The 144,179-nt window shown below is 38.1% G+C and overlaps 3 protein-coding genes and 1 long non-coding RNA gene across 10 annotated transcripts; 2 read left to right on the top strand and 2 right to left on the bottom strand.

The window, feature by feature from the left end:
- Positions 1–993: 993 nt before the first annotated feature.
- On the bottom strand, positions 994–49,965 carry SH3YL1 (SH3 and SYLF domain containing 1). 5 transcript variants are annotated; one of them, XM_053973152.1, is made up of 11 exons: positions 49,912–49,965; positions 36,778–37,029; positions 36,152–36,262; positions 35,005–35,118; positions 34,452–34,516; positions 31,792–31,904; positions 28,530–28,658; positions 27,662–27,806; positions 26,925–26,997; positions 26,151–26,207; positions 994–1,597 (listed from the first exon to the last, which is right to left on the bottom strand). In XM_053973152.1, the coding sequence occupies exons 2-11, from the start codon at positions 36,788–36,790 to the stop codon at positions 1,398–1,400; spliced, it is 1,020 nt and encodes a 339-aa protein (XP_053829127.1). In that variant the 5' UTR covers positions 36,791–37,029; positions 49,912–49,965; the 3' UTR covers positions 994–1,397. The 5 variants fall into 5 exon arrangements, with proteins under 5 accessions (XP_053829127.1, XP_053829126.1, XP_053829130.1 ...); XM_053973151.1 differs by lacking the exon at positions 49,912–49,965 and adding an exon at positions 49,658–49,745; XM_053973155.1 differs by lacking the exon at positions 36,778–37,029 and having other exon boundaries at positions 49,912–49,947.
- Positions 49,966–49,979: 14 nt separating this feature from the next.
- Positions 49,980–69,862, top strand: ACP1 (acid phosphatase 1). 2 transcript variants are annotated; one of them, XM_053973156.1, is made up of 6 exons: positions 49,980–50,066; positions 60,622–60,695; positions 60,798–60,911; positions 65,427–65,488; positions 67,707–67,812; positions 68,727–69,862. In XM_053973156.1, the coding sequence occupies exons 1-6, from the start codon at positions 50,024–50,026 to the stop codon at positions 68,802–68,804; spliced, it is 477 nt and encodes a 158-aa protein (XP_053829131.1). In that variant the 5' UTR covers positions 49,980–50,023; the 3' UTR covers positions 68,805–69,862. The 2 variants fall into 2 exon arrangements, with proteins under 2 accessions (XP_053829131.1, XP_053829132.1); XM_053973157.1 differs by lacking the exon at positions 60,798–60,911 and adding an exon at positions 60,967–61,080.
- Positions 69,863–73,416: 3,554 nt separating this feature from the next.
- Positions 73,417–86,993, bottom strand: ALKAL2 (ALK and LTK ligand 2). Of its 2 annotated transcripts, none has more exons than XM_053974513.1 (6): positions 86,774–86,993; positions 85,606–85,937; positions 83,217–83,270; positions 83,026–83,106; positions 80,563–80,629; positions 73,417–74,090 (listed from the first exon to the last, which is right to left on the bottom strand). In XM_053974513.1, the coding sequence occupies exons 2-5, from the start codon at positions 85,886–85,888 to the stop codon at positions 80,565–80,567; spliced, it is 483 nt and encodes a 160-aa protein (XP_053830488.1). In that variant the 5' UTR covers positions 85,889–85,937; positions 86,774–86,993; the 3' UTR covers positions 73,417–74,090; positions 80,563–80,564. The 2 variants fall into 2 exon arrangements, with proteins under 2 accessions (XP_053830488.1, XP_053830489.1); XM_053974514.1 differs by lacking the exon at positions 86,774–86,993 and adding an exon at positions 86,544–86,645.
- A 45,834-nt stretch (positions 86,994–132,827) lies between these two features.
- On the top strand, positions 132,828–142,763 carry LOC128805538 (uncharacterized). The gene is made up of 4 exons (XR_008436478.1): positions 132,828–132,943; positions 133,737–133,856; positions 139,874–140,143; positions 142,652–142,763. It is a non-coding gene; the product is annotated as an uncharacterized LOC128805538 (long non-coding RNA).
- Positions 142,764–144,179: the final 1,416 nt, after the last annotated feature.

The following is a 144,179-nucleotide window of genomic DNA, read 5'->3' on the forward strand; positions in this document are numbered from 1 at the left end:
AAATAAATAATGCAAAATCTTCATCTACACTAGGCTTAGCCTTAGCATTCTGATGGGATAACTTAAAGGTAAAGATTACCTGATAGATAAGTGCATCATAACAGAGCAACTATAACTTGGTTGCTGGAAAGATCACATGTAATAAATTTCTGGTCCTCATAGAAGAAACAAGGATATTGTCAAGTGGGGAAAAGCTGATGGAGCATAATTATCATCTTGGCATTAACTCCAAATAAGAGGCAAATCCAGCAGATTCAGCATTGAGAAGGGAACTAAACTGGTTCTAAAAAACTCAAAGCCTCATTCTCACCTCTGCTCTGATTTGTCACATCAACTTTAAAGGCAGCATCTGTATCTTAAAATGAAGTTGATTTAGAAATATACTCAAAATGAAGTTGAAATCTCAGAATCATACTATCTCATATTATGAGATACATAGTATAGTGCTATACATTACTATCACATCTATCCCACAGAAATATTGTCCCTATCTTATTATCATAAATATACACTATTTACTCTCTAGTTTACTTTAGATTGCTCCTTGCCTAAAGATTAAACATTCAAAAAGTTTTAAATGGGAAGATGCAGGAAGAATTGAAGCTCACCTGTGAACAAGAAATTTCTCTATCTTGTGGATAGAGAAATCTGTGGAACAAGTTCCTACAAGAATCAAGGATAAGCCTATATGTTTTCTGAGGGACTATGCATGCATTTTACTAAACAAACTTTCAGAAGTGCTTAAATTCTCCAAAGGTGAGGGCAATATAAGACGAGCTATCAGAGAAGCTGAACTGCTTAACTGTCACACAGTTGTTTTCAAAAAGGTCTTTATATGCCTCATAGTAAGAAAAATTACAGACCAGACCTAAAGTAGTTACTAAAAAATCTGCAATATCTAGAGTGATTTTTAAAACCAAGCAGGAAGGCACTTTTAACTACCATAACTGTGGAAAAACATCTGCATTTACTGAGTAAAGAACTCAGACATGGTCTGAAGCAAATTTAAGAGCATTTATTAAGGAACGAGACCATAAATTACAATTTAATAGAAATCAACTTTTTTTTCCTGCATATTTAATTCTAAACTGTTCCAAATTTTTCCCTCATGTAAAAAAGTAAACCATATAGCAAGACAGAATTGAACCTATACACAAATTGGATTACTTTTTGGGGCAACTTGCTCAAAAATAAAACTCTCATAAATTGACTATCACCTACTGTTTACTTAAGAAATAAATGTAGGGGAAAGTTATGGTCATACAAAGCATTTAATCTTTTTTTTTTTTTGTTAGAATAGTATTGATCTAAAATCTCATTTTAATAAAATCTGAAAAGTTAAAATATATTTTTCAGTGTACATATATTACCGCCTCAACATTTTATTCTGTACAAATTTAGTTGTTACTTATGGCAACATAATTGGCTGGAAAGATGCCAGTTTTTCCTCCTATTCTTCCTTCCCACCAATCAAACTGGGAATTTGTTTTAGTTGTCACTGTGATTCTGTCTCCAGCTTTGAAAGTCAAGTCACCTGGCTGTTGTCCTTCAAATGAATAAAGTGCTGTCACTTCTACTGGATCACTCTGAGAGTTATCTGAAATTAAAGAAAACAATAAAATGGAATTACAAACAGGAAATTACTAGTGTCAGCACACACACTAAGTTCTTAAACAAAATGTTCTTAAATGACAGTAGAAAAGGGTGACAAAAACACTAAAATAATCTATATGAGCATATAAACCACTGATGAAAAATCCCCTCCATTTCCACTATAATCTTAGGTAAGTGAAATTTGAATTCCAGCCTATCAGCACAGTCTACTTAATACAATAATACTCTATATAAAGTAAAGATCAGCCATTTTTCTGTATGCCTGATATGGTCAGAGACAGTGGGAACAAAGGTGGTGTCTTGAGGGAAGCACAAATGTTTCCTGAATGACTGCTATCAGAGCCACTGCTCAGGTTTGAGTTTTGGTTTGTGTTCTCTGTGACAGCTTCTTCATGGAAACTGCAAAACCCAAAGGAGAGAATTTGATTTTTTAATCAAAACTCAAGACATAGGATGGCAAAATGCAAAATATCCATAGCCCTTCCCTTCTTGTACCATAGGTTTTGCCTGGGATTTTGGTGTATCTCAGGCATTAAACACAACACACAAAATGTGCCAGTGGAAAGAACTAATTATGGTTTGATGTACTGGAGGTGACTTGGTTTGTATAGTGGTATTTTCAACCACATATACAAATGGCTTTTATTCTCTTTACACCAGTCTCTTACATCACTATTTCAGCCCTCAGTTGGGGTTGGAATCATGCCATGAGGCTTCTAAACTAGTTTTAAAACTATCAAAATCTTGGATACTATTATCCACCCTCCATTCCTGTAGAAAAATTTTAGCCAATATTTATTATTTAGCCAATGTTTATTAGCACTGAACTTTTCATCTATCTTCAATTTAACAGTATGTTTTCTCTCAATTCCTTTAACTGTCTGAGCTATAGGAGGTAGTTGCTTTAGATTAATGTTGATTTAGAAAACAGTTAAATCTCTCACATGAGTGAATCTAAAAGTGAAACATGTAAGGTGCAATGGAAGATTAGTCAAGAGGAAATAATGTTTACACAGTCAGGTAGAGAGATTTCAGGATATATTGCTCATATGGACATGATGGCTGCATAAATGCCCAAGCATGCTAGATTAAAGGCTTTTAGAATTAGTTTCACCTTCTTGCTGTCAAAACTGTTGCAGAAGGGGAAACCCAGCCTCTCACTAGTTTACACACTGCCAGTGGAGAGCTAGAAAGTGTGTTGAGAGAAGCATTGATACAACTTTTTTTGTGGTTTTTTTTTGCAGTCTGTCTTCAGCAACTGACACAGATTCTTTTTTTTTCTTCTGATTGCTTTTATCATTTCAAAAGAAAGAGGAAATTGTTTTCCATAAGGCTCACAAACACAAACTGTAGCCAAAGAGGACAGAGAAGAACAATGGACCACAAATATATGCATAAAGAGCACAGGGTTTTTTCCCCCCACATTCGTCAATATATATGTTCATTCTACAGGTGAGTGCTTTCTCTTCATGATCTGCATTTTTAGCAATCACCAAAGACCAATAGAAAATTATTTATCTATGAGCTGGGAGAGATTTGATTGCAGAGAAGTCAAATGCCATCTTTCTTGGTCACACAGTATCCTGATATCTATAGTCATGATCTAAAGTCATACAACACTATTTCTTTTGCTGTGAAAAAACCACCAAATTTATCAGGTCCATATCTCCACTAGTTACTCCTACCAAAAAGGAAGATTGCAGATTTTTTTAAATAGCTCTTTTACTGTCACATCTGAAACCCTGACAGACTGAATATTCAGCAATTACACAATTTTCCTCCAAGAATTTAAGCATTTGAAGCAGTTGGGATGATATGATGTGCTCTCATGCACAGTGTAGTTTCAAGCTAGATATTTTGATTGAGGAAATCATAGAAAAAGTATGAATTAAAACATCAACTTTTTACTCCTAGCATTAACTGAAGAATAGTCAGAAAATACTGTGGCCCAGGACTCTTTAGGTGCTATGGCATGAAAACAGTTATGACTCAGTTCCATATAAAAAGGAAGCAGGGGTGTGTTTTACCCCTGTGCCACATTCAGGGAGCACACATGTGTTGAGTGAATTTAAATGCTACAGTGAAGGCAAAAAATTCCTATGCTTTGAGTTATTAAACCTATGTGTTTCTATCATGTAAATGAATAATCACTCAAAGAGAATTGGAGTTACTATATATTTAAAACTACCAAAATATATATGGAAAAAGTATATATTTGACAGAGCAAAAGAAAAGACTGAAAGTGCTAAAAGTGAGGTGAGAGCTTCTTTTCATTACATTCCAAAAAGAGCTGTCAAGACCACTATGATATGCTGGACTCATAGAAATGGTAAGTAACTAACAGTTACCATCTCCATGGCTGAACCTGCATTAAGACTATAATTCCTCTTACACAAACTGCTGAGTAATTCACTCTGTAAAAGTAGGAGGAAAAATGAAATGAAACACAACACAAATTAAAGCTTGAAAAGGTGGAAAAAAATCCATATATGAGATATCAAAGGGTAGCAGTGTATTAAGTGCACCATAACCATGCCTCCAATTATTGTTTGCTCTGTCATATGAACAAAATTGTTTAATGTGTTTCTCTTCTCATTTTTTGTCCCTACTACATGTTCATCTTTCCAAACACAGAGAAAGCTCAAAGCACTAAAGCTGAATTTGAAGGCTCAGTTCTGTGTCCTTGCCCCAGTATTTGCTACCTGCAATAATTTAAAAGCATTTTTCAGCTTTATTCCTGTCAGCTCTTTCATAGCCATTTCTACTTAATTTTCCCTAGCAGCCTTTTCCCATACTATAGTTTTGTTTCATTTTATTTCTCATAAAGATTCCAATTTCTCTGCTTTAATTCTGTAGTTTTGTAGCACAATGCAGACAGAATGCGTATTTCTTGCCTCCAGAGTTCAGCATCCCATGCTTCATATTTATATGAATCATCTTAACAATAAGGTACCTTAATGCACTGTTACAAAATCTACCACATAGTTTATAAGGAGGATCTATTCTGTGTTCTCATTTCCCAATTTCAGTTTTACATAGAAGGGTTTTAAATAAAATTGTTATATTCCACATGAAGATCACTGAATGCATAGACAGAAATGACATTTGCAGCTCACACAAGATGGTGCTACAGTGCTACATACAGCATATGATACTAAAATCACTGGGATTCATGAGTATGCACACTGCAAGAAAAACAAACTACATTGTGAAAAATCCTTATTTGTTATCGCTATTTGAATACACACTTCCACAAACACAGTGGTCAAAACAGAAATACAGAAATTTTGATTGAAGGCAAATTCGTACAGTCGCCAGCATATATCTTTAATGCTCCAGCATACACAGGTATGGCATGTGTTTGATAACAAACTTCTCTGACCACAATATCCTTCCATTTTATTTATCTTTACATACCATAATGATTTGAAGATTTCGTGAAGGACCACTGCTATGGATAAAAGACTTGGTGTGGCATAAACTAGAGTGAATTTATGGCCTCTTGGGTGTGCTACATTACAGCCCCAGAGTGAATGAAAGAGCAATAAAACTATTTTTAATTATGGCATATTTATCACATGATAAAAGCATTTTCTATGAAGTTGCTGTAGAACAGATACATTGTCTACACTTCTGTGACTCAGTTAAGAGTGCCAGTTTTTGACTACAAGGCCAGCTGGCACAGACTGGCCACATACATACCAGTAAACACTGATCAGAGAGACGAGCCACGTGCAAACTGCCTACTGGTTCCTATACTGGAGTAACAACTAAACCACACCTTGGAATTATTTGGGAAAGTGCAAGGTAAGAATAATGCCAAGGCATTTTCTAACAACACAACCACATAAGTAAATCAGTTACAGTGCTTGGGCCCATGCCTTCACACTGTTTAATTTACTAGTATAGTAGCCACTAATTTCACATTCTAATGTGAGTTTACAAAATATTAGTAAAGCCATAGGCTGTTTTTGAGACTGGTTTTTAGAGAAGAACAGGCATTTGTAATCATTTTGGCTTGAGCTTATTATACTTTCAAAACCCAGCTCTAAGTTGGAACACAGAATAGTTGGAACACAGTTCAGCTGTGGGCCCCAAATTTAATTTTACAGGCATAGATGCATATATCCCCCAGCCATCAGCCGGATGCTTAATATCTTGCAGAAGATGTGCTGCTTTTGGCCATGGACCCAGCAGCAATAAAACTGAAGTAAGTTTCACGTACTTGAGATTAGTGGTGAGATTGCTAAACGTCCACTTTGCAAATTTTGCTAATTGTTGGTAATTTGAGAGCTAGCATGATTTTGTGGGTCATCTGTGCACTGATGTAAGGGTTTGATGTCAAATGGCAACTAAGTGCCACACACACCTCACTCTCTGCCCCCTCAGTGGGATGTGAAACAGAACTGGAGGGCTAAAAGTAAGAAAACTCATGGACTCATGGGTTGAGATAAGAACATTAAAATGATTTAAATAAAATAATAGTTTTTTTATTAAAATGTAATGAAAAGGAAAATAGCAAGAAAAGAGAGAAATAAAACCTAAGAAAAGCAGGCGGTGCAAATGACCAGCAATTGCTCACCACTAACCAAATGATGCTCATCCTGCTCCCAAGCAGTGGCCCCCTAGGCAGGTTTCCCCCAGGTTTATATACTGAGTATGACTCTGTGGGGTATCCCTTTACCCAGCAGGGGTCAGCTGTCCAAGATGTAATAGAATTCTTATTGCTTAAATGCAGACCTAGAAAACTAAGCAACCACATGGACCCTGTTTGTGCAGAAGTAGGATAAAACCAACAAACAGACCACATGATGGAAAACAACTAACAGATTAGTCAGACGCAAAAATCTGTGCTTTTGAAAACAAACATATCAAGTATCAGAAAGGTTTAGTATACTAGTACACTGTTGAGAGGCACTGAAAGGATCCGGTATTGCTCATAGGTTTAGTATGAGAGATGTAACTAACAGTGAACAGGCAAATATTGGTTCTTTACCCATTATAGGCTGTTGCTTGGAAAGGGTTGAGTTTATAATCAGAGTTCAGGAAAGAATCCAAAGTAGGATAAAGAACTATGCCAATTACTGGGCCCATTGCAAATCTGAGTAAAAAATGATCGTTGGTGCCATTAACAATGAAGACTTAAAAGGAAATTTTAATGCCAACCTTAGAAAATGGTCTGGACAACACCACCTGCTAAGATAACACTGTGAGTGTAAACACTGTATGTATATATGCCTGAAGGATGTTTGCCCCAAATGATCATATTAAAAGGATGACTATTATTAGGTCCCAACCAAACATGTTAAAGTGGAAGACAGCCAGTAGCTTAATCCAACAGCTATAGATGAGCCTGAGCAAAGAAGGCAAACTGTATCCTAAGCTGCATTAGGCATCAAGGGAGGTGATCTCCTTTACTCAGCACTGGCGTGGCCACACCAGGAGTGCAGTCCAGTTCTGAGCTTTTCAGTACAAGAGAAAGATGGACATGTAGGAGACAATCCAGCAAAGAGCCATATGGAAGCTGCCTCCTATGTGGAAAGGCTGAGAGAGCCTAGGGAAGAAAAGGCTTATCAGTGTCTGTAGCTATCTGAAGGGACAGTAAAAACAGGGCGGAGCCAGGCTCTTGCCAGTGATGCCCAGCGACACGGGCAATGGGCACATATTGTAACACAGGAGGTGCTGACTGAACATCAGGAAACACTTTTTTACTCTAAGGGTGACTGAACAGGTTTCCCAGAGATGTGGTGGAGTTTCATTCTTGGAGGTATTCAAAAGCCATATAGATCTGATCCTACTTGAGCGAGGGGGTTGGACCAGATGATATCTAGAGGCCCTTTTCAACCTCAGTCATTCTGCAATTTGGTGAAAAACTTCAAAGAGACTTTTGAATAAAGTTACCTGAAAGCATAAAAACAGTCTGAAAATTTTTAATTGTAGGGAGTTTGGACTGGAACAGCTGTAATCAAAACCCAATTTGATATTAATGGAACTCACACTGTCAGCATCATCTGATGGTCAGGCCAGACAGAGCAGACTTCTTAACAGACACTGACTAGCCTGTATCCAGCTAAGGGAGTGCCAGCATGGAGCACACCTAGTAGAGACCCCCATCTCTCTGAGAATGTGACCTCCTGGCAGGGCCTTCTTGTCAATACATGGATCAGTGTGTTGTAAGGAGTTGCACTGGCACACAAACAAATCAGTTTAGCTTAGGACTGACAGAGCAATTCTTAGATCAGAGTTTAGTAAAATAAAGGGCTGAATAGAAAGATTCATTGGTGGATGAGCAATATGAGAAACAAGACAGTAAATGACAAGAGTAAATATTATATTACAGGTATGTCAGCATTTTCTGTGTTCCTCAACAGAGCTAGATGTAAAGATGTAAAAACTAAAAAGTAACAGTGGCTCCTTGGAGGACAAGTGAAGGACAGAAAAAACTGTCTTATGGCTTATTCTGACCCATGTGAGTTACTGCATTACAGTCAAAGCCAGCTTAAGGGAAGAATTAAACTCATAGTATGGAATCCAGAAATTAACAGTTACTCAGCTTCTGTACTCACTGTTTCTAGAGGTCTTACAGTCCCTTTCTCCTTTATAATGCCTTCAATAAACCTTGAAATGAAGGGTGGATCTGTCAGGGAGTGCTTTTCGGTCTGTTTGAGCTCAACATGCCTCCAGGTTTATTGAATTTTATTTCAGCTAGGATTTGGGTAGGGACGACAAAACCCAGAGAGATACATTTTATGCTGGATGCAGCATATTATACATTAGAATATGAAAGGCAAGGGGTTGGCAAAGGAAATGGCATGCAGTAAATTCTGAAGGCATCAGGGTAACTACTAATGACAAGGATAGCTTTCTGAAGGAGTATTGGGGCTCATGATAGGAGAAACTAAAGATCTACATTTCTGACTTGAGAAATGCTCCAGAATTGGGCCCTGATGATGTCTAAAGGCAGGCAGAGAAATGCTTAAAGTTCAACTTTGAAGTAGGTAGGTGAACCACTAAGTTAAATCTGTAATACTAACAAGATTGAGATGAAAGCTAGATCTGTCAGAGGGTGATTTAGGTTCTGTCTGAGCTCAAAGGCATACTTAACATGAGAGCCAGTGGGGGAATGTAAAAGATGGACAAAATGATAGGGCAGGAAATTAACTTTGAAGCAGGAACTGCATCTAGATGACAGTAAAGAAATATTGAATTTGCAAAGGTCAGAGAGACGGATGTTGTAACAATTGAATCATAACAGGACAAAGGCATGGACAAAAGCAGAGACAGAAAGAAAAGGTTGTATCTTTAAAGTGGTATCCAGAGAACATCTATAGATCTCATTGCTCCTATAGTGAAAGTGAGAACTTCTAAAGAAATTCAAGCAGAAGAACACATGTGCTCTGTAGTGATCACCAAGATGAAGTTTAAGATTCTATTTGACAATTTATATATTGAATTCTTAATTAGTTAACAAAAGAATACCTGAGTAAAGGAGAAATAGAAATAGTTATTTGCAGAAAATATTATCTAGCAAATTAAAAGCAACAAAGGACAGCTAGCTGGGAAAACTTAGCAGAAAAATAGAGGGCTGAATAAGGAAGACTTCTCAGTGAGACCCCAAAATATAAATGTAAAGTTGATTACAGATGTAATCCAGCAATAGAATTCAGGGATCAAAAGTATTACCAAAGAAAACAGAAGATGAATATTAATCTATCAGGTTACATACAGAAGGATGGAATGCAATTACTAATATGTGGTTGTACACAGGTCAGCAGAGACTTGGAGATAAGAGTTACATTTACATCAGTAAATGGCTCCTTTCCAAGTTATTGAACTTGATGTCTCCAAATCAGAGTCCAGGTTCCAGTGCCCAATCACATTGGCATTATTGATGCTGATAAATTAGCAAAGACTAATTTATCAGCATAGATAGACCCAATGGCTTGAACAGGGAGCAAGAGAAACTCTTTTAAAGAAGGTGAAGCACACTATTCCAAACAAGAACAAAGAAGATTAGGTAACAGCAATATGATCAGACTTGGATTTCATAAGATGAAGGATGAGATGATAATACTGCAAAGAGATATTGTGAGTTGGGGGGTTAAAAAGAAGCAACTAGATCAGATGGGACAGAGAGGGAGGGAGATAAAACAATGACAATATTCTGCATCTGTGAAAGAGTTCAAGTTTAGAGAAGATATGAACTGAGTAAAACCATCATATCTGCATCAGTATCCTCCTGAAAGATAAACAGTATGAACTGGTAAAAGGGGACAGACACTGGCTAGGACCTGAAACATGGTCTAGTAATACAAGGCCTCCATACAGGTGAGACCAGCAGCTCATAACTAAATGAAGCACATTCTCTGAGACCTAAGTCAGAGTCTGGTATTTTGCCAGACAATAAACCAACTTTTTTTGCCACTTCTCTTTTTACCCCATTAGTCATCTGGGAAGGTTATTTCACATGTTGTATTCCCCTGGTTGCTAAGATAACTTTCTTAATGTCTAGCTCCAAGTAATTCAGTACTGGCATATTTTTTGGTTTTTTTTTTCAATATTAGCCTTTGGTTGAAATCTTTCTTGACAATTATATGCTTGGCTTATGCTTTTATAGTCAAACCCCATTTTTTCACACCTTCAGACTTTTACACTAAAAATAAGACAGCTACCACATTTCAGGGACTCCTTACTCCACTCATTCACTCATTAAACTTCTATTCAGTTTAACCTATTTCTTCTTGCAAATGAATAAACAGAATATTCTCATCAGGTAAAAGGCCTGTAGTAATTGACCTTTCACATTACCATTAAACAAAGAACTGTTTAAATGGAAGAGTGAAAGAACAGAAGGAACAGGGAACTTACTTTGTGGAGATCACAGATTTATATGTGAATGTGAAAATTGTAATTAAAAAAAATGTAATGAATCAGCACATGAGACTGTCAGAACAGTTTTTTCTAATGAGGAGATAACCACGAATGAAGAAATCAGCAAATGAAAAATGGAAGGGAAAGGAGAGCAGAAAACACTGGAGGAATTGGAAGCCACAGAAAGGTGAAGTACAAGAGCAGGAGAAGTATTGGTGATGTAGCAGAGTCACTCTTGTAGCTGACAGCTGAGCTAAGAGTAAAATATGTGATAAAGCTAGACAACACAGAGCTAAGGAGTCAAATCCATTGAGAAGAATCTTAATGAAGTTACAGAAACTAATAACAAAGATCAAGAAATTAAGGGAATGTATACATAATTTAAAGAAACTTAAATATATATAGAGAGAGATTTTGAAAATGAATGGATGTATTTTATATCCCAGAACTCTAAACCCAGAGTCAAATTAGAATTCAACATAATACAGTACGGAATACAGATAATACTCTCTAGTTTGACAGTCATCATTGGAACAAAGTCATTGGTTCCATAAACTGCTTTAATATTAGTGGGTTTTCAAAGGAGAGAAGTCTATTTGTAAAATAATGGAACCTATTTTAAGGTTACAAAAAGGTAAAAAAAGAACAAACCAAAAAAGCAGATAGCAAACAGAAGACTAGAGGGATGCAAAGTTAAGAAGGAAGATAAAGATGTCTTTGTGATTAGTGCCTTGATCTGTTCCCTGACTACAAGAAATACTAGTACATGAAGTAAAAGGTGCAGCTGTTTCAAAGAGACTAAGGAAACAAGCCTAAAACTGACCTGTCAATATTAATTTAGAAAATACTTAAGAACAGCATTAATCAGGTGGAAGCCAAAGCATTAACTATGTACCAGACCAGTGATACAGAGAGAGAAATTGGATGGCACGTTGTCTGATACAACGCTAATCCTGCCTCGATCTTTTCACCAAAGAATTATGAAGCTGAAACTACCAAAGCCTCAGTGATACAGTACCTTTTTCAAGAATGAGACCAATCCAACATCTTGGCTACATTTGATCAGTTATACTGGGGAGTATCTACCTTTTACTGTAGCTAAACTTACCCCCTTGGTTTTCTTTATATTTGAAGTCTATTTCTGAACTATTATGTAGAAGAGCAGCTAAGAAAGAGATTTGATTTCTTAGGTGAATTGCATCAGGGACAGTCAAAGAAACATTGGAAGGGAACTGAGAAGGAGGTGTGGCAGAAATATGTAAGGTTTAGTGCTGGGTTTTTGAGGAAACCAATAATTATTCTAACATACCTGTTTCCCTGAAAGCTGTTCAGTCCCTTAATGCTAAGGATCTCATGCCTTATCTCACTATTACATTTTATAATTGCTTTTAAAAATTTTAAAACAGGAAAGAATACTAGTTTTAAATTCAAAATATATGAATTATAGTAGTCTTGATCATAATAAATCTGATAAATCACACTCTGACTTATAACAAAGAAAAAATTGAAGATACTTTGTTGATATTCTAAAACCAATCTACATCTGCTGATAATCTGAAAGCAAAGTTGTGTCAGTATCTGAAAGAATACATGTATGCAACTAAACTTGTCTCCTTAGAAACAAAGCAATGCAAACAATTTCATTAATGTTATAACAGTCAAATTTTCACAGAATCACTCTGAAAACACTGAAAAAGACACTCTCATATGTAAAGAAAGAAAGAAAGGTTAAAAAGTACAGAGTTGTACATTTATTACTACATGTACATATAAAAAATTAATCTCTTTTTACAACTCATTTTTCCACTCATGACTTTAGAAAGCAATCAAAATGATGAAAACTGCAACTGAAAATAGTATTCTCTTATTTAAATAGAAAATACATAGTTTGCAACGGGAGTGACTATTTTGAATGTGTGACTACTATTTTGAATATCGTCTTAAATTTAAAAACCTCTTGCATATATTACATAATACTTTTATGAAAAAGGACTGGGTCATTTACTTCCTGGAATGTAAACAAAGAAAGAAAAATTCCAAAGTAGTGAAATATTTAAACAACACTACCTCAAAATGTCCCCTTTATGACCACATACAATGACGAAAACATGACAGAGGCAGTATCTCATTCAATATGAGTTTTCAAAAACTGGCATCTTGGAGATTAAGATGTCATTAAGTATAGTTCACTGAATACGTATACTTTTAATATTTTATGGTTGAAGAAGTTTAATGCAAATAATAGTCCACATTCTGATGATGTCTGAATTTCAAGGCTTTACCATTTGTAAGTGTTTTCTAACAAATTTAGGTAACGTCAGGCTTGGTTCAAAGTTGCAGCTCAGAGCCACAAATGTGATGTTGAATTCATGTCCACAGCTAGGATGCACATAAGTTAAGTCAAATTACTGCATTATCTAAGTTACAATGTAATGATAAGCAGAAATAAAACACATTACAATGTTGAGATTCACTTATTGGGCCCTTATTGGGCAATGTCCATTCTCAGGCTTTACCATTTACTATGTCTAAAGGTCTGAATAGGCCTAAAAGAGCAGCATCTTGGGAAAGTGGCAAATGATCTGTTTTAAAACTTATGAAGGAAATTAAATAAGGAAAGTCAGAAAAAGGATGAAAGAAAGTGCCATATGAATTATTACAAAGAGAATAAGAGGTCAGTAAATTAAAAGATTTTATGGCTTTCTTCTATCATGACAAGACAAAACATCAGCCAGAGAGGACTGGGGAAAATGGACTAAAGAAGAACCATATTGTAGTGTATTATACACTGTGACCCTGCAGAAATTAACTTTTCAACTCCTATATGGCAACAAAATATTATGCATTCTAATGGCTACTTAGAAAAAGTCTTCAAGCAACTCCCATTTAGAAAGAAAAATAGTAGCCTAACTGTATCCTAAATACTAAAAGTAATGAAAAAAATTCCAGTTCTTGAATCACACCAGTATACTGATGAGCTCTTTTTTCTACCCAATGTGCTCATTTTCCATATTCTTAGCTCTCATTCCTCAGCTTTCAGCTTAAGAAAAAAAAAGGGTTTATTTCAGCTTCTAGAGCAGAATAGACGTACACTTACTTACAAATTTAATTTTAGTTGTTTCCAGACAAATAACAAATCAAGTGTTTGTTTAACCAAGCCTTAAAAGTGAAATCTCAAATGTCCTATTCACATTAAACTACTAATTTCCTTAATGGCCTCTTTAATTTTGTTTTTTAAATGTAGACTCACCTCAAAAAACCCTCTGCATATACAAAACAACAACCTCAGATCTCACAGAACAGATGTTTGGGAAGACCTAGATATGCACAGTAGATTTGACATTTTACATCTACAGGTACTAATCTGTTATAATCAGATATATTGTGTACAGACGCTTGAAGTATGTCATATGCCACCATTGATCCAAATAATCTCCAATAATGCTCATCTGATCAAAAGTCAGGAGACATGATATTCAGCAAATCACACTCAGAATAAATAATATCTTGCTTAGCTGTTTCTTCGCCAATAATTATGGCTTGTTTTGGGCAAGTAAACAAAATCACCTGTCTTTCTCCACTTTCTGAATAAAGGCTTCTTAAGACACTCAAGTGTTTAAATTCAATATTGAAGGCTGCAAATAATCAGTTCTTCATGACTAAGAAAATGAGGGTGGACTTTTTGCATTAAGTGAGCTTCACTGTCATTGGGGTAAAACTACTCTTTAAATACCCCACAAATGCCTATTTTTGCTCAGTTAAAGAAACCTGGTCTGAAGAGGGAGAGAAGGCATAAGTTGCATTACTCTATTCCACATTCACTTATGGGCAAAGAATTGTTCTATACCTAGAACACCTGAAGGCTGTTTTGTTGCAGTAGCTATAGATTTAAGGCAATTTCAAAATCAAAGAATGGCTTGGCTGGGAAGGGACCTGAAATCCAGATACAAGGCATCTGTAGCTCTTCCCTTGTCCACGCCATCATGGAAGTTGATTGGGTTGGTCAGGCAGGACTTGCCTCTGGTGAAGCTGTTCTGGCTGTCTCAAATCACCCTCCTGACTCCCTGTACTTTAGTATAGCTTGTAGGAGGATCTGTTCCATGACTTTCCCAGGCACAGAGGTGAAGCTTGACAGGTGTGTAGCTCCTGGGGCCCTCCTTTTCACACTTTCTAAAGAGGCGTACAATGTTTTCCTTTTTCCAGTAAGCTAGAAAATGTATTCAAGGTATATTGATAATATCAAGGAAGGCCTGTATCATTCCAGGAACTACTCTCTTTAATATATTTCAGTACTAAATGTACACCCAAGTTCTTGAAAGGAAAGCAAAACCAGATGTTAAGCCCTCTTCCACTTCCACGAGGACTGCCTCAGCGAACCCTATTTTTTGATTTAGTTGCAGTACTAGATGTTATGTATTACTTTAACTGGGTACTTTGTCCAGGTTTCCAGTGTTACAAAGCCCTCCAGTTGATTTTCAAAATAATTTAATAACTACATTCTCCATTAGCAAAGAAGCGGTGGCTGGAAAAAAAATATTCAAGGCAAAGTTAGCCACAGATGTTCCATATAAGGTACAAGACCCTCAATTTTGCAGCAAGGCCTCAACAGATAAAAAGTTAATCATCAGCTGCAAATCTGTATGCACAGAATGAAGATATTATACACACACTTTTGTAAGAGACTCGCAAAACCCAGGAGAAGGCTTATGTATTTTTGACCTCTTCTATATAAGCTAGAAATGGATCACTTCAAAGCAGATTCCATATTACCAACTTGAGTTGTTACTGAACAGTGTCATGTCTAGCAAACAAAAGTGGTGCTTGAAACAGACCTGACTATATTTAAAGTTTAAGTCACTGTGCAAATTTAGTTCATTCAGTATGAAACGTATTTCGCTGGTTTTGAGTTTCTGGCCTACTGGGGAACATGCTGGCTCATCATCTTCATCTGCTGATGGAATGCTTTCTATCTTTGCTTCAGCACACTCAGCTTTTGCATTAAAGAAGTGCCTTTTTTGTTAAGCATCTGTGGATGTATTTGATATTTAGGATATAAAAAACCCCCTACCTCCTGTTTGCAAGAGCCAATTCCATAGCAGTACTTTTGCTGATTACTTTTTGGATTTTTCTGACATTTCAAAAAACAATTAGATTTTCATTCAAAGTGAAAAGGTCAAATAAACCATATCAATGTCAAGGGCTTTATCGTGCTCAAAATGACATTAATGCAAATAATGCCTCTGCTGAGATGCAATCCTAAGCATAGCCTTCATACTCTGAAAAGCAAAGTACAGTGACAAGAACTGAGCTCTGTTTTATTCAGATCAAACTGATGATTTAGGAGTGATCTGGAACACCTTAGTGTTTCCTCTACACACACTGAGTTAGCATCTCAATCTCAATACACTGTCTCTGCATTTTGATTCTCAAATCTCTTTACAGTCAGCTTTAAAATTTCTGCCAAGGGTATTATTGGCACATAACCTGGTTCACTTGATAGAAGTCTTAGCTTTTACAAAGGTCTGGGAAACAATCTACAGCCTCTAGAAAAAAAACTAAGAGTAGTAAAAGCAACAATTCTATACAGTTTCTGCCAGTTTCTTAGGAAAATGCTTTGTGAAATACTGATTTTTTTTTTTTTTTTTTTTTTTTTTTTTTTTTTTTTTTGCTTTGCATGGAGAAATATTTCTCTGCACTGGCTAGAAAAATGGTTAAAATAAAATTTTATGAGACACAGAGTATCTCATATGGAAACACACTAAATAATAATACAATAATACTGTACAAGGCCTCACTTGAAGTTCTGTTCAGAATCCTTATCATCAATGTTTAAAACTGGTTGAGAAAATAGCAGACCAAGAACAGAAAGCCTGTTTTCAAGGCAAAATGAAAATGAGCTTTGCAGAATAAAACAAATTAAAGATGTTACTACTACCATGCAAAGGAATCAGACAGAAAAGTTTTTCTAGAGAACTAGAAAGCCTGAGAAAAGAATAATTGATCTTCATAAGAAAAAAATATACATGAAAAGGAGAAAGTGTTTCAAGTCATTGTGAAAGATTCGGAAACTGCTTTCTGTAATGGGAACAAGTGAGTATCTCCTGTTTTGATACAAAGTCTAGCACTCTCATGATAATATTTATATTACTTGAACACCTGCAATATATAGAAAACTTGTTAACTTTAGCTGCACTAAGGGGATGTTGAAATCAATGCTAGGATTACTTCTTGCCACAATTACTAATTCTCATTGCTTTAATGTTCCTTCAGCAGCAGTACAGCCATTATTAATTCTACTTACACCACAGGCTTCATCAACTTATCATTTCAAAAGGTATTCAATCAATGTTCCCTTCCCATGCCAACTGGTGACTCAAGCAATTGTACTTCCACTTACAGTATCCCATGGCACAATCCTGTAATCATTTGACCACAGTTTAAACTGGTAGGAGAAAGATAGATAGCCCTATTCATTACAGAACAGCTTCAGCAAAAGCTTGAAATGACACAGAACCATAAACTAGAGCCTAATCTGATCACTGGAAACTCTGCAACCTGCCACATCCACCATCACAGGGATGAAGCATCTGGGACAGCCATTATCACCCATGGTGTGCTGATATTATACTTCCCAGCTAAGCACAACCAAATTTTACAGAATACTCACTACATCAGCCTAGTTATGATAAAGTTCTTGAAATGAAAAAGCGAACAGTACCACAATTTTCAGTTGAAATTTAAGAGTGGTATTAACAGTATTCTTCATACATATGCTTTTAAATCAAGTAAAATATTGGCTGTATAGATGCTCTCTAGAAAGAAAAAACTAACATTAATCACATCCCTTGGTTCAAGCATGAGGAAATTCAGGCTTGCAGATGGGATTCAACCACTGGCTCAAATCTGTCCAATGTACAACATATGTGAAGGCAGGTTTTTCCCTCAACAGTATCTCCAAACTTACTCTGCTTTCTCAACCTCAGATTCTCTTCTATCCTTCTGTAGTTGCTGACAAAAGGCAGAAATGTCAGTAGTAGTGAAGACACAATCTGAACCTTCTGGCAGAGACCAATACTTGAAATTGTGGACCAAAGTAAGTTTTCCCATTATATTTTTCCTTACAGAGGAGTTTTCTATTTCCCTGTTTTTAATCTTCTTTTGACACCTTCCTTGCTACATAGCAAAGGAGCTGCTAAGACCACAAACATGCACCACTGAGAGAAAAGCGGGAAGAGGGGTGGAAGTCTCACTGTGTATGAAAAAATTAACACTTCCTTTCCACAAGAGTAGAGGTCACTTCTAGCTAAGCTTCTTCAAGAAAAAAAAACAACTGGAAGAAGAATATTTGAAAGTTACCTAATATGGCAAAAAAATTGTTAATGAGAAAGATAAACCAAATGAAATATAACTAGGGAAGTCTCAATGCAAACCTTGTCAGACCTCTCCATGAAAAGGTAAGAAGTTTCTTGAAATCTTGTCTTTTTGTAGAAGTGAAAAGCATAATTACACCATTTCTAGAACAGTTATTTGTCATACTAGTTTAGCTTATATTAGTGTCTGTTTTTTTGGGTTTTTTTCTGGTTTTTTTTTTTTTTTTTTTTTTTTTCTCCCATGGACCCCTATTTCTTATTCAGGGACTGACAGTGTTTCCACAAAAGGTGAATGACCTTCTTGGTTCAATTAGCAATATCCAGTTGGTTGATCTGCATGATGTAACACTGAACCAGCACAGCCAAGGTAGATGCAGGACTCCAGGTCCCCCCATGACAGAGAATATATCACATTCTAGAGAATCATGGCACCTAATTTTACTGCTCATGGGAAAATACATTTGAAGTGGGTGTTCCATCAGGGTGAAAAATAATAATTTCCCAGAGAAAAGAAAACCTTCCCTTATTGTAAAAGCGACCCCCAATGCCTGGGCAGAATGAGCACTGAACTCCAATGATTTTAGAAGGCTAATTAATTACTTTATTATACTATATTATACTATAACTATATTACACTCATAAGAACTATCACTAACTAACTAACTAGAAAACCCATGACTCTTTCCTGAGAGAGTCCTGAGATCCTGACACAGCTGTTGGATCCAATTGGTCCATGAATCCAAACAATCATCACCAGAATCCAATCAAGCAACTGCCTTGGGTAAACAATCTCCATACCACATTCCACATGGGCACAAACACTGGCACAGATAAGAATTGTTTTCTCTTCTTCTCTCTGTGCTTCTCCAGGAAAAAGCCCTGAGAGAGAGAATTGTCTCTCTGTTCAGAGAATGTGAATGCCACATTCCCTTAGCATTTAGTATAAAGTAGATGTTCTCATCCCTGCTATAAGGGTGGATCTGAAAAGCATCAGGCCACCATTACTGCAAAAAGACCTGCATTTCTTGCAGTAGTGTTAGCTTTTGTCTTAAGTCAGTCAAGCACAGGGCATTTCACTCCACTCTGGAGAGAAATCCTGTATATCTATCACTTCCTTGACGTAGTCAAAATTTCTGTTTGGCTTCAAGTACTAGAAATGAAGCAGAAGCTCCCAAACTCCCAAAGGCTTTTCTGGATAATAGACAGGAAAGCAATTTAAGCTTGCTTTAGTCCTACTGCTTGAACAATACAGAAGAAAATACTATCTGAAGCAGTACACAGCTTTGAAACAACATTTAAAGCATGCATTCCAGATGCTAAAGCATTAATCTGTATCTGTTACAATGGCTTCAGACAAGACTTCAACCTATTCTATTTAACATTTATATGCTCCTGTGAATAATTTCATGTTCTGTGAATCAGAATTATGATCATAGTGCTGCTTTACACCTAAAAAAATACACATAGATTGCACTGAAGTTTTTCTGTACTTTAGCTCTAATTTTCCAATTTTTATTCCAAGCCATTAAAAAATGCCAAGAAAAAAAAATATTGTTATCCATGCCAGAGTAGCTGGTTCATACTTAGCACAACAGCTCTCTTCCCACGCATGCACACACACGTCGGAAAGACCCCAATTTCATTCTAGCATGTCTGACCTCAATCTCTCTGTGCCTTCTTGTATTCTGAGTTAGCTGATTATATGCATCAAGTTGTTTGTTTCAGTATGACCAGTGAAGGCCTGCATGCTGCATATTTTCCTCTCAGCTTGCCACAATATAAGCCATAAGCAGCTTGATTATCTGACTTATCACATTCATGATAGTAATAGTACAATCCTAGTAAAAGTGAATCAGGGATAAAAATAGTCTCAAAAATAATTTCCTGGGATTTCCTGGGTTTCGTTAGTATTAAGAAAGAGTTCATAATAGCAAGAAAATTAATACTGTGGGGGACCACCAGATGGATGTTTTATTTTTCTAGTAACTAAATATAAACATGTCACAAGTCTTGCCATGAAAAACACAAAAATAGACCAAGCTGAGCTAAAACTCTTAAAACAAAACAAAAACACCCATACTTTAGTTTACCAAATTAGTAGACAATGTTATGAAGGATTATGGCAGAAACATTATATGTCTCACTTTGTAAAATTTTTCTAAAAGAAATACCTATTTATCACACTGAGTTTATTGATTTTATAATTTATAATCTGCTAAGAGTTTCTCATTATATTATAGCATTGAAGGAACAGATTAGTGCACAGCTTAATGAGGATTCTTCCTACATGATCCTTCAGCAAATCTCTTCCTTTCTTGGAAAAGGAGTAATTCATAAACTGAGGAATAAAAAAGTGGCTTTTTTTTCCAGTTTCAGATACACAGCACATCTCCACAATACCTAAAGGAGTATGTACACATCTGATTTTATCGTGTTTTCATGGATGATTTAATTTCCAGTTCAAAAGCAAAATGCATTTTTCCCCTCACTGTGAACCACAGAGTCCTTCTCCATCCTTAAAAACAAGAGGTTCTGGACTCCTTCTCCATTCCAGGTCTATGCAGATATCAGATACAAAAAAAAACCAAAAAAAAACAAACAAACAAAAAAAAAAAAAAAACAAAAAAAAAACCAAAAAAAACCAAAAAAAAAAAAACAAAAAAAACAAAAAAAAAAAACAAAACAAACAAACAAACAAACAAACAAACCCCACAACATTTTATAATCTTACTTAACTAAAATTTAAAAGCTTTTGATTCAATTTTACTACAGTTCAAGTTGGCAAAGAAAACTTCAGAACGATGAAACCATTTTAAATCATCTTGATCCAGAACAGACAGAAAGAAGCACGTAATGAAATATTGACAATATCCTAGAAAGGCAGACTTGATGTATATGCTTTCTAACAACAAAGGAAAAGCAAAAATTCAGGTATTACACTGAGAAAAAGTTAGTCTGAGACCACATAGCTGATTTTGTTTGTTTGAAAACTCATGGAATAATTTTACTTTTATGTTGTGGTGCTTAGTCTTAATTAAAATAAAAATGCCCAAGTCAAAAGTCACTCATCAAGAGGAGATTTGGGCACACTTCCATTTCTCCTGCAGCACACCTGTCAGATTTTTTTTGTCAGTGGGCATATCTAAACATGGAACTGCACAGTGAATATAAATAATTGCATGTTAGATTTCCAATTAAATCTGAGTTGTTCCAAAGTAGTACTGGTTTTGTTAAACCTAAGTTGAGAAATACATATATAAAAAAACAAAGTGATTGCTTCAATACATATTTACCAAAGCAAGGCTATTTTGAAGTTGCAAGAACATAGAGTGATGCTCTCTTTCAGCAGTTCTAACTAAAAATTCCATTTTTTCATTATACTGTGTTAAAAAACCTCAGCACCACACATAAGTAGAGGTACTAATTAATGCAAAGTCTGCTAGAATGGTGTCCATGTTCCAGCTTATATTTTCTTTCCCAAGTTTGATCAATATCATCTTAGAGAGAAGTAGCTTTCAAAATAACAAGATAACAAGTCAGATATAAACTGAACTGTGAACAGGTATGCAAATAAAATAAGTGAAACAGGAGGTGAAATCACAAGCAAAAAAAAAAAAAAAAAAAAATTAAAGCTTTTTACCTCAGAAGAGGTCTATGAATTCTTAGTCCATATAATTATGTTGGCTTAGTTAAAACATTTGCAACTGGCCACAAAAAAAAAATCCATAATGTACTAACAAAGGCAAATTCACATACAAACCCTCAATTTTCCTTGACAAAATTCACTTCAAGAGGCATGAAAATCTGTCTTGGAATTCTCTTGGGAAGCAGATTTTCACAGATCTACTGAACCATCTGCCATTCATAGATTACCAAAAGAAACACTGAGATCATCTCTGAAATTAAGAGAAGTGGGCCAGGCGTGATTCCTGGAGAACTGTAACCATGAAAAGCACCAGCTCTGATGTGTTTAGTTAACACAAACTGAATTTACCACTTCATGGTACCATCTAATGAAAAAGGGTTGATATTGCCTCAATTGTTTTAAACATAGACAAGGAACACTCAAGAAGGTTGAAATAAATAAATAAATAAATAAATAGAAAATATAAGGACTGGTGTTTAGTGCAAATTCATTAGAGCTTTTACAAGCCCAAATCTTACTGATCTCAGTGAGCTCACAGCTCAGAATTTGGTATTTGTATTATTATTTAAAATTTGAGAGGAAAGAGAAAATGACCTTTGACAAAGGGCTCATCAATCTGTTTGGTAATCAAAAGAAAGGTGAAGGAAGACCAAAAAGTGATTTAATTACAGCACAAGTGTCTCAAAGAGAACAAGAGGGGAACAAAAGGAAAGGTCCTCTGTGTAGCAAAGGGCTCTTTAATACAGTGAAGAAAGCCACAACAAATATTGTCTAAAAACTGCAGACAAATTCACGTAGGAAGGCATGAATTTTTAATAATGAGGCTGGCAAAACACTCAAATCATCACTGAAGGAAGATGGGGCTTTTTTTAGCTTCTTAAAAACAGTGACAATTTTCTCATCTGCCTCCATATCCTCATCAGTAGGTTTGATATAGCACTTCTTTCAGTATGCAAGAACATAAATATATACCTATTGGGACAAAACCAATTTATTAATATTTTATTTTATTTTAAAAGTGAAAGGTTTCTGCTGAGAAAAACCTAGTCAAAATTCATATTTTGGGTTTTTTTCTTAGTTTTACTGTAATCAGGTTGGGGTGTGTTGATTTTATGCACAATAGATAAAAAGTTCAATGGCTGCAGATAATTTACTGCAGTCAAAAATCCAAAGAGGGCAAATATTTTTCTCAAGATAAAATTTTAAAATATTTAGTTTAGTAATTCTGGAAGAGAAGAAAGACAGTGTTTCTGAAAGCAAACAAAAAAAAAAAAAATCCTGAAATATTCAAGCTTCACAGCTACAAGTTCCCATGGGTTTCTTGAGCAAATCATATGACCCCTTAAAAAAATGCAGACAGCATCATTACTTTCTCCAAATTATCATATAATACTTACATTGATATCAAAAGAACTGCTTTTGTGTTCAGCATGAGTATTTTGTCTTACAGTATTGTAAGAATTTAAGCCCATGGTGACATTTGATAATTGTGAATTAATAGTGAAGGCACACTGCTTAGAAGGAAGAAATTTCTTCCATTTTCATCCCCACTCCTGTCTCAAGTCTGTTTCCTGATTATTTCAGCACCTTGGCAATTTCAAGTGATTCTTTTCCAAACATATGAAATAGCCCTTTTCTGATTAGCTGAGCTGAAGGAAAAGAGAAAAAGATCTGACTTCTGATTTGAACAAACTGCCTGTTATTGATTCAGTTCTCACCAACATTCACTTCAACCCAGGCTCAACTTTTTCTAGCAGATCACTACTCCTGCTGCTACCAGTTCAGCTGGGAAACCACATCACTGTAACATTTTCAGAATTGTATACTATTCAGCACACTGTTAGGAGGGTAGGCAGGAAGTAATCATTTAGCTACATTTTTAGTTACTTGCTGCTCCATGGCAGAACCCCAAGCAAAGAAAACTACAAATCATAACACTAATAAAAATTTAATATCTAGGATTAGGTATTCCAGTGTGACAAACTATGAACCTAATGTATCTAAAAAAATGGTCCTAATGAAATAAACTCCTGAGTCTACAATGTCCAAGTAGTCATTAAAGAATCATAGGTTGTTTGTATTACAGATGTGGTACAGAAGTCCAAAGAATCATCCATCCAGAAAAAGAAAAGCTATGTTGTGGTAATAAATCTTGGAAGGGCCAGTAAGCCCTTCTAGTAGATTTTACAACAAAGAGGGGACAAGTAGAAAAATGAAATGCAAATGCCTAAATCTAGTAAAGGAGAAGGCATGAACTTTCATGCTCATAAGCAAATCAAATTTCTTTATTTAGTGAGTCTTCAGAAAAATGTCTACCAGTGTAAAAAAATCATACTTCACTGAATCACAGTAACTGTAGCAGCTGCTAGTTTGTTGTGGTTTTTTGTTGTGGTTGTTTTGGGGTTTTATTTCCCAGAATTGTAAAAGGATTGTGCAATTTTTAACTGCATCTAAATAAAATGTGTGGTATTCCCAAGTTTCTGGAAACATTTAAAACACTACTGAAGCTCATTTTACAACTAAATGCATTACCTTAAGTATTATTCAGTTACATGAAAACAATCCCCTTGCATCTGAGTTCAAGTATCACCTTACCAGTTTAGAAAATGTTTTTCGTTTTTTGTTCTTCTTGCATTTGAAAAAGATTATATTACATTACTTATCTGTATAATTCAAGTACACAGAAAATAATTAAAAATGTTTCAGCCACAAGTCTATCTCTCTTTCATCTAATAAGAAGAGTTAATATTTCAACCTTTCTACTACTTGTATAACTGTTGCAAAACCAAATGCTGGTAACACAATGCCAAGTTGCCCCTTCCCTGATCAAGTCCTTATTACTTGCAAGCCAGTTAAGCTTGTTGCTCAACATCAAAACCCACCTCCACCCCAGCCATTTTACCTAACATGTAGCTTCCTAAAGATAAGATGCATTCACTCTTCTATTGCTTATCTATATGTATTTTTTAAACTTAAATTTTTGAATATGTTTTTTACAGATAACTGTAGAAGAACATCTGATGCAGCAACTACTCCTGCAATAAAGATTGACATGTATATGCTAGGGCTGCTAGCTGCTAGGCAGCTCTGTTGAAATATTTTGGACTCTAAATAGGCAGAAACAGATTATGGACAGGAGATACGGCCTTATGGCTCTTTATTTCATCCCCCAGCATTAATACACTCTTTGTGAAAGGGACTGTGACTCTTGACTTCAACCTTAATTGCCCCCTGCGAGAAGGAAAAAAGCTTTAGCCTTTAGAAACATAGAATATGTCTGTGGATTCAGAAAGCATTTGAACTGTCACCTATGGAAATGTAATCTGCAACAGAAAGCCAAATATACCATGCTGTCATTTAGACCAGATCCTATTGCCCCACCACATTCCTAAAGAAAAACTTGTATATTTTGAGAAATTGCTATGAATTCCCAGTAGCAGACTGAGTCTATATCTTGATTTCAAAGAAACTTGAAAGCCATTCAACAGATGGCTCTGGAATATTTTTAACTTGTCACTTGCACCTGAATAGAAGAACACTCCCTTCAATATAGCAAATATGTGCAAGCTTTAGAATCCTGTTCTCAGTTGCTCAGGGCTTTTGTAAGACTGGGAGAGCTTAGTTTTATGGCCAGAAGACCAGTTCTTCTCTCTTGGATGACAGCTATTGAGTACAGACCATTAGCGTCATCCTTCTTTTCCTCGTAGAAGTCCTACAACACAATAACAAATCTTGATTCTCAGGAAGTCTCTAATCTGCAGAAGTCACATCGACAGCTCAGCTTAAGATACTCCTATGTTGGTCCCTTCAACAGACACACGTATCGAGAACATGTATGAATAGAAGGTATGAAAAAGAATGCAAAGACAAAGGCACATAATTTATCTTAATTTTTAGTGAAAAGCTCTAATTATACTTTGCCTGAAACAGACTTTTCATTGTGATCTATTATCAAACTCAATTTTAGCTCTATTTGCAGAAGTAAAAAAGAGGTATTTTGTTTAATTCTATTTTCAAATGAGCACGCAATACATGAAAATATAAGTACATATTCATATTATATATAGATATATATTTATGTAATATGGAATGCAAATACTGCAGAGTAAGATTCTCCTGTTAAGAGCTGAAAGTGCTTTAAACATAAGAGAATCAATAGTAATATCTTTAGTGTAACACAGAGTTATTTCAGTATAAAAACCTAAAGAAGCCATGTAAATTGGTGTTTATGCCAGCATAATCAGGTATCATCTATGGAAGCACTTTTAAAATTAAAACAGGAATTATAGTACATTGAATAAGGACTTGGACAGAAGCTTGTTATATCAGCTTCCTTTTCCATTTCAGTTAGGTGGTAACATAAAACAATTTTACTACTTCAAGTGCATTTTTCAAGCTCACAGAATAAAACAAAAGAACTTGGCCTGCTCAGAAAAAAAACATCATCGTTAGAATGTAAAGCCAGGGAATAAGATTAAAGTTTATGAAATATTTTCAGGAGATCATACAAGATCTGAATCTCTTTTGAACACATGGACAATAAAGAAAAATATAAATGGACAGATATTTTTGCATATATTTCCAAGTACTTTTAGGACTTCTCAGATTCTACACTGTAATAATAGACTAAGTATAAGCTTAGTACTTACCTCCAGATGCATAATCATTGGGAAGTTCAGGATAAAGTTTGTTGGTATTCTTTTTAGCTGAAATAGAAAATAAAGTAGTGACTTATATGACAGGTTAACATATACTGTTATATTTTGTATACTGCTCTTCTGATACAAGTTCAATAGTTATTAAATGATTGCAGTTAACTAAGAACCAGTGCAGAAGAAAGAAATACAGACTCTGCCTCACATCCTTAACCAGAGAATTAAGTTAACAAGAGGAGCTGCACAGTAAAGCCTCACTTTGAATGAAAACACTTTGTTAAGACAAACTGTTAATGAGTCAAAATTCTGCCTCTTCTGCTGTACTGTAAAACCTCTAATGATTAAAAGACAATGACAACCTAAAGAGAAACTATGATTTCTAGAAACCAGAAGTTTCTAGAACTTGGACCAGCAGTTTCTAGGACTGTTATTTTTACCAAGAAGTTTCATTGTACTGTGAGGTTCCTATGTATCCAGTATCTATGAATATTTCCTTTGAATTATTACATGCTTCTGTAACTATAAAAACACTGTTTCTATAGCAAATATGTCAGAGAGAAAAGGTTTGCTAATATAAAACAAAAAACCAAATCCTTTAGCCTTTATCAGCCATGGCGCTACATCAACATGTTTTCAATGTTTGTCCAAGGAAGAGTATTTAAAAAATGTTTTTATAGAGGCAGCTGCTATAATAACTGCATAGTATTAATTACCTTAATGCTCTAATTTTATTAAGATCATTAATTTGCCATTATCAGAAATTTTTACCTGGTGGTGTAGGTCTAACAGTGGGTTTAGGCAGCTCTGGTCTGGTTGATGGTCTAGCAGGTCGGTCATTTACCTAAAGCACACAATTTTTTTAAAAACATAGCATCATATCTGGACACAGATTGTCACTTCAGAGCCTAGAAGTATGTCAAATTACACTGAAAAAAAATTAAAATTACTCTTTCTCCACTGAACTTACAGGAATTCAAAACGCATACTAAACACTAGTGACACACATGACACTGACGTAAATCACCACGGGTTTAACAAAGCTGTAAGCAAATGCTTGTCTCTCAGTAACATCAGCATCTGTAAGAAAGTATCTTCTACAGTCCCAGTATTACATTATAAATGTGATTGTTTGAATGAAAGACAGAAAAAGTAGGAAAACTAAGAGTAGCCAATTTGCAACTAACTTGACTAAAAATACTTGGTCAAATATTCCTAATCATCATCTCGAGTTTGATAATGCACAATTACAAAACAAGGATAAACTTTGCTATTCTGGAAGATGCAAAGCAAACCCAGCAACATTCTTGCCCTCAAGAGCCTAGCAGGGAAATACTTGAACAAATGTTCCACATGAAGTAACTGACAAGTGCAATGCCTTCAGTCATCCAAACAGAGAAGTTAGAAATGACACAAGAACATCACCATTGACACTGACTAGGAACAGCTTAGGAACAGGGAAAGCCTATGTGAAAAAGAAGCGCAGAAACCCTTCCTTGTCCCCTTACAGATTTTCCTGGATTATTTTTTTGCTCTTCATTTTCATACACTTCAGTGAAGGATGCTAGAGTTTCATAAAGATCATCTGCTTGAGCAGGGAAAGGCACGTCACCAAGCAGGATGGCACTAGCACGGATGTCCTGCCCATAAAACCTGATACAAAAAAAAAAAAAAGATTGCAGGTATTTGATTATTATTATATTTCAATTTCTGGATAAATTAATTTCGTGTAAATGCTCCCCGTCTCCATCCCTAGCCCTGCATTTTTCCTACTGATCATAAGCTGAAAAATGACAGAACTATTTCAAAGCTGTAAATTTGGAAAACTGACCACAGCCCCCATTTTCCTGCACCACTTGGGAGAAGGAGGTAGGGAAGCTGTGATTGAAGTGGAGCCCAGTAAGATGGAAGGTGTGGGGGGGAAAGGTGCTGCTTTCTAGATTTGTTCTTATTTCTCATTATCCTATTCTCTTATTTACTGAAAATAAATTAAACTAATTTCCCCTTGATGAGGTTGGAGTTTTTTTAACTGAAATAGCAATTGGTAAGTGATGTCACTGCCTTTATCTTAACTTATGAGTTTATCATCATACTTTTTCTCCTCTCATTCTGTTGAGGAGGGAGAATGACAAAGCAACTGGGCTGGCGTGTGGTGGCTAGCTAAGGTCAACCTGCCACACATAAATAATCCCTAAACATTTAGCATCATCTCAATACCCATTGCAAGATGTCCAAATTGAAGAAACCCTTGTCCCTCAGGAAATTCTAAACTGAATATAGTATGTTTTCACAAAAACCACTTTTTCCAACGTGAATGTGACCTAGTTAATTCTGTTACTACTTTCACTGAACCTTTTAGATATAAAGAGAGCTTACTTGCGATTTGTTTCTTTCCTTTCAATCAAACAGGTTCCTTCCAGAGATACGCCTGCGAACAGCCCTCGAGATTTGCAGTATGTATAGACAGCAGCAGAGCTTCTCAGGGCAACATCCCCTTCTAAGTTTCTAGAAGGAAAAGGTTTTGGTTGATATTCTTCATTACAGTTTTCTAGCGTGAACAGCAATTGTCTTTTTCTTTTATTCCTTCATTTTATTTTTACCCTATTTCCAGACAGAAGCACAGAAAAATGTTGCCTCATATGAATTCCCTGCTAGGTCTCTGAGAGACTGGACTGTTCATGGCTTATGACTCAAAAGAATCAAGGAGGCTCCAGGGTGATTTGCTGAGGCCAGGTTTACATCCTTTGAGGAGAGGTGAGTTTGGGTGTGCAGTGAGATTCACACAAGACAGAGGGGGAGGCTGCAAGCCAGGCTGATGAGGCAAATCCTGCAAGGTGCGACGGCACCTTTTATCATCGTAATTGCTCTCCCTTACACAACTCCCAACCCCTTCCCCCCGGGGAGGTCTAATGGGACATAACTGACTCAATGCACTGACAAGAGAGGCAGCTGTCATGTCTGAGAAGGGATCATAAACCATCAAAGATCCCATAAGCACCCTCAGACTGATTCCTGAGGCTTTACACCAAAGGACTGAATGGGATGCAAAGGGATGCAACAGATCAGACCCTATGGCAAGAGACATTGTCAAGCTTCCCAACCCCAGGGGAGGTACCTGGGTGTTCCCAACTAGCCTGAACATATCCATTGAACTCTAAGCTTTGTGGAACCCTCACACCCTCACCACCGAGAAGATCAGAAGGATCAACAGGACACTGTAGGGATCCAGAGAGGGGTGATATTTTCTACTCAATCTGTCTTTCTGTCACTTTTTCTCTCCCCTCTTTTTTTTTTTTTAATTTTTTTTCTCTCTCCCTCCCCCACTCACATTTACTGTTAAATAAAATCCATACTATTGACTTCAGCATATGGTCTCACTTGCATCTTATTTGGGCAGGGGCATCTCTGTAATAATTTTAATAACTGGATCTTAACAGCCTCCTCTGAAAACTATTAAGCCACACTTTAATCACATTTTAAAATGATCTGATTATGTTTGGACTGGTGACTGAAACTCAGTCTATTCAATATTTCCAAATCCTCCTAGGCTTTATGGTTGGTCAGCACAAACACTTAGAAGTAAGGCCTTATTGAACCTCAACAGATTTGGAAGATTACAGTATTTGTCCTTTACAGGATTACAAAATATTTTAGGTATAAAGACAGTCATCTCAAAATGGATACAACATCAAACTGAAAGAAGGTTGCTCTGGACTTTGTTCAGCCAGTTTTTGAAGAATTCTAAGGATATAATTCCACAGACACTCTGAGCAACCTGTATCAGCACTCAATTTTATTCATGTCAAATTTCTTTTTCTCATATCCAGTCAGAACCTTCCTTGTTTCAATATGTGACTACCACCTCTCATTGTCTTGCCATGCACCCCTGTAAAGAACTGTGGTCTGTCTTCTTGGTGATGCCCTGTTGGGAATGCAGCCTCAGAAGGTCTTCTCTCATCCAGGTTCAATAAGCTGAGCTCCCCCAGCCTCATCATTCATATGCTACATTTACCTGGCCGTTTAGGTAGTGGTTCACTGCACACACTCAGGCTTATAAACAACTTTCTGCAGGTCTAAAACTCAACACAATATTTTAGGCACAGTCCACAAAATGTCAAGTGAAGGGGAACAATCACTTCCCATATCTACTGGTTACAGTCCTGTTGATGCAACCCCCTACACAGTTCACTGCCTTTTCTGTCAGGAATCAACTGCTGGCTTAGCCCCACTGCCCACCAGGATCCCAGCACCTTCTCTGTAGGGAAGTTGCTCAGCCTGACAGGGGGTTCATCCAACTAGGAGTGCAGAACTTTGCACTTGTCCTTGTTTAATTTCATGGGGTTTCATGTTGGATTTTTACACTCTCTAGGTCCATTGGTCTGAATGGTGGCCCTACCCTGAAGTGCCTTGGCTGCAAACCCTGGTTTGGAGTCATCCACAAACTTAAAGAGGATATTTTGCAACTGCTCCTCTAGTTCATGGATAAAAATACCAAGCAGGAAAGGTCTTGGAAGAGTCTCCAGAGAAATTCTAAAGAAATCTGGCTTCAGACTTCAACATAAACAATTTACCACTGCTCTTCTAACGTGATGATCCAGTTCTTAACTTGTTTGCTCATCTTCTCTCCCTGACACCTATGTCCCAGCTTGGACATGTTGCAGGACAGTGTACTGAATGGCTTTGTAGGGTAGATGATATTCGCTGCCCTTCCCTGATCCACAGATCTCTCTCTCTCTCTTCTGTGCAATAAGTATCATCCTTTTATTTTGTTAGAAAAGATTAAAAACCAGCAGTAAAAACTTCATCATCGTAAAAAGAGTAGCCATAAGGAGGCACATATTCCATAAGCAGGGCCTGAGGTAGCTGGGCTTGGTAAGCCTGGAGAAGACTTGGGGCAAACCTAACAGCAGGCTTCAAATACCTGGGGAGAGGTAATTAAGAGTGTGAAGCCAGGCTCTTTATAGCAGTGTATGAAGAAAGAATAAAATACTATTGACATAAATAGAATGAAGAAATACTTTGATTGGATGTAAGGCAGGAGAGCTGAACAGTAGAGCAGGTTGCCCAGAGAACCAAGCAGTCTCCCTCACTGGGGATTTTCAAGATCCAACTGGAAAAAAAGGACTGAGCAACCTGATCTGAAGTAACAGACCTTGGTTTGAGCAGGAGCTTGGAATAGCAGTCTTGCAAGGCTCATTTCCAAGTAAAATTATTCAGTGATTATTTCACCTCATCCTTCAAAGTAAACAGCTTAACAACTTAAAGGTTTAAAAGAAATTATTTGGTGTAGTTTTTATTTACTGTTGGGCAGATCTGTGGTGACAGAAAGCACAGACCCAGATGTTACTAAAAATCATAGTTCCATAAGGCACAGAAGCACCTGTGCTCCTCATTGAGCCTAACCAAACAGTCTCCTGCAAAAAGAGAGCAAATCTCAAACACTTTCCTTCTACCAATAAATGACTTAATCAAGAAAAAAGAAAAAAAGAAAAAAATAAGTGATTGGCAAGAACAATATGGTCCAGTCAACATACAGGTTGCCCAGGTTGTGCTGTAACATATTAAAAAAATGCCACATCAATGTGGCTTTTAAAAATTATCTTCTATATATGCCTTATTAGGAAAACATATTACTCACCTCCCCAGAGGTCCAATTGCCACAGTAAGATTTCCTCCAAGTGTAAGATTTCCTCCTTTGGCAAAAGCTTCTACTGCTCTTTCATGATTCAGTATTATCACTAAGTCTGAGACCTATAAAATACCAAATAAAAGTACTACACTTTTTAAGAAGAAAGAACAGCACAGGAGATGACCTTCATTTCTTGTAAAGGATTATTTTGAAACAGCTTTCATGACAAAGTTGATTCTTTTTCTGCAAGGTATTTTGAATGAAAAATCCTTTCAGCTACTTTTTTAATCAAATTTGACTGATTTTTTTTCAAAGTGCTGATATGGTCAGTATGTGATAAACAAAAGCTATAAGAGAAACTCTATGTTAATTCAAAATTCCTAATTGACAATTTCTTATTTTCCATGGCTTATACAATTATGAAGGCACATTTCCAGATGTGAATCATTTTGATCTTTCAATAATTAAACTAATAAAGGCAAGACAGAACTTAGTAAACAAAATTTCCTGTCCAAAGAATAAAAAGCAAAAAGGATACAGGTGCTATTGATAAAACTTTATTTTCATGACAGGAGTTTTATATATCTGTGTGTGTATATGAATTATTAACTTTTTAAGACTTGGATATGAGACGTAGTCAGTTGCTTCAACAACCTATTAAACCTAATAATTGAAGAGGTAGCAACATACCCAAGGACTACTGCACCTGATCTTTCATCTGATGGACTTGACTGAAAGCCAGGTTCAGAAAAAAACTTTCAACTTACCCCAAATTCCAAACAGTGACAGCAGGGAATACAAGAGGAAATACCAGATTATTTGCAAAACAAGGCTGGCCTAGAAGTATTACACACAGCATAAGAGAGGTCTTTGTTATTAGCCCCCTGGTAACCTCCACCCCATCCCAAACAAAAGATGGCTACAGGAGCTGTTTGAGAATCATCCAGGGATGGAGGGGGAACATCTGTCAGGATACCACTTCCTCCTCTTACTCATTAAGAGCATGAACTCATTGTTAAAGATAAGTTAATCCATACTGAGAAAGCATTTATATAAATTTTAAAACTGGTTCTTAATTTGAAGTACCAAGTTACTGTGACTTCTGAGTGTGATCTCCATCTTGTTTTTAAAAAACATCCATAAGTATCACTACAACTATGTCAACTATAATCTTTCCTACAGGAATAAATTTCACCTAGTTTCTAAAACATCTAAGTTTATATAGGACTAGAAGAATGCTGAAATGGGACTGTAGGCTCCTAAGTGACTCAGGTACTTCTGAGTAACATATTTTTTCTAGAAGAAATAAAAAAGATTGTGTTATAATAACAGCAGTAAGGAAAGAGCATTTTGTAAGCTGACTCAAATTTCAAATGAAGGGCACAGTATTGCTCAGAGAAAAACCCCTCTATCAAATAGCGTCTGTACTGAAATTATTTAATTCAGTATCAATAGGAAATGTCTACATTATCTAAAATATCAGGTGGGGATAATTAAAAGAAAATTTTCATAGATTAATCAAAACACATGAAGAGGCTTAAAAGGAAAGAAAAAAATAAACGAACCCTACAACAAAACAAACTCTTGGGCTCAAACTGTACACTTCATAATACATTCAGATTCTGTATTCATGAAAGCCAATTAAAATCTCTTATAAAAATTAATGATTTCGTATTCACATCATCCTTTAAAAAGTGCATGCAATAATGCCTGAGATCACACAGTAAACACTGAGGAGCGAATAAAATATTGATCTATTGCTCAGTATGTGAGTGCTGGCTGACTGGCTGCCAGGACAGGGATAGCCATAGATGTACTGGCTGGCATGGATCACCCAGATCATCTATACATGGATTCTCCTGATGAGCAGAATGCCCGTTGCAAGAGATCTTGTTGGCAGCGTATTGTTACTCTGATTTTCTTTGGGAATCAGCAGAACAGAAGCTAAACAAAGAGAAGGATGAGTCTTGAGGCTAGTGTGGGGAAGCAGAGAAAGGATGAAAACATACAAGTGTGAAGGAGCTGTGAGGAAGAAGAAATGGGAAGCAGAGGCAGAGCATTATTAGGGTTCAGCTCACCAGGGTTTCTCTGAATGTGTTGGGAGTTCTTTACTTAAGCATTTCTACTGGTTTGAACTGGCTCTTTTTCTGTAGTATGCCTTCAGGAGAGGCATTGCCAGTTTTGGTGCTTTCAAACTGAAGGGTCATGTCAGTAACCACACGTGTGAGTGGGAAATGTGTGAAATACACTAAGTGCAGTCCATTTTACTCCAGTTCTTTACACTGTTTCTTGCCAGATGGAGTCCCTGTGCCCTTTAGCAAAGCATTTGACACACTATTAAGTATAGGATGCTTTTTCAATTAACTTCAATTGCCTTATATGGGAACACTGACAGGAAGCTCTCCATAAGTGAAAAATTCAGTCTGATAGAAGCGAGAAATCAAGGAAACTAGTGTCATGTCACTTTTTTTCATCTAAATGTCTTCTAACAATTTGACTGATGGGATCAAAACCCCTCTTTTGTTTGTCTTGCATAAATGGATTTCATAATAATATTTTTGTACATAAAAGTAGATTCTACTACCTCACTAACATTTAAATCTTTGTGAATGTATTTTAATTTCTTGCAAAAAAAGTTACCAACAAGTATTGCAAATGCAAAACCATACCTCAATTCCAATTTCAAATCCACCACCAAGACCAGCAATTCCTATTGCAGAGGGAGCAGACCAGGCTGTTGTGTAAAACAAGATAAATTTACAGAATTTTAATCATATATTACAAGAAATACTTACTTCATTTTAATAGTTAAAAATGCTAACAAATTCTCTATTTAAAACTATGTTCAAAACCACTACAATAGAATCATAACTATAATGCTTTATCCTACAAGAAAGAATTTAAGAAATACAATCCCTCACAATCTAAACAATTCCTTGTTAAAAATATTTATCGTATACTTCTTCATAATCAGATATAATAAATTTTTCTAATGAATTTTATATTTTATTATTTTCCACATAGATACTGAAAGATTTACATTTGGTCAAACAAAGGTACAAAGATTTGAAAACAGCTTTCACACCAAACACTGTCACCTGTCACCTACTTGACTGACTCATCACAAATCTCCTGTTTTATGCTGTGAAAAGAATCAAGAAAAAAGTATTTTTATCTCTTTTAATTAACTTAGTGAAGTACAAAAGGAGAATATTCACTTACTTCCATTAGGAAGACGAGCTAATACAATTCCACTTCCACCTCGAGCAGTCACCAAAAATCCAGCTTTGATAACAGACAAGACTGCAAGGCCTTTGGCTTTAGCTATTACGTGAGCTGCAACAGCAAAATCATTTATTCAAGACCTTGTAAGAGAAGTTCTAAGAGAAGGGGAAAACAAAACTCAATACTTAAAAAAAAGGAACACAAGAGACAAATAATCGAAGCAAAAGCTTAAAGAAAACTTAAAAAAAAGTTGAACTAATAATGACACCTCCACCACAGAGAGCTGCAAACCCAGCTGCAGGTCACATTAGCCTATCTATACACTGTGACAATCTATACACTGCCACAACTGCTCCACCTGTTCTGATTAGCTTGTATAGAATTAGTTTGTTTAGTGCCACCCACTTTGTGTGTGAGTATCCTTGACAAGATAAACAGAAAACAGGCAGTGAATAGCTGACAACCATGTCTCCACAAATTTTTGGAGGAGTCCAAATTTAAATTGCAGCAACACAGAGCAGCCTAACAAGCTTGCATCATTAGACAGTGTTAGTGGCAAATACTGATGTGTCAGCATCCTGCAAATCTTGTTGCAGACCTTACAGGACATAACAGTTAAGGATTCAAAATCACAACTAGCAAAAACAGGTGAAGGAAGATACTAGGAGAAACACAGAGTAACAACTGCAAAAATAAAGAGGACAGCAGCATATAAGAGTGCTGAACCAGTATCAAAAGGAAAATCACCGTGATTTCTTTGCTTCAACTTATTTTCATCTAGCTAATTTTAATCAACACAGATATTCAAGAGCTAGAGCTACTAGTCCAGGTTCTCTCTTAAGAATATACATTTACAGGGTTTAGCATGGGACAGTCTGTCCATCCTGGGGGAAGCCTTCCAGTGCAGGTATCTTGTAGCAGTAAACATTCAAAAGATCTCTCCCAGTAAGTAGCAGCTGCCAAGAATACAGCAAACTGAAACTCTTTACTTCCAAAATATTTTCAAAGAAGTTATGGCGCCCGAAATTTTCATTCATCTCTAAGTTGTGGTCAGTGGAAACAGAGGGAATTGGTAAAGACAACCTGACTGCAACACAGGGAGTGCTGAAGGTTTTAGCTGAATCAAAGCATTTTCTTTACTCACGTGGTATGATTTTATCTGGTCCATTTCTGGAAGTTATTTCTGTAAATTCTCGCAATATTTTAGCAGCCTTTTTAGCTTCTGACTTCAGGTTGGAAGGTATAGGGTTGTTCACTGTAAAACATGAAAGAAATAAATTATAGTCAGTTTAGGATATCTCATATGAAAAAACCAGTATTATTTGTATGGGAAAAGTGGTTCTTTACAAATAGAGAGTAAATCAAACAAACACAGAACAAGCAAATATAAGAAGTCATCTTCTGCATCAGATCCACATTTTGTTTCTGACAGTTTTAACTGGAGACACCACTTAATAAAACACACAAGCCTGATTCTTTTATGCAATCTCTTTCTCTTGCACGTGTTCAGAATCCACACTGGTAACAAGGGTGTTTGAGACACATCCTTAGTTGTTTCTGTCACTATTTATTTATAGGTTTATTGCACAAAAATTTGTCTAATGCCTTTTCAAAACTGCTGATACCTTGCCATTGGAATTCCTGCAGCAGCAGTTTACCTCCTACTTAAAGAAATAGGTGCTCTATTTTAAATTAATCTACTAGCTACAGTGAATGCCTGCTAGCTCAAGTATTACAAGTTCTAGTGAATACCTAATGCATTCAACTTACCTACCACCTTCATGCTTTTACATATAGTCAAAGGCCCCAGCCTTCTCCACTCTTTCAGGAGTCTCAGCCTTCTTAGTCTCTCCTCAGGGTAGTTGCTCCATCCCTGACCACTCCAACTGCTGTTCTCTATACCACCAGCAACTCTGCTGTCCTTCAAACAGCGGAACAACAGGCAACTGCTGACTCATGAACCCTAAAAGTTTCACACCTCTTCAGGATGCTTCTCTTACAAAGCTAAACATGTGGCATGTTCTGAAAGTGAACAAAATTCAGTTTCAGACCAAGAAATTTTCTTTAGAGATCTACTTCCTATTGAAGGTCTTACCAGTATTTTCTTTCCAATGTGATCTAACATAAGCCCCTCATGTATTTCAACCGAGGAAAAAGCACAGATTAGTGATAAGTTATGTTTACTTTATAAAGCTGCAGAGTACAGTAGCAAACACACAAAATCTTGACATCTACCCTCCAAACTGACAAGATCATAAAGTCCACAGAAGTGTGTTTATTCCATTTTGATCCACTAGATCTGTTGTCACTAGTCAACGACTAGACAGAATCAAGTATTATAAATTATTAGTATTCTGCAACATAATAAATACCATTTTATGTATGAATAGTAATGTTTCACCTGTAGATTTGCAAAATGAAGCCTTAGTGCAGGCAAAGAGATAGGAGTTAGTCTTGATTGTTACATCTACTAAAATCTCTCAGAGTTACCTAAGTTATTCTTGATTTCCTATTTGGACATAACAACACTCACTATTTCCAAGTTTATCAGAACCAAACCATCCAGCTAACACATAAATATATTTCTAGACCAAAGATGCATCTAGTCTCACATCACATCACTGCAAATATTAGTGACAGCATCTCCATAAAATTCTACTGTTCCTAAATTCATGAATGTATAAAAAACACTTTTTTATATACAAATGTATAAAAAAGTGCATTGAGAAACAACATTCAGTCAAAACAACATTCAGTCAAAAGTGGACTATTTTTTAAATTGGCATTCCCTGAACATTCATTCACCTCTTCACTCTGGGCAACATTCCCACCCAAAACCAAGAAGGTGAGGACTAAATACTTTTTGAGGTTACATCAATGAAGCTTAGAGAGCAATTCAGCTCAGACCAAGTGAAGTGCATAGCAGCAAGTCAGCCAGGTTTCTGTCCAGGCTCCCTTGGCTAGAATACGATACACCTCCATTTTTCAAAGAGAAGAATATTTCTCTGGTATGTTCTCCAGGCAAGAAGGAAGATTCCAAGAACAAGAGAGATTTTGAATGCTGAATGTCTGGATCAGTGTCCCGTGAGGCAGCTTGCAGCAACATTTTGCTTTGGTGAAGATGCGGCGGTTGGAGAGTTTGAAGTGACATCAGCCATCAGAAGGCTGTGCAGAAACATCAGCCTCTCTGGGAACAAAAGGAAATATATAGAATGCAACAGACTCTAAACCACACTGCAGTTATCAGAGTAGAAATATTAATTCTATCTCCTAATAATCCCTTCTCTTTTCAGAAAATTAAGATGATAGTCAAGACCCTGAGTGTGAAAGGACAGGAGAAGGTGAAGCTCTAAGAGCTCAGGATATTCTGAAAAGTTCCTGGCATGTGAATTTTCTCTGACTGTTACAGTACTAAAATTGTCAAACTGCTTGCAGGAGTTTTGAACATCCATTTCTTCTGTGGTTGGAAGGCTTCCCCAAGCTGGAACCTGGCCACATGGAAAGAGGAGAGGCCAGCGTAGCTCAAATAAAACATGAACTCACAATTGCTTTTGCTAGATTAACAAACTGGGATGGAGCAAATGTCTCCATTACTTCTGTTGTTTGTACTTCACACTGCATTTTCAAGGTCAGAGGGCAAACATGACCAGCATGTTGTAAGAGAAAAATAAGATTTATGTTTTTTGTATGGAGATAAATTGAGGCAGTCCCAAAAAGCATATTGCAACACCATTCTGCTCAAGAAGGCACAAAGAATAAAAAATATAATAGCATATTATAATTTGTAACTAATAATTAACATTGTAATACACAGTGCATGTCCATTTGCAAAACCAGGTGAACACTTCTATATGTAGGTTTTCACTTAAGACACTTTGCAAGTGTAGATGTCTCAAGTTTGGGAAGGGTCACCTACCCAGTCTACCCGAAACACACATTTCATGGAACTTAATTTTTCACATGGTTCAGTAAGATTAGACTGGTAAAATGGACAGTTATTGCCTGACCATGCAGGAGTTCTAGCAAAGTGATCAAGACAATGAAAATAAGACCTGTACACTGGAGATAAAAAACACTGGGGAGATGAAAACATCGGGGAGTTAAAAAACATTACTAATCAAAAGCAAGCATTATCCAGCTTCTAGATTAGAGACATAAAATAAACTTCTGTGCTCTTCTCAAACTCTTCTTCCTTGTTTACCCATGCATTCCTTCCTCCCCTTTGCTTCTCTTTGGCTAATCTCAGAATTTGGAAAAAACATCTCCAATTATTCTTCCTACTACTAGAAAGTAAAAAAAAAAAAAAAAAGTTCATATTTCATACAGATTAGAAGAGAAATCCCTTAGCTAAATCCATTGAAAAGATGAGGTGTTTTCAGACCAGAAAGTCTGCAAACAGGAATAACAGAGTGGGGAAAAAAAATAAAATCACAATACAGTTTTTGTAAGCATTTTCAGATTTCAGATTCAGAATTGCTTCAGAAAGATTTGATAGTTGCAAGCAAACACTGTGCGCATGCCACTGTGCACACAGGAGCTACTATTTAATTGAAGACACTTCGAAGCTGAACTTCAGGAGTCAGCAAAAATAATACTGTTACTACCTCACTGTTCCTTCCCCTCTCAATACATAACTGGTTGCTCAGAGCAACCTGCTCTAGTCAAAGGTGTTCCTGCCTATTGCAGGAGGAGTTGGATTAGATGTCCTTTTTCCTTTCAGCCCAAACCATTCTATGACTTTTCTGAACTATGATTCCAAAAACTGTATTTTAAAATACAAATTTTGCACAGAAAAATAGCATTAGTTAAGCAAATTAAAAATTAGGTATTTCCACTCCAACCTTAAAAGGTTTTTTTTTTGTTTTTTTTCCCTTTTTTGTGTTTTTGTTTTGTTGTGGGTTTCTGTTGTCCTTTTTGGTTTTTTGTTTTGTTTGGTTTTGTCTGGTTTTTTGGGTGGTTTTATTTTTTGTGCCACATGGTGTGGGGTACCTTTATCACCAGGGAATGGAGAAACTGGAGAGACATTCATCTAGCTGTACTCTACAACCGCAAGCACAGGAAAGCTTAATTTCTCATCCTCAAACCAACATCAGAAACTTCACTTTCTCCCTGCATTGCTTGTTCCCTGCATCATTATTTCTTCTGCTTTCCTTGGGTAGCTGTTTCTTCTGCATTCTTTAGGTAGTTACAGGAATTCACTCCTCCATTATCCTTTGCTTTTTCCCTTCCTGCCACAGACTAAAGTAATGCAGGATTATTTTTCTGGACTAAGACACAGCAGGTGGATATGACAACAGCATTCTGCCAGTTACTTTGCATGTAGCTAGACTTGTGCCCTTTCAGAAGCTGAGAAATGGGCGATATTTCTAAAGCACTAAAGAAGTACAGAGAGGGGAAAACAGGAAAGAAAAAAAGAAAGAGGTTGAACATGCTATGAACTGAAGAGCTCAAAGCTACACCTTGTAGAGAAGGGCTGCAAGTAAGATTTTAATTTAGACAGTAGCAAGTATGAAAATTAAAGTGACATTAATTGGCAAGCAAAAATGGCAGAGGTTTTAACAACAGGCAGGATGAATAGGACACTGATTAAACACTTTCACACTACAAACCAACACAGTTACTCAAAGTGGTAACCACATGATTCTTTCCCCAGTGGCACACTTTGAGTTCCTTTACTTACTTCCATAACATTGTGTAGATACTAAGGAACTGGCAGGATGCCTACAGGACAGGAGCCTTGAGGAACTGATGACCTGTTTAAAAAAAAACAAAAAAAACCCCAAACAAATCCCCACCCTGACCTCAGTTATGTATAATATGATGCCTGATAAGGCCTCGCTGGACTCCCATTTTGGTGAATGCTAGGACCACAGCAGAAATACAGTATTTTTATCACTGAGGAAAGGGGGAAGCTTGGCTCTCCCTCTTGGCCTATGCCACACTAAGGATTTTGTTGATAGAGTTCAGGATTATATAAGGACAGAGTCAACAATCAACATGAAAAAGGCAAAGTTTAATGGTTTGACATATAGTGTATATATCGTATGGCTGAGGCCTGACTCTTACATTTAATTTTAGATCAATCAATTTCATAAAACTTTGTCCAAAGGCAAAGAAAATTATTGTTTTTTTAGTGAAAAAAACCTAGTAAATCAAAAATAGCACAAATATGTCAAATAATTCAAAACTATTCACTTTAAAAAAAAAAGGACACAGAGATTTGCACTGTGATGCAATGGTGGCATCTGTCCCAAAATACAATAGAAATAAAATATTAGAGTGAAGGCAGAGGAGTAAATTCTTGCTTCTATTTATTTTAATCACTCTGTAAACAGACCGAATTGTAAGTGGGAGGTCTGTGACCTCAAAAATTATTTCAGCTTTTGTTCATCTATCAAATTATTCTCTTCTCCCTCAAGCTTGCCTTAGGATTTTGTTTGTAAAATTAGTTCCTTAGAAATTAATTTAATATTGCAAGTCTATTGAAAAAATCATATAGACACATCTGCTTTTTAATAAAAATACTGTATGAAATATTTTGACATAAGCAGAATTTCCGTGTTCCATTTACCCCATCAATAACATACGTAATAACCCTGTAGCACTGTCTTCACTATTAGCTTTTAAGTATGCATATCTAATTGTCTGTTTTGTATTCAAGCACTGCTCAGGAAAGAGGCAACCAGGAGCAATAAGACAATAATATCTATCAGGAGGATACACTGACTGATGGATTTGGAATGCCGTGACCAGCGAATGCTCAGCTGGGAACAAGCTTCATTTGCACTCCTGCTTGTTGTTGAAAGGGGAAGATATTGAGCATATGTGAGTCAGCAACACAAACCCCGTGGGGGAATATCACACCAAAATTGATTAACTGCTTAATTTGTAAGCTGATGAGGCAAGTGCGTCAGCCTCTAATTTACATTCTGACTAACAGTAATAATTTGCTGGCTGAACATTTGGTGAAATTATCTGAGCAAGGTGCATTAAAGAATAAATAAAGCCTTTTTACTTAAAAGCTATAACTAATTCTGATACAATCAAAATTATGCTGAATATGAACAGATGAAATAAAGCCTAGTGGCATTACGAGAACCCAAACATCAAAAGTACATTTTCAAAGAGCAGATGACAAAGGGGAGACAAAGACTTGCATGCAGATTTCACACATATGTTGCCCATGTATGTTTGAGCTTTGAAGTATTTGGTGAAAAGTAGTTTTGTGGGTTTTTTTGGCTACAAAAAGAAGAAAAATAATGACAAATACCTCTGTGAGCCCCATACCGTCTTTGCTTTCACTTCACTAAAAAGTACAGAAACAGCACAAGGATATATTAAGGCATAGCTGATTTGCAAATACCCATGGTTACATCAGGAACATCAGTGCTAAAAGGCTTATATGAACAGAGAACATTCAAAATTATGTACATTCATGAATATGAAAATTCGCATAGTTAAGAAACATTAAAGAATAACATTTTAATGGGAAGGAGAAACCCGAAAAACAAGACTGTGCAGCACTGGAAAAGGGCCTAAACAAGACATTTCAATTTGGCACTACAATTAAAGAGGTTAATGCAATTTTGGCTTCACAAATGTGTAACAACATGATACTATGGTAGCCAGCTCCAGCCTTGGGATTCATCTGGTACTTGGAATTCCTCGAAAAGCATGCCAGATGTGCATCATAAGCATTTTGCCCAACCCAAGAAAATGTGATGCAATACAGAGATGTGGATGACAAGCAAGAGCCTATGCTAAACATGTCTCTGTGAGTCTCTCTCCATTTACGACTTCCAACACTTGAAGTCAGTGATTGAAAGCAAAGAATCCAGGTTAATGAAATGTCAAGAAAAGATCTGTGAAGTTCAAGGAAATAGCAGAATAAGCTGAAAAGGAACCTACAGGAAAATGATGTTAAAAAATAAAGGCAGTAACCACCCTCTTTAGTTGAAATCCAGCAGACTACTATTGTCAGAGCCTGAGCTCCTTACTCCTGATTTGGAACCAACAAGCAGATACTGTTTCCTCTAGATTCCAAGGACCATGAACAAGGAAAGGCTCAGAATGTACACTTTGAACATCCTGCTTATGGTATAGGCAAGGAGTCTATGAAAGCAGTGGCAGGGAATGGGAAAGCATTACTGACACACTGGTTAGCCAATGGGCAAGGCTGTACAATTCTGACATACACACCTTGAGAACAGCTAGGGGGACAGGAGACAACAGATAATCCATCAGTGTAAGGCAATGGAAGCAGAGCTGAAAAGTAGGAAAACAGGGTCTCTCTACAGTGAAGTTCTGCACTATGCTCATGTATTTCTACCATGATCTTTATCACTTGGATTCCTGAAGTTTTACCAGCTTCCATACTTCACTGCTTGTCAACAACACTGGTGTGAGAAATCAGTGATGTGTCAGTGACAGTATGAGTAATTACAGGGTACAAGTACTACAGCAGGGTACAAGTACTACAGCAGGGTTCAAGTACTACATGGCCTTGCAGAGTGTCAGCTGAGCTGCACTGGAAGACTCTAATGTGTGCTTTCGCAACCCTAATGCTTTTTATACTGTGAATTAATGTAACTACACTTTCCTCCTTCCCCACCCTGGATTACAAGCTGTTTACTGGATAGCATTGCATTAAACTGGCACTGGTAGTGGTGAGAGAAGCACAACAGACCAGAAAGGTCTGCAGAACCTACAGCTGACACATACAGAAATCAAGGAGTTGGAAGTATTTTAAGGTTTACCTAAGACAGATGGAAATATATTCTGCCCAAACACTCTGGTGAGAGGAAGTAAAAAAGTGCTTAAAAATAAAGCTGAAAATGAAAAAAGAACCCAAACCCACTCTTACCCATGTTTTTCCTTGTTTTACCTGCAATAAGCTGCTAAAGTTAGCTGCTGACGACAGCCTGTGCCCAGGAAAAACCTCATGAGCATACTGAAGTTACAACTAAATTCAGTCTTCAAGAATTCAAATATGCAAAAGAAATGACACATAACAGAAGATAGCACCTTCTCTAAAAGGAAAACAGCCCAGCAAGTCTATATTTCAAAGAGGAGAATCTCATAGACCTTGCTATCAATATAGAGAGCTGAGATATTTACAGTATTTTGAAGAACTTTTTAATGAAGAACATTATAATAAGAAATTATAATAGAATTTGTGAAGATTATATTTCCACAATTACATATATTCATACATTTAAATCACAGCAATTTGTGGGGAGGGAGGAATAACAAATGCCATTAATACTTCCGAAAACCTTTACATAAACTTGCATTACATCTGTATGGCTTACTGCAAGACAGCTAAGAAGTCAGACAATGAGTAGTAACACAGGCATCTATGTTTGGACTTTGGCACGCAAATACACAATATGAAATTAACCCAAAATACAAAGAATCCCCAGTCTTTACTGGAAAAAGAAGTATTTCAAGCACAGAAGGCCTTTCATTGATAGAAATGAAGTAATGGTGATAGATGAGCAGATTTCTTTTTTCTTATCTCTAGAAGTCTGTAGGTTTGAGTTTTTTGGGGTTTTGTGTGTGTGTGTGTTCTTAGAGGTCTTTAAAATATATTACTATGAGTTATGGAAATTAAAAGACTTCTGTTGTAACTCTAAACCTGGAGAGGCAAGCTGTCTCACCCCAACTTGCATGTGCACTATGTCTACCATTAGCTAGTACTCTAAGATGAGTAACTCTTCACAGCCTTTATTAGAGAGTCATTGAATGGTTTCTGTTGGAAGGGATCTGAAAGATCATCCAGTTCCAGCCCTCTGTAATGGGCAGGGACACCTTCTCCTAGACCAGACTGCTCAAAGTCCCACCCAATGTGGCCATGAACACTTCCACAGACGAGGCATCCACAGTTCCTCTGGGCATCCTGTTCCCAGTGCCTCACCCCCGTCACAGTAAAGAATGTATTCTTAACATCTAATGTAAATTTTCCCTCTTTTAGTTTAAAATTGCTACTACCCCTTGTTCTGTCACTGTCTGTGTGTGTAAAAAGTCATCTTTTAGGCATCACCTCTCTCCCTGGAGTTGTCTCTTCTCCATGCTGAACAAACCCAGCTTTCTCAGCCTGTCTCTATAGGAGAGGTGCTTCATCTCTTTCACCATCTCTGTTGCCCTCCTCTGAATTTGCTCCAACAGGTCCATATTTGCCTAGTGCTAAGAATTCCAGAGCTGGAAGCAGCACTCCAGGTGGGTTCTCATGAGAGCAGAGTAGAGAGACAGAATCCCATCCCTTGCCCTGCTGCCCACGCTGCTCTGGATGCAGCCCAAGGTGCAGTTGGGATTTCTGGGCTGCAGGGGCACACTGCCATATTGCCAGCTCATGTCCAGCATTTGTCTGCCAGAACCTCCAAGTCCTTTTCAGCAGTGCTTCTCTCAGTGAGTTCCTCTCTCAGTCTGTACCTGTATCTGGGATTGCCTTGACCCAGGTGCAGCAGCTTGTACTTGGGGTTTGCTGAACTTCATGAGGTTCTCATGGTACCTCTTCTCCAGCTTGTCGAGGTCCCTCTCGATGGCATCCCATCCTTCTGTTGTATCAATGGCACTGCTCAGCTTCATGTCATCAGCAAGCTTGCTGAGGATAAACACTGAATATAGGTTTAAGGCTTTCGGCTATGACTTTTTTAAAGGAGAAAGTAAACTTCATGGTCAAGTTTTGAGGCTGGTGTCCTCTAAGCACAGGTGTTTTGTAAACTCAGGCTTACAGAGATACAAATTGAGATGTTAGCTGATGACTTTTTGGAAAGCAAAGCAAAATTCATTTGAAATGCCATAATAACATATCCAAAATAAGCTTAGGCTTTGCACAGGCTATCTGATAGAAATTATACGGTATGAAATGTATTAAAAGTAATAATGCTTGTTAGCTGTATGACTATTGTCATGAAGTGTTGAAAAGCATGAAAGATTTTTGGTCAGCTCTAGTGTTTACAAGCTGCCTTTTCAAATCTTGCAACCAATTATGTATGCACTTCTAGACCATGGGAGCTCAATATTTTTCACATGAAATATTCATTTTGTTAATGCTAAAATAATCCTACAACAGGTAAAAAACCCATGTCCCATTGGTTGTGGCATAATTTTTATAACTTTTCTCCACTGAGAAGAAAGAACTTAATTAATTCAAACACAAAGTTGATCACTTTGTAACTTTATGTGGTATCAGACCTCAGTCCCACGCTGAATTTTCCTTGAGAAAAGCTAAGGAAAAAAAGCCCTGTAACACATTCTCCTGCCTTATCAAAAGCATTTGACAAGTTGGGTTCCCAGCAGTTTTTGTACTGAAGTCAGCTTAGAGAAAATGCTAATTAGAGATGCAGAATTTTCTCTCATCTCCTATTCTGATGAAAGCTGGAATACATGAGGGTAAAATGAGAGTGACAAAGCTGAAAAATGTACTTTAAAGAAAAATGTGTTTCCCTTGTAGATGCAAGATGTTTCAACTAGGTAATGTTCCTTATTTCTAAGGAACTGTGGTGTGTGAAGAGAGTTGATACCTGCCTGAGGCACAGAGGATTTGCTCCAAAAAGTACATTAGACATCTGTTTGGCTGCACAGGAGGCAGACTAGTGGAATACCTGTAGCTAAAAGTCTTCAAAAATTCTTATAACTTTTAGCAATTGCAAGAGTACTAAAATCCCAAGCCCACAGTTCTATAACCAAGTTGTAGCCTTTGCACTAGAAGAAAGAATAAACACAAGTGGCATGAGGAAGAAATCACTCCATTTGTGCAAAAAGAATCATAAAACATCATCTTCAAGAATACAGAGATGACAGTGCTGTGTTCTAAAACATGCACAAAAGGCAGAGTTGTGCTGGGGGTTGTCTGAGACTCATGTGTGAACTCTAGCAAGAATTTGTACCACAAGAATTGCAGGCTTTGGCTCAAAACATGCCACCACACCTATCCACCCTACACCCATGCCCTAGGATGCTGTCCACTCGAAACCCTTCTAGCAAGTCTTTCATATACACTTATTATAATATGTTGGAAGTGTAAACAACTGGCACCAAAGAGGTCCTACCCAACAAGTAAGATAAGTAGCATGACTGAAGCTAAGTCAGAGCTACATAGTCAGTTCTACCTGTCTTGTGTCATCTTAATACAGGAGTAGGTATGATGTGTGAAATTGAGACAGCAGGGTAAGGGGAAAATCCCAAAAGGAATCTTAATTTCGACTTGTTAACTGTATTTTAATAATGAAGAATAAACTTCAAGGCAACCCAAGCAGATTAACATTATTACCCTTTACACATGAAAACTTTAACTAAAACAAGGCTGTTTTTATACAAAAATCCTAAACAAACATCTTGTTTATCTTCTCACCAAGGCCAGAAGTACAGAGAGAATAAAAATCTAAGATGAAACCCAGACGTACAGTACACAATAGCCCTCTACACTACCATGAAAAAACATTAATTACCTAAAAAAATACAGACTCTGCTTATTTCCCAATGAATACTTAACACTTCTGTCAAGAAAACTGTCACCATCATTCTGATTCTCTCATTTCCACACTTTATAGATGTCCCAATTCACTATGTGCATGAATCAAATCTCAGAAGTCACCAATTCCCACAACTAATTAATTCCTACAATTAATCACACAAGAAACATTTCTTCAAGCTAAAAGGAATAAACCTTTAAAAAGTGAAGGTATTTGATATTTATTAATCAATAATTAGAAGAACCCTAGTTCTTCCTAAGTTCTTAAATTATCTTGTTCACAAGAGTGTTTCTTCTCCACTAAGTCATACAGGTAATCCTTCATAACAGCCCTGCATTAGAGGATCTTTTACAACAACACAATAACTGTTTCAAAAGCCCCCAAAATATTGAGAGCTTATTACACCAGAAAGAATAATTCTGAATGGTGAGAAACCATGACATAATGGACAGCGAATTATGTCATAGTCCATTTCAAAGGTATGAAGTTGCCATTAGCTGAAGAAGGCAAAAATTTGTCTCTCTTCCACTGCTGAGGGCTGAAAATTACAGAATCATTTAGATTGGAAAACACCTCTGAGATCAAGTCCAACCTTTGACCAACCACTACCGTGTCAGCTAGACCACAGCCATAAGTGTCACATCCAGTTGTTCCTTGAACACCTTCAGGGATGGTGACTCCACCACCTCCTTGGGCAGCCTGTTCCAATGATAATCCCTTCAATTAAGACTGTGGAATAACACTTAAGGATCCTCCCCAGTCCCCTCCCAAAGACAGGGAAACATGAAAGACTTTGTCTCAAAATTACAGCTAGGCATGTGCCCACATGTGACATACACAGCTACAAACCTATAAAACACTGGGTTTTATAGGAACTCCAGGATGGCCTTTCAAAGCACTCACTTCTATAGAGAGCCTCACCCTCCCCAGCCCACAAACACAGGAATGGGTGTGCGGGGGGTGGGGGGGAAAATCCACTCCCAAAGTCGACACCGCAAGGGACTGCATGTGATAGAAAGCAGGACTGAAGGCACTCTGCACTGCTCAGCCATGTAGTATGGCAGAGCCACATGTGAGAATGCCACAGCTGACTCATCTCAGCCTCCTTCACCAAGGCCTCCTCTGACAAGTAAGGAGAGCCCTTGCCCCCGCCTGGCTCCACCACCTCACACCCCGACACCTGCGAGCTGGCCTGACAACAGCAGGATGCTGCAGGCACCAGGGACAAAAACCACGTTGCTGATTACCAATCACTTCCACTGCAAAGTCAAATAACTAGATAATTTTTCAAAAGTGGTTGTACAACTGTATTTACAAAAGAAGCTGTGTATGCAGGATAGCATTGCAAGCTGCATAAAAGGAAGTGTGCAGTTTGCTCCATTCCACAGCAAATGTTATATAAGCTCTTCAGCTTTCATTTGCAAGTCACAGATCTGGCACAAAATTAAGATTCTGGCATTTTTTATTCAACCTCCAAACTGCTGCATTTTGACCAGACGACCAGCCAAGCAGGTCTTTAAAAAGCAGCAGCGGAATCCAGTCCTGGCCACACCCGGCCGTGGTGGGGCTGCGTCAGCTGGTGTTACAAAACCCAGCCAGGTACAGAGATACAGCATACAAAACAGCCCAGCAGAAAAAATAGAAATAAATACGTCCAAAAGTTAAAAAAAAATTATATAATTAAAAATATAAACAAAATATAAAAATATATGTGCATATATATATATACACACATATATATCTTACAATACATTGTAGGCATATATAACCTATCTATATTATACATAGATATAAAATACAACTAAATAAACTAAAAACCAGACTCTCGAGCTGCCCTGGAAAGCGAAGCGCCCCTGTGCTCAATTTCACCAGCAGCCTGGCGAGGCCAAAGCCGCATTCGACGCTTCTAAGATTTTTACGTGGAGGACACAGCACACGCCGCGACCCCGGGCGACAAGGGGCTGCGATGTGCCAGCGCTGCCCTGCCCGCGGTGTACGAGCGCGTTCGCTGAGCGCGTTCGCTCCGCCCGCGGGCTGCGGGGGCGGCTCCGTGCCCGCCGCGACTGCCCCGCTGAGGAGCCCACCTGCCCCCGCGGGATCCTCACTCCAGCCCCCGCGGGATCCTCACTCCAGCCCCCGCGGGATCCTCACTCCAGCCCCCGCGGGATACTCACTCCTGCCCGGGCCGGGGCGCCCCCGCTCCCCCTCGCTTCCTCTCCTCCTGCCGCCGCTGCCGCCGCAGCCTCACTGGGCGGCGCCGAGGCGGCCCCGCCGAGCCGCGCACCTGCCGCAGGTGAGGCGGGCGGGGCAGGGGCGATTGCGAAGCGCCCGCTCCCCTTCCCGGCAGCGGCTCCTTGGCGGTACCGGTACTGCCCGGTTCCGTCCTGTCCCGTCCCTCCCTTCCCGCTGTCCCGGGCGCGTTCCATACTTCGCTCCTTTTTTCCCCCCTCAAAACAGGCAAGTCCCAAGCCGCCTATAACAGCCGGTGCCGTAAAGCGAGGCGCGAGCGGTGCGACAGCCGCGAGGTCCTCTGAGCGAAGATGGCGGCGGGGGAGACGAAGTCGGTGCTGTTCGTGTGCCTGGGTGAGCGGGCCGAGGGACGGCCGCTCCCGCGCCGCTCCCGCTCTGCGCCCGCCGCTCCTCGGCCCGGGGCACCGGCGCGGTGGGGCGGGAGCGCGGAGAAGCGAGGGCCGGGAGCGGGGGAAGTGCGGCACCCGCCGCGGTGCCGCGGGTTTGCCGTGTCGGGAGGGCCGAAGTAGTAGCCAGGAAGTGAGATGGAAGGCGGAATACACCTGCGCCCTTTTCGTGATCGGAACAACGAGGAAGGGCTTAGCGTTGAGGGCGGCAGAGCACCGCAACAGGTTGCCCGGGATGGTCGGGGAGTCTCCCTCTCTGGAGACCTTCCCATCCCACCTGGACGCGTTCCTGTGTAACCTGCTCTAGGTGACCCTGCCTCGACAGGGGTATCGCACTAGATAATTGCCAGAAGTCCCGTCCAACCGTAATGGTTCTGTGATTCTGTGAAGTCTGTAGGAAGTAGTGAAGAAGGTGAAATGCAGTGTTGACAAACGCGAAACTCGTGTGTGGGAAAGTGCAACACCTAAACAGGCATAAACCAGCTCTGAGCTAAGGTTGCTGCTTGGGGGCAGCACGGTTGTGGCTTTGAGCAGCGTTCTGATATGGGCTGTGCAGCACTTGGCTTCTGGAACAGCGGGATGGGAACGGGGAGCCTGCCTGCAGGTTTGCTGTTGGGAGCACCTGACGTGGGAAAGAGAGAGAAAACCACAAGAGCCACTGAAGTTAATGTAAGAGCTGCTGGAAAAAGCGGGAAAGAAGGGTAGGATTTTAGGTAAAAAAAAGGAACTTGGTAGAGGCTCATCTATTATGATCTAATAATGAAATTCTTGATCTGGTATGAGAATGAGTGAAAAGAATAAGACATTCTTGAAAGGCTACCAAAATGAAGAAATAGGAAACTTTCTTTTACTTATATTTTCTATGCTTAAGTTGTAAATTTTGTCATGCAAAGTCACAGAAAACAGAAGTTTGACGTGATCAGAAATCACCCGAATGCTTTTCTGGAGTTTGGGACAGTCAATTACTGGTAAACAAAATAATCACAACCAGCAAATAGCTAACTTGACTGTATAGATTACAGAGCCATGCCCCATTTTGTGCATGCTTTCTCTAAACATCTGCTTTCTTCAGGGCATAACAAGCTGGATGGCCCTCTGCTCTGATCTAGGAGGGCTGTTAACGTTATCTGCTTCCTTGCCCATATAATCTTACCTATGTGCTATGAGCCCCTGGCAGTGTGCCAGGTTTGTTGCAAAACCGTTAGTTGATGTTTGGGCTTCTCGCTATCTGCTTTTTTTGTTGTTGTAATAGGAGACATGCAGATTAGTTGAATAGCAAAATATGAATTTAGTTTTCTGAAATATGATGTTTACCTTTGAGTAAAATCAACCACTAATAATAATCCAGAGAAAACATCCTTTAGTAAGGGATTATCAGTTGCTGTGTGTTTAGAAGCTAGTGGTCTATACAGATATATATAAACATCTGATAGATAAAACAGATATCTATAAAACATTAGCTATATATAAAACATATTAATTAATAGGAATCCTCCTTCCCAAACATGATGTTCTAAGGACAGTGGTAATCACCATCCCTATGTGCTGAAGGGTGAGCCAATGGGGAAGAAGACTGGTCTGGCTAAACAGGGAGTTCTGGCTGGAACTGAAGAAAGAAAGGAGAGATTATGACCTTTGGAAGAAGGGACAGACAACTCAAGGGGACTAAAGGGTGTCATGAAGTTACGCAGGGAGAAAAATTAGAAGGTCCAAAACCCAGCTAGAACTTAAAGTGTTTACTGCCATAAAAGACAAAAGAAAATATTTCTGTAAATACATCAGCAGCAAAATGAGGGCTAAGTAGAATCTCTGTCTTTATTGGATGCAGGAGGAAACAATGACAAAGGATGAGGAGGAGAAGGCTGAGGTGTTTAATGCCTTCTTTGCCTCAGTCTTGAACACTCAGACCAGTTTGTCTCTGTGTACCAGCTCCCTGAGCTGGAAAACAGGGATGTGGAGTAGTATCACACATTCACAGAATAGAATCACAGATTCACTAAGGTTGGAAAAGACATCCAAGATCACCAAGTCCAACCTTTGACCAAACATCAATCTGCCAACTAAACCATAGCACTAAGTACCACATCCAGTTGGTTCTTGAGCACTTCAGGGACAAGGAATCCCTCACCCTGCTGGGCAGTTCCTTTCAATTCTAAACCACCCTTTCAGTGAAAAATTTCCTCCTCCTATTCAAACTGAGCCTCTCTTGGTACAGCTTGAGTCTGTTTCTTCTATTACAAGTGGCCTGGGAAGAGGCCACTGTCTGCAGTCTCCTTTCAGGTATTGTAGAGAGCAATAAGGTCTCCCTGAGCCTCCTTTCCTCCAGCTTAAACAACCCTGCCTCCCTCAGCTGCTTCTCACAGGATTTGTGTTCCAGACCCTTCACCAGCCTTGGTGTCCTTCTCTGGACACACTGCAGCGCCTCAATGTCTTGTAGTGAGGGGCCAGAGCTGAAGGTAAGATTTGAGGTGTATCCTCACCAGTACTGAGTACAGGGGGACAATCATTGGTCAATTTCTGGTCTTGCTGGCCACATTATTGCTGATACAGGCCAGGATGTCACTGGCCTGCTTGGCCACATGGGCCCACTGCTGTCATCTGGGTGTCAGCCAGCACCTCCAGGTCCTTTTCTGCCAGGCTGCTTTCCAGCCGTGTTTCCTGCACTGAGGGAGCTGCTGGAAGTGCACACTGAGCCACTTTCAATCATTTGCCATCAATCCTGGTCAGCTGGGAGGTTGTGGTTGACTGGAGCTTGGCAAATGTGACACTCATCTACAAGAAGGTTTGAAAGAATGACCTGGGGAACTGCAGGTCTGCCAGCCTGATATTGGTGCCACGGAAGGTCATAGAGCAGATGATCTTGAGTGCCATCATGTGGCACAGGACAACCAGGGCATCAGGCCCAACCAGGATGGGTTTAGGAAAGGCAGGTCTTGCTTGAACGACCTGATCTTCTGTGACCAGGTGACCTGCCTCGTGGATGAGAAAAAGAGGCATGTTGTCTACCTGGACTTCACTACAACCTTTAACACCATTTCCCACAGCATTCTCCTGGAAAAAAGGGTGTACTGTGTCCTGGGTAAAACACTGGATGCGTGGGCCCAAAGTTGCGATGAATGGATGTACAGCCAGCTGACAGCTGGTCATGAGTAGTGGTTCCCCAGAGCTCAGTGTTGGGATCAGTCCTGTTTAATATCTTATTCAGTAATCTGGACAAGGGGATTGAGGGCTGCTGTAGTCAGGTCACAAGCAACACCAAGTTGGGTGGAAGTGTTGATCTGCTGGAGAATAGAAAGGATCTGCAGAGTGAGCTTTACAAGCTGTGTCAAATCCAACAATAAGAGGTTCAGCAAGACCAAGTGCTGGGTCTTGCCCTTGGATCACACCACCCTCTGCAGGGCTGCAGGCTGACAGCAGAGTGGCTGGAAAGCTGCCCCGTGGAAAAAGAGCTGAAGGTGCTCATTGACCACAGCTGAACATGAGCCAGTGTGTGCCCAGGTGGCCAAGAAGGCCAATGGCATCCTTGCCCGAATCAGCAATAGTGTGGCAGCAGGACCAGGGCAGGGATTGTCCCCCTGCATGTGGCATTGGTGAGGCTGCATCTCAAGTGCTGTGTCCAGTTCTGAGCCCCTCAGTCAAGAAGGACATTGAAATGCTGGAGTGTGTCCAGAGAAGGGCAGCAAGGCTGGTGAAGGGTCTGGAGCACAAGTCTGAAGGGCAGCTATGGGAGCTGGGGTTGTTCAGCCTTGAGAGAAGGAGGTTCAGGAGGGACCTTACCACTCTACAATACCTGAACTAAGTTAACAGAGACAAGATGAGAGGAAATGGCCCTAAGTTGCACCAGGGAAGGTTTAAATTGGGTATTAGGAATAATTTAATCACAAAGGGGTTGTCAAGCACTGGAAGGGGCTGCCCAGAGGAATAGTTGAGGCTCCATGTGTATTTAATAGACACGTAGACATGGTGTTTAAGAACATGAATTAGTGGGGGACTTGGCAGTGCCAGGTGAACAGTCAGATGTGATCTTCAGGGTCTTTTCCAACCTAAACTATTCTATGTTTTGTGAAACAATTCATATGTGTGGGTGTGTAAGCCCACAGTGGTGATTTGCACTATAACAAGGTTCTAATGCAGGAGCTCTTTAGTGTAACATAATAGTTGATATTAATTAATTATTAGGCCTGAGGAAAGGGTGCACAAGTACCAATCAGTATGTTAATAGGATGGATGGTCTTAATCAGATGTTGCAAATAGCCTTTAAATTTCCTCTTCTGTGTTACTGGGTTATAAAAAAAAACCTTAGTTTTTTTTAGTGATATGTGGTGCGAAAAGCTAATTGACATGATAAGCACTTTTTTTTTCAGCGAAATACACTCTTCTCAGTGAAATTTTGTAGGCAACTTGTTTCTTGTTCCTGCTTTAAGATTGCTTTTTTTTTTTTGTTATTCTTCAAGAGTGATACCTTTTTTTACTCCTAAATTTTATTAGGAATAATAGCTGAGATTATTGCTGAAAAGAGTACTAAACAGATTTCTAGAACTGCATTTAACTGCAGCATTGGTTAATGCAGTACATTAATTCTAAAGTTTGCCACGTCTAATGAGAGCGGATTCCAGAAAGGACACTTCTTCATGAAAAGCTACATTTTCTTTCTACATTGTTTTGAAAGAAACCTATTACTGAAATATCTGTTGTGTTCTTTGTTTATAATGAAATAAGCAGATAGTCATTACACAACAAAATACAATCTAGTTAATGTGCATAACTACATTAATGATAAGGGTTCCTCATCACTGAGAAATAATTGAAATATCCAGCAACATATCTGATTACAGATATGAAAAGGCACCAGAAAATATTTTTTTTTCATTTAAGCAGAGAAAGAATTAAAAGTGAAGGTGAATCAAAATGCAATTTGCTCATTTTACACTTACATAGCTCATGTAATTAATAGTTGAGCTCCAGAAATGGGCTTAATATGATGTATTATATAAGTCTGCCTCTTTCTCTCTGATGATTTCTCCACTATAGCACAACAAGCTGACTGGGCATCTTAGACCAGGTACTGGCTTTCTGATCTCCTCCAGAGATGGAGGAGTGGTTGTAAGATGGGTATACTGTTGAGCAAAGTGGGTTTGACTAGATCTTCAGATTATTAATGCTTGTTGTGAATCACTGAGAATGAGTACTGTCTCCAGGGATCTAGACTGCATAAAATAATTTCTGAAATGGCAACTAACGTAGTGGGTATGAGGACATTAGATGACAGTTACAGAGAGATTTGAGTTTCCTGATTCAGTTGTCACAATTAATTGTATGTGTTTAGATATAGCCAAATACTAGGTTTCATGGAACAAAATGCTGTTTATAGCAGAATGGGAAAGCAATAGGTTGGGTAAGACATTGAAGAAGTCATGAAAAACAGTTGCTGTAATGATGATTCTTGGCAAGTTGAATGTCTTTTTTTTTATAAAAAGAATGTAAGGAAAATTACCTTTCTTTTATGCAGTATTGGTAATACAGCTGTAAGAATACAGTGTCTTATTTAATCTCTGTTTCAAAATGATGCAGAATTACTAGAGAGTTGAAAGCATGGTTGTAAAAGTAATCTTGGAATTGAAAAACAAGATCTATGCTTAAAATATGTTAAGGGTCTGATTGTTGTAACTAGGTGCTTATGTGTTGAAAACTTGTGTTTTCCTGGTGAACCTTTAGGTTTATTAGAAAAGCCTGATGTACTAGCAGTTGAATAATTCAGGATAATTATTCTCACTGCAAGGAAAGTTTTTTGAGACACACACACACACATAAATGCAAAGACTGGGGAATCTGAACTAAAATCTGTGCCTTGAATGGTTCCTCACAAAAGTAATTGAATGCTGAGTGTGACAAGATGGAAAGAACTAGGACTTGTGATGAAGTTCTGACAAGAATTTGAGTACAGAACATAATAAAGTGACTGCTCAGTTTTAAACACTCGGGAACCTGATGAATGGTGCAAGTGATGGAAAGTATTGCTCCAGTCACTTGGATGACGTGACCATTCATGGAAACATAAGTAGAATAAAAATCAGGTTTTTGCATGTGAGAGGGTGAAAACTAGTAAAACTTTTGTTACTAACAGCAGACAACAAAAGAAGGGAACAAGAGGAAAGCATTTGTTTGCATTTGGGCAAGCTCTGAAAGAAGTAGGGAGCTGAATAAGGAACAATTAAGATCCAAAACCATTTGAGAGACTAAGTGATTGGATCAACATACTCAGAGATGGGCAATGGAACTGAGCATGAAATGGATTCAGGTTCTCTCTTCTGCCAGTAGAAGCAGAGCTTCAATTTCTCTCTGGAGTGGGTCAAGGATAAGTGCAGAGATAGGAGTAAGAACTCCAAAGATTAGGTGCCTTGTGCTTAGAAAATTAATGTGAAAATATGACTTCTTAAAAGTGACTGACAAATGGTTCCAGTACTGATTCTGTGATTTAAATCTCTTGTCCTTGAATCATTGTATTCGGAGATGTTAGTAGGATTAATTTCAGTAGGTGGACTCCAGCTACTGCTGCCTTCTACATCAAGCCAGCATGATCAGATCAGTTGGATGTACAACAAAGCAAAAGGGAATGCTAGAGTAGGATAGGTAACGAAGATAATATGTAGATAACATTTAAGGAAAAGAATGGTTCAAGTCCAAGGAGGAAGGTAATTGCCCTATGATTCTTTTTGTGAAGTTTCTCCATTCTCCAAATACATCTGTCAATCCATAACTTAGGAAATACTGTACATCTGTGAGGATGCACAGTCTGAAAAGACCAATGTGGGATGTAAAACTGTATCTGAAATGGATAGAAAATTAGTGAGGAAAGTGACTGGAAAACAAGGATTAAGTTTGCATATGTTAGCGGGATAAGATAGAGCTTTACATCAATCTTGAGATGAGTGCTAACAGTTGCAAGGAGTAGCATGGGTAAAAATTGTATAAGATGAAAATAATATTGCAGAGTATGTGCGGAAAAGAGCTTCTTTTAAGTCAGTTCTGTGATTCTGTCCGTAGTTCCCAAGAACAGATTTAAATGCTGCTTGAAGTTCCCTAACAGTGTTAATACTTCTGCTAATATCTGGAGTGTGTCATCAGGGAAGACATGAATTTTTAAGTCACAAACTGGGTTAAGTGTTGGTTTCAAAAATGATACAACTGAAGTTTCTAGTTACTGCTTGAAGTGGTAGTTAATATGTTTAATCAAGGGTGATCATGGTGCTGTTCATTATGGTATTTTATATGGTATCATTAAAGATTATATTTATGGCATTTATTTTAAGAAGTGAGCAAACTGTAGAAGAGTGAAAATTTGGAACATGTTCAATCCGTGTGAAGCAGAAGGCTAAACAAATGGAAAAAGCCATGAGGGATTTATTTAAAAACCACCATTTTGAGCTTGTTAATGAATCACTAGATCCAAGAATATTAATCATTGTTTTATACTGAAGTGTTGAGTGTAGTGATGAAAGTTACTGTTCACGCACAGTTGTGTGGGATCATTCATACAGAGAAAAAATTTTGTTCAGGAAGAAATGGATGGCCTCCACAGCTGGTGTAATGGAAGAATGTAATAGTTTAGAAAAAAGACTTAAAGATCACCTATTTGAAGTAATAAAGAAAGAGAGGGAATGGACAAATTAGGAGTAGGAACTTATAAATCTGATACTCGTGAATGAGTCAAAGGTGATTGTAGAAGTTCTCAGGTTATTTTCAAAAACACTAAGTCCCTATTACAGACTTTTTTTTTTTAATTTAAAAACCAAATGGGAACAAACTTTTCCTGTAGTGTAATCTGTCGTTTTGTTTGAATTTACTTTTCTTGAATACTGACATATTAGAAGAAGTGCAGATCGGACTTAACTGGAGTGATTAGATAAGGTCAGTTAATTTCATGAAGAGATTGAGAGCTTGGTTTGTTTAGTTTAGCACAGCTATGCTTGGCAAGGGTTCTTTATCTGTTGAAGGAAAGATAGAGGCTGGGGTTAACCAAGATCAGATGAGCAGAGACTTTCAGGAATAAATACTAAGTTGAAACTGGAAGGTCTTATGCTACCACAGGAAATTAGTATGTGGAATAACCTTTTAAGATAGATGATGGTTTTTAAAGTGGAGCTTGATGTGTTTGTAAGAAGAATGATGCTGTATAGGCTTGCAATATCAAAGAACTGAGTTCATTGATATGAAGGTTATGTTCTGTCTTGTGCTGTATGTTACCATACTTTGAAGTTTTACTGTTTAATGCTTAACTCACTCAAAAACTGAGATTATTTTTTTACTTTATTTTAAGCATTTACATAATTAATAATACTAATTTATTTTCTCACTTAACCACATAGCCCCAAAATTTTCCTGTTTTATTTTTCTTCCAAGACTGAGTTCATTTCTATGCATTAAATAAACTAATTCAAACAATGGAATTATAGTATGTTTTCTCCTGGAATATCTGCTGACATCAGAACTCACTTAATGTTTTGGCAAGATCAGTTTTTCAGTGCTTAGCCTGTTCCTTTTGCCATTTAGTTTGATTTGATGTTTTCTAAATCTTTTCTAATTTGTGTTGCTTCAGACCTTCACTTCCTTCTTTGTGATTTTTATAGTTGATGTGTGACAGCAAGTTATTGAATGCCCAGGTCATAGCAGCTGCTCTCTAGCAATGAAGTATCTACTTTGGTGTTTTGTTTAAAAATGAGATTAAGTGCCTCATGTGAAAATTTCTTTTTGCTGTTGGGAATTTAGCTTTGTTCATTGGCATTTTTTTCTTTTTATCATTTGCGATGTGGAAAGAATTTAATCAGTAGTAGGAAAGTGATTTATTTAAGGGTACAAAGATGAGTTTTGCCATTTCTGGTATTTTATACTTATCTGCTCAAAAATCAGAGATGAGCAAAGTTACACATTACATTTGACGGGAAAGGAAGATTTGTGTGTATGAGTTACTGCAATCTGCATTACAAATCAAATATTGTGAATATCCATCTAGTTACTGAAAATTGCTTAAGGATGAAAGAGCTAAAGTAATAGTTGAAAAGGCTTTTTCTTTTTGTTGAGACACTTCATTCTTTTCAAATATGATTTTTTGCATGCATTTTTAAGAGATCTGCCATAGATTGTTACAGTTATAGCTACAGTTTCAGAACAAATATGCTGTAGTTCCGTTATTTTTAGTTTTTAATGGAGCTGTAATTCATTGTTGAAATAGGTTCTTTTTGAAAATACGGTCAGATCAAGTGGCTAGGGAAATTGGAGGCCATTGGAAAGGAAGATTGTTTATGTTTTTGCATAAATATCTTAACTGTTTGTTGGCTGGTTGACAGCATTTAAGCTTTGCCATGTGTTAGATTTTGTTCCTAATCCTCTATATTTTGGGCAGAAAAAGTTCAGATTTTTTTCCTGTGATGTTTTTAAAGCTTGTGTACTTGAATTCAATTTTTGGGGGTTAGAATTGGTTTCTGGATGCTGCTCTTGATGTGGGCTCAGTTTGACCTGTAGTGACTTGACTTCAGTTACCAAGAGTGTTTTTACTACAGGCTGTTCAGCCATTTCAGTACATTTTCACAATAGTGGTGTCTGTGTTTTGGACTTGTTCAAGAGACCAGTGGATAGTACAGAATCCTAGAATGATTTGGGTGGGAGGGGACCATCAGCTGGGTCATCTCATCTAATTGCAATGTCTTGCCATAAGCAGAGATGCCTTTCACTAGAACCGGTTGCTCAAAGCCCCATCCAGCCTGGTCTTGAGCATTTCCAGGGATGGAGCACCACAGTTTCTCTGGGCAACCTGTTCCAATGTCTCACTACCCTCACTGTAAAAAAAAAAAAAAAAAAAAAATCTTGTTTATGTCCAATACAAGTCTTCTCCATTTCTGTTTAAAACCATTGTCCCTTGTCCTATCACTACAGCCCCCTTTATATATAGAAAGGTTGCAGTAAGATCTGATCTCCCCACTCCTGTTCTTCTTCAGACTGCACAACTTCAGTTGTCACTCAGAGGTGCTCAGCCCTCAGATCATCTTTGTGGCCCTCCTTTGGACCCATTCCAACAGCTCCATGTCTTTCTTGTGCTGGTTGCCCCAGAACTGGATGCATTAGTTTGGGTGGGGTCTCGTGAGAGCTGAGCAGAGGGTTAGAATCCCCTCCCTCAACCTGCTGGCCATGCTGCTTGTGATACAGCCAAGGATATGATTTGCTTTCTGGGCTGCAGGTGCATTCTGCTGACTCATATCCAGTTTTTCACCCACCAGTGTCCCCAAGTCCTCCACAGGGCTCCTCTCAATCCCTTCATGCCACAGTCTGTACTGATATTGGAGATTGCCCCAACCCAGGCACAGGACTCAGGGTTCTCATATACACAGTTTGCATTCTATCTGAGTAAATAAAAATCTTTAATCTGATCTGGGCTGAAAAATCCACATAATTACTGTTTTTTTGTTTTCAATAGTCTGAAAATTCACTTGAATCTCTTGTTTCCATAGGAAACATCTGTCGCTCTCCAATAGCTGAAGCAGTTTTCAGAAAACTTGTAGCTGATGAGAAGCTTGAACATAAGGTAAGCTATTGATTTCTGTTCCAAGTAATAACTGTCTCATAGCCAGTCAGAATATAAGCAGTGAGGAAAGAAACGTGAAAATATGAATTTGTTTTTTTGTAGTGGAGGATAGACAGTGCAGCGACATCTGCCTATGAAATAGGAAGCCCTCCTGACTATCGAGGACAGAATTGCATGAAGAAGCATGGCATTACCATGAATCATATTGCCAGGCAGGTACTGTACCTTAATTTTCTTAAAATCTCTGTATGTATTTGTTTTGTTGTTACAGTGGAGGACAGACAGTGCCGCTGTGTCAGACTGGAATGTGGGGCGCTTCCCAGATACAAGGGCTTTAAGTTGTCTAAGAAATCATGGCATTGAGACAGCACATAAAGCACGACAGGTAGAAGAGAGTATATTTTCTTCCTTATTCATACCCATGCCCTAACCATTGCAATCACAGAAGTCATTGGACCAATGCGTGGTTAAGCATCAAGTAGTAAATAAATACTCTGTGCAGTTTTTTAAAGGACTCAAGAGTGGCTTAACTCTTCTAGTTGAGCTTAATGAGTTTTTTGTTATTAAGGTTCATTGGAAGTATAACTGGAAAGCATTGAACTAGTTTCTGCATTATAGAAAACTCCTGCCTCTAAATGTTTAGTATTCTGAGCATTTTTAAAATACTTTTTAAAAATGGACTTACTCTAGTAATGTGTGATGGATCCTTCAGCAAGGAATTGTATATTTATTTAGCAAAAAGAAGTAGAATACCTCTTCATCCATCACAAAAAGCTTTTGCGCTTGCATGTAGATATTTTAAAAATATCTGGAGTGCTAAATTAGAATGAAAGCACTCAAACCCAAGATTAGCAGCACAGTTGGTGGTAACTTCAGAGGAAGACATACCCTTGAAGCATTCTTAAGTCAAAGACAGGTTTGCCACTTAGTGAAATCCTCTAAGTTTAACCTAAACTCGTATCTGTTTTCATTAACAAAAGAACATGTATTTCCATACTGAATTCCAGAGAGATTGGAAGTAAATGTGTCTGCATCTATTTAAATCATTCAGACACTCATATAAATGCACATAATTTACTTCAGTTAACTATTCTCTGGATATAAGATATTCCTTTAGGGCTTGACCTTTACTTAGTTTGAGTTTACGCCACTAGTTTTTGTATTGACAAAAAGATCAAGTAGTCTTGTTATTATCTTACATTTCTGTTCCCTTCAGAATTTTTCTAGACCTCACTGAGGTCATATTTACTTTCTTCACTTTTCAAAGACTACATGTTTAGTTTTTTGACTTCCAAAAATAAATTTTCTCAATTAGTCAATTGCCCTCTGCTGACCTCTCCTGATGTTAATCTCTGTTTATATGAAACAGAATTAAGCACAGCACCATTTCAGATTTTTCAATAATTTACTATTAGAATAATAACTACAAAAGTCTGTTGTGATCTTTTCCTGTTACAACATCTGGATTTACTGTTCATCAGTTCTTACAAACATCATTATTTGTCAATATACAAGCTAAATGGTACTGAAGTTATTCAGTCAGTGTTTCAGTCATCACAGTAGTGTGACATATTTGTCTTCCTAGAAGATAAACCTTGGAAACTTGAGAACTGTTCTTCTAGGTGTTCCTAGAGTGGTTCATGAGCAGTTAAATAAAGCAAAGGACCCAAAACATGTTGATCCTCTGTCTTGAAGCAAATCTTTATATCTTCCTTTGGCAGAGAAAAAATGAAAATGAAGACATTTGCTTATACATTCTGGCAAATGAAGAGATTTTTCAGTCAGAAGACCTTAAAATGCTACATATTCAGGGAGAGAAAATAAAAAAATGAGGCAATAAAATGAAAGACTAAGAGGATGAAAATTTGTCTAAATCATTCCAGTACACATAGTTTATTTTATAAAGAAAATCTTCAAATCCCTGAACTACAGATAACAGTTTATTTTGCACTGATGTTAACAACGTAACTCCAATTTTTTTTTTCCCTAAACTTCTGTCAGATGGTCTCTGCTGATTCTCTGAACTGCAGACCTGATATGGTCTTGTGGTACTTCTGAAAAAAGAGGTACTTGACAGTGGAGAACAGGACTGTTCAGAGTGGTCAGGTTGGTACAAGTGGAAGTGTATTTGCTTCACTTTTAGAGACAAACTTAAGGATAGAATTTTGTGTGACACTTGTTTCAGAACAGATTAAGGAAGATTTTATAACAGAGGCTGCAGAAATAGAGAGTAGGGATTTATCTTCTGTTGCCTTCGAAGTACTGTACAATTATCCTCTTCAGTCCTGTGGAAAACTGTTACCCACCCAGTGAAAGGCACCTTCTCTCATGTAATTTTTTGCATAATTATGATAATCATGGATTTTAGCTTTTTTTTTTTTTTAATTCAGTACTACAAGAATGGTTTATGTAAAAGAGAATATTAAATTGGTCATGTCCTACCATCATGTACAGTGATATTCTAAGTTAAAAGTGAAGTACAAAAACAAATGTATATATTTATATATAAAATAAAGTTATCATTTTAGTTAATCGCAGGTTGCTGTATGAAATTCTTTAAGCTCTTATTCTTCATGCACAAACCAGAAAGGTTTTAATCATTTTCACTTTTATTCATGCTGAGGCAAAAGTTGATTTTGGTATGACTCATACCATGCATTTGCCTTAAATATGAAATTGAGATTAGAAGAAGGTTGTATTAAATATGTTTCACAACTGGGTAAATTTGAGGATTACTACCTCTCTGTGGGTTTCAGACAGAGAAAAAAGATTTCCCTTCTGTAAATAAAAGGAAATGTTTCACTAATAATTTAATAATTGTTACACACATTTTTTAAATGTAAAGTTATTGTTATCTGTGTAGTTTCATCCAAAGTTGCCTACTTGAACTCTCCACTACACTTCTCAAAATGTATCTAAATTTTTATGTCCTCAATTTCATCCCCCAAATTACTAGGTCTAGTAGTTTTGAGGAGTACCTTCAGTTCAATGGAGTTTTCTCAATTAAAGCTTTTTTTTTTTTTTAAATCTGACTCTGTGTTATGGCTTAAAAGCACAAGCCAAATGGTGGCCTTGATTTTAGGGCTGCATTTGCAACTGTATTAGTGCTGGTCATAGGGTAATAACTGTCACATTGTCAGGTGTTCTTAGTTTATTCTCCCATTTGTCTGTACAAAGAAATCAGTGCCCTCTTATTTTCACAGGGGCAAGTGTTCAGCTGTGTAGAACAATCAGAAGCAGCTTGTAGAAGTCCTGATTAGATTTGCCAGGAAAATAGAGCTATTTCCACTGCAAAAATATTTTCTTAGGTCAGAGGCACTGCATGAATACAGCAAATGTTTTTACAGTGAAAATAAACAAGTCTGCATTAGTTTTCATCATTAACCCTTTCTTTTCATGTGCATGCCTGACCTTTCCTCTTCAATTCTCTTTGTGTGTAATATTTCATTTATGGCTTTATTCTGATACTAATTTCTGTCTTTTCTTGCTCCCTGTTACAGAAGCTTAATCAGTATCTATTTGCCGTTTTCACAAAAAAAATGTGGCTGTTTTGCCATCTAAACCTTTTTTTTTAATACATAAATATTTTCTACAAGTTAAAACACTGACTTACAGGATAATGTATTTTGCCTTTTGGCTGTGTACTTGCTTACTCACTTCTCTCGACCATCCTTTGTAGGGATGCCTGCCAGAAAACCTGTTCTGAACAACCTTCCCAAGTTTCTTGGTTATGATGCTTCACACAGCCCTATGCATGAAAGAAATCTTCAAGTAAACTCTAATATTAAAAATTTTATTCCATTTCTTCATCTTCTTTATGGACACCTGGTTCAGATATCCTATACCAGTGTTGGGGGCATGGTCTGGGAAGATTTTACCCAACTAAAGCTTAAATGTAAACTGAAATAAAATGACAACTGGCAAACATCTGCAGCCATCCTTAAAACAAGAAGATGACATTAGTATTTAAGTTAGTGGTTTATCTGCTGTGTTTGCCTGCATGACTTGAACTCAGATCTCTGAACAAAATTGATACCCATGTTCAGGAGTCAATAAATTACAAGAAAGAAAAAGAACAGATGGTATGATGGCAGGAAGATGTACAATAGATCCCAGATTTTTTCACATCATACTACAAATTTTGTGAATTTACATGGTTTAAATTGGATGCATTTGTTTTTAAGAGATTGTAACTCATACCATCATGCTTCAGCTTTAAGTTTCACTTGGTATATATTCTTGTGCTGTAGTAGATTTCTAGATTGGAAGTATTGCAATTGATTCCAGGTTACTTATATTTTTGTTGTCCTATCAAGAAAGTAATTTTTCTATTTTATTTTTAACCATTTTATTGCATGGTTCCCATAATTGGAAATTGCTTTAGTTTTAGTAGTTGAAAAGTACTAGAAATGTTGTTTTTAATAATGTTCTAAGTTGATGCATGAAATGTAAAAGGAAAAAATAGAAAAGGTTTGTTAAATAGCTGATTTGGGTTTGTTGTTTTTTTTTTTTTTTTTTTTTTGTGGAATATTTGCAGAAATGGATAAATAATCATGGGAATATATTTAAAATCTTGTAAGTTATTATAAAATTGAATGAAGTTGCAGTTCTATTCTTTCCACCTGTGTCTTTTTTTAATAAATCAGAGCTGCAGAATTTGAAAACACTTTTTCCCCCCCTTTCATTAATCAAATGCAGTTTGTAGGCTAAAGCACCTATTTTTACTTCTAGATTACTAAAGAGGATTTCCAGACCTTTGATCATATACTTTGTATGGATGAGAGCAATCTAAGGTAATGTATGAAGAAATGGAACAATTCATATGGATTACTTGTAGTTATGTCTCATAAGTCACTTTGAAGACAGGTGTCACATTTTACTGCTTAGCTTATGTTGAGGTTTCTTTGTTTGGATTTTTTTTTTACATGTATGTGAATGATGTGCTAATGGATAGATTCTTCACTTCTAATAAGTTTATTGAGCCAGAACTCAATGGTTTATTTGTGTGATACATGCCACTCAAGGATGAAGGACATAGAAATTTACTTACTTTGTGCTCTATACAGCTGATGCCTGTATAATTAAGAATGAGGATGTACTTACTGTCTTGATTGAAGTGATCCGTTTTTTTCTAATTGCATGGCAGCTAAAAGACAAACTGGGAACTTGGAAGGGATTAATTGATTTTTTTTTTTTTACTTTTTTATATAGAAAAAGAGAGGGAACTCTGAAATTAGCAAGGTTATTAGCTTGGGGAAGTCTTATTGTTAGCTGTGCTGTAGCTAAGCGTACTTAAGAAAGATCTGGTTAAGTAGCTGCCTAGTGTAAAATTTTGGGTATCACTAGCAAAATTTCTGTTCAATTACATGCATATTGAGGATTAAGGAGCTGAATTTAATAAACTACAAGTGTCAAAGGGCTTGTAAGCACTTGACAAAGTGCTTGTCAAGTTAGTTTAAAAAGGCACAAACCACCACAACCAACAACAAAACCTAAATGAAGACCTTACTAGTAGCACATAAAGTCTTCTAGAAGCAGCACCACTTAACTGAAATAAGTATGATATTGTTGAATTTTCTAGAATGTCTTGAATAAGCTCTCTTCCACAGCCTTCATGAACAAAGGGTATGTTGGCTTGATTGCAGTGTCTCAGGCAATGACATGACAAGGCTTCCTTCTATTTTCACTTGAGTTCTTAAACAGAAATTTGAATTAACAATTTATTTGATATGAGCTCTAGAGAAGAAGAAATGTCAGAACTATAACAGGGATATTGCTGCTGCTGTGCTAAAGCTTTCCCTTCAGCTTGCACTGTATTGCCTAGGAATGCTTACTTGTAGCTCGAGGAGGGCAAGCTGATTCCAGGTGTTGATGGAATGACTGTCATATCAGAAAGGGAAGATTTGGGACATGTCTTTTCTTTAGTACCAGAGCCATCTGACCCTCTCCTGTTCATTAAGTGGTATGTCAAAAACCTTTAAGAAGATGGTCTGACATTTTTTTAATAACAGAAAGCTAGAGAATTTATTGAAAAATCTGTAAATTCAAGCAACAGCTTGATAGAAGATCTCTGATTTTCCTTCAAGCAAAACCAGTACTGTGGTCTCACTGCTATTTCTAAACTATGTGAAATTAATTTCTTAATCAGAATTAATAATTTTAATTTAATGTCTTAAAACTGATATGGTTATGACTAAGTATTCACAAGGGATTTCTTCGCCTTTTGTAATGGTGAGTAAGTAAAATGATGATTTGGTATGGAGATGTGTAATATTAAAATAATTTAGTATGTTTTGGGAGTTCATTGTGAAGATGATAGTACTGAGCTGTCTTTAATCTGAAGATGATGAGAGGTCCATTTTAAGTATGGATAACAGATGACCGTTTTTGGGATAACAGATGGCCATTTTTAAGCAATTAAGGAAAATGCCATCTCAAAACTAGAATGTTCTATCAATGAGAGGCAATGTAGAAGGAAGAGGATGTGACAGCTGGTGAAATGCTACCGTATATCAAAAGGAAAACAGGTGTAGCTCACTGATTTACCATTTTCTGTTAACTGAATGTGGTAGGATTTCACATGAGCTAGAGCATACCAGCCTAAAACAGTGGTTTTGAGCAGATAGGAGAATCTTACTCATACTTCTGGAAAAATACCTGGATAATTTAAATTGGTTTTTGTTCAATACAAGCTAAGGGTAAGTGTTGAAAGCGCTAATGATTGGAGGACGAACTTGATGAACTTCCTGTTAAAAAGTTTTTTTAAGCTGTGGGTAAAGTGCCTGACTGCTTCTTTATGCTTTGAATTCAGTTTATGTCTTCCATACTCAGTTAAAAAAGACCCCACGTAACAAGAAAAACAAAAATAAGGAGCAGCATAAAGTCCACAGGATTCATGGAGTTCAGACACGTTATTTTCCTGCATTGTCTAGAAATGGTTGTGAACATCTCATACAGATGCCAAAATTCTGAAGGAAAATTCAGGGGAAAATTTTATTTTCTCTTCTACAGAGATTTGAACAGGAAAAGCAACCAAGTTAAGGACTGCAAGGCCAAAATTGAGCTACTTGGAACTTATGATCCACAGAAACAGCTTATCATTGAAGATCCATACTATGTATGTATAAGAAATTCTTTGGGTGGCTTGATTAAAAATTGTGTGTGTGTAGTATAATCTTCCCAGATCATAATGGGGATATGAGACATCAGTTGGCATATGATACATAATATGATGTTACACAAAGTGTAAACTGTTTTTTAATGACTTAAGAAAACTATATATTACTGGGATAGGAAAGGAAAATGTTACTATGCTTATAACATGTATTTAAATTAAAATAATGCAGTGCACCTACATTTTCAATATTGGGTGAAACCCTGTTTGATCAGCCTCGTTACAAAAAGGATGTGATCAGGAAAGTTAGAGACATAGCCATTGACACAGGTGGTCAAAAAAGTTGGATAATGCCAGCCAAGAGCAAACAATTAGACTAATATTCTTCAGTTTAGGAAACAGAAGTGGATGAAGATGAGGTAGGTTTCTCTAAAATCTTGATATCATGGGGAAAGCTGACTAAGAAATTGCTATTCATTACCCAGGAAGTAGAGAATATGGTATAGTGGTAAGCAAATGGTATTAGTGGGAAGCAGGCTCAAAACAAAAAGGAGTTTGTTTTGGGCTTTTTGTTTCCACACAGTGCTTCATTAAACTGTGAAATTCAACATGACAGTTTAGTGTGAACCTAAAAAAGGAAAAAACTTAAAAGGCTCAAAAGTGAGTAGAAGAAATACATGAAGGAAAGTCATGCATGACTGTTGAATACAAAGTCACAGAGTTTGTCTTTGGAAATTCCTGAGCTCAAATTAGAGAGAAATATGCCAAAGCTATCACCAAGTATTTACACTGTTTTTATTTTTTCCTAACGTCTGTTGTTTGCTATTACTGACAGCAGACAAACCAGTCTGCAATTTGTATTTGCTCTTTAGCCAGTATTGTTATTCTTACAGTCTTTTTCCTCTCTTCTTTTCTAGGGGAACGAAAAGGACTTTGAAACTGTTTACGAGCAGTGTCTTAGATGCTGTAAAGCATTTTTGGAGAAGTCTCATTAATGCTTCATGATATAATTTCAAAAAAAAAAAATTAGCTTCTTCTGAAATATGTAAAGTTTACCTGATTGATGTATTTAAATTGTAAAATTATGCCTCTACATTCAATACTTACTCAGTTTAATTTTGTATTTTAGCTGTTCTGTCACCTAATGAGAAAATATAGAAAGGTTTTAATTGGATTACATGATCAACCATTTTGTCACACATCAATGCAGTTATAAAGTATATATATAATTCAGTATAAATTTTTCTGTAAACTCTTCCAGTGCTTTCTCACAAGCACTGGAAAAGTAACACCTTGCTTCTTTATATATAATGCTGACTGAACTGAGCTCTTGTCCTCAATGAGTTGATTTTAGTCAACTTTCAATGCTAGTCTGTGAGATAATAATTGATCTGTAACTTAGGTTATGTCATCCCAGTATCATTAGGCAGCCTTTGGATGGAAGCTGTTTCACGTGGAGCCTGCTAGACTAAAAGATCTGCTGCCTGATAGAACTGGCTAAGTCTTCCTTTAGTCTTCTGGTCAGTTCCTAGCACAGTGACACACAAGCACATGTAACACAGCATTTACTTTGAGGAGAAAACATACCAACTTTAAAGCTGAAATGTGAAATCACATTTTGTATCTCACAGTAGTAAAATACTCAAGTCCATGCAATACAATGGATGAGAAATTTGCTGTAATCCCAGTTCCTACATGAGGGTCAGACAGTATTTCCAGATTTACTCAGGAGGACGTACAGCCTATCACAAGTGTTCTTCGAGAGTATAGTGCAGTGTAAAGACAGTCCATCTGTAATACAATACTAAGTTTGCAGAAGGCCAGTAAGTAGACAGTTCTTCTCTTGGACAAAATTTGAATGCTTTGTAAAAGTCTATGCCTGCTTTTCTGAACATCACCCTTCCTGTCTGCCTTAGACATGTAAATGTACTGAGATCAGTAATATAAGTGATACTGTGATGATTTTCTGTTTTGAATATTCTCAGCATTGGTATGAACTAGCATTAGCACGTTATCTGTAAAACTGGCTCTATAAAATTTGTTTTCTTATTTAGCCTTGTTTTTGTCTTTTGCTGTCTTCCAAACTTGTAGTCTGTACTTGTCACCTGCTCAACCTTCTGGGAGAGAGATGGATTTCAACAGAAGATCATGTTATTCTTGGGGAGGTTGGAATCCTGGTGTCACTCTGTGTTTGTTGCAGACTTCACAATGGGGATTAAGTTTCTTGGGACTTCTGCTGTAGAATAGATGTGTTTTGTGTTAATGAGGTTTCTGTTTTGTGCTAAAATTTCAATCAGACATCAAACTTCAGAACTTGCTTAGAAAAGGCAGATGGTAGAAGGTATACTTAAATACAGAAATCAGAATCTTTGCGCATTATTGCATTACCATCAGAAGTTTTGACTTCTAAACACAAGCGAGGAATTGCAAGCTAATAACTGTTTCACTTTTCAGGGACAAAGAGTTATACACTATTTCAGATCCAATTAAGTACTGCCTCTGGAAGAATTGTTTTCGATTTCTTTATTAATGTTTTGAGAAAGTAAATGGGGGGAAATGATGGGCAGTTAGGGACAAAACATCCTAAATGTGGTTTGATGCACCTTTAAGGTCAAAGGTGGAAGTATTTAGGCATAATCTAGTGTTATTCCCCACCAGAATGACCATTTCAGATATCCCAGTGAAAGTAAAATAACTCATAAGATTGACAACATGATGGTTTGTGCTTTCCCATTCATGGCTATGTAGGAATTCAGCCTATAGTTTCCTGCATATTGAGGCTGAGATTGAAAGGTCTTAAATCTGTATCTTTAAGCTGCTGGGGTAACAAAGGAAATAAGAGGATATGGTTGTTTACCTTCACTAGGCTTAGGAATCTTCCTGTAAAGTGGTACTAAGTCGAAACTCATGTTAAATTCAGTTCACATTTTAAAAGTTTCAACTTTTCAGCAAGCAATCTAGTGACTTAATAATTCACCACCTCTACTAGGACGAATAAGCTGGTTGATTTATTTTTATAATCAGTAGGTTTTTTTAATGGAAGAGGGGAATGAGCCACTATGGTGTTTTATACAAATTTGTAGAAGCCCAGCATACAGAACAGGGATTGCATTCAGGAAGGACCAGTTGCACAGAACCATTTTTTGGGTTCAAAGAGAAACAGTGAAAATAGGATTAAGACACAAATCATGTATTATACAGATGACTAAGCGCTCACACATCCAAAATGTCACTCGTGAAAAATGTAGTTTTGAATGAAAAAATACAGAACTGACTCCTGTTTCTCCCTCCCTGCCCCCACAGCTTGTTATAAGTGGTAAAGTTAAGAGTAAAAAAAAAGTTAGCTACAGTCCAGTATAGGTGTATTTTCTGCCAGAGCATGATGACTTCTGCTAAATCTAGAGAAAACTTCTAGGGGATTAATTTATTTATATTAATTGATTAAATAATTAATAAGTTGCTATTTCTTTTACAAGGAGATTTTCTACAAGGTTTTTGTTTAGCCAGATTTTGGGTATCCTACTAGAAAAAGAAAGCTTCACAATATTTTAAACTCACATGTTAAGTATTAGCCTGTGGTCTGGTCAGTGGAACCACAGTGAAGCACAGAGTTCCACCCGCGTTTACTGCAGATGAGCACTTTAGTGAATCTCATAGAAGTTGATTCCTTTAACAACCATGTTTTCTGCAGGCATGTATTGCATCCACTGAGACATGGAACTCAGCATTTAGTCATCACTGAAAGCAAATAAAAATATGTACTTCTCCCCTGCTAAATACAGCCATGTTCCAGGATGGGATTTTGTACTTCTGCCGATTTTTCTTCTGAAGAGTTGGATGCTGAAGGCTCTGAAGTGTCAGTTTCCAGAATCTCAGATCCTGTTGGTCTCAGGTTGGGGAGGGTCATGTTTGGTTTTGGTTTTACAATTTGTTTCAAACTGAGGACAGAATGGAAACTATAAATGCCACTATTAAGATAAAAGTGGTTCATTGTAGTAGGTTAGCCCTGGCTAGATGCCAGGCATGCACCAGAGCCTCTCTCCTGCTCCCCTCTGCAGCTGGACGGTACAGAAAATAAAATGAAGAGTTCATGGGTTGAGATAAGAACTGGGAGAGGTCACTCACCATATAGTGTCCTGGGCAAAACAGAATCAAGCTGGGGATTTTTATTGAAATTATTACTAACAAATTTAGAGCAGGACGATGAGAAGTAAAATAAGACCTTAAAAATACCTTTCCCCCAGTCCTCATTCCAGCTCTTCCTCCTCCCCCAGCAGTGCAGGGAGATGGGAATGGGGATTATGGTCATTCGATCCCAGGTTGTTTCTGCTGCTGCTCAGGGAGAGGAGTCCTTTTCCTACTCCAACGTAGGGTCCCCCCACTGGAAATAGTGCTCTGTGAACTTCTCCAACGTGAGTCCATCCCACAAGCACCAGTCCCCCCCAGACTGCTGCAGTGTGGATCACTCTTGCACAGAGTGCAGTCCTTCAGGAACAGGCTGCTCCAGCGTGGGTCCCCCACAGGGTCACAAGTCCCACTGGCAAACCTGCTCCAGTGTGGGCTCCTCTTTCCACAGGTCTGCAGGTCCCTGCCAGGACCCTGCTCCCACGGGGTCACAGCCTCCTCTCAGGCATCCACCTGCTCTGGTGTGGGTCCCCTCCATGGGCTGCAGGTGGATCTCTGCATCCCTGTGGATCCCCATGGGCTGCAGGGGCACAGCTGCCTCACCATGGGCTGCACCATGGGTTGCAGGGGAATCTCAGCTCTGGTGCTTGGAGCATCTCCTGCCTCTCCTTCTGCAGTGACCTTGGTGTCTGTAGGGTTCTTCCTCTCATGTTCTCACTCCTCTCTTCTCTGGGTGCAATTGCAACTGTGCAATAACTTTTCCCTTCTCAACTGTATTATCCCATAGGTGTCGCCATTTCTGATTGGCCCAGCACATCCATCTTGGAGCTGTGTGGCATTGGCTCTGCTGGACATGAAGGAAGCTTCTGGCAGCTGCTCCCAGAAGCCACCCCTGTAGCCCCTCCACTACCAAACCCTGGCCATGCAAATCCAATACATAGATTTATAGGTTGCACATAAAATTTTTCTTCCTGTTTGAGTCATCTAGTGACAACTGGATTTAATATCTGATTTAAGGAAGAAAGGGAAATGTATGTCAAAGTTTTTGGAGTAACTCCTTAAAAATTCTACAAGACTAAAATTATTTCCTGGATATTTTCTGATTAGATTGCCTTGCAGTATCATGAACAGACTGCACATTATTAAAAACCAAACAGAAAGCCGCTCCCCAAACCAAAGCCAAAACCCAAACAAAAGCCTCAGATCATCTGTTAGTCTTAAAAAATATTCCATTTTATAATGTTGTAGAGAATTTGAGCAGCCTTGTACTCTGGGCATTCTGTGGGTTTGAAACACACAGATCTATCCATCCTCATAAACCCAGGGTGTACAGGTTACTGAACTCTGAAGTGAGTGCACCTTTCCTTCTTGCACAAGTGAACTCTTTGTGGGAAGAGATTTAAGTGTGGATAAATGATAGTAGCTGCCAGAAGGTAGTTTGTTTACCTGGATTCAGTGATCAGAAAGCAAACTGAGAACAACTTAATACCAAACACTTTATTTACTTATGCTTGTTATTTACAGTATTTACATATTGCACGTTCGCTGGAATGTTTTATACATTTATTATATAAAGTAAATTAATGGCAGCTTGTGTTTGTGTACAAAATCCATGCTCCACTGTCCCAAAAAGTATGTCTACTTGGAATAACATTCCTGTTTGTCATGCAGTTTGTACTCCAGGGTACAATGTGACCCCAATACTAGTCTGTTTTAACCAAACTTTTAAAAAATTGCATAAGCATGAAGGATATCAAGTGACCACAACTACTGTGGAGCAGATCTTTAGTAGTTCTAGATATACAAACAAACATTCCTTAAAACTGTAGAATTAAGCAACAGAACATGAATTTTCTTGGTGAAATATTTGTGTTTACATAATTTTTGGCAGCATTACACATCAATTGTAGTGTGTTTTTAAGTATGAAGCATTAAGTACTACTGGCAGTTACACTACTGTAAAGAATGTCAATCTGCAACCTGTCGATGCCATACAAAATGCATGTTAGAAGAATTATGGGAAGTAGTCTGTCAATCTGCAAAAATAAATCTCTTGTTCACAATGGAATTTGCTAAAAGGTAGTAAGTTCTGTTTCCCTGTTGGTTTCCAAGGCACTTCTCTTGGTTCTTGGTGTTCCTTGTCGTGGTAGTAACATCTGGTGGATTAAAAGAAAGAAGAAATTGCCTTTCATCATTTTTATACTCACATACATGTGAGAATGTATGTGAGAATAGTAAATAAAACTGGAGAATTCAGTAATAACTTTGGAAAGATCAGTAGTGAACCTCAATTCATATCAGCCTCACTGTAACATTAATGTTTTCTTTGTTGATGCTAAAATTCTGGAAAGCATCATTTTTTCTGATGGTTCATTTTTGATAGACACTAGGTAAATCCAGTTCTACCTATCAAAAATGTGCTCATAGTTAATCTGTTCCAATGACTGCATCTGTGAAGTCAAGAAATTAATAAACCTCAGGAATAGCATTAACAGATTGCAAAATGCTGTCTAAATGCCTTGGTGTCAGGAACTGTTCATGGTGTGTCCAGTTTAAAGGCTCTAGGAAGGATTTGATATTTCATTGGGCCCTTTTGTGAAGAAACTTGGATTCACATAAAAAAGGAAACAAATAGAAGTAACTTTTTAAGAGTTGGTTGTCTAACTATAGCCCCTGGAACATGTCAACACTGAGCCACCACAAACTAAGCAGGAGCTGCAGTGGTTCAATTTGCTGCCTGAAGTCTTCCAGAAGAGTGTCTTGGAATTAAATCACAGTCATGCCTGTGACACTGATATTAAAATCACCAATACAAAATTACAGGTTTCCACATTGCTTATGTATGTATTTTGTCTCTATTCTAGAAATGTTGATTCAAAAGCTGAGCAGTGAAGATTTTCACAGCCTTACTCCCCCACACCTTTAGAGCTTCTAAGAAAAATGTAGTGTAACTGCACATACACATATCTAGAAGTCTATCCTCTTCTAGACAGGTGAGCACTGAATGTTGCAAGTCTGTCCACCCAGTTTCAAGTGTTTCTATGCTTGTTGTTGTTCTTATTTAGAAATAAAAAATGTACAATGTTTTTTTCAGTCAGCAGGAACTATACAGTGAAAGACTTATGTGCAAACAGACCCAGATGAAGCTTTGGTGTCTTACAGCCATCAAAAATCAGTGGCAGAGATAAAAAACAGTGATAATCTGATACTGGAATTCTGCTGATAATATTTTTCACAGTTAAAACTTCCATATTGTCTGTCTGAACATAGGCAACTGTCTTCCTCATGATCAGTGTGAATTCTCTTATACTCTGAGCTTCTCTACATTTTCTACTGCTTAAGTATAATTTGTAATTGAATCATTTGTATGCAAAGTCAGTTGGACTTGACATAATCCATTGCAAATCAAGCTATTGGTGCATACAGAAATACTTGTTAGTAGTATTTAAACATTTAGTTTTGCAATTTTTGAAAGCCATTAGGAAATGTAATAATGTTACAGAAAATCTTAATGCAATCTAGGGTTTTTTTCTGGCTTTACAGATAGGACAATTACTTTTTTTTTATATCCTTCCTTAGAGGAGGAAACTGATGTAAATTTTCCTTATCTTGTATTTTCATCTAGCTTATTTTCTGTATGTATGCTCCTACTGTACCCTATTTAAATTAAGATGTTAAAAAGTGATGTTTAGAAGAAATTAACATGCTTTTGGTTTGATCAGTGTGTGGTACAATCTGTAAGTTAAACACTGAAAATGTAATAAAAACTTTTTTCATTACTAATGGAAATATGCATCTCACTGGGGAAGAAAAAGAGTGGTTAGGATGCTCATTTGTCATCTCATCTACAACTGCTTTTGTATGGGTAACTTGACAGTTTTGTATCAGCTAACTCACGGTTTTCTAAACCCCTGGCATTTTCAGAAACCCTTGAATAGACCAGAGGTTTTTAGCATTGATAAATCTGTTCTACTTTTTAATTTTTTTTATTTCATATAGTCTGTTATATGCATCAGTCTAGGAATATTGGGGTGGAACTTAGCTGAAGGATGATGAGTAATCTTAGTGGAGACCCTGAATGCAATTTGACAACAGCCTCTGTTAAGAACATAAGTAATTATACAACTCCCCAGCCAATTGTGCTAATTTTTAAAAGCACAAATGAAAGCTATTGTAAAGGCATATTACAGCTTTCCAAATTTGATTCTGGTTATTACCTGTGCATGATGATAAACTCTGTAAGAAAAAGCTAATCTATATGAGAAAAATTTAGTGGTTTAAGTATCAATATAAACTTCAAAATACTGTGCCAGTAGGATTTTGTAGCAGAACCTCCTCATGCTTACATAAAAAAAAATTCTTTTCCCAAGTGTGCACACCCAGGTGGAATTCTGCTGTAATGTGATCACAGAGATCCATGCACTGGAGATTATGAAGCTCTGAATGTTCTATCTGGTGCTAGTCACAGACATCTCACTGCAAGGAAAACTGTGAGCTGTCCTTTAATAAACCTGGACGATGCATTACTAGTAACCATGCACACTGGCTGCCTTTTTAACTCAAAGCAGTAGTTCTGAGAAAAGTCTTAAATTAGTTAACTTGGGAACCAATTCCTGGCATCATGAAGAGGTGTTTGAACATGCCTTGAGCAGCTGTCTAAAACAGATCACGCTATACTTTCTAGAAAAAAACAGGCCTTCACTGAATAATACACAATCCTCTCATCTTAATTTCACCTTCACTTTTATGGAATTCAAGTGTCTGACATTTCAATGCACTCGATGTTACTCTGAGAAAGCAGCAGTCTAAGGGAAAATGCAATTCAGGGCTGTAGTTTCCATTGTTACAAAATATTTGAAGCAAAATTCAAGTGCCCAAATATCTTGCTTTAAGAATAATTTGAAAAAATGGATCTATAATATGGTGTATAGGAATGGGATATTTAGTGGAGAATTTTAAGTTTCCAACTTTATTTTCAGCATTTGTCCTATGGATTACTAGTATGACCAATACATCTTGTGGAGTTTACACAGGGTTTTTTGAGTTCCAAATGAAATTTCAGTTTTAAGCTTATTATGAATTTTGTAATGAATATTTGACCTGTATGTACAAATAATAATTATCTGCATCTGCATCTTAAGGGAACAAGCAATTGGTAGATTTCTTTAATACACTTTTTATAATATATAAACCTCATTTTCTCTGCATAGCCTGAGACTCCAACTACTTGTATTTATTAGTGTGGAAGTGTGTAATTAGTTTTACTTTGTTTATTTGAAATAACTGTAGATACTTTCAAAGTTTTTAAAACCCTATTAATATTTGTCAGTACAGAAATTAGAAGATATCTTCAAAACAGAAGTATGTAATAAGATGTGATAATGCAGTTCTTAGTCCCTGAACTTCTTGTCATAGTGCAGGGAGTTTTCAAAGTAAGTTATGCGATCAGTGCTGGCCTCTAGCAAACATGTATAGAACAGGTAATGTTCTATACATTAGAATAGGAAAAGGAAAAGCACCAACAGTAGCACCTGCACTTTTCAAACTGAAGTAGTAGAATGTGTATGACTGTAGCCAAAGTGGCTGTGACAAATACTGTCAAAGGGGTTTTCAAATTCATCACTGTCTGTCACCAGAACTGCTCATGATCTGAATTGTGAACTTTATTTAGGTGAAGACTTTGGGAATCAAGTGCTCCTGGCATCTCTTACCTACTGCAGATATGGACAACGTAACAGTTGTGGGATGTATTTGCATGGAGTGGAGCAAAGCAAGCATGGAACATGGGAACTACTAGGAAGCTGGCAGAAGAAAGAGGCTGAAGAACAGAACAAAAAGAAGCATCAAGGACAGGACTCTAGTATAGCTGTGTTGTCCATGAGAAGGGGGTTACAGAATAAAATTAATTAGAGATGGTGCTGGTGGCAGCCAGGGAATACAGCCTAACTGGTAAAGAAAAAAAAACAACCTGAAAGGACTACTGAGAGATGTGATAATACAAATCTGCTGCTCTGGCTTCACTCATGCAATCTCAACAAGTTCAAGGGTTATTACTGGGTCCCTGCATTGCTCATGTCTGTAGGACAGGCAGAAAGGGAACATACACTCTAAAAAAAAAAGAGAAGATGGAGCTCAGTTACATATATATAGTATACATGAGAAAAAGTTAAGGCTCCACAAGACATGTCGCACCATAAACACACATGTGCCCACACAGGTATGTGTTGTGACAGTAATATGCCTAACTCCTGTTTTCACATATTATTTTCCTGTTTGATATTAGCTCTGAGTTTCAATGTGCTTTAAAGCTCTGCTAGTCCAAAATGCACTGTAAGTACAAATAAAAATAAATTTGTATTTTTTCTTCTCTCCAAACTGATCTTTAAACATTGATTGATGTCCACAGATCTGAAAAATCCAACAAAACTACTATTTTAACCAAAGTAATAGTCCATCTATAGCACAGCCCACTTATAAACCTGCTATGAAACAAAAATAAGATACTGAACAAAACAGGAAACCTAATTTGATTCACACAAATTGAACTGATGCAGTGGAAAAGCCTTGAGGAGAAAAGAGGCTTAATCTTACAGAGACACCTTTGCATCTCCAGACGTATGTGGTAGAGGATAGGCTTTCCTTTCTGCTAAGTGAGGCTGCTTAAGGAGTCTACCATCACTGATTTCTGTCTACATGAATAAAAGAATTGGACAGTTGTTGCTGACATGGAAATATGTTGAGCAAAGTTGTTTGAGAGGTGGATATTTTTAAATAGACTCCCAGCCTGAGATGTGAACTACTTTAGTTGCTATTCCTTCATATTACAATTTCATGTTTACATGGCAGGTTGTTAAGATGCAGATAAAATTTTCTAAACAAAGGGAAAAAAAAATTCACATTCTGATGTATCTGCTTATTAATATTGGTAATAATATTATTCGCCTATTTACAAAGTTACACAAATTAAGTCTCATTTATCCACACTGGATAGAGAGAATGACTTGTAGAAACTTTTTGTGAAATTGAATAGCTCCACCAGATTTTCCTGCAGTCATGTTTTCTTTAGATTAAATAATCCAAATTCCTGTAACTGTTCTTGTATACTGAGTTTTCTAAGCCTTTGGTCATCCATGTTGCTCTTCTTTGGACTCATACAAGGACCTATATGTCTTCAAGTGAGGTGCCCTTAACTAAATACAGTATTCCAGTAACTGTGTCAGGAATTTCATAAACAATGATTCTACTTATACATTCCAGTATTGTTTTTGTTCAAGTGTAACACTGCTGACTTGCTTAGTTTGCAATCCACAACAACCTCTGTTTTCAACAGCACTATCTAACTATTCACCAAATTCCATGTATTTCTCCAGCTGAATAATCCTACAGGACTTCATAATTCTGGTCTTTATCTGTTATCCTGGTTTTAGACTACTTGGCTTATTTTCTAAGATTATTTTTAATTTCAAGGTTGTACTGTATCATGCTTGCTTGTCCTATAATACTGAAATACATGAATACAGTATTCATCCCAATACGAAATATGAAACCCATAATGAAGCTTTGTGACATTGGCCAGTACATTTTTCCAGTTTTGACAATGAAGCACTAAAAACTTACTTATGGATCTTTTCCCAGTAATTTTTAGATTTATCTTGATCCTATTTCCCCAGCTTGCTTGTGAGAGTGAAGTACAAAACGGTATCAACACTTAAAATAAAATGCTAAATATTTATTACTTTTCTCACTGATTCCTTCCACAAGATATGTATTTTGTCACAGAATTAAAGCATCTTGGTTTGACAGCATTTGTTACTGACAAATCTACATGGTTATTATTTATCCCTTTAAAGGTCCAAGATCATATTTTGTCTCAGGTAAAGGTTGAGGACAGAATGTAAATTAGTCCTTCTGTATTCTTATGTTATAGCTCTCTACAGATAGTTTGTGAGTAATTTTTGGTTTGGTTGATTGGCTTTTGTTTTTATTTTGGTGCATGATGAAATTCCCCAAGTATTTGTGGGAAATTGAGGCCCATCTAGGCAAAGAAGGAGGGAATTAACTTCTAGACATGAGAGGTGTACACAAGGAAATCCCAAAAAGTCCAAATAGCTTGAAGATAGTTTATCAATGCTACTATCAATACATTTTAACTGAATTACTATAAAAGCACCTGCAGCCTATCTGCATTTATAAAGCTTTGCTGTGTAGAGCTGTGTATATATTAACTCACACTACTGAGTACAGCACACATCTACAGCTGCACACATAAAAGGGTGGCTGCTGCTGCCCATACAGGCAATTGTGTACTGAGTAAACTCTTGAAAAATAAGCCACAGCTGTTGTGTTTTGTTCTGTAACAACAAATTCAGTATCTGCTAACTGTATGCTGCTATAAATAATTCACAGATGATGCACATGGACGTTTATGTAATGACTTCCAGTAGGGGGTACCCTTTCCTTAATGCCAAAATTTGCCAGATTAAGCCAATTACTTCAAGTCCTCTGGGAGGGGAACACCTTATCTAAAGGACAGCTGTTATTATACTCCCATTAATTTTCATGTATGAAACACAACATATGCTGCTTTGCTATGCAGTGGAATGTCATTTCTGCTAAGAAAAAGCTTACCTTTATCCTTCCATGCACATAGGGCTTACTGCCAATCGAGTAAGAAGCCTGGCACATCTTTTATAGTCTGTATGAAAAAAAAAAAAAAAAAGCATGACTAGATTACCAAAGTAATCAAATTTGCCTTTAAAAATCAAAATTGTTTTCAGTGTGCAAATTAGTGTCATAGCAAAGTTCAATGAATACCTTAGTTTGCAACATAATAAAAATCAACTGCTTTGACTTCAAGTGGAATGTGTAAAAATTGGGTAATAGCTAAAAGCCATGTCTAATGGCACGTCTAACTGTGCAACTGACTTCTGCACGTGTTCTATCTGTAAACAAACAGTATGAAAGTGCTTGGAGGCTCTCCAAGTGTATGTATAAAAATTTATACATCTGTGCCTGTGCTTCTGTGCAGGATCTAAACATGTGATTCTAGTATTTCCATATTAGAGAAAGAATAAATAGTGCTCATCCACCTTTGAAATTCAGCCTTCAATGAGCAAGTCTGTCAACTTAAAATTAAGTAATGCCACTCTCCAATAAATTTTCTTCCTGGGAACTCTCTTAAATTAGATAAATAATATTTTCTATTCATACAAATCTTAAGTCCAGCCCAAGTAGATGACTACACTATAAACACTCATAGGAGCATGAAGTTTCATCTTAAAACTAGTAAAAATGTTTTTTTCCACAGAAGTCCTATTGTTAGTTATTCATATTTTAGGTACCTGCAACTTTCTGATGCATTCATAGCAAGACACAGAACCAATGCAAAACTAAATAAATTACTCAAAAGTTTGGTTTTTTTTATTTTCATTTACATGAAAAACTGAAAATAAATATTGTGGAAGTTGGTTATGGACAGATAGGAAAGTAAATTATTTTTTAGGTACTAATGCTACCACACTGTACGAAGTACTAGAAAGTATGCCAACACAATGCTTTTGTACTGGCTACCACCACACTGCAGCATTAGAGACACTTTTAGTTTCTTTGCTGTTTGGCCTTCAGATTTCTACACACAAGGAACAGTATAATTTGCAGTCAGGATAGTACCAAAAAGTAACATCGTTCTGTGCATTAAGAATTATAGCAGGCTGTTTGTCTCATTTTCCTAGAAGCAAGTTACTTTAAAGAGATGCTAGTCAATCGAGCCCAGTAGGTGATGTTCACTTCTGTTAGGCATTATTCCATTAATGAGTAACTACATCGAATGTTTTCTGGAGATGAAATGTTAACAATCCCAACTCACAGCATAGTTATGGTATAACTGCCACTCATACAAATTATCCTCCATTATCCAGACATTATGTTGGTGGATATGTCACCTGTCACGAGGTAAAGGCTAATTCAGAGCCTTTAAGGCCAACTAGTTTTTAGCTTCACAGCTTGGAGTACTCATTAATGCTGAGCCAAATGACATTTGTGTTGTGATCCTTATGAAAAAGATAGTATGACCATTGCTTGTTCAGAACAGACAAGTTATGAACAACTTACATCTCCAGCTGTGTAAACAGAGTGTGATCTGCTTACCTGTCATCTAGATATCCTTGTCTTTCCAAGGAATTCTTGATCTGAAGCCTTACAAATAGAGAAAATGTCCACAATTCTTACCAAATATGCCTTTAAAATGCACTGGGCTGAAATATTTATTAATACTAGAAACTTGGAATCTGTAACTCTTGTTTCTATTCCCAGCTCTGCTACTGACCTAACTGGTTGACCTCAGACAAGTAAAATAAAGTGTGCTTCCATTCTGAAAAGGCTGTACTAAAATAGCATCTGCTTACTCAACAGGTCCATCTCAGTATGAATCTGGAGTCACATCTACTGACTGATCAATGTCAGTGTTGGATTTTTATTTAATTCTCTGTGCTGCTGTGCTGCCAACAGTGATGAGGTATCATAAGCGACTTTTGCTTTGTTGTGTCCATCAGTACTTTTTTTTTCCTAAGCTAATAAGTTATACTTTTATAATTCACTGAAGACAAGTGTTGCAAAGATTCATTGTCAACATCACTGGTAGAGTGGTAGCTGAATAGTCAAAATAGAACATGTCTATTAGATGTGTCCTACATAAATAATCAATGAAAAGTAAATAACCCCACATGGATTTGTGATCTTGTCTTGAATTTAAAGCACTAAAAACTAAATATGAGATTATTTGTGAGACGAGTCATGTTCCTTGAAAAGCAAACACATGGTTTGGAACCCATGAGGCAAATACATCAGTACCTAAGGGTGCAGTGTTTACACACAGTGTATTTGCAATGAGAAAGTTTTATTTCCATTTTCATCTCTGTCATGCTGATGCTGTTCTAGCAAAGCTGTAGAGAATACTTAGTACATTTTAGAGCAGTCCAAATTTTTCTTTGCAGGGAATGCATTCTGACATTGTATCACTACTGATACTTGATAGAACTAGTAAATTTTAGAGTTTCCTCGCATTTTAGGGAAGTGCCTGCTTTTGTTACTTACATGCTGGGATGGTACAGTCCCTCGTATTGTGATAAAGCCGATGAAAGTGTTTGCTACATTTTGGGCTAAAGTAGAGTGGACCTGAAAGATAAAGAAAAAATAATTTATGAATCAGCACAGCTCACAAGTAGAGCAGTGTAGCTTATGGTATGTATGTGAAATATGGATACCAATGCAAAATTAAAACATACCTGTTAAATGCTTCAAGAACTTGTCTTTCATCCTCAGATCTCTGGGAACTATTTCTGTGTGACAGAAAAAAGAATAGTGTTACTCTGCTGTACTGGACCTATGCTTGCCAAGCAAAGTATGAGAACAGGGAATACTCTGTCCAGCAACATCACCACTATGTCTTGACAGGTGCACAGAGGGCGAAAAGTCCTTTGCATACAGTAGGCCAAACTGCAAGCAGTCACTTTACATAGGCAGACCTTGTAAAATGCTCTGTGAAACACAGTACTGATGGAACAATGTCTGTTAGGTGAGAAATCATTAATGACAATGACTATTAACTAAGAGTCAGATTTCAGCTCTCTATGAACTACATTATCAAGTTTACCTAGATTTAAATTCTTTCCTATTACACAAGTGACAAAGACTCAATGATATATTCCAGTCTGGGGTTGTGTCTTCTAATTCTCTTATGCAAATGTAACCACTATTCTGTTCCAGGTATGTCTGTAGAAGCACTGTTCTACTGTAATCATGAAACTTGATTGATCTACTTACAGGAATATTCCCTCCCTCCTCCAGTAGTAAATAAAATTCACAGGAAATTATTCCAAGCAAATTGCTCTCTTCTGGCTCCCTATGTTTGTGGTTTACCGCCTTGTGTTTTGTGTTCAGCAGATGGCAAAATGAAACTAGTTTACTGAAATCCATTTTAGCCCTAACCCCTGCTTGTGACTTCCTGATTTACAGCTACCTTGATTGCTTTCTGTTACAAACTCTATGCTGATGGCTTAGTGCTGATTGTGTATGATACACTATATGGTGCTTTATTTACTTGACCATGAATGCCTGAGCAGCCTTTTTCATTCCCCTGGCACCTCTTATCAGATATAAAGCAGAGAGCATTTCCATCCAGATCTGATTCACTTGTGAATTTAGACACTTCTCGAAAGCCATTCTTCATTTACTTCTAACTTTAGTCAGTGTAAGTAAAATTGACCTTATCCTATTTGACCTAATTATGTCATGAAGAGCATTAAAAACACACATGCTTCACTCAGAAACTTCCCATGGGACAAGCTCACTAGGAAAGTGATGCCAAAACTGAAATGAAAGACTCTAACTAGTAGTTCCTTTTCAGAGTTGCTGGGAAAAACTCCATCATAATAATAGAATGAGAAATCCGGCTTCGAAATCAGTAACAACACTACCAACTACTCCTCTCTGAAGCAGGATTATTAATTTTGTAGATAACTGTTCTACACGAGCCAGATGTTTCGCACCAACAGAGTGACCAAAAACTATGCCCACATTCCAAAGTAAGATTTAGAGTTGTGCACATCACAGTTCCCTACTTAGTCTGGCTTCTTTGACTCTTCAACATTTGTAAAACAAAATGTTCTCTCCTGTGTTGACCTTAAGGAGAACAGAATTGTCTTCCTCTGTGTATTCATCAATCATCCAAATAGAGAAGCAACATCTTCATGACAACCACCAATAAATACAAATTATGAGGATATTTGAGTATGAATGAGAATGAAAAAAAGGTACAATGAAACTTTAAAAGATCAACAAAGACAAAATAAATAGCATACTATCATCAAAATGAAAGCCAGTTTGGGAAAAGTTGAGTAGATATTTGCTGGAAAATATTCAGAAAGTCACTTTCAGTTGGAGGGGTCAGATGAGCAGCAGTAATGCTGCAGGGAGTGACAGGGAACACTAAATTAGACATGGCAGCAGGAGAAAACTAAATCAAGTTTCAATTGAGCACACAGAAGTGTATCACCAAACTAAGCTGGTTAGAGAGGAGCCAATCAAACGAGCAGAAGGATGACTGCAGGAGTGCACCAAACTGGTCACAGCCTGCACAGTGACAGAGGAGTACTGCCTCAGTTCCCTAGTATTTCAAAGGTGCTACCTCTGGAGTACAAAAGGAACTAACAAGCAGGGTGAACAGCTCAGTGAAGCTGAACTGCACGGAAGACTTCTTTCTATATGTAAGATCTTTAAGGACATACTACAGTCCTGCAGGTGAATTCTTGTTAGGGTCATTTCCAAGAAACACTTAAACCAAGCACATGATAATAAGTGGTAACCTTCCAGGAAAAGTTTTCATCCCTTGTTTCTTTGATCTCAGCCCATTTAAGTCTTTTCCCATATGATTAGGTTTTGTTCAAAGCCACAGGAAGTTGGACTTTCAGTTGAGTTCATTATCCAGAGAGTAAAAGACTCTGAGAGGTGAATGGAGGTTTTCTATTCCAAATTTGCCATCTGTGTCTGTTTCTGATACCAAAGGGAATCTGCAGGTACTTCGAGTGGTGAATTCTTAATACAAAATTAGTAACCTGATGCACTATATCATTCATCGAGGCATCCTAGGAAAAAAAAAAATGGACTGTGACTTACCAACTCTCTGCTCGTCCTGGTACCCTTCATAGTCAGCCACTTCCCTTCGATCCAAGTTATAGTCATGCTTGGAGAAGTACTGCATCCCACTGTCTTTCTCCAGGCGGTACCTTTTCAGTTCCTGAATGATCTCCATGATGAGATTTAAGAGACTTTGCTTGTCCTTCAAATCTCTGGAGTCTGTTTTTTCTTTGCAGTATCCTGCTGAGAGCATTAAGAGTACAAGCCCCAGCAGCCCAGAAGACCTCAGTCCACTCATTGCAGTCCGACCTGAAGAGTGCATGAGGGGATGAAGAGGAAGGACCCGCTGCTATGTGAGGTCTCCTGTTTCACTGGAAGAGAAAATTGGGGGTGGGTCGAAAGTGGGGAGACTCGTGGGGATTAAATCGGAAACACTAGCGGAGGAAAGAGCGGCGACCGCTTGGCAGGTTACACAAGGCGGGGCACAGACTGCTCCGGGCTGCGGGGGCTGTCGGAGAGGGACGGAGCGGGGGGTCCGCGGGGCTCCGCCGCTGCCCCCGCGCCCCACCGCGGGCAGAGCCGCCCAGCGCCGCGGGCAGCGCGGCACGGCCTCCCCGCAGCCGCCGCCGGGCCCCGCGGGAGAGCGGGGGCGCAGCCCCGGAGCGGGGCCAGCCTCGGGGTGCCCCGGCGGAGCAGATCCCCGGCCGGGACGGGCGTTCCGCTCCGCCTCTCCCCGCCCCGCGGAGGAGCACGGGCGAGGGGCGACAACTTTCCCCGAAGTTTCTGCCGGAGAGCCGCGACAGCTGTCCCCAGTCTCGCTGCGGCCTCCGCGCCCGGGCTGCGGGCAGGAGCGGCGGGACGGGAGGTGCGCGGCTGGGGGGCAACCGGCCGGGGCAGAGGACAGCACCGCCAGTCTCCCGTTTTTCTGTCCCTTTCCCCGCTCCCCTTCCCTGCAGGAGCAGCGGCCAGCATCATACCCGGAGCCGCTCGCCTTCGGACGACTGACCGCCCCTCACACACGGGCGCTCCGTGCGGCGGCTCTGCCCTGCCAGCCCCGGCGGGGTCCGGCGGCGGCCGCTCCCGCCCGCGGGGGCTGTCACCGGTCTCGTAGCACGCAGCGCTTCGGCCCGGCGGGGCGGAAGGGATGGGGGCGTGGGGAGGGAGACGGAAGGGAAAGGAGGGTGCTGGGGCTCGCCGGCCGCTTTACCTGTGTCTTCGTCCCGGACGCCGAGGTGTCTTCCCCCCGGGAGCCGCTCCCCGGACGGCAGCAGCCCGCGAACGGCCGGGAGCCCGAGTATTCCGCGGCTGGCCCGCCCGCCCCCCTCCCGTCCCTGCGCTCCCGCCGTATCCACAAACTACTCCATCGCCGCGAGCCCCAGCGCAGCCGCTTATATAGGCTATAGGATGGACATGAGACGGCAGATAGTATCGACTTGGAAGTGGGTGGAAAACAATAAAAGTCCACTTGGCAACCTCGGGAGCGTCGCTGCTTGTACAAGCCCCCCCTTCCCGCCCTCTCTCCCCTCCCGCCCCGGTCCCCCCCGTCCCTCCCCCTGCTCGGTTCTCCCGGGCAGGGCTCAGTCACTCTTTCGCTGCTCTCCGACGTAAGGAGACGGTCCCAAGTGTGTGCGTTTGGAGTGGGAGGGGGCGGCGGCGGGAAGATGGGGACGGGGGGGGGGGGGGGGGGCGCGCATCGCCCGAGCCTTTAATTAGAACCGCGCTGAGCAGCCACTGAAATATTGATGTCCCTGGCAAGCTCTCGTCAGGCGGGTCCCCGGCCCGCGGCCGCAGCCCCGCGGGGGGCGGGCGGGGAAGCCGCCTGTTTACCGGGAACTTCGGGCCCGGCTGCGGCGGGGAAGGGGAGGTGTTGGGGCGGGGGCGAGCTGCCGGGGACGGGGAAGGCTATTTCTGCTCCCGCCGGCCGGGAAGCCCGCAGAGAGGCGGCTGGAGTGGGTCTGGGTAGAGGGAGGGAGCGGGCGTGCCGCCACTTTCGCCGATTCTTGGCACGGGCGGTCCCGGGTGGCGAGGCGGCTTCCTGGGCTCCCGGCGCGCCGCTGCCTGGAATCGCTCCCAGCGGGGCCGGGAGAGGAGGAGGAGGAAGAGGAGGACGACGACGAAGACAGTGCCATCGCCGGGAGCGCCCTATCCACTCCCACAGCTGCCCTCGGCAGAAGTGACAGCCTGAGCGAAGGGCACTGGAAGCGCGGGGCGGTCTCCGGAAAGCGCCGAGCCCCTCCAGCGAGCGCCCTTCCCCAGACTACACGCAGGCTGCCGCCCCTCCCCGCGTAGCCCCTCGGGGCGCGGCGGGGGGAGGCTGAAACCCGATCCGGCGGAACTCTCGGTGTTTACTCTCCTGTGTGCATGAACCTGTGCCTCGGCAGCCGCGGACGCGGAGCTCCCCCCGCGCCGGGCGCGCTCCCCGAGCCCCGCGGGCGCCTCTCCGGGGCCGCGCGCCGCGGGAACAGCGACCCCCGGCGGCCGCCGCCCCGCGCGCGCCCGGCGCTGCCGCCGCCCGCCGCCAGGCGGCGCTGAGCGCCCCGAGCGCTGCGGGCCGGCCGGGCCCAGGGAGGCGGGGCGCGCACACATTCACCGCCCGCATCCCCCAGCTACTTCATCGTTGTAATCGATTTATCCTCAAAAACAATACATGAATGGCACGTGTCTCTAACTTCAAAAATCTCAGCCTGTGCTATCACAGTGAAGGTACAAAAACATATAAAAAATATACACACCACATAATGAAGAGGCGCAGAGGCAAGACTGAGCAAGACTGCTTTGTCAGGTTTCCAGAATCCTTCCTCCTCTTGGCTTCATGGTTTGTTTCCAGTCACCTTAAGACTCAGGGGAAAAAAGAAATTGAACAATCAGTTCCATAGTGAGAAAGAATGTCCCTTTGCATGACATAACTTGGTATGGCTGTATTTACATGTTAGTCACTCCAAATATTGACACATTGAGGTCACCAATTTGAGACAGGGAAGATGGAAAACAAGGCAGGCAGAAAACAGCCTGGTGTTCTGTTCCTAAGATTACATTGCAAGTATTCCTTCACCTGAAAGAAAGGTGAAGGTAGATAAAACTGCAGGAAGAGGATTTCAGCTAAGCACATGGATGGGTTCTCCCCTTCCTTACAGCTACAATTTCCATGCCATTTTTGGTCACCATTGTGTAAGGAAGGAGCAGCCCATGTTTTGAGTACACACCAATTCAAGTCAGGAATGCTAGGCTGCATCTTTTCTATTATCTTAGATGTATCCAGACATGTCTGTTATGTCTGGCATGGAGACCAGCTGTCAAGGAACAACCAGCAAATTGTTGGATAATATGGTTTATGTAGCTGTCTTCCTTTTGAAAAGACAGTGGACATTAGCAGAAACTGCATTAATCCCTCTTATAAGATAACTGTACTATGACTCTGAGAATGGGATAGCTGGAACTGTCCTAAGACGCACCAAGGACAAGTTAATGTCATAAACAATTGAATTCCAATGCTCAGGAATACTCCTTTTAAATTTACTAATGCAAACATAGACTTACAGTACAATGAAGGTATTAACTGAGATATGAGGTAGATGAAGATTTTGGTGTCTTTCTGCTTGCAGACTCTGAGGCAAGGATCTATTCTGATTTGTTTATATTGAATTATACAAAGATATATAATAGCTCCCCTGACTTCAATAGAAATAAATTGAAATTCCCACTGATAGGTTTAGGATGGTAATTTAATATTCCAACAGGTTATATTTTATTAAGTATATTTTCTTAGGGCTCCATCTAAGCTAGCCATCTAGATGATAACTGCCTATATGCTACCAAGCTCCCTGCTCTGCATATATCTTGCCAAAACTACAATCCCCAAGCCTTCCATCCACCCTCAGTGTGACTCCTGAGGCTTCTAAAGTGAATAGGTGCACTGTTTGCCATGGCTGCTCACAGGTTCTTGGACTTCTTCCCTTTGCTGGGAAGCGCCTGACTTTGTCAACACTAAACAGCCAGGATGGTGAAGAAAGCATTCTTCCAGGAATTACAAGATGTAAGTTTTAATCCCTTCAGGCAGAGATGAAAGATGAACACACCTTCCCTGCCAGGACAAAAACGTGCTTGCTTTCCTTGAAAGAAGGTGGAGAGGGACATATGAAACTCAGTCTCAAAAAGCAACATGTATCTGAGAGAGCAGATCCCTAGAGTAAATGCTATGCAATTAGTTTTTTTGGCTTGTCCTGGAGGAGTGGTTTTCATTTAAAAGTGATGGGATGTTTTTTGTCTTAATTTTACAGGACATCAAGTTAGTTAACTCTTCCACAATCAAAATCTATGAGTAGCTTGATCTACAATGGTATTAAAAATGTGCTGTCTTTAAAGTAAACACTGTGATCCTCAGGATAAGGACCTCATGGAGTAAGCATACACAAATTAGATCAAATGCAGCATTTGGTGGACAGTTTTAGCCAGTGTGTTGTTCCCTGTTCCCTTGGTTATGAAACAAAGGCACTACATTTGGGAATCAGAACAAATTCCATGCAGAATTTCTAGTTTTGTTAAGTAACACACATTAGTCACTGTTTTTACCAATTCCATTCTAGTATGCCATGTTAAGACAGAAAAGGAAAGACATCTTGACTTCCTTTACTTACGTGGTGTACATGAAAACAAGAAAATGTGTTCTCTTTGGTTCTGTTGTCTAAGACTGGTGAAATTTTCATGCTAAGAGCCCTACAGTTTTAAGCATGCTCTTGTTTCAGCTGATTATAACAGACATAAGGGTTCCTATCTATATTTAATAAAAGCAAGTGCAACATTTTCTGAAGTGATTGCAGAGCAGAACTGATTGTCTAAATCAGGCTCATAACCAATACATGAACTGAGTGTACGCTTAGAAGAAAATTCCAATGGACATTTATATGACTGGGCTAAGAAAATGCTTTTTGCATTGCTCTTCATTGACCTCAGAACCTCAAAAAATATTTTGAAATACATTTTTTCTCTTAAGCATCACATCAACTTACAAAACTCTTGTTTTAAAAACCAGACTTTTCACTCCTCACAATAGAAAAGCAGTATTTAATCTTCAGGTTACACACCAATCCCAGTAGAGGTTAGTATTATGGGATGAGATGGGGCTGGTAATTCTGCTGGGTTGAGTGGGTATCAGTTGGTTGACATGGCAATTCAACTCACAAAATGTTGACCACACACATGGAATCTGCATGTGTGATAGTTACTTCTAAAATCTGTATAGAAAAATGCATACACTTTATCCAACAGATGATACTTCCCAAAATCTCTGTTCCAAGTTAATGAAAATGCAGAATGTTTTCAATATAAGGTATTGTACATAAGTATAAAATAATATTTATGCACCTGGCTCAGTCATCTCTGTGAGCCTCCAAGTCTCAGAGGCAATGCCCAATGACAGCTGCTGGGGAGACTAAAGATGAGGCAGTAAGAATTCCTATAGCACTGAAATCAGCCAGAGAACATATATAACTAGAACAAAAACTTCAACAGATGTTAGGGGTATTAAAGCCAATTGAGCATTTTAAGGGCTTTCCCCACTTCCTACCTGATGCAAATGCCAACAAGATTAAAATCCCATTAATCATCACTGCAACCAAAACCGAAGAACTTTGATACAGTTCCCAAATGTTTCATCAGAACTGCAGCCAGAGACAGCTTGATGTTTGGTAGTAAGTTAAAAAAAGAAACCACAACAAAAATTTCAAACCAGATTTTTGGCTAGAACTTTTCTCTGCCTGTAAATTCAAGACTAAAGACAGCTCTGAGTTGGCGAATGCATCAGTTATTGAGCCAGTTTTAAAGTTATATTCAATCAGCTCTGCAGTGCTGCAGCAGGGCAACAGTGCTGCACCAAAACAAAGCTCTTTTGGGAATCCTACTGAACCAGCAGGAGGAAATTTAAGTCTAGAGAGGATAGTCTCACTTTTTTAGATGCTTTTCATGGTCTTCAGGGTACCTCCTGAAATCTCCAGAGACCATCCCTCTGAATTATTCTGTATTTTGGTTTTCAGAGATACTTTCTTTTACACAGTAAAGATAAATGCCCCAGTGAAGCAAGTCAAACATCTCCAGCTGTAGACTATTGCCTATAGGAATACACTAACATAGACCAGACTCCAAACTTGTAAGCAGGTAAGTGAGGGTAGGGGTTAATGCCATTCTATGAAACTACCTTCCATAGCTACTGTGCAGCTCTGGACCTGCTACACGTGGGTTCACTGTGGACTCCTATCTGTTCACTTAGAGTTACATAGCTGCAGCCACAGAAACTCTTTCTACATCAAATTAAGATTACAAGTAAAAGCCCTAGCTGATGTCTCATTAGCTGATAGAGTGCATTACATTTTCTGGCCTACTCTGGTCTTTCTGTGCCAAAGGAAAGAGGATTGCTTTAGTGTATGTAAGAACTTAGTAATTTTAGAAGCAGAGTAGCGTCGTCTTTCATCATGGCCGTGGTTCTTAGCTTGAAGAGACAAGTGGATCACATGTGTTTTTTAGAGCCATGGCTGATAAATGATGACATGTTTTGATAGTGTACTCTAAATCTGAGAATTTTATCTCACATTGTCTTTGCTCAACTTCTTAAAAAATTTATGCTGAAAAACAAATGCCATCTCAGGCAACATAAGGATATCCCATATGACTCACCATCAGCATATGAATGCTAAGCACAAATACTGAGAACTATAAAAAGCCAAGGTACTTTTTTCCTTTTGTAGGTCATCAGTAGGCAGGCACACTGCTGGTTTAGTGAGCAGACCTCATGACTATCCAGTGGAGAGCTGGATGACTTTTTACAGATCAGATGTAGAGCAGGCCCGTTGGCCAGACTGTATTCCAGAGACCTCTTGTAGGCAACTTGTAGGCAAGCAGACCCTTTGGAAGATCATGTGCATACAAAAGCTGCTGAGAAAGGAAGGGGGGGTTAATCCCCTTCTAGGCAGCTATTTTTCAGGCCAAAACAGTTCTACAACTACTGTGCAACACTGAGCCCCCCTACACGTTCACTGATGATCAGAGGTTTTTTTCTTCCAGAAACCAGCACTGCAGTCCCAAACTGTACCCAGGCAGCCTCCTTGTGACCAGCTTCATAATAGGATTAAGTGTCTTCACAGTAAAGGCAGAAAGTTTATTCAACAGCAACAGAAGACTATTAAGAGCTGTCTCTAGTTTTCAGAGTCCAGCTTGCAATTTTTCTTGATTCTGCACTTGAAGTGATGCAAAGATATTAAAGTGCAAACTGCATATTCAATATACTGAATTGCATATCCACAAGCTGAGGGTTGTGAATGTTGTCTCTTCTTGTATGGAAATTTGCTGTCCTTTAGAGGAGACAGAACATCCTGGTTCAGCTCAGCTGCGGGAAGCTAAGGACCTGGAATACACAGGATACATATGCAGGAATAAATATAATGCGCTCAGGAGTACTGATAAAGTCTGTGGCACTCAAGCCAGCTGGCACAGGATAGGGCACATCCATTCTGCCCATCCATCCTACTGCCAGCAAGAGGACAGCCTTACGCAAACCACTCATTAGGAACACTTCCTGGGCAGCCTTGCTTCCCAACAGTACACAGGGATCGATCAGGAGAGTTGCCACAAATTAACCACGTTCCAGGGACTGCCCTCACAATTTAACAGTATTGACAGCTGGGTTTCAGTGCCAGGAAACCTCCCTGGCAGTTTTCACATTTGTCTTCTGGTATAGTCACAACGTGGGGTCCCACCTCTGTTGCAATGGGTAGAGGCAAAAGCTTTGGGGACTCTTACTTGTCAGTTGGTAGAACTGACATGAGCTTTTTTGCATCATGTCCTAAATGGGAATAAAATAAGCACCAGATCTGAGAACTGCAGCAGTTTCAAAAAGCACCCTCAAGACTTGAAATCACTTTAAAAAAATAGTTCCATGTCTTTATGGTCAGGCAGCTTCCACTGGAGGCAGCAAAGGATCAATGCAAGTTGGGCAGAACCACAGTGAACTCAACTTAGTTACACAACTTAATAATTTTTTCCCCCTCAATCCACTATTTTTATAAATGCAAGATCTTTTAGATCTTGTATGGCAATGGGTCAGAATTATCAATAATCTTTAGTTTTAGTCCAAAGAAAAAGAAAAAAATTAAAAATAATTTTATATGACCATTACAATCTGGTCTTTCTCCTAAAATGGAAAATGACTTTGTCTCACATGACATTATTTTAAAAAGCTATAAAATACTGTATAGGTTTTGCATGGCCTGGTTTTTGATAGCGGGGGAGGGGCACAGAGGTGGCTTCTCTGAGAAGCTGCTGGAAGCTTCCCCCATGTCCGTCAGAGCCAATCCCTGATGGCTCTGAGGATGGACATGCTGCTGGGCAAGGCTGGCCCAATTAGAGAGATTGGTAATGCCTCTGGGATAATACAGTAAAGAAAAAAATCAAAACAAAGCCATACAGTTTTTTCTACCCAGAGAGGAGGAGGAGATGAGAACATGTGAAGGAAACAACATGGAAACACCAAGGTCAGTAGAGAAGGAGGGGGAGGAGGTGCTCCAGGTGCTGGAGCTGAGATTCCTCTGCAGGCCGTGGTGATGACTGTGGTGAAGTAGCTGTGCCACTGCAGCCCACGGGGATCCATGGGGAATGCAGAGATCCACCCCCAGCCCATGGGGGAGGTGCCCACACTGGAGCAGGTGGATGACTGGAAGAGGCTGTGATCCAGTGGGAGACCCAGTGGAGGGAGAGGGCCCTAGATTCCAGGCTGAAGTCCTTGGAGGACTGCACCCCATGGAAGAGTGACCCAGGTCACAGCAGATTTGGAAGGGCTGTGTGCCCAGGGGAAAAATCACGTTGCAGAAGTTTTGGAGGACTGCTGCTCATGGAAATGGACCCACATTAGAGAAGTTCACAGAGGACTGTCTCTCGTGGGAGGGACCCCATGGTCTCACAAGGAAGGATTCCTCTCCTGGAGCAGCAGAAGAAAATCTTGGTGATGAACTGACCAAACCTCCATGCCCAGTCACCCTGTGCTGTTGTTGGGAAGGGCTGGGGAGAAAAAGGTGTTTTTAAGGGCTTATTTTACTTCTCATTATCCTCCTCTGATTCTGTTGGTGATTCATTCACTTTGCAGCTTTTAGTTGAGCCTGTTTTGCCTTTGAAGTGTTTTCTCTTGGTCCTTACCTCAACTCCTGAACACTTTTTAAATTTTTTTTCTCTCCTCTGCTCAGCTGTGGCTGGGAAGGGTGAGCGAGTGGCTTTCATGGGTGCCTGGTGTTGGGCCAATGTCAAACTATGACACATGTCTGCTGAATGTTTTGCTATTATGGCTGTCCTTTCAGCCTCTTTCCTAATGTCATCCCCTCCTCAGTCCCCACCAAAATTAATCATATATTCTTTAATGGAGAAATTTTCACATATGAAAGAATAATACCATTTGGAGGGTAGTCAAAACATTTGATTCATTTGAAAGGTCATTTTGTAGCAGTACTAGTGTAGTAGTAGTAGTAATAGTAGGAGTAGTATTAATAGTAGTATTCACTTCTGTTTTTGTCTTATTCTAAGTTTAAATGTCAGGTGTGTTCCAGAATATTTGTCTCAGAACATTAATGCCATATGGTTCTGAAACTGGAAATTGGCTTGGATCTGGCATTCATACCAAAATGGGACCAATCTTTATGGGTTGTTTTATTGTTGGTGTTGCAGTGTCATATTCAAAAATCACATTATAAAAGTATTTTTGAAACTTTTCACTCTGTTTAGCAAAGAACAACAACAGATACAGATATGAGATCTTGTATTGCTGAATTATTACCTATATGGTTAACATAAAAGATAAAAATTGAATTGACAATTTCCTGTTTTATGTAATTGATTTATATTTTATGTTGAGCTCAGCCTGAACAAGAGATGCAACACAATTTTTTTCCAGTTGGTATACTCATCTGGGGAAGTCTTCATTCCTTTTTTAAAAAGATTTAGTGGCAAATACCACAAGAGGGTTTCTGTCTTAAAATGTTAACTTCTGGTTAAGATATTCATTTTCTTATATGCAAATTTTGTAAAATGTTCTTCTGATATACCAAAGAATTTATCTCTGTGATTAAAGGAATGCAGATGGACTTCTGTCACAGCCATCAGGTACTGCACATAGATATCTAATATTTATGCCCATCTTATTTTGCAGTGCTAATTTAGTTGAAATACCACTTCATTAGTGTCAGTGAAGTAACAAATTCCAGGCAGGTGTTTCTGTTAGAGGCTGTCATAGAATGAAAATGTTCCCTGGGCAGTGTTGCCCAATGCACCTGTGAGCTCTGCAATTATTCTATTTGAAAATGTGAGATTTACAAAAAAGAAAAAACAACTTGTTTCAGATGGAGCTATTTATCACCTTTTCTTTGTCCATTCTTCCCACATTAGAGGAGCAAAAGGACAATACTCAAAGGAAAAGGATTGTGACCAGAGTACTAATGATTAGAAGCTAGATAAGATACGGAACTTCCATAATCCGAAAAAGTCCAGCATTTCAAAATATTTTAGTTTTGATCTGAGACAATCTCACAATCAAATAAAAAACCTTCAAAGATATTGACAGTGGAAAATAAATATTAAAATAATTTCAGGAAATCAGAATATCCTATGATTTTTCCAAAATTAAACAGTGCACACCTCTCATTCAGAAGTGGGATCATTCTTGGGAATTCTCCAGAATTAGGACTAGCACAACGAACATGTGGAACAGGATGCCTTGAAGATGTTTCTGGGTTTTTTAAAGCTTGAATATAGGTTTCCCAAGGCTGCTGTGTTCTTGGCTGCATAATGTTCTGCAACTCCTGACTGTGCCAAGAAACTTGAGATTGGCTGTTCCATCTGTTAAGTGCCCAGCTGCCGGACTCTGAAGCGATGTGTGTAGTGCAGCCTACTAGGAAGCAGCATTTGTGATTCATCAGAGATTGATAGAAAGCAAAATACTTCTGCAGCACTTTAACAAAGAAGTGTTCCTCAAATTAAATATTGCTGTTTGAAAACTTCCTACTAGTTCTCTTCATGTAGTAGGAAGTTCTCAGTCTGAGAAGCTGGGTAAAGGAAAAAAATTAAATGAGCATGATCCATTTAGGGTTTTTCTTAGTAGCAGAACACTAAATATTGCCACTGTTTATTTGTTTGGTTTTTTTTTGTTGTTGTTGTTGTTCCGTAGACAAGGTAAAACTCACTGTATTGAACAAGCAAGTCCTTGTGTAGGCAAGCAGATATGTATTGAACAGAAAGGTATGAAGAAAAAATAGAAAAAGTTCTGGGGTCTTACATTCATGAAAAAAACAGTATTTTTATTGTATTCATCTTAATCTATATTCAAGGTGAGATGACCCTGTCACCAGTGTATCCCACAAGAATGGCAAGCAGTTTTACATAGCATACTTTGGAAAAGAAACATTATTCCAATCTTGTTTGAAAAATATGTGTTTTTTAAAAAAATATTTGTTGACTGAGATTAACGAGAATTCTGTCTTTTAATTCTTTATTTATTGATTCAGAAATAATTTTTGATTAATTTACTTCTGATGGGAATCAGACTAATCAATTAACACTCCATTTCCTCATCCGGAATGGATATATAATCAGTGAAATAATCAGTGTTTTCAGTCTTCTACAGTTTTATTGTCACAGTAATAAATAAATAAAATTCAAATTAGGTGGGCAGATATTTCTTCAGCAAACAATTAAGTGTTACTGGAAACATCTTATGCACCTGTAAGATACTTATTTGGTTGTAATGTTGTCTAATATCTTTCTCAGTTGCTAGTGAATTAAGAATCCTTCATTTATTCCTACATGACCCATGTATCTTATCTGGCTTTCTTTTAAAGACAGAACAGAAGTATTAATTGAACAAATGTTCCTTTTCTGCACTATTAATAATTTAACAATCCATGTCTAGTTAAAAGGCCGTTTCATTGCTATGATTCATTTCTTTTTCAGTGCATTAGAATTCCTCACTCTTAGCTCTGCTGCAGATGTTTTTTTTCCATTGTTTTTAGCTTTCCTGTGGTCAGGTGGTTTTAGTTCAGGCGAGTTTTGTGTTGCAATATTATTAACACAAAATTTGTAGAGGAAAGTCATACCTTAAAATTATATAATCCCTATTGTGCTTTTGTCTGAGAAATAAGCAGACATCAGGGAAATCTGACTTGATATTGTCAACAAGACATCTCAAAAGCCTCCTACATAAATAAAGCATCCACTGAATAAGAACACAAGTGTTACACATGTAGACGTGTCGACAAAAGAAAATGGAAACTGGAGTAAGCAGTAAAATTTCACAGTGCAATAAATTGTAGTGAGCAGTAAATTTTCACTCTCTTCAACTCCCTGAAAGGAGCCAGGTGAGGGTCAGTCTCCTCTCCCAGACAATCAGCAACAGAATGAGAGAACACAGTCTTAAGCTGTGCCAGGGGAAGTTTAGGCTAGACTTTAGAAAAAAATCCTTTACAGAAAGAGTGGTTGGGCACTGGAACGGGCTGCCCAGAAAGGTGGTGGAGTCACCATCCCTGGAGGTGTTTAAAAAAGACGGGATGTGGCACTTAGTGCCATAATTTTAGTCGATAAGGTGGTGTTAGGTCATACATTGGACTTGTTGATCTCCAAGGTCTTTTCCAATCTTGTTAATTCTGTGATTCTGTAAAATTACCCATAAAGCCCTTCAGGAATCTGTGCTAAGATTGATAATTTCCAGCATTTTAATAAATGAGCCATTTCTTGGGAAATGTGACAGTGTTTACTGATATTAAGATATTCAGGAAAGCCTGACCATGAAAAAAAGTAGGAAAGAGCCATGTAAGACTGCATGGTCACTGCAATGGCAGGTGAAACTCAGTACGGATAGAGCTGATGTTCAGATGGGGAAAATAATATAGGTTAATATAGATAATATAAACAATATTAATATATTATTATTAATAGTATATTAATATTATTAATATAAGTTGATTAATATAAATCAATATAGATAATATAGATTTTACAGAGAAAGGAGATTGAATTAATTACTATTCTGAATGTTGTTTCTGAATTTAAATTGATTGTTCTGTTAAAAATGTCATCCTGTTGCTCAAAATGAAGTCAATATTAAGAAGTATTTAAGAAAGAACAGACAAACATGGTGGAAACCACTCCTTCCCTCTCCATGGAGCATGCTGATCTGTCTGCAGCTATGTTCCCCCCTCCCTACCCACTGCAGAAATATATTAGCACTGGATGAGGCTCTGAAAAGTTTGACAGAAGTGATCAGATACTTGAAATATCTTCTATACAGGGAACAGCTAAATGCATTAGGACTTTCAACATGGAAATTATGATTGATAGCATGTGGTAAAGGCTTATGAAATCAAGAGTGCTATTGGTAGAGTAGTTAAATAGGGAATGCTTGTGCCTTCCAATGAAAGGTTTGGGGACCTTAGATTCAAACAGGTGATAGGAACTGTTTCTTAACCTGTGGTTATCTGCAAAACACCCTGACACAAGATGATCCAAATGGTGAGAGTAAATATATTCTGATGTGAAGACATTCTAGATAATGCCATTCTTGCCAATGCTGTTGTTGATATTTGATCACAGCTCAGAACTCACAAAACCAGCAGGAGAGGGTATTGGATAAAGAGGAGAAGGCAAGTCTGTTCTTGCAGCATCTGGAGAAGGTGCTTGTTTTACTGTGGATTACTCTTGAAGTGGTCATTCAGGAGCCTGGAATAAGGTAACCAAACACGACCATTTGCAAAGTGGACTGGCAGCACATTCATAACATGGCAAAGATTTTTCCATGTGAAGATACTGAGGAGTCTGCAAATGGTTTCAAGGTCATAATGAATTTGATGAGAACTATGGTGTTGCTAAATGTGCTGTAAACTGATTTTGGTTCTAGCACATCCAGTTTCAAGGCAATCCCATATTTGGTGAATAAAGGGGCAGCCTCTGCTGGATGCTGAAAGACATTCCAGCCTTGTTAGCCTAGTTAGCTTTGTGCTTCAGCCTCTTGCTCTTTTCTAAATAGCATTTTTTTGAATGCTGTTTTTCAGAAATGATTAGAGGCCTTCTTAACTTGAAGGTACCATTTGGTAAAGAAAGCACTGAGAAATGATTTGTGATATCTTCTACAGATCCTTTGACACCCTTTGACAGTTCTGTGTTGTTTCTTTTCACTTTCCTCTGCGTGGTGAGCAAAGGATCCTTGTGGCTGTTCTTGTTCCTGGCAGTGTTATCCATGGGAGGAAGCTTATCAGTCTCAGTTATGTCTCTCTTTTTGGGCCGCCTTGATTGACTTTGGTGCAGACTGCAATAGACATGTGACAGTGGCAGGAGAAGCAGATCTTTTTTCTGGGTTTCAAATGAAGTTTTTGATGATTTCAGTTTCTTGGAGTCTGTTAGCTGAACACTGTAATGATTTTGATTCTTTTTCTGATTTAATTTTCTATCATTCTCCTCCTTTTCTCTCTTCCTCTTTCAAAGGGACTCCTCAGGAGTGTTGGTGGCTTTCCTTTTCAACTCCTGCTTCCTTGCACCAGGTAGTTTCTTGGTCTCTGCTCTCTTCTGGTGTGTGTATTTCCTGGAGGATCCAGGGACTTTTGATAGGTGATGGAGATCTGTTTTCACAATGAGGTGATCACAGATGGTGGGTCCTTCATTGGAAAGAGCAACCAATAGATGAGGGCAATTTTTCCATATGGAAGTCCTGACCAAAAAAAAGACCAAAACCCCATGCTTGTTAAATCCAGCTTTTACCCTGTTCAACCAGATATTTGAATTGTAAAGCACTTGTCTGAGATCTTTAAAGTCCCAAACTCAAGCCCATTTCCAGATAAAACCATTTGCTTAATAGTAGTCCAGGATGCCATCACATGCACTAAAATCTATTTTGAGTTGTTGAAAACCAACTCTATTTTTTATATGATATGATCATACTTGCTTCAGAAGCAAAGGTCATAGCTCCAGACCTACAGGCATACCTGGAGATCTTGAAAATCCCTCTTAAAAAAAAAAAATCAGCTGTTTCTGTTGAGAAACCTTTATTGGAAGCATAACTAATTCTACTCTAGATTGAAGAGCCATAACAATTACGATTTCTGACCTTCATTATATTCTTGTAGATCACTATGCTTTGCTCCTCAGTTCTGGTAGCTTTATAAACCATCTATCAATACTTGCTAGAAAATAAACTAAAACCCATATAATGCCTACTGGTCCTCGTTTTACTTTAGCTATGCAAGCTTTATAGAGTTCAAATTTAATCAATCTATTCTTCCTGTTCTGAATACTTTCACTTTACCAGCAATACAGTGATGAGTCACAAGAACTAATTTTGTTAGTTCCCTCAAATGGAGTTCATGTGGATTTTTTTTAATCTAGCAAATTGACTGTATTCAATAATAAAATTATACACACATGCTTGTCAATTCCTACCCCAGTGAAGGAGTAGAAGAGCTTGCATACCAATTTATCAAGTATTTGTGGATTTTAAAAGTGTGGGACTGCCATTGTGTGTGTCCTGATTCTTCTGTAATAAGTGAAAAAACAATGTCTAGTCAAGGAAGAAGGACTTTGTTGTTTTTCCCTGGGTAGCCTTGCTGCACTTGCTTTGTGTTGAACCACTGATCAAGAGTTGTTCAGTGGAGTGATACCAGTGATCCTGTGATGACCATAGACAAAAGCAGACCACCTGAGAGGAAGAATGTCGGCAGCAAGGCTGTTTCCAGTAGAAAATGCAGAGTTCCTTGTTAAGAAAACCAGGAGGTAGCAGCACATCACCAGCAACAGTTGCAGCAAATGTACCTACAGGTGCACGTAAAGGCAGCAGCAGCAAACCCAGTAGAAGCTTTGAGAACCTGTGGGCACTTGCAAGAACTTATGGCACAGTAAGAGCAATTGCTACAGAAGGAACAGTAAGAACAAGAAGCTCCAGAACTAAAGAAAAGGATTAAAAGGTGTTGCTCTGATCAGCAGACCACAACAAAAAGGAAACCAGCACACAGGGTAAGTACAATGACATTGAAATTCACAGGGAATGGTTGTCTCTCAATAAAATCAGCCTGAGGGTAACCTGGAAGCATTTGTAGACCTCTAAAGTGGCTTAATGTGATCCAGACACCTTTAAGTTGTCAAACTATCCAATTTGTGGAAGACAGTTTGGAAAATCCTAGATCTGCTGCAGGAATTCATGCAGGTAATGTAAGGTCACATGTCAAATGTGGTCTAGCACTGACTAAAAGTGAAGGCTAGATCTTACTAGTTACTTGATCTGAACATGAAAAGCATTCTCAGGAGCTATTAGAATATCCATGGACCACACTGTATTTTACTTCTTTAAGAGAAATTAAATTGTTGATCTTCATAGAATTCTATGGCTTATTTTAAAGGATGTCTGTAATATACAGGCCCTGGATCTATTATGATTAGGAAGTTGTTGATACTTTAACTGGCACCTGATTTTCAGGAATAAGGCAGTTTAACAGACATGAAGATTCTGTCCTTGGGATGAAAGATAAGCAGCTGCCTCAGAATTTTTCAGAGACATTTGTTTTGTGATTAAGGACATGGTATGTTTTTGTATACTTCTATGCATGTGTTTGCAAGTGGAACTTCTGAATGTAGAAAGCCTACAGCATGGAGTAAAAGAATAGCAAAAGATGGGTGTTAAGAACATTGAAGAGTTAGATCTGGAATAGATTAGATCAACCATATCAGTTACAAAGTGTGACAGGAGACCTGACTGTGTATTGACTGTGACACAATTATCTTTTGTGTATGTTGGAACTTTTTTATGTCTTTATCTTAGATATAGTATCAGCAGGCTAACCTGGGGGTTTCACTTTTGTGTGGACTGCAACAATGTTGACAGCAAATACAACTGAAAAATTAGTTGTGAGGCTGGTTTCTTAGGTGCCTCTTTTCTGTTAGCATTCGTTTCATTCATTCAGTTCTCATGGTAAGAGTTTATTCCTAAAAAATTGGATAGGTGTTCCCCACCCAGTCTTGGGTCTGAGTGCCAACAGCAGCTCCTTCATTCCTTTCCGCTTTCCAAGATGTTTGACCACCCGTGGTCAAGGCCAGCTTTGATACAGTGCAGCTGTGTAACCTGGGATCAGATTGCTGCCAAAGCATTTGTGAAAGAGCTGCAAGAAGCTATGTTGGAGGCCTCAGCTGGCCCTTGTCCCTGGTCCTTATCAGACCCTTGCCTCTTTACCATACCAAAGGATACTTGTAGTAGGTAGATAAACAGCTCTAAAACATTTACGTGTATCACATCCAGCACATCACATTTTGAATTTATATCTGTTATGCTTTTAAGCAGAACCTTTACTAAAACCATGAAGAGATTTTTCAATAAATCAATAACACTGATAATTCAATAGATGGGAATTATAGACTGGAAATTACTAAATGGAACCTATTCACCTCTGTCATTTCAAGTTTTGCTTTTTTGGCCCTTGAGAGCTCAGAAAAGTTAAGTTTTTACTGTGTCTTATTTGAGAACCTCACACCTTTTCCTAAAACATAGACACTTAGCCAGGAGATTTCATTCCTCCCTAAAACTTTAGGTAAGATAATAGTGCCCAGCACATTATGAAGTGTTAGAAAGTGGGACCAAATATTTAATAATACAGTATTAGAAAAAAGGCTCATAGTCTTGGAATAAAATCTGGTGCCAACAGGAGTGGAGGAGTCATGGCTCATTCTCTGGCAGTTATGACTAATAGATGCAAAGTGAGACCGAAGATTAGGAACAGTGATGCAATTAATGCGGGCAGCAGAGATATTGAAGAACTTGATGCTGAAGACATCTTGCAAGCCAGGCAGACCCAAGATTAGTTTTTTTTTGTTTTTGGTTGAAGGTAGATATATGCTTTGATATCAGGTTAAGAAGAAAAAGGATACAATAGCCTTCAGACCTAGCCTTCATCAAATTTTTGTGAGTTTATCAAGATCAAGCAGTAACCTCAAGAAATTAATCACCCCTATGCTTAAATTGAATCTCAAAACTGAGAGGGGGGGCGGAACATAGAGGTGCCAGGAGAGCAGGTGGAAGCACTGTGGGTATATCCCGAAATGTCTATGATCTCCTCTCCCCAATAGTACTACCAACACCGAAGTCAAATCTTATTCTTACACTTATCATCAGCCTACAGTAACCTAGGAATTAACTGTAAGATACAAGACCTTGCTCATGCCAGCCCAAGTCCCAGTTTGCCAAGTAGCATTCCTTGACAACAGAATGAATTTTGCCATAACCACAATCTTTTCCTTTGTCTTAACTGCACAGTAGCAGGCTGGGGTAGCCACAGAGCTATCTCCTAAAAGGTACTCTTTAGAGACTCCTTCCTATGGAACACACTACTGTTAACAAGTTTAAAAATAAGAAGAAGGGTTATAGTAACAATGACTACAGAGTTGGGATAATGGCTTCATCTTTTCTGAGAAATTTGTAGGACCAGACAAATTATAGCTGAGTTTGGTCTGAATGAGAAGTTTAGTTCTGCAAGGGAAGACAGCATAGTTCTCTGTAAAAAGTAAAGTCTGGGGCTAGTTTTATGGTATGGGATAGTACTAAGAACAGAAGTCTTTCAAGATGTAACTTGAAGAGGCAGAATGAGGGTAAATGTTGTGATTTATTTCTTTTGAGTCTTTATGATGATTGTGTTGGAGAATTTACTGTTCTAGTGAGGTTTAGGAATAGAAATAGGTGAGAAGATCAGAGAAAGAAATGAAGCCTATTGTGAGACTGAGCAGAGCACACAGGACCAAGAGGTTCTGTAAAGGAGTTTATGGGTCCTTAAAGCATAGCTGAGACAAGGGCTACAATTGAAAGCGAAATGTAATTTTTGTGCAGGAGGTGCTGAAAATCTTTGGGAATTTTGTGGGTTTAATTTTTGCAGAATTAGAGTGATCCTACAAGTGGCCTGGATAAATGGTTTTATTTCTTGTTCAAATGTGCTTCGCATAATTTAGGGTGGGTGTATCATTGTAAGGGAGTATAATAGATCATCATCAGCTGGAAAAAGTTATTTAGCCCAGTCCGTATAGACTAAAACAGCTGTGTTCAAAGAAAACTGTCTTTAAGGCTAGAGTAAGGGTGAATGTCTCAGGAACTAGAAGATATGATACCCAAAATCTATGTTTATACTGGAACTATACTAGATCTGGAATAAATGTTTAGCAATAGGGGTGAGTTTTCTTTAGGTTTGAAGCATATTTAGGTTGCATATATTATTTAAAGCTATATTTCTGCTTGTTTCATGGTGCTATAAAGCAGATGCTCTAGACCTAAACTGGTAACAATATAGTTCAGGATCTTCTAAAACAAGATGAGGGATGGCCTTGGAAAGCCTGTGTAATACTGATGTGGGCATTGATTGTTGGAAAAAGGAGGTTATTTATTGCAGTTAGGATTTTTAAAGACAGGAGGACAATCAAAAGAAATTTGTTTCTACAGATTTCAGATCTTGTTTTCTGCCTTTGTGCTTCTTCCAAAAATCATCTTAGCAATTTAACCCTTCTGTCCCTGACTCTGTGAGCCTTAGGGGCTACATGTAGCCCACATTTTCAGTTTGTCTTGGTCTGAATCTCTGAACTGAAATGAAATATAAACCAAAAAATAGACTTGTTAGCCTGGTCCATCTCATTCTGACCTATTTGACTCGCTAACATATCATTGTAAGTCACACATAACAAACAGAAAAATTTAGTTTCTGCTTTCAAAGTTAAACTGCCACACAAAATAAATTTTATTTGTACTCTACAGTTGTGCACTATACTATATTGTGTACATGACCCACTTCAAGCCTCTGATACTGTGCATTCTGGAGTGCAGAACTGCAGAAACCTGAAAACAAGATCTTTTTCACTTTTTCATGTTCTCAACGTTGAATCAAAGCTTTCTTCAGATATACTTAATTCATACTTTTCACACATAGCATTACTGATAAATCCTTCACATGCTAATGAATTCTGCTCATATTCTCAAAGATAAATTTTATCTTTTTGATAACTGAACCCAGAACCCAGTAACATCTAGACAATTAACCAAAACCAATTTGCTGCTCTAGCACCAAGTCTTTCACAGCCCTTGTGCTTTTCAAGCACTGCCAATAACACTATGCTCCTGCATTCCTCCTGGGATGATCTTACAGCTTTTCTTAAACTAGCAGTTCACATCTGCCTCCCCAGTAAGCAAAAGCCATTGTCTGTTTATATACCCCTGGATTAGTTCTCTAGGCACTGAAGAATCCAGAAATTAACCTAGATCTTCAGTCTTCTCTTCTGAGATGCTAAATCTCTTTCTAATCCAGCCTTAGCCTTACTAAGAGGCTGAATTCCCTTCTCTAATTCATTTAATGCTATTTTCTCATGTTCTCTGGTATCTGTGTTCAGAATCCAAAAATAAAACTAGATCCTCAGTCCAACTATAACTGTAACTCCAAATTTAGGCAAATATCTCAAAAAGATAAGGAACTAGCTAGAATTATTGTTGGCCTTCACTGTTGTACCAACTTTATAGGCCTTGCAAATGCAAATAAATTAGCTTTTCAGATTCTTCACTCTAGGACCTGGAAATGTGTAATAGTAGAGTTTTTTCATGTCTAATGAAAAATTTATTTTAAATGCACTTTAAGCATTTTTGGTGCTAGCATAAATCTCTGCTGGTACCAAACCTGGCATCAGTGTCAGGAGTTTGCCAGTGCTACTCCAGGGAGTGCAGCACTAAGCCTGCTCTCAGCCACAGGACTTGCCTGATATGTGGCCTATGGTAAGTTTACTTCTGAAGTGCATCGTGAGGTTCCCTCCCATTTGGAATCTATTTAAGAAAAAAAAAAAAAGTGAGAAATAGGAGTTTTCTTATATTTATGTCCTTATCATAGATGTATATATATCCTCATTACAAAATACACAAATCTCTTTTTCCTTGTACACTGATAAAGAATGAACTTCGTTTAAAAAGAGCTGCCTCAAAATCTGGACTAATCTGCAAAAGCCCTATATTTTATAGATGTGATCTCTGTCTTTAAAACTGAACTTTGTGTAGCTTTAGACATATTTGACAGTGCAAATGGGATGAGGTCATTTTGATTAAAGATTCTAGTTTAAATCACAAGAAAGGTTCTTGTGACTTAAGCCTTTTGTATTGTGTCAGTTATAGTCCTCCTAACTTTAAAAGGATGCTGTCTCTAAGGACATCTGTTCTTTCCCACTATCTCTTTTTTCCACCCAACTTAACAATACTCATACAGCTCATCCTTAACTGTAGCCACAGAGAAGTCATTCAAAACATCAGAGAACAAAAGAAGCTGGTTCAGAGCCTAAGAATTTGCAACAGTTCAGTTTAGCACCACTTCATTGATATATCTTCAAAACAACAGTATTGTGGATGAGACAAAGTTGTAAAGTACATCTGAATCATCAGAATGAGCCTTTCTTTTAATGGGCATTGTAGAGGCCTAGAGACTGCACACGGTCCTCTATTTCCTCCTGCTTGTTCCCCATGCTTACATGAATTAGTGTACAGCCCGTAGTTCTGCTGATTTCCCAGAAGTGTGACATCTTCTCCATAATGCAGCCCTCTCATCATTCCCTTATATATGGCATGATAATTAGTGTCTTCAACCCTGTTTCAATGATTGCCATCATGATTACCATGATGATTTTGATTTGATTACTGTATCTGTCCTGACCACATCACCCTGCATCCTTTGCTTGCCAACCATCTCTGATTTTCTCATCTGATGGTTGAGAAAATTTCATTTCCTCCTTTTCTTCATATTTTCTAGCTGAAATCCCTCCTTAGCAGGTTGGCCAGCTGGCAGAGACAATTTTTTCCCACTTGCTGAGGTGGTTCTCTATCTTCCTAGGAGTTCTCAAATCCTCAGAAATAGTCATGAAAGCTTAATTCTTGATGATGCTACCAGGTCTGCAAACAGTTGTTTGCCCACAGGATCCTTCCAATCATCCTTGAGCTCTTCCCTCTGACCCAGGAGGATTACCAAGAAAGAACTCAGGGCCATCATGCCCTTTCTCATCGCCACAAGAGTCTTGTAGTCATACTTGGTACACTCCTCATCTTCCCTGATAATGCCATTACTGACCACCATGTCCATGCCAATGGAGCAATCAGGGGAACAGTCTGAGGGCTGGACAAGCCATGACAGTCTCCTGACAACATCCTTCTTGGATCCCAAGCTCCATCATACAGTGGGCAGTGCACTTACAAAAAAACCATCCTCATTTCTACTGCAGAGCCTCACATCTCTGGGCACACTGCATCCACACTGAGTTGTAGGCAGGCTGTATCCATAGCGACAGAAAGATGTCTAGAAGATACGGCATACTTTAGAGAAGCTCTACTCTAGAAGGCATACTTTAGAGAAGCTCTGCTAGTCAATGAAATGGCCTTTGCCAGTCTGAAGAGGGTGTCTGTGCTCAGAGCTGCCGGTTCCGTGTTCTCCAGAGAAGCTTGGAATTTCCCCACCGAGGCCCTGGCAGCAGCGGGAGCTGTGGCGGCTCCGTGAGGGGGGCTGGTGCTGCCCCAGCCGGACACAGCCAGTTCTAGCCAGACACAGCCGCTTCCAGCCGGACACAGCCGGTTTCAGCTGGACACAGCCGGTTCCGGCTGGATCCAGCCGCTCACCACAGGGCACGGCTCAGCCATGGCCGGGCAGGAGCACCGTGGGGACTGTGTGTGTGAGGAAGAGCAAAAACACTGCACAAAAGGTGGTGAGGAAAAACCAGATGAGACAAACAACCATGTGAGCACCAAGCTGAGACCCAAGGGAGGTGGAGGAGCTGCTCCAGGCTCCGGAGCAGAGATTTCCCTGCAACCTGTGGAGGAGCCTGAGGTTATACAGGTGGTGCCCCTGCAGCCCGTGGAGGGGACCGTGCTGTCTGTCCATGGAAGACACCACAGGGAGCAGGTGGATGTGTTCTGCAGGAAGCTGTAGCAGTGGATATGTGCTGTTCCATGCTGGAGCAGACTCCTTAAAGGACCTGTAGCCAGTGGGGACACCATGCTGGAGCATATTAACCTTGAAAGACTGGCAGAGAGGAAAAATGGGAGAGGAAAGGAACGACAGAGAGGAGCTCATATGGACTGATCACAGTGCCTGTTCTCCATTCCCATGTCACTTGGGGTTGGGAGAAGGACATAAAGGAGTTGGGAATGAAGTAGTGAAATTGAGCTGGGGAAAAGGCTCAGTTGTGGTGTGGTGAGGTCTTTGTTTCTCACCATCCCACTATATTTTGAATTTGCAGTAAATTAATTATGCCTAAGCTGATTCTCTTTTGCCTGTGATGTTAATTGTTAAATGATCTCAATGTCCTTCCTTTGATGCATGAGTTTGCCACCTTATTTTCTCCCCTCATCCAGTTGAAGAGGGAGAATGAGCGAGCAGCTGGGTGGGGGTCTCTCTGCTGGCCTAAGTCAAAACACCACAATCTTTTGTCTTCCTGCAAGATGCATGTATAAACAAAGTTGTCCACATAGGACAAATTATTTATTTCCAAAACTTAACTTCCTATAAAATTTCCAAATAACCATATGTGTTACATGAACAAACCACCATTTTAATTTTACTGTTGCATTGATTGCATTGATGTGTTACTGCTACTTCAAATTTTTAATAGGAAGGTCATTCCTAAGGAAGAATTTCTGTCTTGGATTAAGACAGGATTTCTTGTCAGGCTTTGCTATCTGTCATTGATAGATGATCATAAAGTTGTGGGATAGAGAAGAGACACTCCTATGATATGATTATGCTGACTTAGCTGTCATCCCTGGACAGATGATCAACAGGTTGCAGCATTTCAGTGTTAAAGTAGATTTGAGGTCCAGTATATCCTTTTTCTCTTGCTGTTCTGAGTGAAATAAGTAAACAAATGGCCACCAGAAACTCTGATTAGATATATGAGGAAAGCATTCCAAAGAGATGTCTGACTTGGTATCAATAACATAAAGGACAATTTATTCTGAGGTTCACTAGAAGACCAAGAGCAAATTATATGGCTCTGAAAATTATTTCATTTGAAATTATGGGAAAACCCTTGATGCTAAGTCACAAAAGAAGGAAGGATTAATACATAAAGAGATAAAAGATTAAATAAAATGCTGACATCATTATCAAGCTGTTATGTTTTTAATTATGGTCATAAGCATATTAAGATGGGCAATAAATTATTATGGAGAAAAATAATATATTTCTTAATGAAATTTCTTTGGAAAATATGTATTTCAGTGCTGATACTAACTTCTTGTGAAAATATTTCACTTATGGGCTTGCAGTGTAGATAAAGTGTGATTCTGGCTACATCAAAGCTAGCAGTTTTCCATTTAGTAAGAATTTCTTTTCTTTCTAGTTGTCAAAGACTGAAGGGAGTAGTTGATACTCAAACAGTTCTCTTAAATTTTTCATATGACTTTATTAATTCTTTCAACAGGGCATGTCAACCTCTGTATGTTTAAAATTTCCAAATTAATTTTCCTGTATGTTACCTGTCATATTCCAACAAAATTACAGAATTAATTCAGTCTAGTATTCAGTGTAATTATAGCAGAATTTCATCCAGTCATTCCTGTGTTAATAGAGATTTTTTTAATCATATCTTGTATGTATATATTTTTTCACTTTCTCCCAATTTTGACAGAGATTGTTCCAATAGCTTAATTGTTTGTATACTAAAAATATATACTACATATTGTAATAAAATCAGTTTGGAAGTGTACAAAAAAACCACATGAAATCAATAATAAATAAACATGATGTTACCAATGCTGATGTCTGAAAGTTTTTGTTTTCTGAAATGTCCTCTCTTTTCATGTTAGGACATGATCTGAGGGTTCACAAAATTAATAGGTATCATAACATTTTTCTATTTTTACACAGGAAGTTTTAACATGAGAACAGTGAGAAACTTCTTCCACTGAGGCTTTCCTGCTTGAAGGAAGGACACAGCAATTTGTAAGTTTTCCAAGATATAAACAATATATCTATTTCAAGATATGTGATCTTAGCAAATGACAACCTAATGGGCAAAATCTTACCAAGTATAGACATATGGGACTATTTACCTATTCATGAGTTATGTTAAGCTTAATGTTAATTCTATTCAAGTTGTATTGCTTTCAGTATGCTGCTTTTTTGCTATGTTTTCATGGTGTTTTCTTCTTGCAAAAGAGTAACATGAACTGTGTATATCAGGGAGACATCTCCACCTAATGCACAACTATTCTGTTTATGTCTTTAAGTGTCTTTGTTCTATCTTCCTTATTTTCTGTCTTGCTGCCTGAAAAATTACATTTAAGATGTGCTGTTTGACCAGTAGCAGACAGTTTAGGGTTTGCACTGCAAATCAAGACATCCAGTTTTTCTAAGCCACTCTGTGATAAGAGGCCAAGAGTGGGTGCTTAGGAAATAGTATTCCGAAGTATGACCTGACATGAACATTTTTTGTAGAAACTTCACAAGGCTCAGTATCCATACCATTATTTTCAATACTGTTAGAAGAACATTTTTTCTAAAAATATGCCAAAAATTTGAACTAATTTTTATTTCTTTATTATCCAGACTTTCCTGTAGCAATGAGTTAGCATTGTGAGAAAACAGGGGTTTTTTTCAGAATCCATAGTGATCATCTGTGATCACTTCACTTACTTCCAAGTATTCATTTGTTATTTTCCACTTCAGGAGTGGTACTAAAATGTTCAAAAGCCTATAGGCATGCTTCTGACAGGAAAGAAATTTCAGCAAATATATATCAGTCTCAGTCATTATCGCCATTCTAATTCCTCTTATGGATTTATCTTTAAGAGGAATTATTAGGGAGCCAATAGAAACTCATACATCTAAATCTCCTAGGATTTTTAAAGAGTATAACGAGCAATTTCATTTCCCTTGTTGAGATATTGTGTAGTATCTCCTTACATTCCTCCATCACCTTGTCAGAAATGGATGGATGAAACAATATCTTCTGTCTTTGCAGCTTCTAAGGACGTTGTTCAGTTAATCTCATTAACATTTGTGTAGTGGCAGATAAGGACTACTACAGAAACTGAAAGTACTAATCCAAAGCTCACTGAAGTTAATAGAAAGGTTTCTATTGACTCCACTGGGTGCCATGTGGTTCATAGGCTCCAGAAAGGCAGGGACCTGACAGCATTCTTAAGAACATTTCCTTTTATATGTTTATCATATGCTGGAGGCTTTTGTTGCAAGGTTAGAATGTCTGATATCTGCTCTTGGATGCTACTCTTGAAGATACTGCCTGAGTGTAAATAATGGCATACTGTGAAGGCTGCTTACCTAATGGTAATACTGAAAATATAAAACTGTACTGAGACATCAATGCAAAACATAATATATTATTTATCTAATGTATTATTTTATCACAGAAGCCAGACTGTTAAGGGCACAATATCTTTCCAATCTGTTCAACTGTATTATCTGTCAGCTAGAATGTTATAAGCATACAATCAATCATCACAAGCACAACATAACTGACATTGTAGTGTACACATGTAAATGATTTAACAGAAGCCAGAGCTGTAAATTTACCTTGATGTTTATTGGAAATTTACAATGCTTCTAAATGAGGAAGTAGTGGACAGCTAAAAGGTAAAAGGAAGAATACTTTTACAGTAGTGTTCTTGCTTGTTCTGTCTTGACACAATTGAACCAACCTCTAGGGCTGGCTGTCTTTAGCTCCACAGTAGGGAAAGATACACATTTAGCATGTATCCCCAGCCCAGAGTTGAACACAGAACTCACACTGCTAGTGTTTGTCCTTCAGGAAGATAACTAAGTGAGGAGGGGAAGAGATCCATTCATGTGTTACTTATGAGTTTGGCACAAGACTTCCTAGGCTAAAGGTTACAACTTAAGGATTTAGAGGTATGTGCACACTTGTAGAATTTGAATTACTCACGTTCTGTACTTCCAGCATTTTTACTGGGAACTGAAAATCTTATATCAGTTTCCTAGTAGAATATCCTGATTGACCAGCCATAAGACTGAGCAGATGTAAGAACCTTACTCATTCTTCCCACAGGTATGCCAATGACTGTACAAAAGCAACAAAAATATAGTATAAAAAAACCAGTAAGGGTATGTAAGCACACATATCTACTACCCAGTGATAACGGCCCTTTTGCCTACTAGGATGCTGGTTTGAAACATTAAACAAAACTTTGCTTTTGACCTTTGTTGATAAATGGATCAAAAGACGAATCCAAAGTTATTTAAAATTGCAGATGGAGAGAAACCTCCCCAGGGAAAAAGTGTTCTGCCAGCATCTGCTGGCAAGTAAAGGTAACTGCTAATCCCCGGTTGCAAGGAAGTTATGTAAGGATTTGAGGCATTTTTAACATTCCAATACATTTTCATGGTTGAATTTTTATTCAGATTGTAAACCTGTGGCAAGAGATCTCAGTTCACGTGTTGTCTGCAAAAACTAGATTTGTTACCTGGTGTGCAACAAGCCAATAATTCACATTTATGTGAGACATTGATCATTTATTTCAGAGTTGTGCAAGGCTGGGTGCTTGTGGATTTCCTCAAATCAAGTACACCAACTATCAAAACATTTTACTATTTATACATTTTATCAAGCAAAGGAATTGGTGTTCATTGGCTACAAGTTACTTAGTTCTCTTATTAATTAGTATTCTGTCTTCTGTTGGTTAATTATTCTCTTGCCTCTCATGCTAATTAGTCCCCATGTTCAGTGTTTCTCTTCTTTTGGGTCAGTGGGTTCCTTGTGTCAGTGGCCCCTGAGTCGGTGGTTGCAGATCTCCCCTTGCCAGAATTACCTTTTACCCAGTTGGAGCTGATTGCAGCACAGTTGCTGAGTTGGGTATATTTGTTTCTGCCTTTTTTTGGAAGTTCTGCCAGTTGTTTTTGTGGCCCATAAATGCTGCAGCCTGTGACAGGATCAAGTTCTAAAAGAATAAAATTAAGAAAATGTGAAGGAGACCGCAATTTCTTTTCCCTGTCATGTTAAGAATTTAGTCAAGCCCCTCAGGTTCCTCTGCAAGGAAATCCTGCTGCATTTGCTGGAAAAAATGGGCAGAAGTGTAAGGTGGTAAGTATAGAAGTAAAGTGGTGATGATGGTGGTGACATCATGACGGGGGCAAGAGATAAAACTTTCCAGCAGCTGGACTTCTCCATCATAGACTACAAAACAGATTTAGGAAATATTCTAACAGTTATATAGAGAGATTAGTTATTTTGCCCATTCAAACAAAGAAATCTATTTTTTTTTCAAATAAGGAAATACTAAGTACTGAGTAACCACACAGTGTTGTTTACTTTCTCAGTTTTCTTCAGGGGGCTTGAGACATAATATTTATGGCCTTGTGGGAAGAAGTCACTAGAAATTCTACCTCCAAATGGTCAAAGGAAAAGATACATAATTGCAGTAGCACTATCTTGGTTTAAGCCCAGCTGGCAACCAGGCACCATATAGCTGGTTGCTCAGTGGGATGGGAAGATAATTGGAAGAGTAAAATCTGGGAAACTCATCGTTGAGATGAAAACAGTTTAATAGAAAAAGAAAAAGCTGCACACACAGGTTAAGCAAAAGGAAGAACTAATTCATCACTTCCCATCAACCAGTGGATGCTCAGCAATCCCAAGGAAAGCCAAGCTTCATCATGCATAATGGTGACTGGGGAAACATCATCACTCCAAATGTACCCCCTTCCTCCTTGTTCCCCCAGCTTTATAAATTGAGCATGATGCCACATGGTGTGGGATATCCCTTTGGTCAGGTGGGGTCAGCTGTCCAGGCTGTGTCTCCTCCCAGCTTTCCAAAAAATGGGAAATGCACAAGTCCACTGGATCTGATGGCATATTCCTACAAGTGTCAAGAGAGCTGGCCAATGCTCATGTAAGCCACTTTTAATTGTCTTTAAAGGGTCATGGTAACTGGGGCAGGCTCACGACAACTGAGGGACAGCAAATACTCCTATCTTCAAGAAGTGCAAGAGCGAGTATACACAGAATTTCAGGACAGGAAGTTTCTCTTCAGTGCCTCAGAAGGTGATGGAGTAAACATCCTGGAAACCATTCCCAAACATATGAAGGACAGAAATATAAATTGGAGTAGTCAACATGGATTTTCAAAGGGGAAATAATACCTTTCCAACCTTATAGTCTTCCAGAGTGAAATGACTGTGTCAGTAGATAAAGGGAGGACAGTGACTGGTGCCTGTTTTGACTTTATGAGGATGTTGACACTATATCCATCACATCCTAACAGAAAATTATGAGACATAGGCTAAAGAAATAGATAGTAAGGAGGACTTAAAACTGCATTACTGGACTCAAAGGGCTTGTGACTAGCAACACAAAGTTGGGCTGGACACCAGTCACTAGCAGTATACCCCACAGATTGATACTGGGCCCACTTCTGTGTGACATTTAGTTTTATTATTTAAATGGTGTAACAAACTGCACTCTGCAAGTCCACAGGCAATACAAAACTGAGAAGAGTGGTTGGTTCCACCAGCTGGTTGTACTGCCCTTCAGATAGACCTCAGCAGGCTGGAGAAATGGGCCTGGCACAATGTCATGAGTGAGTCTGAGTGCTGAGGCCACACTGGAGTACTGTGTCCAGTTGTGGTACCCCTAATACAAGAGAAAACACAGACATACCAGAGAGAGCCCAGCAAAGGGCCATAAAGATGATTTAGGGCTTGGAGTATTGTCAAATGGACAGAAGAGTGTAAGAGAACTAGAACTCCTCAGCTTGGGGAAAAGAAGGCACAGGGGGAGCTTATCAACGTGAGGAAATGGAGAAAAGGGGAAGTACACCGTTCTCATCGGCACCTGCCGGCTGGACAAGAAGTAACGGGCACAGCTTGAAACACAGAAAAAAAGATGTTTAAATATAAGAAAAGAACTTTTTATAGTGAGAGTCAAACACTGCAACAGGTTGCCCAGAGAGGTTGTGGAAGTTTGATCCGTGGAGATATTCAAAGTCAAAGTGGACATAGTCTTGAATTACCTGCACTACTTTGAGCTAGGTGTTGGACTAGACAGTATCCAGAGGTCTTTTGCAATGTCATCCATTCTGTAACTTCTTTATTCTAATTCTACCCTGAGTATTTTTATCCTCTTTGGCACAATATTAAAACAAAAATTACAATGTTAAAAGCAAATGGTATGCACTACTGGTTGACAGAACATCATTGTTCTTGAGACGATGAATCTCTGAAAAGAATGATTCTCCATCCTTTTCTCAGTCTATCAAACTGATGATATGCATAAGGATTCTATAAGTTGACTTTTTGAAAGACTCCTGGGATAAGCAGGAACTTTGAGCCTTTCTAGTGAGTCCAAAACATCTGGAGAAATGTGGGATTTGATGCTGGGTTGGTCACACCCTATCCTGTTCAGTCAGCTCTCAAATCTGTGCACAAAGACATTGTGCCCTGACAAAAATAAAATAGCATGGTTTAACTACTTTTCTCTATTCTCCACTGACCTGGACCTGCCAGTCCGGCTGGATGGGTGGGCAGGACTGACTTGTTCAGGGAAATGAACCAGGGGAGACCCCTCAGCCGGTGTTCCCCTTTACTCCAGTATGTTCCCTGCTGCTGGGGACTGCCAGCCCATGTGAAGGTCTCATACCAACAGTTTATGGAATATCACTCTTTATTAATATAAAATTGTGATAGCTTAAAGTTCAAGGATTGCTGGTGAGGTGATAGTATCTGACTGCAAAAATGTATTCAGAGCAATAGATGACAAGCTCTAATCCCCAATAATATGTTCAGTGTGCACAGAGTGTGGTTGTTACATAAGAGGTGTCCCTACAAAGAAGACAGGTTCAGTGCATCGACTGAACCCAACAGTTAAAATGGAGTCTTCCCTGCCTTTTCCCCCATTTTCAGCTTGATATTACACTATTTCTCTATGTTTAGGTGGAGCTTGAGTGACTCTAGTCATACATGTCTTTGTTACTGATTGGTGTAAAATTTTCTTGCTTTGCTTTTAAAGATACAGTCAAAAAGAATTTTGAGTGCATGCCCAGTGAGGGGTGGTTGTACCATGGAGATGAGTAACTTTGGGATGGAGGTGTGTGTTAATATTACAATTAGGGTACAGTGAACCGAGTTCATCTGAGGAGAGAGAGAGATTTCACCACAGTTGTTGGCTCAGCCGCGGGACATCTCCTCCCCTATCTGCCCTGGCTGACAGGTGTTATATGGTTTTTATGTACTTTGCAGCTGCAAAGTACCATCAGGTTCCTTTCCCTTCAAGGATTTCAACAGAGCCACGGTGTCTCCACTCTGCTCCACCCTCTGTTCCATCCCCTTGGCAGGTGTGTGTGCATGGGGAGACACTGTGGAATAGGTGTCGAGCATGCCAGCTGCATTCCAGACAGGGAGCAGCAACTGTATTTTACCCCAAAACTCCTGTACCATTATAACATCTGTTTGGGTGCAAATATAACTTCTCAGTGTCCTCTAATTACCCCCTAGCCATCTTTCCACACTTGTTCTTTCCCCCTTTCTCTACCACAACCTTAGATCATCCTCTTGCAAAGTCCTATGCTCAGGTTCAGTTTTGGAAGCTGAAATATTCCAAGTTCATCATAAATATAATGAAATAAAAGGTAGACATTTAAAAGTTTATCACTGCCCATGTGGAAGTTGTTTCTTGGAAAATTTAAAACACTGGTCTTTTCCTTTAGAAACTGGAGGTTTTCTCAGAAGGAAAAGTTTAATATTTAACAGCATTTTACAGAAAGTATTATAATTATTACCTTCCTTTTACTGCAAGGACTGGAAATCAAGGTTTTAGGGATCTGAGTTACAAAGAAGATACTTAAAATGTTGAAGAACCCAAGTAAGCAAACAGGCAAGGCCAAAATATTGTAGTAGTGTTATTAATTATATCAGGATAAAGATACTTAGCAAGGTCTTTTCTCCCAAAGTTCTCTTACTCAGTCTGAGTCTTTGTGATGGTGCAGAAGACAAAATACCTAAGAGACAAATCAATCTAAGTAGTAATACTGGATTCCTGTGGCATTCAAATGAAGGTAAAATGAATGTAATAGCATCCCTTCCTATAGAATCCCTTCCTTTTTTGTAACTATCTTAAATTTTCTAAGAAAATTTATGTAAGAAGCAACTTCCTTGCAAGCATTTATGACTGTCTTTAAGTACAAGTGCATAACACACTGAATGTGGGGAGAAAAGGTCTCATGCTGCTGTAAATATCTGGTCTTCCATGCCAGATTTCAAGATGAATTTTGTTAGATAATTTTTAAACAGTAGTCAGACAGGAATGTCACTATCTCTCCATCCTGTGTGATATGTATGCAAAGTGACAGTTATGGGCACAATTTAAGGTTTAAATGGCAACTGTCAGGTGTTTACCAGTCTACAACTTTACTAAGATATATTTTCTTAATTGTATATTTTTAATATGGTAGATTTTTAATCAGAATATAAATTCCATGCTCATATCAAGCATGGTTAATTGTGGTCTTATTACAGTGCCATAAATACATAAACTCTTACAGATTTGTGTCTCCTAGCTTCTGAATGATTTTTACCTACTGTTTGAAGTCACCCAACATGATCTTTTATATGCATCATACATGAAGGAAGAACAAGCCTGTCAGTCATGCAGTATCTCATGCATGATCAGAAACTCACCTGGGATTTCCTAGTGTAGTCTTCAGCTGTTCTCCAAAGAGCATTCATTTTAATTTGCCAGCCTGTTTAAGCACGAAGATGGCTATCAAGATTAAACTTCTGTCTTAGAAGAATGATTCAGTAACATAATTATATGAAGCTGTATGTAATTCTGAACCTGTAACATGGTTCCTGTGGAGTGATAAAAGCATCAGGCTGTTGTTGCATGTTGAATGAATTTCAGCTGTATTTTCTGTAATACTGAAAGACAACTCACACACTATTAATGAGAGACTCAGAGTAATGTAGCTCTGTTGGTATCTCATTTAAAAATATCTGTGTCTGTTAAAATGAAAACTGCTCTTTATTTTTCATTTACTCTGTGTGAGTCTGCCTTGACAGTCTCTCTAACAAGACACCTACCAAAAATCATTCAATAATGAGAAAAAATTCCATGTTTCAGTCAAAAGAAAAATTATCAAGTTTCAGGATAACACAATGTTTGTAACTCGGATAAGGGCTTAATCTAAGTAGCATACGGCTTTTGTTCTGTGTGCCATCGGTCCATATTTTTGAATACACAAAAATATATTTCCATTAACAATATCAAACATGAACCTATAATTTAACTGCCTGCATTTGTATGGGTATCCAATTCAAGAGTCTAGTAGTGCTTAGCCACTAAGAATCATGCTGCTTGAAACATTTTATTTGGAGATTCAGTGCTCTCAACAGATTGTATTATTATATTCCACTCCCTGAACTATATACAAATGAGAAGGAAGACAAAGACAGGAAATGGATATTGTGAATTTTACCATGAAGGTGCTATACATGGTATGTATATATTTGAACAGTAACATCATTAAGGAAATAGTGTACTCTTACAATTTCTTTGTGGAAAAGTATTGTGCTTGATTTGACTAGATATCACATTGCGCTGTATTTAATTGAATCAATGACTTTCCAACAGTAAAGACACAATCCTAAACCCTGTATCTCTTGAAAATAAAATTTGTTGACTTCAGGTCTCTTTGTCAGATTTTGAGAAAAGGATCAAGAGTTCATATTTTTCCCAACTCGGCATGTCTAGGTGCATAATTCAACAGAACACTTTGGGAGGACTTTAATTTATATGATTTGCTCTTTTAATTTAGAAAAACAATACAAAATAAAATAGTTTATCCATGGGTTGCATGAGATAAGGCCAACTCTCAAAAAGTCAGGGCCAATTTACTGCAATTTGGAGAATAAAGTAGTGGGAGTTACTATGTAACAGATCCAACAAAGTGTGAGACAGCAAAACTTGCTTATAGTTTTTGTTTCAGAGTTCTGAAAATTAATCCTCATCCTCATTTAAGAGACATTCATGTAATAGCATAAAGCCTCTTAGTCCTTAGGGAAGTGCCATGGACAGTGCTTCCCATTACATCAGAGATTGAGCTGTCTGTACACTGAAATCAATACAGCCAAGAAGTTGATTTGGTATATCCCCTTTCTCAGCTGTGATTCATCATTGCAAGTCATTTTGCTTTCAAAGACTTTTTTTCCCCTAGTCTGACTGTCCTGAGCAACCAAAAATACATATTAGGAAGACAGCACTATCAGATTGTTTTTCCATTGAGAAGCTAAGACCTGTGTACCTCTTTCCTTTTGAAAATTGTCTACAGAAACTTGAGAAAATAAATTAAAACAATCAGGATATGTCCCCATTCTTTTTTCAACCACTGCTAACAGTGTTAGAAGTTTACTCACAATGTAGTAGAGAAATTTGCAAAAATTATGGCCAAAGGATGAATATGAGAGTGAGACAGAAGAAAAAGAAATCTCACAAAACCATCTTGTTTAATTCTGTCAGTGTAAGAATTGGGCTTCTGAGCTAATCTATTGGTCTATGAACTCTGCAGTCAGAACAGACAATCACCTCATGGAGGTGGTTCAACTGTTGATATTTAGTGATAGTGTTCAAAATTAAACTCCAGATTATACCACCAGCTACCTAGTTTATGGTGAGCTGAGTAACTTGTAATTTTGATTGATTCCGTTGACTAATAGTCCATTGAATATAAAGAAAATTTAAGAAACAACATACCTACAGACATGTATATGTAAAGACCTGCATCTGGGTGTCTTAATTATGAACTGAATTCCTTCAAGGCTGGGTAGCAGGTAGAGAGAATCTCTGCAGAGACCTCCATGGTCAACCATCTGTTGTATGCTGTCACCTACACTCTCTTAGTTCACCACAGATGTAAGACACATGTATTATTTTAAGTTTCAGGAAAAGGAATAGAAAAGAAAAGAAAAGAAAAGAAAAGAAAAGAAAAGAAAAGAAAAGAAAAGAAAAGAAAAGAAAAGAAAAGAAAAGAAAAGAAAAGAAAAGAAAAGAAAAGAAAAGAAAAGAAAAGAGAAAAGAAAAGAAAAGAAAAGAAAAGAAAAGAAAAGAAAAGAAAAGAAAAGAAAAGAAAAGAAAAGAAAAGAAAAGAAAAGAAAAGAAAAGAAAAGAAAAGGAGAAAAGAGAAAAGAGAAAAGAGAAAAGAGAAAAGAAAAGAAAAGAAAAGAAAGAAAAGCTAAAACTCGAAAAAAGAAAACACTGAAAGTAAAAGGTATTTGTACCGAAATTGTTTGGGTTTAGAGTCATAAATTTCATAATTCTTGAATAGAAAATAAAATGTTTGTTTCTTCTAAAATCTTACTATATTTGATATGGAGCTATTAGCAATAGACTGAAAAAGTAATTGACAATGCACATCTATACTCTAGAAATAGAAGTTTATAGAGGAAAATCAGGTAATGATTCCACAGGAGAGTGTGTAAGAATGAGCTCAAAGTAACTAATGTAAAGTCTGCTCGGATGTTTCTGGTGTATGCTGAGATGAGTTGCTCATAGAAGAGACAAAAGAGAGACTTGACTTTTGTCTATGAGTAGCTACATACGGAACATAAAACTGCTAGATGGAAGCTTTCCAAATCTAGTAAGCAAGGTTATAACAAAATCTAACGATTAAAGCCTGAGGTGAGTAAAATTTGGATTATGACGTAAGGCATGAATGAATTAGTTACAATAAAAAATTTAGATAAAAACATGAAAATTCAGGTAAACCTAGTGATTTGCTAGATATCAGAGATCACAGTGGCCTTCTGAGTCTTGGAATATTGATATCTAGAAATTTCATGGTGACTTCAATGGAATAGGACCATTGCTGATCCTGGCAGAAAACATGGCTTTTTCTCTGTAGGACTTGGTGATGATCACAGGAGGTAGCAATCCAAAATAAAATTATATAGCTTTAATATTTCTTCAAACCTCTCTGAGAATTAAAATTGCCACACTTGCTATTGTGGTAAATTAACGTAGTGGTGTCCTGTCTCCTCAATTTTCCTGTAAAAGAAAAGCAATTCTTGTTCAAAGCTAAAAAAGCTGGAATTTTAGGTGCATGTTAAATTCTGGTACACTGGGTATCTCCAGCAGCTCATTCTAACCTGATGTAGGAGCACTCTGCTCAGCTGACTCCTTGAGTGCTTGCTTACTAGCAGGAAAAGTCTTCTGTACTTTAGATTTACTCTGATTCTGTCACCTGCCTTTATTTTTATATCAAGTCTTGACAAAAACGGGAACAAAATAAAACCTCTTCAGAGCCTGAGTATTAGAAATCCTTAGCTCTTTTTCGTGGCCACGCACTTCAGCCTCGTTGCAACTGGAAGAGGCCATGTGCCTTCTATGGCCTCATGAAACTATGTGGCAAGTGACATTGCTGATGTGACAGAACAACTTTATTAATAGAAAGGATTTGTGGGGGACATCCTGGAAATTCAGCTTAAAATTGTTTGCTATTTTGTTCACTACTCAACTGGATGTTTTTCATGGCTGAGCAGACAGGGTTTATGAGCATACTTTGAAAAATGCCATAATGATGCATTGGATTGTAGGTGTAATTCTTTACCTCATGATGTCTAGTCAATTCAGAGGGTCAATGCATACTAACTGTTGGAAAAAAAACCCTGGATATTTGTTTTTTAGGTAAAGATATTTTTGGACATTACAGATGGGGATTACACGGTCTGAGGATTTTACTTATACAGCCACAATACAAGACAAATGAGAAGAGACCAAAAAAATCTATGAAGGTTTTATTTACTTAACAGATTTACTGAGAGAAAGCACTAAGCAGAAATTTCTTAGCATATGTGAATGGACCTGGGTAAATTTCTCCTGTATTTAAAGTCCTTTAATAGTAGTACATGGACAACCATGTGTTTTTACCGACTTCAGTCTGAACACAGATTTTCTAATTTTCTACCACTTTACATAGAAAAAAAATATAAGATGAATCACAAATCATCGCTTTGATATTAAGGGATGAGACTACATTTTGGAAGATATGCAAATCTAAAGTAATAAAAACAAGCAATAAAATAATACAGTCATCTTCATTAACACTGGTCAATAGCAGATTACTCATCTTTATGCAGGCTAGCACATGAGGTGAGTGAAGCATGTGCTTTGTTAGCAAATCTCAGTAATATGTTCTGAAAGCAAAGAATCAGTAAGGATCAGAAAACCGGTTCCATTCAAGATTAGCATAAGTTAGCCTGTTTATTAATCTTTTATGTTTATGCAGGTAAATGAAAGTGCATGGGTGCACATAGATTTGCAGTATTTGTGGAGCAAGTAGAATATTGTTACAATCTCATTCTCCAGATGTTTCTGAAAAAAGAATGGAAAAAAGTGCTAATCCTCAAGTTTCTTACTGAAGGGATTTTACTGATCACTGTACATATAATTAATAAAAATATTGAACAGTACTGGTCCTGATGTGGAGATACACCACTTGATACTGTTTTGTATTTGGACATCGAATCACTGACTGCAGCTCTTTGTGTGCATCCATCCAGCTTGTCCCTTATCCATCAAATATATGATCCTACAAATCCATCTCTCCTATTAGAAACAAGGATGTTGAGTGAGACCATGCCAAAGCCCTTACAGAGGCATCAGGTGCTCTTAGCCACTCATGCAGATGCTCCCACCATAGAGGCCACATCTACTCAGTCCTGGGCACCTTATTCAGGTGACCCTACTCTGAGTAGGACAAGGCAATCTCCAGAGATGCCATCCAAACTTAATACTTTTGTGACTATGCTTGTAATTTTGGAGAGTGTCAAATTAAAGAGCAGTATCATTTCAGTAATGTCTTTTTTTTTTTTTTCAATGCAGAGGTTAAATTGTAAAAGCGCCTAAACAAATATGTCATCCACAAAGTTGAGAACTGTAAATATTTTTATTGATTATTATTTGTAGTAGGCTGCCGAATGTATGAGTGAAAAAATCTTTGTTTTAAATATGGATTATTTGACACTGACTGAAGTGGCTGAAGAACCAAAAATATGTCACTTGCTTCCTTGTGGAGAAAACCAAGTTATTTGGTGAGGCTCTTTATCAGCAACAACGCTGTGAATTGGAAAAACCTTAATTTGTTCTCACCACTTGCCCAGTTGATTATCATCTCCCAGAAACTGTTATGGTTATTAAAAAATGGATGTTGTAAATCAGGATGGACCAGATCAGTGTGAAAAATCTAATCTAAGAGTCATTGGTTTCATTAAGACTTTTCTCTAAGATGGTGAGTTTTCCTTCTTCCATATGTAGACAACTATTTGAACTGAGTTTTGAGATTATAAGGAAAAACTGGACAGCTGAATTAAATTATCAATTTTTTTCAATCAGCTACTTTATTTCACTAGTGGTCAACTTTCAAAAAGGACTCAAACACAATTTGATGTGAACATGTTAGATCTGTCAAAGAATCATCTCTGTTCTCTACTAACAAAAGCTGTTATAATTATACATTATCTCAGCTAATAAAATGGATTGTTTTTATTCAGCACTTTGTCTCACAAACTGAAGATCTTATCCTGTGCTACCATTACCTTTTCATAGTGTTGGATGTCCAAGTAATACATGTGGTTATTATCTGGTATAAAGGATAAACTTAGCAAATGTAAAGAGAGAATAGAATTTTAAGTTATAATTTTATTGACCAGAAAGAAGATAATTTAGAGAACAATTCAGCCATGTAGAAACAGAATAACAATAATTCTTATTCCCCAGAATACCAGGGACCCTGGTACTCCTTTAGCATAAGTTTAAAGCAGACCCTTAGCACTTTTAAAGGTTGTAGTGCCTCTGGGACTAATAGGCCCAGATTTACCTCTCCTAATTTCACCTACTTAACTGAGGAACTTTGCTGTTCAATGAAGAGAGGAAATGACAGATATTTTCAGAAGGCAGTTCACTCTGATCTGTGTTCTTAGATAAGACTGAATTACTGTAGACACCTTTTCATCAGTGAAAGTCCTGGGTGATTAGATAACTCAGCCATCTGATAACAGTCATCTTAGCTGAGTGTATAAATGTAAGGAATCTAATGTGCTTCTAAATTTGGGTTAGCTGTGGAGGTGAATTTTCACTGGAACTGAGGTTGTGCCTCAAGTTCTACCAGTGAAGGGTCTGAAACAAATGCCATCAGTGTGGATTTTTACCTGCATCTGTCTTTGGGATACCAATCTCAGTGGGTCTAGAAAAGGTGAACAGTCCTCGCCCCAAGCCCTTCCTCCTGCCAAACCAATTTAAGAAAGGATGCCTTATAAATAAATTTACATTCCTTCAAGTGTTCAGAAGTACTTTCTGGCTCCAAACACTGATGTAGCTCTGCTCTTTCTTTATTTTCTGCACTGACAAAATGCCACAATTCTTTCCTACTGCTGGAAATAGACAGGAAATACTTTTTTCCCATGTTGTAAAAATAAAAATTTTTTAAAAGATATTGCCTTTGTGAATTACAACTCTGTAAACAACTATTGTTCTCTGCTTTGAGAAGACTGCTATTCTGATTTGCTTGCTTTTAAAACCTGGAAGGGATATCAAACAGAGAAGCTATGTTTTTACCTGGTACACCCCTCCCTTTTTTTTCCCCTTCAGTTTGGGTTTGTTTGTTTGTTTTTTGTTTTTACAAAATTCTATCCTTAAGATAAGTTAATCACTTAATGGATTGGACTGGGCTGCTAACTATGCTGATCTCTAATTTTTGCTATTGGCACTTTCAACACAAAGATGAAGTCTATTGTTGTTTTGTCTATATCCTGATATTGCCACTACTGTCAGTATGGTAAATTTGTACTGCACAGCAATTCATAACAAGAATAAAGAACAGAAAATATAAGCTCAGTTGATTTTCAGAATTTTCTAGTGCATCATTTAAATGATTCAGTTCTTGTGTTGTTTTTAAGCTTATCTTCTCCAAAACATTCAGCAGTTCACTGGTTGAAAGCTAGCTCTTGCATCTATAAAATTTCATGTGCTTGATTCCCAGCTGTTTCAGCAATCTTAAATCACTATCCATTCTTGAAAATTTGCTTCAACATTTTTAATTCTGTAACTTGTTATTGGCAAAGAGAGGGTTAGATTTGGAGAAGTGTGGGATCAGCTGAATAACCAAGATGGGAATCAACTACAGTAAGATTTGCATAGATCTTGTGTTACCTGAAAATAGAGATAAAGATAATATGTAATAAATAAATAAAATTATCTTCAAAGTCAGAATGCACATTGAAATGTTGTACATAATTTTTTCAGAATTTTTATGTGTTTGTGAGTTTTCTTAAGATCCTGCTTCAACAGGCTGTATACATTTTAAAAAAATGTAGCCTTCTGTTGTGAATGAAGACAATGTCAAGACAGCAAAAAGACATGAGACCTGAATAGCTTTAACAATCCTCCCCTATTTAAAATTATTTAAATTACTGTAGAGTCATAATCTTAAAGAGAATGGGGTGTATTTTGGAGAAGGAATGTTACTGACACTATTTTTTTCCATAGAAGTTTATTAATTCTGACTACAGATATGCAGAACAGTTGGCAAACCATCTCTACCAGGAGCTGAAGGGCCAATGGGCTGCAGCCTAAGAACACTTGAAAATGCTCACAGAATTACATGCAAAGTGGTTCATGTGACATGAACAATTGCTTCTGTCAATTCTACCAGCTTTCTGATGTTTTATACAGATTATATGTTTTCATTTGATAAACTGACAGTTTCATCCACATTCTAAATCACTCAGAAGTTCTGGATAGATATGGTAGAAGAGATACAATGCTAAATATGCTTTGTAGACCATGTCTCCTCTTCAATCTTCCTACTAGCTTTTCATGCCTATTTAGAAAAGAGGAAAATAGATCAGGAAAAAATAGTAGGAAATATGTCAGAATATTTCTGCAGTACCCTACAGAAAAAGAGCAACAGAAGGAAGGCTTTTTGTGATTATCAGCAAAGAGGGAATAGATACTGTTTGCTGATAGCAGAAAAATCCCTTTTATTAATTCAAAACAGAATATTAAACTTTTGATTATCTAATGAAGAGAATCCTTATCAAAGATCTTGTCTTGATGGACCTTGTCCTTCTGTACTGGAATTTTCAGCCAGAACAGATGCAGAGCTATGTTTCTAATAAATCAGAAATAACTTAAGACATATGATTTCCCTGTTATGCCCTCCACTGGGTACTGACAGATGCAGCCATACTAGGATGAACCTGTCTTATTCTAGTATTGGACAGCTTTCAAGCAAAATGTCTGCTCTTTGACTTTTTGAAACATAGTGGAACTATGAACATCTCCTTTCTTTTCTGATTTTAAATCAGTATTTTGTTAACATATTTTAACCAAAATCGTGCATAATTTTTAATTTTTAATCTTGTTTTTCTTGCTCTTACTTTCCGGAAGAGACCTGTTATTTTTCAGGAGTGAAATATTTCTCCAGATTTGGAAGTGACTTCTTTCTCATTTCTATATACAAGTTCATGAGGTATCATGTAGAAATTATGCATAAATAGGAGTGTTACAAAATGGCAAAAGGTGTAAGTGAAGAACTTTTAAGGAAATATTTTTTTTTTAAACTCCCTTTATTTTGCCTCATGCTATTTCATTTTATTTACACAGAAAAAAAAATTATCACACTAGAGACAAGGATCCTCCAAATGAAGCCAAGTAATGAATGAAGAATTAAACTGTCCACCAAGTAGAATAGATTTGCTGATTAGTAAGTCGAAGAACCTTGCCTTTACCTCCTGAAGAACATATGGAAAAAAGCCTCAATTCATTCCCAATCTTTAACTGTTGGTGGTATCATTGTTTTTCTTTCTGCATCATCTGTTTCAAATCATCTATAACCTTAGGTCATCTAGGAGGTCAAACAGAAACAGAATTTCACTTCTAAGATTTAAACTTCTATAGTTTGGTCTTTACCACTGAAACCAACTGTAGCTTTGTTTTTTAACTTGGACAAACTACCTTCTTTGATAGAAAGCTGTCAACTGCATTTCTAGTATCAGAGTTTATATGGGTTACGGCTCAGCAGAAACTTGAAATAATGGTATTTCAGTTTTTTATTCTTTTGCTACACCTATTAGATGATCACATTTGGTTAATTTAGATCCAGATTTGGTTAATTTAGGTCCAGATCCTCAACTGGAACATGAACCAACAAATACAAAAATCAAACCTCAGAACTAATCCTACATTTCCAATCTAAAGGGCTTAAAGGCGGATAGTATTTCAGCTTTCACTAATCATTCTTCCACAGCAAACAAAGACACTAGATTTGCCATCTTCTAGCTTCTAGACACAGCTGAAATAAATGAGAAAGAACAAATGTGTGGTGGCTAAGGACCATTTTTCTCCATTTGTTTCCATGCGTCAAAACTGAATGAGTACTCTGCAATTTACAGCTGAATCAAGAGGAGAAATCAGAGGGAAGACACATTCGACACATTCTGCTGAAGCTCTAGGTTTCATCAAGAGCTGAATGAGAATTTAAACCAGTTCTCAAAATAAGCACAGAGCTAAAATCAGCATAGTTTTAGCACGAAAAATAAAAGGGCATTTCTTTGCTGCAAATTGTTACAGATTGTTATATACAACAGCTCACCTGGGAAAAATACAAACTATTTTCTGCACAGCATTTACAAACCTGAAAGCAGATGCTCATGGTTCACCAGGTTATTGCAAAGATCCTTGAAGGTGTGGTCAAGAAGTCATTTAATGGGTTTACTCCACTTACAGAGTGGGTTTAGAAAGATCCTCTGTCCATTGTCTGAGCAGTCCATGTACAAGATGGCTCTGGGCTGATCATAAATTAGGTACTTTAATACTGAAGCTCTGCTAATGAGAGCAGAAGAGTTGTGTATGCATGTCCAAAGAAGCCACTGAGTTTTTCCATTGAGGGGCTTGAAATGGACCCATGGAAGTGAATTCCTGAGTCTGACTATTCACTAACTAAAATAAATAAATCCAAGTCACAAGAAAATAAACATCTATTCAATAGAACATCTATTCAATGGATACTTGTGTCAGTACAAAAAGAAGCAAAGGACAAAGTTTATTGTCAAAATGAATTTTGGGCTATGTGCTTCATACATTACATTTTGCTAATTCCTGGCTGCTTGTGATCTCTTTCACCTTAATATAAATTCTTTGGGTTTGTTTTATTTTTGTTTGTTTTATTATATGCACAAAAATATAAACTCCTTGAAAAGAGGAAAGTATTGACTACCTTTGGCCTTGAGAGGAAGGGTTTCATTTTCCCAGGTGCTTGAATGAATACTCATCTGGTTTTGTTTTGTAATTTTACAAAGAACACACAGATTTTGAACCTGACCCTTCATCCTGCTGACAAAACTTGGCAGAATTGTTCCAGTGATATAATACAGAAATGCAATGCTGAGTTGTACCTCCCCCTGTGATGTAATGCACCTACAGCGACCTTACAGAAAGTGACTCATAATATAAATTTGTCATAGACTTAGAGAAAAAAAGGATTGCTTTGATCTGAATGAAAGTAGAGGCAAATCATCATGCAAGTGCAGCCATCTTCCTGCATCCAACAGGACAACAAAAATTATACTGCTACCTTTGCTTTATTAACACTGGCTCTGTGCAAGCCCTGCTCAGCAATCACAAAAACATCTCTGTGTTATCAATGCCATGTTCAGCACAAATCCAAAACACGGCCCCATACCAGCCACTGAGAAGAAAATTAATTCTATCCCACCCAAAACTAGCATTGATTTCAAGAGAAGAAGTTGTTCTGTTGTAGGCAAAATGAAACAGGGAATGGGGTTAGTATCAGAGACAGAGGAAGAAAATGTAATATTGGGAGGTAAAGAGGGTATGGAAATAAATATCCCATAATCAGAACATCAGTTAATAACTCTCCCCCTAAAAATATCCATGAAAATTGGGCAGTATGAAACAAAGAGAACCTTAATAATTCCATCATTAAAATTCTGAGCGCCTAATATCATTGATTGGAGTATTGATTACTGAATGTTAAAAAAAAGTAAAAGTCATTCAACTAAAGACACAGTTCAGAACCAGAATTTCAGTGGAAAAGCTCTGAGTACATTTTTCTTTACACTAATTTCTTCTTGTATGCTTTTTGTGGTGGTTTAAATTATGCATATAGTAAAAAACCCAGGTAAATATATTTAGAAGTACAAATATGGATGTATGTGGAAAACTAGGCCATAGTAGAAGTGAAATAAAGACAGATTAAATTATAGCTGATTTTGATTCTGAAACAAAAAAACAGTTGCATACTTAGGTGTGTTTTGCATTCCATTAAAATCTCTGCTACAATATCACAGTAACTGAAAGTATCTATGATAAGGCTGACCCTTTATGCTCTCTCCACTTCCTTAGATTATTGCGTTATACTTTAACTAAAATGGAATTAATATTTTTTAATTTTTATTTTAAAATTTTAATTAATATTTTTAATATTAAATATGTGCTGTTGAATTGTTTGTTCTAATATAACTGAATTGCCTATAGATTAATAGACACAGAAATTTGATGTATATGTAGTGGAAAAAGTTAATGTTGCTAAATACTGACTATATCAGTTTTTGGTGAGTAGATCTGTGGATTTCTGAAATCGTGGATCACACAGAGGCAAGATTTATTGCTGAGAATTGAAACCTCAATTAAATAACTTTAATTATTAGTTATTATAGTTCTTATTAGTTTTTAATGTCCCTGAATAAGACTTAACTGCTATACACGTGAATATAATTTCTTCAGGTTTTTTTTTAACATTTTGATGGACTTGAGGCCAGCATTCTGCAAATCCTGAATGTTAAACTTTGAGCAGATTGAATGAAAGAAAGAAAATAATGCTAGAAGCAATTTTTTCTTGAATGAGTCATCTTTAATGGGTTATTTTTTTCATTGGTGCCAGATTTTTAAATGATAAAACAGGAAACCTCACAAACAGCTGTGTGAATTTGTTGTGAGAGTGCAGGGTAGGAAGAAACAGCTGGTAAGAGGGGAGGGAGAATGGGGTATCTAATCTGTGTGCACCAGCCCTTATGCTGAAGGAAATTGCATTTAACCATAAATTGGGACTTCTCAGATTGGGTAGATTCCCTAAGAAACAGACAGCCCTTGTATTCATCACTGGGTTTTGTGAGCTTATTCTGTCCCCACCTTTTTTTCCACTTCATAATTGTTTCATGATTCATATTATGAATGGGGAAGCATTGGAAGCCATGTAAGGCAATTGGTTGCCCAAATTCCTGACAAGGGAAGACTTTTTGCAGACGGATAAAAATTTATAATAAAGTACATTTTTTGTGTTTATTTTTGTTCTGGTTTATGATTCAGTCTGTTAAATGAGTCAATGTAGTCTTGAAATACTAATGAAGAACCAGATGAGGGAATATACAAGACCACTAATCTGGCTGGTATAAGTCTTATAAAAACAGGAAAATTGGGCACACCTTACTACTTTTCCATTTATGTCTATAGTTCTAACATATTATATTACACATTTATTCAAATTTTGTCTATAATTAAATGTAAAAGTAAATGTTTGGTTTTAATGGAAACAGAAGCCTCTTCCTTACATTGTCACAGAAGAATTCCCAGGTGTAAGCTCTAGTTTATACTTTTTCTTACATAGAAACTCTGTATTTAGTGAATTAAAGATGAAAGTGCTTGATAAAATTTGCTGACAAGGCCAATTTTGGAGAGATTACAAGAACTTTGGGAGGCACATAACAATTTTGATAAATTAAAGAAATGGCGTGTAACAGTAAGAGGAAAACCAATGTAAACAGAGTCTACTCAGAAGAAAAGAGTTAGATACAAAATATAGACTAATAAATACAAAATATAACATAATAACTCCTGGGTTTTTTTTAAGAATCTGGACATTATAAATGAAAGGGAAGGAATGAAGGCAGACTTTATATCTGGATTTACAAATTAAATCAAGGATAAGCTTTACTAATAACAAAATTCCTGAGATAGAAATGTTTATTAGACACCATAACCCTGTTATTCGTCACTGTTCAACCCTGTTATTTCTTAAACTAAAGCTTGTGAGAAAGCTTTAATAAAATCAAAACCAAATTAGATTGCAGAAAGTGATCCAAGTTGGACATAAAATGTCTACCTTTTTATTGTCACAAGGGAAAGCATTCATGTTCTGATGAGGATTTTACAGAGAAATCTTTGTAGGAATATTTTTGATTCAATGATTGCTCATCTGTCAGCTAAATTTTAAGATGAAAAAGACTCATGTACATTGGCAAATTAGTCTTGGTCAGCAGCCAGACTCCCATTCAGCTGCTCACTCATTTCCCATCCTCAGTGGGATAGGGCAAAAAGTAGGATGAGAGAGCTTGTGGGCTGAGATAAATTCAAGATCACTTACCAGGGACCATTACAGACAAACCATGTTTGACTTGAGGAAAAATAATTTAACTTGTTGCCAATAAAAATAGATTCAGATAGTGAGAAACATACATCAAACCAACACTTTTCCTCCCCCCTCTCCTGACTCTCTTGCTCCCTGAGAAGCACAGGGGAAACGACGAGCAGGGGTCTATGGTCAGTGGCTCCTCTCTGCTGCTTCTTCCTCCTCACTCTTTTCTTCTGCTTTGGTATGGGTCATTTCCATGGGCTGCAGTCACTCAGGTTGTCTGCTCTGGTGTGAGGTCTCCATGACCTACAATTCTTCAGGGAATATCCCCCTGCCCTGACGTGGGGTCTCTATGGGCTGGAGTGTAGCTGTTCCCCATGTTTCCTCCACAGGCTGCAGGAGAATCTCTGCTCTGGTGCCTGGATCACCTCCTCCCCTCTTTCTCCTCTTTTCCCCACCTCACAGGCTTGTTTATTGCACTTTTTTAACCCACTCCTTACTGTCTGTGCTGTGTTTTTTTCCCTTTGTTAAATAATCCTCAAGATACCCCCGTCCCAGATGTGGCCCAGCCATGGCCTAGCCGTGCCCTGTGGCGGGCAGTTGGATATGGCTGGAACCGGCTGTGTCCGGCTGGAACCGGCTGTGTCTGGCTGGAACTGGCTGTGTCCGGCTGGAACTGGCTGTGTCCAGCTGGAACCGGCTGTGTCTGGCTGGAACTGGCTGTGTCCGGCTGGAACTGTGTCCAGCTGGAACCGGCTATGTCTGGCTAGAACCGGCTGTGTCCAGCTGGAACCGGCTGTGTCCGGCTGGGGCAGCCCCGGCCTCCCCTCACGGAGCCGCTGCTGCTGCTGCCAGGGCCGGGCACCCACAGCCTCCTACTGATGTACACACTCAATGAACCAAGTATAACTTCTCTAACAAGCACTGGAATGAGCTCAAGTCAGATTGTCTTGCTATTTCTTTTTTATGCTTTACCTTGTATTCTTCATGGTTTTTTTTCATCAAAAAATATAAGTATTTTGTGAGAAGATACAGTAGTCCTTAGGACTGTTACTGGGTCTACTCAGGAACTATACAGAGAATAGGCGATTAAAGGCAAGGAAACAGCCCAGCAGTTTCAACATATAAAAAGCTTCCCTCCACAGAATTGGCAAATATCACGATGTTTGCCTGTGTTTTGTAGGAGAAAACCTCAATGTGGTGCTTGAAAACCTAGGGAAAACATCTTCATAATTTTATCTAAAAGATTGATAATTCTTTTAAACGCAACTTCAATATTGCAGATGTATGGCCACTGACTGTTAGATGCAGAGAGAGTAATTTGATAGTATATCCTTTGAAAAATCTATATATTTACCATTTCCCCGGAACATCCATATGTACATACCCCATCCCTGGGAAACATTCAAGAGTTGGACAGGGCTCTGAGCAACCTGATCAAGCTGAAGCTGTCCCTGCTCATTGCAGTACCATTGGACAAGATGACCTTTAAAGGTCCCTTCCAACCCAAACCATTCTATGATTCTATGATCTTCTTAATAATATTAGTAAAATAGGATTTGAATAAATAATTTAATTTTTTAAAACTCAAGTTCCTTATACCTGTTTTTTAAAATAAAAAGATAGGGCACCCAAATGTCTGTTGTGATATGACCCTTACTCACTAGCATTTATGCTTGTCTCCAGGGCAACTGATTTAATTTTTACTCATTCTAATTTCATTCTTAACCAGGTCTGACTGTGCTTTTTCTATACCATGTACCTAATCAAGGAATAGACACACATCTTGGGTACTTCTGCGCAGGTCATGGTACCAAGTTTGGTGTACAGTGACAAGAAGTGAGGCGAGGAGGTAAGGCCATGACACTTCAAAGTGCTTCATGCTATATTAGCAGGGACCAGCAATCTAGCCATTACACAGGACATTACAAAGATTGCTCTATTTCCCATTAATTTCATAAGCCTCACACTGGGTTATCTGTGAATGCATGTGTATCACTTACAGTCACTTTTCTTAATAAATGATTCATATTTAATGGGAATAATAAGTGTTGCTGCAAGTTTCTAACAAGATTTTTTTCACTGCAATTTCCTTCTCACTGTTCTTTCAAAACACTTAATCATCCATGATAATAATTAGCAAATTCTTGTTAGCTGAAGGGGAAATAATATCTTACAGTATTTGCACCAGATAAACTAGATCCATTATAACCTGTTTCAGTACTATACTTTGCAGGACATGGGAGATGAATTCCCAAACCATCAAACTATTTTCTTATCATAACCCTAAAAAAATTACCTCTCCTGATCATCTACTGTAAATAATTCTGTTTGCCTTCAGTAGTAGCACTCTGGCTTAAATGATGAAGGAAAAATGAAATACAAAAAGCTTTTGAACTCCATCATAAATAATGTGCAGTACCTGGGGCCTTTTATGCCCTCAGTTATACATGTGGCCTTATTCGATGTATGTATTTAGCATATAAATTGGAGAATTTGGTTTAGTAAGTAATATTTTTATTTAATTGATTCTGAGAATACTAAAAGTCTCCTAAAATTATACTGCTTTTGATGGACTTTAGTACAAACCAACAGAAGATGTGAGTGAGCAAGAAAGGGGTGGACACAGAATTGTAGAAGTGCTGAGATTAGAAGGGGCCTCAGCAGACCATTAAGTCTGACCCCCTGCTTAGAGCAGGATGCTCAGAACCATGTCCAGTCTCTTTCTGAACATTTCCAAGAAGGGAGACTCCACAGTGTCTCCAGACAAGTTGTGCCACTGTCACACTGTAACAAGGTTTCTTATATTCATAGAGAATGTCCTGGGTTTCAGTTTGTGCCCCTTGTCCCATGTTCTGTCATTGGGTGTTACTGAGAAGAGCCTGTCCTTCTTTTCTCCTTTCCCCTTCATCATGTATTTATAGACACTGATAAGATCTCCACCTCCTGAACCTTTCTCCAGAAGTTCTCCAGGCCATGGAGGGCAGCATTTTCTCTGCTGTTCTCCCATTGTTCATGAAGCCAGCCATCTCTTTGTAGAAGGCTATCAGGTTGGTTGACATAACATTCAAGATTTAAGAATGGAAAGACATTAATTGTGAGAGTATTCTGGCTCTGTATCCTAATCTGAATAAAAGAAGATTTTAAAAAGATTCACCTAAACCCTTATATCCAAATGCAAGTGGACTACATACTCTTAGAAATACGTAAGGAGATCCAGACCCAGTGATTCAGACAGTAAGATAAATCCAATTTTAGAATCAAGGAAACTAAAGCAGAAAATAATGTGGTAGTGTTTCCAGAAAGTACATTATTGGGCATATACAGCACATATTTGTCATTGCATTACAGAACCACAAAATTGATTGCTCCAAGACAGTATACTTTATCTACTATACTGATTCCTGCTTGATCCTGTGATGATGGGGCAGTGAAATTATCCTTCGCTTTCTGATTCACACCTCCTTCCACTGCTCTTGCTGAGAAATGAACCCTGCTGAGTTGCAAAACTGAGTGCCAAAAAAAAATGAAGGAGAGGTACTTATCAATGAACAGTAAGTAGCAGCAGTGGAACTGTACTTAATGAAGAGAGGCACAGGACCACTGAAAATATCACACCACAGGTGTGTTACTCTGGAGTGATAAACTGGCAGGCTGCCATGATTAGGACAGGTATTGATTTAAGACAGGTACTGACTGATTTGGAGGCAGGCACTTGTAAGGCAGCTGCAAGGCTGTAACACTCACCCAGATGTTCCTCCTGTCCTGTGGAAGACAGAATGAATATGAGTGACGTTATGACATAGTGCAGCAAGAATATGCTATTGCAAATCATTCCAAGATAATTTTATACTCACTCTGATGTCATAGTGCAATCGTCTAAATTCGTGTGAATTTTAATTGGTTTCATATATATGTTTTCTCTTTAAAAAGAAAGCTTCCTTTCAGTGGTTTTATTTATCAGTGAATGTAAGAAGTGCAATTGTGTCATTGTTAATATGTTTCTCTGATTAAATACCTTCTTTCACTTTGAAAACTAATATGTCCTCTCTGATACCACACAAAGCCATTCCATCTTTATTCCAAAATGTGATATAAACCCAGTGAGAACTGGTCTTCAATTTATGATTTTTAAGATTCTACATCAAAATGCCTTTTACTGTGACTCCAGTGGATACATTTTTACATGTCTGTCAAATACTGTTAAGTGATCTTCTGATAGAATAAAATCAATCCTCTCTCTTCAGTCTGTATTAGTTATGTAAACAGCTGTAAGTCTTCAATATTCATTACAAATATAAACCCATAAAAATATGTACCATTATTAGAAGAACAAATATTCACTTTCTGTATGATTAAGACAGTAGAGGGGATGTCCTTACTGATATTCTTACTCTTCCATCATTAATTAAAATGGTATTAATTATTTGTTAGTCTATTATAACTACTTGCTAACCACGATATAAAGAATGATCAAGACCTCGCCACAGTCCCATAAGGTAGTAGGTCTATTGAATTTGAAAGGTCCAGTCTTTTCATTGTGCAAAGCATGCTTAGCCCAAAAGGACTTCTGCATATGCAAATTCTGGGTAATGACATTGTTACTGGTTGTGACATCAATGGTTGTGTAATGAGATTAATTGTGGATGCATCTATAGAAGAGTGAACTATTAAATGATTCCTAAAAGTATAACCTCCATATGTTAATATATTTTTTATGTCTTAGTTTATTTCAGGGAAAGTAAAGGTTATTTCAGTAATTGTATTTTCACACCATCATGTGAATTTTTTCTGTGTTAGACATCATGCTTTCTACAATTATGCCCTAATTACTTAGTATTGCACACAGATCCACCAAGTTATTCTGTCACTTCTGGGAAATTATTTCATTTAATTTGACTTTAATCCAAGATATTATGCAGCAATAATTGTATCAGCATTTTATCTTGAACTATATGCCATGGCAACACTTTATTTTAGAAAGCACAGAGAACAATCTAATTTGTATTACAAATACAAAATAAATGACAATGAAAGTGGAGTGGCTGGGTAGATGTAACTATTACATTAATAGACATAATAAGATAGTATATAAAATTTTAGAAAAATAAGAATTAGGGAAGTGAAATTAAAAACAGAAGGGAAAAATAGCATATTTACTGAATCAGAATTCAAGCAGATCTGGGGGACTTCAACATACTGGCACTATTTAATTAATATTTTTATTTTCTGGCAGTGTAAGGTGACATTCAGACTTACATGAGAATTTTCAAAGTGTATTCCTCATGTAACCATCATGGACAGACACGTATCTTAGATTTAATTTGTCCTGCAAATTAGGTGATGCTTATTGTAGATTTTTTTACTACTGGCAGGAAATAAAGTTTAGGCATATAAGTCACAGAATGCAAGCTCAGCTAGTCTTCCTGGAAGACATAGCAAGCATATCTATGTTACAATAATCATGCTGAAATATCCGTACATCTGATTACAGATAAACACAGATGAATAGGTTTCTATTTTGTTGTTATTCAGGATTATGTAAAAGGCATATGGCCTTTCTCTATCTGAATTAATTTTAAGGGTATAATTAAAATACAGCAAGATCTTGCCTCCTGCCTGTTAGTCATAGAAAATTGATAAACTTGCAGTTTTTCATAACTTATTTACCACTTTCAGAAATATGGTTTACTACCTTCTCCCTTCCTTCCTTCTCTCTCAGGTTTCATGTCTATACTTTCAGAATTGATTTAAAATACATTTTATTTAAAATTTGTTCCCACTTCAACTGTGATACTTTCTGTTTACACAATCCCATCTTTTCTTGTTGTGTACAATATGCTCATCTTTCTTGAATGTAGAAGCAAAGTATTTACTCCAGTTTTGGATTCTGACTAGATTATCTTTGTTACCTGTCATTAAGCTTATCCTTCTTTCCTTCTTTCCTTCTTTCCTTCTTTCCTTCCTTCCTTCCTGAAATATTTTTTCAAATAAATTTTCATCCCTCTATTTCTCATTTGCAATAGGAATGAAGTAGCATTGTATGTGACGTACAGTAGGAAATAAAAAATCCTCAAGAGCAATTTGGAAAAGTATTCTACTTCTGCATCTACAGCATTACGCCTCTTGACTCTTAATCTCCCAGAGGAATTGACACTGAAAAGAAAACTTGGAAAATTTGGAAAATTGCTATAGACACCAAACTTTAGCTGAAAATTACTTCTGGAGAAAACAGAATTTTTAAATTCAACCTTAATTTTACCCATAGAGTAAACAGAGTAAAGCTAATATTTCAGAATATGCTTTACCCCCACTGGATTTTTCATCTCCTCAGAAATATGCAGTACTATTACTTTTTATTTTCTGCTACAACTGACTGTAAAACATATTTACTGTTTAGATTTACTGTAAGCTTTCAGACAATATTAGTGCCTGAAATCTTTGCTCTGGTAAACAAAATCATAGAAAAAGGGGCGTGTTGGGAAGTGGCATAGTAAATGAAACTACAGCTAAGAGTCTAATCATAATTATATGAAGAAATTATCAGAAGTAGAAATGATTCTCCTAATACATTAGTGTTCAGGAATTCAAACCTGTAAATTGGCTACTACTTAAGATTATAGACTTCTTATTCTGCACATAAGCAAGTAATTAACTTTAGGTTCCCTTCTTATGACTCTCAGGCTCTTGTCCTTTTAATTATAAGATCCAGAGGGTAGCTTTTATGTTACTATTATCTCTACTAAACTTTGAATAAAAGCTGCATTGAAACTTGATATATTAGTCATAGGTAATAGCCTGATAGCTTCTTAAAAGATGTAAAGTGCTATTCTGATAAAGCAGCCACGCATTTGTTACTTTTCTTTCCCCTTTGTACACAAATATTCACTTTTTTAAATGCCAGATTGATAACTTTAAGTAAAAGTTTTATGTGGATTGTCTATATTGTCATGTTATAGAAGGGCAATCCAAACCTGTTGATTTCTCATGTTTCTTTATGTTTCTATTCATGTTATCCTAGGCCAAATTTCTACACTGAAATACACAATCATTTAGTATGATATTACAGATTTGTGGAAAAGGACAATGAAAAGTTAAACTTCTTCATATGTCTGAAATACATTAATCTTTAATTAACCTATTATATGCCATAAATATATTACAAATAGAAATCATATATTGCAGAGCTGCACACCATTGCCTTGTTTTTTAAAAAAATATAAATTGATTATTATTTGCTGAAGGTTTGCCATTGCTGCTTCTGTTAAAGGGAAAAAAAGAGTAAATAAAAATATCTGAAAGTGTTTTTAAACTAAAGAAAAAGAACTATGAAATGTGAGCAGCTGTGAAGTGCTGAACATTTTCAATCTTTGTTTTTTCCTAACTAGTTTCTTGAATGCCCACAGATGCAGAGCAAACACATTTCTCAACATTCTTGGGACTGTTCCACTTGCTGAGACTATTGCTGTTTGCACTTATGTTAGAGGGGCCTAGTAGGTGGCAAGTTCTTATCAGAAAAATAATCAAAGAACACCAGAGGCCAAGAAAAAGCTTCCATTTTCTCACTTTCAAATGATAAATATGTTCCTTCCATTTCTTAAAGATGAGAGACCAAAGGACAGCAAGCATAAACAAGATGGCTTTGGTAGATTAGTGGCTGCAAATTGCTACCAGAATGCCCAGGACTTGGGTCCTACTTCAAGGAATGCCTTTGCATTTCAGGTGAAAAAAATGATCTGAAATACTTTTGTAGCAGGGAGCAGCATCCATGCTCCCTATCCTTTAGCCAGGTGTATTCTTCATTAGATAGTGCCACATGCCCCTTTCTTTGATCTTCTGTGTCTGTGACTCCTGCAATTTTCTTTTCAGGGTAGGCAGTTTCATCAGGAGAGGCACAGAGATGAATAGACAGGACCTCTGTGTCCCTCAGAGGGCTCAAATGGCAGAAGTAGGTGGGAGGTGAGCTGACCCCTCTTTCAGAGGCTTGAGGATTCCACATGGAACCAACCATCTGCAAACTCCACAAAGAGGGTGCCAAATCCCAGATGTGTGCTCAGCTCTGGTGAACAAATGGCTGTGTGTGAATTAACTGCAGCAATTTCTGGAGACCGTATGTGGGATCTGACATTATGATATAAGGTCAGTAGATATTGTAAGTAGATAAACCAATCTTTCCTAAAACTCTAACAGCACCACAGTAAAATATTAAAAAAGATGATAAAGATGATAAAAGATGGTACAATTAAAAGAATTAATGCTGTCTACACCAAAACAATGTATAATAAGCGCTGGAGAGGGGGAAAGGTTACCTAAGGCCTTTTATTTATTGTTATAACTCATATAAAGAGTACTTAAGCCGGCAGTGCTTGTCAAAACCATCCACAAAACCACTAAGTCACAATAAAGACATGTCTACAGTGCCAACCACTGTTAAGGGAAGGGGAGTAGGAATACGAAGATCACAGAATGAAAATAGACAGCTGGGCAACAGCCAAAAATTCTCCTAATACTGAAGCTGTTCACTTGTGTTTTGACAGCTTTTGGGGCTGCAATGCTCTCCAGCTTTAGGGATGGATTGAGTCCCTGCTGCGCACTGATTTTACAATTTTTGGTGCTTGCAGCAATTACATTATTTAGTATCAGTGGTGAAAATATGGGAGAGAAAGGAGAAATACAGCTAACTTTAGTATATTTTTTACCTCATGAGAAAAACCCTTCAATAAATAATTGAAGTATGTTAGGAGAGGAGGAAGATTGCCAGGATAAAAGTTGTTGTTTTAATCAGAACCACACTGCTTTTTGTACTGCTTGGTGGCAAAACACTTTAAATAAACAGATATAATTTAGATGAGTGTTCAAATGGTGGCCCTGTTGCTTGACTGTATCATATTTTCAGGTAGGTGAATTAAGTAATTAAAGAAATCCCTGGCTGCATTGGTCCTTTTAATATCTAGTAGTTTAAAGGGAAAGATTACTAAATTATTTAGCTCAGTTCACAGATTTTTGCACTGGAGTAATAAAGAATAGAATAAAATCACCACATAGTTTTGTTAATATAGATAATAACAGGAGAAATTAAAGAAATGTCAGAGATATATGATTATGAAGAAAACTCTGAACAGAAACACAATTTTAACTTCCCCCAAAAGTCTTTTCAGTCCTAAGTATGTATTTCTTTGCATTATTTTTTTACCATTTTTTTTAAAGCAAGACTAAAAGAACATAAATACTTTAGGACTACTTTAGGCATGTTTTAAATGCTGACTTTTAGCAAAGCAATAAAATGAACACTCCATGCCTACCTCCCTTAGTATCTTTTGATACCTACAATTTTTGTGCATCACCACTTTGTCTGACAAGGGACATCAGGGCTATTAAGGAGTCACAAAATAGATATTGCCAGGGCTGTCCCCAAAGGGATCTTTGTTGATGGACATATTCCGAGTCACCTAGAAGGCACTGATAACACTGACTTTGGAATGATGGGAATGCTAGGACTATCAGAATTTTTGAGATCGGCATCTTAGGCTACCTTTTGTTCAAACCTCCAAGGCTGAAACTCACGTGGTAGCATGTCTTGGTAGTACCAGGCACTTTCCCTATCCTCTGTGCTGAAGCTGACCTCTGCAGCTTCATTTAGGATTTCTTCAGAAATCATTGCAGCCAAAGAATGAAAAAACATAATTCTTAGGAACTAGGTCGGACTGCCACTACATTTTGCACAAATATTCCTTAATGCAAAAGACAAGTGTTCTTCCTAGCACCTTTTTCACTGGAGGATGCTAGGAACAGCTTCACATTCATCTTATTGCAGTTAGTAATCACACTCTCCCTGAGGACCCTAGGTTTGCTAATGTGTGGTTGTCCAAATTCTGCAGGTTTTCTTCTGGTGTTTCTGATCACCCACTATCTGATCCCAGCTGTCTGCTGGGAGAGGAGAGCTGACTCACAGAGAGAGAAAGGCCTCAAGCTCTGGTGTCTCATTTCTGGATGAATCAATTAGTCAATGGAACTGAAAAATACACATTGGTCCTGAGCCTTCCAGTAGGCAGCATAGCTTCTACAGGAGCAGTAGAAAAGGGGCCAAAAGCCACATATGTATGTGCTGATTTTGGCTGAGATAGCGTTGCTTTCTTTCACAATAGCTAGTATGTGGCTGTGGTTTGGATTTGTGCTGAAAACAGCACAACCTGTTGATAATCCAGAGATGTTTTTGTGATTGCTGAGCAGTGCTCACACAGCATCAAGGCCTTTTCTGTTTCTGACCTCACCCAATGAGTGGGCTGGTCATTCACAAGGAGTTGGGAGGGGACTCTCCTGAGACAACTGATCCCAACTGACCATACAGATATTCCACACCATATGACATTGTGTTCTGCAATAAAACTAGTGGAAAAGGTTGGTGGGGGGATGAGCTGCTCAGGGACTGAATTGGCATAGGTTGGTTAATACTGTGAAATTGTTTTCATTTTTATCCCCTGCTTTTCTTGGATTTTATTAATCTCTGTTATATTATTATAAGTATTATTGTTGTTTTTTGTTGTTGCTATTGCTTATTATTATTTAATGTCAATTGTTAAACTGTCTTTGTCTCTACCCATGAGTTTTATTACTTTTACTCTTCCAATTCTCTTTCCTATCCCACAGGGGTGGAGTGAGTGAACAGCTGTGTTGGCTTAGCTGCTGTCTGGGGTTAAACCATGGCAATATGGAAAGTGCTGATAATTTCTTCACGTGGTATTCAAATCTTTTCTTTAAACTTTCAGTAATGTAAGTAAAAGCATATCCTCCAATGCACTGTGTGATAGCTTGTGTTTCTTACAGCATCAAGGAACCTTGAAAGGAATACAGAACGCAAGAGGACTTATGATCAAAGGTTGTGATTACATGCAAGTTCAAGAGATGCATCTCTGAATTTTCTCATCAGACTGTGGAGTTGACTGTTCTGTCATATATGGAGTTGTTCTTGACAGTTAACTTTCAGCAGACTAATGCTTTAGAAATTATTTTGTTTGGTCATTTTCATAGGAGGCTTCTCACATTGTGTCCTGGTAACCCAAAAAATGTATATTGTATTCCATATCTTTCACATGCCTATCTGCCCAAGATTGTTACTGTTCCTTTAAGTTCCAGGGGCCAAAACCAGAATTGGAGTGTCTTGCTCCAGTTTTGCAGAGGTGGGGGATGCTGGGGGTCCTCTTAGAGTCAGGAACACTCAAGGATGGCTTTTTTTCTTGCAGGGCTGCTAAGAGAGTTGCTTCTCTAAGCAAAGGCAGCACGAGGCAGAAGCCTTTTGTTTCTCTCTAAACTCCTTCCCTGGCACAGGCCTCCAAGAAACTGCTTTTCACAATCCTAAACTGTTTCAGGGCAAATTTCACAAATACTCGTCCACAGGCGCTAGCTGAGACTGGTGGGGTCAGGGCTGCCGTTTTTGGTGCCCTGGGAGTCGCTTCTCCCCACCTCTCCCTGAAATGTGGGAACGGCTCAGACCTGCAGCGCCACACCAGATGGGTCCAGAGGGCTGAGAAGTAGCAGAGAAATTGACACTGCAGTTTCAGAGCTGCCGCCACTGGGAGAGGCCCTGTCGAATGGTGTGGAGCCAACATCTTGGTAGCACTTTACTGGGTTTGGACTCCAGATCTTTGCTTTTGTACTTGTTCCCTGTTGGTTGCTGTTTGGAGGAAGAGGGAGTTTTGTTATTGCAGAAGTTTGGCTGCTGTGTTGTTTTATTTTTAACACTTTCTCCACCACATGACTGGGTGATCTGCTATTTTGCCTTTGTCCCCTGGACCACATGGTCTTCTATGGAGGCCACCATTCTGGGGAGGGACTTTATGCAATCTTGTTTTCTTTGTTGCTGGGAGTCCAGGCCATGCCATTATGTTGATTTTAGTCAAACCCATATGCCTAGGGATGTACAGATGTTGCAGCACAGTTTTTAGATAAGCCAACAGATGAATGAATTTGCTAAAATAAAAGCTTATCAGATTAAGGTGAATGTTTGAAGATGGACCAGGCTATCTGAATTCTACACCATGATGACCTTATTATAACATTGATGCTAGAAATTTTTACATTATTTTTTGTTCAATTGATATAGAACTTTGTTTTTCTTATAAATCAAACAGCTAGAGTCCAAATTTACAAGCTGAAACAATGGGATATGTTGGGAAAC

Source organism: Vidua macroura, chromosome 3 (genome assembly GCF_024509145.1).
Source record: "Vidua macroura isolate BioBank_ID:100142 chromosome 3, ASM2450914v1, whole genome shotgun sequence".
Taxonomy (NCBI): Eukaryota; Metazoa; Chordata; class Aves; order Passeriformes; family Viduidae; genus Vidua; species Vidua macroura.

Coding starts and splice junctions, on each gene's coding strand:
- SH3YL1 (XM_053973152.1), bottom strand. Junction 28,659..31,791: donor GCAATTGGACCTCTGGGGAG/GTGAGTAATATG, acceptor TTTTCCTTCTAG/AAACTTAGAAGGGGATGTTG. Junction 26,998..27,661: donor AAAATAATCCAGGAAAATCT/GTAAGGGGACAA, acceptor TGTGTGCTTTAG/GTAAATGACCGACCTGCTAG.
- ACP1 (XM_053973156.1), top strand. CDS start 50,024: ATGGCGGCGGGGGAGACGAAGTCGGTGCTGTTCGTGTGCCTGG. Junction 60,696..60,797: donor ATGAGAAGCTTGAACATAAG/GTAAGCTATTGA, acceptor GTTTTTTTGTAG/TGGAGGATAGACAGTGCAGC. Junction 67,813..68,726: donor TCATTGAAGATCCATACTAT/GTATGTATAAGA, acceptor CTTCTTTTCTAG/GGGAACGAAAAGGACTTTGA.
- ALKAL2 (XM_053974513.1), bottom strand. CDS start 85,888: ATGCACTCTTCAGGTCGGACTGCAATGAGTGGACTGAGGTCTTCTGGG. Junction 83,271..85,605: donor CCAGGACGAGCAGAGAGTTG/GTAAGTCACAGT, acceptor TCTGTCACACAG/AAATAGTTCCCAGAGATCTG. Junction 80,630..83,025: donor GGACTGTACCATCCCAGCAT/GTAAGTAACAAA, acceptor TTTTTCATACAG/ACTATAAAAGATGTGCCAGG.